This window comes from Coturnix japonica, chromosome 17, assembly GCF_054131305.1.
Source record: "Coturnix japonica strain WE chromosome 17, WE-NBRP24, whole genome shotgun sequence".
Classification (NCBI taxonomy): Eukaryota; Metazoa; Chordata; class Aves; order Galliformes; family Phasianidae; genus Coturnix; species Coturnix japonica.
In genome coordinates, this window is record NC_140679.1 from 431,769 (window position 1) to 575,947 (window position 144,179).

Sequence of the window (144,179 nt, forward strand, 5' to 3'; positions counted from 1 at the left end):
GTGACCCACATTATGGGGTGACACTTATGGGGTGACACTTATGGGGTGACACTTATGGGGTGACACTTATGGGGTGACCCACATTATGGGGTGACACTTATGGGGTGGCACTTATGGGGCTGCCCCACACTTATGGGGTCTTGCTCCACCCCACACATCCGGGTTCCTCCCCACCCCCCCTATGGGCGGAGCTATAGGGCCGAGCCCCCCCCCCCCCTTATAGGGCCTCTTATAGGGCCGCATTGCCCCATAGATCAATCCGAAGGTCACAGGGACCCACAGCTCGGCCCCATAGAGGTGAGTTCGGCCCCATAGATTTGGGGTTCTGCCCCATAGATTGGGGTTCTGCCCCATAGAGGTGAGTTCTGCCCCATAGAATGGGTTTCTGCCCCATAGAATGGGTTTCTGCCCCATAGATTGAGGTTCTGCCCCATAGAGGGGGGGTTCTGCCCCATAGCACTGAGCTCTGCCCCATAGATTGGGGTTCTGCCCCATAGAGGTGAGTTCTGCCCCATAGATTGGGATTCTGCCCCATAGATTGAGGTTCTGCCCCATAGATTGAGGTTCTGCCCCATAGATTGGGTTTCTGCCCCATAGAATGGGTTTCTGCCCCATAGATTGAGGTTCTGCCCCATAGAGGGGGGTTCTGCCCCATAGAGGTGAGTTCTGCCCCATAGATTGGGGTTCTGCCCCATAGCACTGAGCTCTGCCCCATAGATTGGGTTTCTGCCCCATAGATTGAGGTTCTGCCCCATAGAGGGGGGTTCAGCCCCATAGAGGTGAGTTCTGCCCCATAGATTGAGGTTCTGCCCCATAGATTGAGGTTCTGCCCCATAGAGGTGAGTTCTGCCCCATAGATTGGGGTTCTGCCCCATAGCACTGAGCTCTGCCCCATAGATTGGGGTTCTGCCCCATAGAGGTGAGTTCTGCCCCATAGATTGGGATTCTGCCCCATAGATTGAGGTTCTGCCCCATAGATTGAGGTTCTGCCCCATAGATTGAGGTTCTGCCCCATAGAGGGGGGGTTCTACCCCATAGCACTGAGCTCTGCCCCATAGATTGGGTTTCTGCCCCATAGATTGAGGTTCTGCCCCATAGATTGAGGTTCTGCCCCATAGAGGTGAGTTCTGCCCCATAGATTGGGATTCTGCCCCATAGATTGAGGTTCTGCCCCATAGATTGGGGTTCTGCCCCATAGAATGGGTTTCTGCCCCATAGATTGAGGTTCTGCCCCATAGATTGAGGTTCTGCCCCATAGAGGGGGGGTTCTGCCCCATAGCACTGAGCTCTGTCGCATAGATTGGGTTTCTGCCCCATAGAATGGGTTTCTGCCCCATAGATTGAGGTTCTGCCCCATAGATTGAGGTTCTGCCCCATAGATTGGGGTTCTGCCCCATAGAATGGGTTTCTGCCCCATAGATTGAGGTTCTGCCCCATAGATTGAGGTTCTGCCCCATAGAGGGGGGGTTCTGCCCCATAGCACTGAGCTCTGTCCCATAGATTGGAGTTCTGCCCCATAGATTGAGGTTCTGCCCCATAGATTGGAGTTCTGCCCCATAGAGGTGAGTTCTGCCCCATAGATTGGGGTTCTGCCCCATAGATTGAGGTTCTGCCCCATAGATTGAGGTTCTGCCCCATAGATTGGGTTTCTGCCCCATAGAATGGGTTTCTGCCCCATAGATTGAGGTTCTGCCCCATAGAGGGGGGTTCTGCCCCATAGAGGTGAGTTCTGCCCCATAGATTGGGGTTCTGCCCCATAGCACTGAGCTCTGCCCCATAGATTGGGTTTCTGCCCCATAGATTGAGGTTCTGCCCCATAGAGGGGGGTTCTGCCCCATAGATTGGGGTTCTGCCCCATAGCACTGAGCTCTGCCCCATAGATTGGGGTTCTGCCCCATAGAGGTGAGTTCTGCCCCATAGATTGGGATTCTGCCCCATAGATTGAGGTTCTGCCCCATAGATTGAGGTTCTGCCCCATAGATTGAGGTTCTGCCCCATAGAGGGGGGGTTCTACCCCATAGCACTGAGCTCTGCCCCATAGATTGGGTTTCTGCCCCATAGATTGAGGTTCTGCCCCATAGATTGAGGTTCTGCCCCATAGAGGTGAGTTCTGCCCCATAGATTGGGATTCTGCCCCATAGATTGAGGTTCTGCCCCATAGATTGGGGTTCTGCCCCATAGAATGGGTTTCTGCCCCATAGATTGAGGTTCTGCCCCATAGATTGAGGTTCTGCCCCATAGAGGGGGGGTTCTGCCCCATAGCACTGAGCTCTGTCGCATAGATTGGGTTTCTGCCCCATAGAATGGGTTTCTGCCCCATAGATTGAGGTTCTGCCCCATAGATTGAGGTTCTGCCCCATAGATTGGGGTTCTGCCCCATAGAATGGGTTTCTGCCCCATAGATTGAGGTTCTGCCCCATAGATTGAGGTTCTGCCCCATAGAGGGGGGGTTCTGCCCCATAGCACTGAGCTCTGTCCCATAGATTGGAGTTCTGCCCCATAGATTGAGGTTCTGCCCCATAGATTGGAGTTCTGCCCCATAGAGGTGAGTTCTGCCCCATAGATTGGGGTTCTGCCCCATAGATTGAGGTTCTGCCCCATAGATTGAGGTTCTGCCCCATAGATTGGGTTTCTGCCCCATAGAATGGGTTTCTGCCCCATAGATTGAGGTTCTGCCCCATAGAGGGGGGTTCTGCCCCATAGAGGTGAGTTCTGCCCCATAGATTGGGGTTCTGCCCCATAGCACTGAGCTCTGCCCCATAGATTGGGTTTCTGCCCCATAGATTGAGGTTCTGCCCCATAGAGGGGGGTTCAGCCCCATAGAGGTGAGTTCTGCCCCATAGATTGGGGTTCTGCCCCATAGAATGGGTTTCTACCCCATAGAGGTGAGTTCTGCCCCATAGATTGGGGTTCTGCCCCATAGAATGGGTTTCTACCCCATAGAGGTGAGTTCTGCCCCATAGATTGGGGTTCTGCCCCATAGCTGTGGGTCAGCCCCATAAGTGTGGGGCTGGGATGAGGACGTGGAGGTTTTGGGTTGGACTTTGGACCCCATTGATGTGGGGGGAGGAAAGGGGGGGGGGAACAAAGGGCAGATCTATGGGGCTGATGTGGGGCTGATGTGGGGCTGATGTGGGGCTGATGTGGGGCCACGGATCTATGGGGCAGGACTGGGGTCAGGACCCCCAAATCTATGGGGCAGGACCCCCAGATCTATGGGGCTGGATTGAGGTGAGGAGACCCAGATCTATGGGGCAGGATTGGGGCTGGGACCCCCAGATCTATGGGGCAGGATTGGGGTCAGGAGACCCAGATCTATGGGGCAGGATTGGGGTCGGGACCCCAAGATCTATGGGGCAGGACCACCAGATCTATGGGGCAGGATTGGGGTGAGGAGACCCAGATCTATGGGGCAGGATTGGGGTCAGGACCCCCAGATCTATGGGGCTGGGACCCCCAGATCTATGGGGTTTGATGGGGACCCCCAGATCTATGGGGCAGGATTGAGGTCAGGACCCCCAGATCTATGGGGCTGGGACCCCCAGATCTATGGGGCTGGATTGAGGTGAGGAGACCCAGATCTATGGGGCTGGATTGGGGCTGGGACCCCCAGATCTATGGGGCAGGACCACCAGATCTATGGGGCAGGATTAAGGTCAGGACCCCCAAATCTATGGGGCTGGGACCCCCAGATCTATGGGGCTGGATTGAGGTGAGGAGACCCAGATCTATGGGGCTGGATTGGGGTCAGGACCCCCAAATCTATGGGGCAGGACCACCAGATCTATGGGGCAGGATTGGGGTCAGGACCCCCAGATCTATGGGGCAGGACCACCAGATCTATGGGGCAGGATTGGGGTCAGGACCCCCAAATCTATGGGGCAGGACCACCAGATCTATGGGGCAGGATTGAGGTCAGGACCCCCAGATCTATAGGGCTGGGACCCCCAGATCTATGGGGCAGGATTGAGGTGAGGAGACCCAGATCTATGGGGCAGGATTGGGCTCAGGACCCCCAAATCTATGGGGCAGGACCCCCAGATCTATGGGGCTGGATTGGGGCTGGGACCCCCAGATCTATGGGGCTGGATTGGGGCTGGGACCCCCAGATCTATGGGGCAGGATTGGGGTCAGGAGACCCAGATCTATGGGGCAGGATTGGGGTCGGGACCCCAAGATCTATGGGGCTGGGACCCCCAGATCTATGGGGCTGGATTGAGGTGAGGAGACCCAGATCTATGGGGCTGGATTGGGGCTGGGACCCCCAGATCTATGGGGCAGGACCACCAGATCTATGGGGCAGGATTGGGGTCAGGACCCCCAGATCTATGGGGCTGGGACCCCCAGATCTATGGGGTTTGATGGGGACCCCCAGATCTATGGGGCTGGATGGGGACCCCCAGATCTATGGGGCAGGATTGAGGTCAGGACCCCCAGATCTATAGGGCTGGGACCCCCAGATCTATGGGGCTGGATTGAGGTGAGGAGACCCAGATCTATGGGGCAGGATTGGGGTCGGGACCCCAAGATCTATGGGGCTGGGACCCCCAGATCTATGGGGCTGGATTGAGGTGAGGAGACCCAGATCTATGGGGCTGGATTGGGGTCAGGACCCCCAAATCTATGGGGCAGGACCCCCAGATCTATGGGGCTGGATTGGGGCTGGGACCCCCAGATCTATGGGGCAGGATTGAGGTCAGGACCCCCAGATCTATAGGGCTGGGACCCCCAGATCTATGGGGCTGGATTGAGGTGAGGAGACCCAGATCTATGGGGCTGGATTGGGGTCAGGACCCCCAAATCTATGGGGCAGGACCACCAGATCTATGGGGCAGGATTGGGGTCGGGACCCCAAGATCTATGGGGCTGGGACCCCCAGATCTATGGGGTTTGATGGGGACCCCCAGATCTATGGGGCTGGATGGGGACCCCCAGATCTATGGGGCAGGATTGAGGTCAGGACCCCCAGATCTATAGGGCTGGGACCCCCAGATCTATGGGGCAGGATTGGGGCTGGGACCCCCAGATCTATGGGGCAGGATTGGGGTCAGGACCCCCAAATCTATGGGGCAGGACCCCCAGATCTATGGGGCAGGATTGGGGTCAGGACCCCCAGATCTATGGGGCTGGGACCCCCAGATCTATGGGGTTTGATGGGGACCCCCAGATCTATGGGGCAGGACTGGGGTCAGGACCCCAAGATCTATGGGGCTGGGACCCCCAGATCTATGGGGCTGGATTGAGGTGAGGAGACCCAGATCTATGGGGCTGGATTGGGGTCAGGACCCCCAAATCTATGGGGCAGGACCACCAGATCTATGGGGCAGGATTGGGGTCAGGACCCCCAAATCTATGGGGCAGGACCCCCAGATCTATGGGGCTGGATTGGGGTCAGGAGACCCAGATCTATGGGGCTGGATTGGGGCTGGGACCCCCAGATCTATGGGGCTGGATTGGGGTCAGGAGACCCAGATCTATGGGGCAGGATTGGGGTCAGGAGACCCAGATCTATGGGGCAGGATTGGGGTCAGGAGACCCAGATCTATGGGGCTGGATTGGGGCTGGGACCCCCAGATCTATGGGGCTGGATTGGGGTCAGGAGACCCAGATCTATGGGGCTGGATTGGGGCTGGGACCCCCAGATCTATGGGGCTGGATTGGGGTCAGGAGACCCAGATCTATGGGGCTGGATTGGGGCTGGGACCCCCAGATCTATGGGGCAGGATTGGGGTCAGGAGACCCAGATCTATGGGGCAGGATTGGGGTCAGGACCCCAAGATCTATGGGGCTGGGACCCCCAGATCTATGGGGCTGGATTGAGGTGAGGAGACCCAGATCTATGGGGCTGGATTGGGGTCGGGACCCCCAAATCTATGGGGCAGGACCCCCAGATCTATGGGGCAGGATTGGGGTCAGGAGACCCAGATCTATGGGGCAGGATTGGGGTCAGGAGACCCAGATCTATGGGGCAGGATTGGGGTCGGGACCCCAAGATCTATGGGGCAGGATTGGGGTCAGGACCCCCAAATCTATGGGGCAGGACCACCAGATCTATGGGGCAGGATTGGGGTCGGGACCCCCAGATCTATGGGGCTGGATGGGGACCCCCAGATCTATGGGGCAGGATTGAGGTGAGGACCCCCAGATCTATGGGGCAGGATTGGGGTCGGGACCCCAAGATCTATGGGGCAGGACCCCCAGATCTATGGGGCTGGATTGGGGTCGGGACCCCAAGATCTATGGGGCTGGGACCCCCAGATCTATGGGGCTGGATTGGGGTCAGGACCCCCAGATCTATGGGGCAGGACCCCCAGATCTATGGGGCAGGATTGGGGTCAGGAGACCCAAATCTATGGGGCAGGACCCCCAGATCTATGGGGCTTGATTGGGTTCAGGACCCCAAGATCTATGGGGCTGGGACCCACAGATCTATGGGGTTTGATGGGGACCCCCAGATCTATGGGGCAGGATTGGGGTCAGGAGACCCCCAGTGGCACCCATGTGACCAATGACGTCATCATGAGCAGCACCTCCAACATGGCCGACCCCACCAAGATGGCCGCCAGCGACGTGACAGACCCCACCAAGATGGCCGCCAGCAACATGGCCGCCGCCACAACCAACATGGCCACACCCAATATGGCCGCCGCCACAACCAACATGGCGGCCAGTTCCAAGACGGCGGCTGCCCCAACCAACATGGCTGCCACAAACAACATGGCGGCTACCGCATCCAAAATGGCCGCCGCCAAGATGGCCGCCGCCACAACCAACATGGCCGCCACATCCAATATGGCCGCTCACACCCCCAACATGGCGTCTGCCACAAACAAGATGGCCGCCATAACCAACATGGCCGCTCCCTCCACCTTCATGGCCACCCCAACCAACATGGCCGCCCCCAATATGGCCGCCGCCACAACCAACATGGCCACCACCTCCAACATGGCGGATGCCACGACCAACATGGCCGCCAACCCCATCATGGCCACCCCAACAAACATGGCCGCCCCCAATATGGCCGCCGCCGCCACAACCAACATGGCCGCCCCCAACATGGCGACTCCCACCCCCAACATGGCCGCCGCCACACCCAACATGGCCGCCACACCGGAAACGCTCCGCGCTCTACTTCCGGTCCCCCAGCTCCGCAGCCTGGCTCGCCATTGGCTGCACGAAGACTGCCCGGGATTGGACCCGGCCGCCATGTTGGTCGGCCTGCAGCCAATCAGCGCCCGGATCGTCTGCAAGTCACGTGGCCTGTTAGCCGGCCTCCCATTCGTCGACGCCATCTTGGACGAGCTGGGTTGCTCCGCCCAATGGCGGCTGCCGGAGGGGAGTCACGTGACGCCGAACGCGGAAGTGGCGCTTCTTAAAGGGCCAGCAGCCCATATTTTACAAGGGGAACGGACCCTATTGGATGTATTGAGTCGGTGCAGCGGGACGGCGACGGCCGCCATGATGGCGGTGGAGGTCGGGAAGGCTTTAAAATGGCCGGGGGTGATCGCTGGGACCAGGAAAACGACGCCGGGTTTTAGATTGGTGGAGAAATACGGCCTGAAAGTGGGAGGAGCCGACACGCATCGATACGACATCGGGGGGATGCTCATGGTCAAGGATACGCACAGGGATGCGGTAAAGGGAGGGATGAAGGAGGTAAGATGGCGGCGGGAGGACTTCCGGGGTGTGGGGAAGCACTTCCGGGTGTGGGAGAGGTACTTCCGGGTGTGGGAATGGTACTTCCGGGTGTGGGAGAGGTACTTCCGGGTTTGGGAGAGGCACCCATAGACCCCATAGGGACCCCATAGAGCCCCATAGAGACCCATAGAGACCCATAGACCCCATAGAGACCCATAGACCCCATAGAGACCCATAGAGACCCATAGAGACACATAGAGCCCCATAGAGACCCATAGACCCCATAGAGACCCCATAGAGACCCCATAGAGACCCCATATAACCCGATAGAGCCCCATATCACCCCATAGACCTCATAGGGACCCCATAGGGACCCTATAGAGACCCCATAGACCCCATAGGAACCCCATAGAGACCCCATATCACCCCATAGACTCTATATGGACCCCATATCCCCCCCTATCTCCCCATAGACCCCATAGGGACCCCATATAGACCCATATCACCCCATAGTCCCCATATGGACCCCATATCACCCCATATCCCCCCATAGAGACCCCATAGAGACCCCATAGAGCCCCATAGACCCTATATGGACCCCATATCCCCACATATCTCCCCATATAACCCCATAGGGACCCCATATCACCCCATAGAGACCCCATATCACCCCATATACCCCATATAACCCCATAGAGCCCCATATCACCCCATAGAGACCCCATAGAGCCCCATAACACCCCATAGAGACCCCATATAACCCCATAGAGCCCCATATCACCCCATAGACCCCATAGGGACCCCATAGGGACCCTATAGAGACCCCATAGACCCTATAGGGACCCCATAGAACCCCATAGAGACCCTGTATCACCCCATATCCCCCCATATCTCCCCATAGACCCCATAGGGACCCCATATCCCCCCATATCCCCCCATAGAGACCCCATAGAGCCCCATAGAGACCCTGTATCACCCCATATCCCCCCATATCTCCCCATAGACCCCATAGGGACCCCATATCCCCCCATATCCCCCCATAGAGACCCCATAGAGCCCCATAGAGACCCTGTATCACCCCATATCCCCCCATATCACCCCATAGACCCCATAGGGACCACATATCCCCCCTATCTCCCCATAGAGCCCCATAGAGACCCCATAGAGCCCCATAGACCCTATATGGACCCCATATCCCCCCATATCTCCCCATATAACCCCATAGAGACCCCATATCCCCCCCCATCTCCCCATATCCCCCCATAGACCCCATAGAGACCCCATATCCCCCCCCTATCTCCCCATAGGGACCCCATATCACCCCATATCCCCCCATATAACCCCATATAGCCCCATATCACCCCATAGAGACCCCATATCCCCCCCATCTCCCCATATCCCCCCATAGACCCCATAGGAACCCCATATCCCCCCCCATCTCCCCATAGGGACCCCATATCACCCCATAGACCCCATAGAGACCACATATCACCCCATAGATCCCATAGAGACCCCGTATCCCCCCCTATCTCCCCATATCCCCCCCTGTCTCCCCATAGAGACCCCATATCCCCCCATAGATCCCATAGGGACCCCATATCACCCCATAGAGACCCCATAGACCCCATATGGACCCCATATCCCCCCCTATCTTCCCATAGAGACCCCATATCCCCCCATAGATCCCATAGGGACCCCATATCACCCCATAGAGACCCCATAGACCCCATATGGACCCCATATCCCCCCCTATCTCCCCATAGAGACCCTATATCCCCCCATAGATCCCATAGGGACCCCATATCACCCCATAGAGACCCCATAGACCCCATATGGACCCCATATCCCCCCCTATCTCCCCATAGAGACCCTATATCCCCCCATAGATCCCATAGACCCCATAGGGACCCCATATCGCCCCCTATCTCCCCATAGACCCCATAGGGACCCCATATCACCCCATAGACCCCATAGGGACCCCATATCCCCCCCTATCTCCCCATAGAGACCCCATATCCCCCCCATATCTCCCCATAGAGCCCCATAAGGACCCCATATCCCCCCATATCACCCCATAGACCCTATATGGACCCCATATCCCCCCCTATCTCCCCATAGAGACCCCATATCCCCCCATATCTCCCCATAGAGTCCCATAGGGACCCCATATCCCCCCATATCACCCCATAGACCCTATATGGACCCCATATCCCCCCCTATCTCCCCATAGAGATCCCATATCCCCCCATATCACCCCATAGACCCTATATGGACCCCATATCCCCCCCTATCTCCCCATATCACCCCATAGGGACCCCATATCACCCCATAGACCCCATAGACACCCCATATCCCCCCATATCACCCCATAGACCCCATATCCCCCCATATCACCCCATAGACCCTATATGGACCCCATATCCTCCCCTATCTCCCCCTATCTCCCCATAGAGACCCCATATCCCCCCATATCACCCCATAGAGACCCCATATCCCCCCCTATCTCCCCATAGAGACCCCATATCCCCCCATATCACCCCATAGACCCTATATGGACCCCATATCCCCCCATATCTCCCCATAGAGACCCCATATCCCCCCATATCTCCCCATAGAGACCCCATATCCCCCCATATCACCCCATAGACCCTATATGGACCCCATATCCCCCCCTATCTCCCCATAGAGACCCCATATCCCCCCCTATCTCCCCCTATCTCCCCATAGAGACCCCATATCCCCCCATATCACTCCATAGAGACCCCATAGAGACCCCATATCCCCCCCTATCTCCCCATAGAGACCCCATATCCCCCCATATCACCCCATAGAGACCCCATATCACCCCATAGAGCCCCATAGAGTCCCATATCACCCCATAGACCCCATAGAGACTCCATATAGCCCCATATCACCCCATAGACCCCATAGGGACCCCATATCACCCCATAGACCCCATAGGGACCCCATATCCCCCCCTATCTCCCCATAGCTGGTGTTATCAGCTCGTAGAGCCGCCGGTTTCAGTCGCCGCCTGGAGGTGGAATGTGGAAGCGCAGCCCAGGCCCTACAAGCAGCAAAATATGGGGCAGACATCGTCCTATTGGATAACATGGAGCCGCAGGTAACGCTATGGGGCCGACCCCATAAGGGATTCCTATGGGGTGATATGGGGTCTATGGGATGATATGGGGTCCCTATGGGGTCTATGGGGAGATATGAGGGGATATGGGGTGATATGGGGTCTCTATGGGGTCTATGGGGTGATATGGGGGGATATCGGGTCCCTAAGAGGTCTATGAGGTGATATGGGGTCTCTATGGGGTCTCTATGGGGAGATAGGGGGGCATATGGGGTCTCTATGGGGTCTATGGGGTGATATGGGGTCCTTATAGGGTCTATGGGGTGATATGGGGTCTCTATGGGGTCTATGGGGTGATATGGGGGGATATGGGGTCCCTAAGAGGTCTATGAGGTGATATGGGGTCTCTATGGGGTCTCTATGGGGAGATAGGGGTCTCTATGGGGTCTCTATGGGGTCTATGGGGGGATATGGGGTCTCTATGGGGTTATATAGGTTGAGACCTGTAATACCATCAGTGGCCACTAGGGGGCGCTGTATAATGGAGCTCTATGGGGTTCTATGGGGTCCCTATGGGGTTATGGGGTCTCTATGGGGTTCTATGGGGTCTCTATGGGTCTCTATGGGATGATATGGTGTTATATGGGGTCTGTATGGGGAGATATGGGGTGTCTATGGGATCTATGGGGTGATATGGGGTTATGAGGTCCCTAGGGGTCTCTATGGGGTCTCTATGGGGTCTCTATGGAGCTCTATGGGGTTTCTATGGGTCCCTATGAGGTCTCTATGGGGTTATGGGGTCTCTATGGGATTTCTATGGGGTTCAATGGGTCTCTATGGGTCCCTATGGGTCTCTATGGTTCTCTATGGGGTCTCTATGGGGTTCTATGGCGTCTCTATGGGGTCCCTATGGGGTTATGGGGTCTCTATGGGGTTCTATTGGGTCTCTATGGGTCTCTATGGGGTTATGGGGTCTCTGTGGGGTTCTATGGGGTCTCTATGGGGCTCTATGGGGTCCCTATGGGCTTATGGGGTCTCTATGGGGTTATGGGGGCTCTATGGGGTTCTATGTGGTCTCTATGGGTCTCTATGGGGTTATATGGGGTTATATGGGGTCTCTATGGGGGGATATGGGGTGTCTATGGGATCTATGGGGTGATATGGGGTTATGAGGTCCCTATGGGTCTCTATGGGGTCTCTATAGGGTCTCTATGGAGCTCTATGGGGTTTCTATGGGTCCCTATGAGGTCTCTATGGGGTTATGGGGTCTCTATGGGTCTCTATGGGATTTCTATGGGGTTCAATGGGTCTCTATGGGTCCCTATGGGTCTCTATGGTGCTCTATGGGGTCTCTATGGGGTTCTATGGCGTCTCTATGGGGTCCCTATGGGGTTATGGGGTCTCTATGGGGTTCTATTGGGTCTCTATGGGTCTCTATGGGGTTATGGGGTCTCTATGGGGTTCTATGGGGTCTCTATGGGGCTCTATGGGGTGATATGGGCTCTATGGGGTCCCTATGGGCTTATGGGGTCTCTATGGGGTTCTATGGGGTTCTATGGGGTCCCTATGGGCTTATGGGGTCTCTATGGGGTTCTATGGGTTCTCTATGGGGTTATGGTGTCTCTATGGGGTTCTGTGGGGTCTCTATGGGGCTCTATGGGGTCCCTATGGGCTTATGGGGTCTCTATGGGGTTCTATGGGTTCTCTATGGGGCTCTATGGGGTCCCTATGGGGTTATAGGGTCTCTATGGGGCTCTGTGGGGTTCTATGGGGTTATGGGGTCTTTATGGGGTTCTATGAGTTTCTATGGGGTCTCAATGGAGCTCTATGGGGCGATCCCATAAGTGGCCACTAGGGGGCGCTGTATAATGGAGCTCTATGAGGTCCTATGGGGTTCTATGGGGTCCCTATGGGGTTATGGGGTCTCTATGGGATTCTATGGGGTCTCTATGGGGCTCTGTGGGGTCCCTATGGGGTTATGGGGTCTCTATGGGTCTCTATGGGTCTCTATGGGGTCTCTATGGGTCTCTATGGGTCTCTATGGGGTCCCTATGGGTCTCTATGGGTCTTTATGGGGCTCTATGGAGTTCTATGGGGCGATCCCATAAGTGGCCACTAGGGAGCGCTGTATAATGGAGCTCTATGGGGTTCTATGGGGTTCTATGGGGTCCCTATGGACTTATGGGGTCTCTATGGGGTTCTGTGGGGTCCCTATGGGGTTATGGGGTCTCTATGGGGTTCTATGGGTTCTCTATGGGGTTATGGTGTCTCTATGGGGTTCTGTGGGGTCTCTATGGGGCTCTGTGGGGTCCCTATGTGGTTATGGGGTCTCTATGGGTCTCTATGGGTCTCTATGGGGTCCCTATGGGTCTCTATGGGTCTTTATGGGGCTCTATGGAGTTCTATGGGGCGATCCCATAAGTGGCCACTAGGGAGCGCTGTATAATGGAGCTCTATGGGGTTCTATGGGGTTCTATGGGGTCCCTATGGACTTATGGGGTCTCTATGGGGTTCTGTGGGGTCCCTATGGGGTTATGGGGTCTCTATGAGGCTCTATGGGGTTCTATGGGGTCTCTATGGGATTATGGGGTCTCTATGGGGTTCTATGGGGTCTCTATGGGGCTCTATGGGGTCCCTATGGGGTTATGGGGTCTCTATGTGTCTCTATGGGGTTATGGGGTCTCTATGGGGTTCTATGGGGTCTCTATGGGGTGATATGGGGTTATATGGGGTCTGTATGGGGGGATATGGGGTGTCTATGGGATCTATGGGGTGATATGGGGTTATGAGGTCCCTATGGGTCTCTATGGGGTCTCTATGGGGTCTCTATGGAGCTCTATGGGGTTTCTATGGGTCCCTATGAGGTCTCTATGGGCTTATGGGGTCTCTATGGGGTCCCTATGGGTCTCTATGGGTCTTTATGGGGTCTCTATGGAGCTCTATGGGGCGATGATGCAATACCACAAGTGACCACTAGGTGGCAGCACCACCGTATCTTTTATAGGGCCGCCCCTATTGACCCTATAACGGGGCTATATAGGGCGGCCCTACAACTTATGGGGCGGCCCCATAACTCCCATAGGAGCTTCATAAGGCGGCGGCGGAGGTGAAGGCTCAGCACCCATGGGTGCTGGTTGAAGCCAGCGGGGGGATCACGCACGAGACCCTGCCCCAATTTATGGGACCGAATGTGGACGTGGTTTCTATGGGGTCCCTGACCCACAGCGCCCGCCCCATTGATTTCACATTGAGGGTGGTGAGGGATTAGTGGGGTCTCTATGGGGTTATGGGGTTTCTATGGGGCTCTATGGGGTCTATGGGGCTCTATGGCGTCCCTATGGGGTTATGGGGTCTCTATGGGGCTCTATGGGGTTATGGGGTCCCTATGGGTCTCTATGTGGTCCCTATGGGGTTATGGGATCTCTATGGGTCCCTATGGGGTCTCTATGGGGCTCTATGGGGTCCCTATGGGATTCTATGGCATTATGGGGTCTCTATGGGTCTCTATGGGTCTCTATGAGTCTCTATGGGGTTCTATGGGGTCCCTATGGGGCTATGGGGTCTCTATGGGGCTCTATGGGGCTCTATGGGGCTCTATGGGTCTCCATGGGTCTCTATGGGGTCTCTAAGGGGCTCTATGGGTCTCTATGGGTCTCTATGGGGTCTCTATGAGTCTCTATGGGGTCTCTATGGGGTTCTATGGGGTCCCTATGGGGTTATGGGGTCTCTATGGGTCTCTATGGGGTTATGGGGCTCTATGGGGACTCTATGGGACTCTATGCGGTCCCTATGGGGTTATGGGGTCCCTATGGGGCTCTATGGGGTCCCTATGGGTTCTCTATGGGGCTCTATGGGGTCCCTATGGGGCTCTATGGGGCTCTATGGGTCTCTATAGGGCTCTATGGGGCTCTATGGGGCCCCACGTGGACGTGGTTTCTATGGGGTCCCTGACCCACAGCGCCCGCCCCATTGATTTCACATTGAGGGTGGTGAGGGATTAATGGGGTCTCTATGGGGTTATGGGGTTTCTATGGGGCTCTATGGGGTCTGTATGGGCTTATGGGGTCTCTATGGGGCTCTATGAGGTTATGGGGTCTCTATGGGGCTCTATGAGGCTCTATGGGGTCCTTATGGGGTTATAGGTTCTCTATGGGGTTATGGGGTCTCTATGGGTCTCTATGGGTCCCTATGGGTCTCTATGGGGTCTCTATGGGGTTCTATGGGGTCTCCATGGGTCTCTATGGGTCCCTATGGGGTCTCTATGGGTCTCTATGGGGCTCTATGGGGCTCTATGGGGTCCCTATGGGGTTATGGGGTCTCTATGGGGTTATGGGGTCTCTATGGGGTCTCTATGGGGCTCTATGGGGTTCTATGGGGTCGCTATGGGGCTCCATGGGGCTCTATGGGGTTATGGGGTCTCTATGGGGTCCTTATGGGGTCTCTGGGTCCCTATGGGGTCCCTATGGGGTTATGGGGTCTCTGTGAGGTTATGGGGGCTCTATGGGGTCTCTATGGGTCTCTATGGGGGTCTATGGGGTTCTATGGGGTCACTATGGAGTTATGGGGTCTCTATGGGGCTCTATGGGGTCCCTATGGGGCTCTATGGGGCTCTATGGGTCTCTATAGGGCTCTATGGGGCTCTATGGGGCCCCACGTGGACGTGGTTTCTATGGGGTCGCTGACCCACAGCGCCCGCCCCATTGATTTCACATTGAGGGTGGTGAGGGATTAATGGGGTTATGGGGACTCTATGGGGTTATGGGGTTATGGGGTCTCTATGGGGCTCTATGGGGTCTGTATGGGCTTATGGGGTCTCTATGGGGCTCTATGAGGTTATGGGGTCTCTATGGGGCTCTATGAGGCTCTATGGGGTCCTTATGGGGTTATAGGTTCTCTATGGGGTTATGGGGTCTCTATGGGTCCCTATGGGTCTCTATGGGGTCTCTATGGGGTTCTATGGGGTCTCCATGGGTCTCTATGGGTCCCTATGGGGTCTCTATGGGTCTCTATGGGGCTCTATGGGGTCCCTATGGGGTTATGGGGTCTCTATGGGGTTATGGGGTCTCTATGGGTCTCTATGGGTCTCTATGGGGTCTCTATGGGTCTCTATGGGGTTATGGGGCTCTATGGGGTTCTATGGGGTCTCTATGGGGTCTCTATGGGTCTCTATGGGGTCCCTATGGGGCTCTATGGGGTTCTATGTGGTCTCTATGGGTCTCTATGGGGTTTCAATGGGGTTATGGGGTCTCTATGGGTCTCTATGGGTCACTATGGGGTCCTTATGGGGTTATGGGGTCTCTATGGGTCTCTATGGGGTCTCTATGGGGTCCCTATGGGGTTATGGGGTCTCTATGGGGTCTCTATGGGGTCCTTATGGGGTTATGGGGTCTCTATGGGGTCTCTATGGGGTTATGGGGTCTCTATGGGTCTCTATGGGGTCCATATGGGGTTATGGGGTCCCTATGGGGTTATGGGGTCTCTATGGGTCTCTATGGGGTTATAGGGTCTCTATGGGGTCTCTATGGGGTTATGGGGTCTCTATGGGGTCTCTATGGGGTCCTTATGGGGTTATGGGGTCTCTATGGGGTCTCTATGGGGTCCTTATGGGGTTATGGGGTCTCTATGGGGTCTCTATGGGGTCTCTATGGGGTCCTTATGGGGTTATGGGGTCTCTATGGGTCTCTATGGGTCTTTATGGGCTCTATGGGGTCTCTATGGGGTTATAGGGTCTCTATGGGGTTCTATGGGGCTCTATGGGGTTATGGGGTCTCTATGGGGCTCTATGGGCTTATGGGGTCTCTATGGGTCTCTATGGGGTCTCTATGGGTCTCTATGGGGTTATGGGGTCTCTATGGGGTTCAAGAACCCTTCCCATTAAACACAACCCTGCAAAACCCATTGCTTTATTGAGTCTCTATGGGGTCCCCCATGTAATGGGGTTTTGTATGGGGTCTCTATGGGGTCCCATGTAATGGGGTCCCCCTGTTATAGGGTCGTTGGGTGTTATAGGGTCGCAGTGTTATACCTGCCACCCTATAGGGGTGTAGGTTATGGGGTCTCTATGGGGCTCTATGGGGTCTCTATGGGGTTATGGGGTCTCTATGGGGCTCTATGGGGTCTCTATGGGGTTATGGGGTCTCTATGGGTCTCTATGGGGTCCCTATGGGGTTATGGGGTCTCTGGGTCCCTATGGGGTCTCTATGGGGCTCTATGGGGTCTCTATGGGGTTATGGGGTCTTTATGGTGTCTCTATGGGGTCCATATAGGGTTATGGGGTCCCTATGGGGTTATAGGGTCTCTATGGGTCCCTATGGGGTCTCTATGGGGCTTAATGGGGTCCCTATGGGGTCCTTATGGGGTTATGGGGTCTCAATGGGGTTATGGGGTCTCTATGGGGCTCTATGGGGTCTCTATGGGGTTATGGGGTCTCTATGGGTCTCTATGGGGTCCCTATGGGGTTATGGGGTCTCTGGGTCCCTATGGGGTCTCTATGGGGCTCTATGGGGTCTCTATGGGGTTATGGGGTCTCTATGGGTCTCTATGGGTCCCTATGGTGTCTCTATGGGGCTCTATGGGGTTATGGGATCTCTATGGGTCTCTATGGGGTCTCTATGGGCTTATGGGGTTCTATGGGGTCTCTATGGGGTTATGGGGTCTCTATGGGTCTCTATGGGGTCTCTATGGGGTTATGGGGTCCTTATGGGATTATGGGGTCTCTATGGGGTCTCTATGGGGTCCTTATGGGGTTATGGGGTCTCTATGGGTCTCTATGGGTCTTTATGGGGCTCTATGGGGTCTCTATGGGGTTATAGGGTCTCTATGGGGTTCTATGGGGTCTCTATGGGGTTATGGGGTCCTTATGGGGTTATGGGGTCTCTATGGGGTCTCTATGGGGTCCTTATGGGGTTATGGGGTCTCTATGGGGTCTCTATGGGGTTATGGGGTCTCTATGGGGCTCTATGGGGTCTCTATGGGGTTATGGGGTCTCTATGGGTCTCTATGGGGTCCCTATGGGGTTATGGGGTCTCTGGGTCCCTATGGGGTCTCTATGGGGCTCTATGGGGTGTCTATGGGGTTATGGGGTCTTTATGGTGTCTCTATGGGGTCCATATAGGGTTATGGGGTCCCTATGGGGTTATAGGGTCTCTATGGGTCCCTATGGGGTCTCTATGGGTCTCTATGGGGTCCCTATGGGGCTCTATGGGTCTCTATGGGTCTCTATGGGTGTCTATGGGGTTATGGGGTCCCTATGGGGTCTCTATGGGTCTCTATGGGTCTCTATGGGGTCTCTATGGGGTTATGGGGTCTTTATGGGGTTCAAGAACCCTTCCCATTAAACACAACCTTGCAAAACCCATTGCTTTATTGAGTCTCTATGGGGCCTCTATGGGGTCCCATGTAATGGGGTCCCCCTGTTATAGGGTCGTTGGTGTTATAGGGTCGCAGTGTTATAGGGTCACTCCCCCTCCTTGTCCTCGCCGTGGGTGATGACGTAGCAGATGTTCTTATAGTCCACGTTGCCGGCCACGTCGGGGGGGAAAGCGGCCCACATGTTCTTGATCTATGGGGTGGATATAGGGTTATAGGGTTATATAGGGTCCTATGGGGTTATATAGGGTCCTATGGGGTTATATAGGGTCCTATGGGGTTATATGGGGTTATATAGGGTCCTATGGGGTCCTAGGGGGGTTATATGGGGTCCTATGGGGAGATATGGGGGGTCCAGGGGGTTATAGGGGGGGAAAGCGGCCCACATGTTCTTGATCTATGGGGTGGATATAGGGTCATAGGGTTATATAGGGTTATATAGGGTTCTATGGGGAGATAAGGGGTCCTATGGGGGGATATGGGGGGATATAGGGTCCTATGGGGTCCTATGGGGAGATATAGGGGGATATAGGGGGATATGGAAGGATATAGGGGGGATATGGGGGGATATGGGGGGATATGGGGGGATATAGGGTTATATAGGGGATATGGGGTTATATAGGGTCCTATGGGGGAATATGGGGTTATATGGGGGGATATGGGGGGATATAGGGGGATATGGGGGGGTATGGGGGGATATGGGGGGAAAGCGGCCCACATGTTCTTGATCTATGGGGTGGATACAGGGTTATAGGGTCTTATGGGGTCCTATAGGGTTATATAGGGTTATATGGGGTTATATAGGGTCCTATAGGGTCCTATGGGGGGATATGGGGGGTCCAGGGGGTTATAGGGGGGGAAGACGGCCCACATGTTCTTGATCTATGGGGTGGATATAGGGTTATATGGGTTATATAGGGTTATATAGGGTTATATAGGGTTATATAGGGTCCTATGGGGGGGGATATAGGGTCCTATGGGGGGATATGGAGGGATATAGGGGGGATATAGGGGGATATGGGGGGATATGGGGGGATATAGGGGGGATATGGGGGATATAGGGTCCTATGGGGGGATATAGGGTCATATAGGGTTATATGGGGGGATATAGGGTCCTATGGGGAGATATAAGGGTCCTATGGGGGGGATATAGGGTCCTATGGGGGGATATAAAGGGGATATAGGGGGATATGGGGGGATATGGCGGTCCTATGGGGGGATATGGGGGGATATGGGGGGATATGGGGGGATATGGGGGGATATGGGGTCCTATGGGGGGATATGGGGGGATATAGGGGGATATGGGGGGTCTGAGGGGTTATAGGGGGGGAAGGCGGCCCACATGTTCTTGATCTATGGGGTGGATATAGGGTCATAGGGTTATATAGGGTTATATAGGGTTATATAGGGTTATATGGGGGATATAGGGTCCTATGGGGGGGATATAGGGTCCTATGGGGGGATATGGAGGGATATAGGGGGGATATAGGGGGATATAGGGGGATATGGGGGGATATGGGGTTATATAGGGTCCTATGGGGGGATATGGGGGGATATAGGGGGGATATAGGGGGATATGGGGGGATATGGGGGGAAAGCGGCCCACATGTTCTTGATCTATGGGGTGGATATAGGGTTATAGGGTTATATAGGGTTATATGGGGTTATATAGGGGATATAGGGTCCTATGGGGTCCTAGGGGGGTTATATGGGGTCCTATGGGGGGATATAGGGTCCTATGGGGGGATATAGGGGGATATGGGGGGATATGGGGGGAAAGCGGCCCACAAGTTCTTGATCTATGGGGTGGATACAGGGTTATAGGGTTATATGGGGTCCTATAGGGTTATATAGGGTCCTATGGGGAAATATATGGGTCCTATAGGGGGATATAGGGGTTCTATGGGGTCCTATGGGGGGATATGGGGGGATATAGGGGGGATATGGGGGGATATGGGGGGATATGGGGGGATATGGGGGGATATGGGGGGATATAGGGGGATATGGGGGGATATGGGGGGATATGGGGGGATATGGGGGGATATGGGGGGATATAGGGGGATATGGGGGGATATAGGGGGGATATGGGGGGATATGGGGGGTATATGGGGGGTCCAGGGGGTTATAGGGGGGGAAAGCGGCCCACATGTTCTTGATCTATGGGGTGGATATAGGGTCATAGGGTTATATAGGGTTATATAGGGGGATATAGGGTCCTATGGAGGGATATGGGGGGATATAAGGGGGATATGGGGGGATATGGGGGATATATGGGGAGATATAGGGGGATATGGGGGGATATAGGGGGGATATGGGGGGATATAGGGTTATATGGGGGGATATAGGGTCCTATGGGGGGATATATGGGTCCTATAGGGGGATATAGGGTCCTATAGGGTTATATGGGGGGATATGGGGTCCTATGGAGGGATATGGGGGGATATAGGGGGGATATAGGGGGATATGGGGGGATATGGGGGGATATGGGGGGAAAGCGGCCCACATGTTCTTGATCTATGGGGTGGATACAGGGTTATATGGGATATAGAGTTATATGGGGTTATATAGGGGGGATATAGGGTTATATAGGGTTATATAGGGTCCTATAGGGGGATATAGGGGTCCTATGGGGTCCTATGAGGGGATATAGGGGGATATAGGGGGATATGGGGGGGATATGGGGGGGATATGGGGGGATATGGGGGATATAGGGGATATAGGGGATATAGGGTCCTATGGGGGGATATAGGGTCATATAGGGTTATATGGGGGGATATAGGGTCCTATGGGGGGATATAGGGGTTCTATGGGGAGATATGGAGGTCCTATGGGGGGATATAAAGGGGATATAGGGGGATATGGGGGGATATGGGGTGATATGGGGGGATATGGGGGTCTGGGGGGAGGAAAGCGGCCCACATGTTCTTGATCTATGGGGTGGATATAGGGTTATAGGGTTATATAGGGTTATATGGGGTTATATAGGGTTATATGGGGTTATATGGGGTTATATAGGGTCCTATGGGGTCCTAGGGGGGTTATATGGGGTCCTATGAGGAGATATAGGGTCCTATGGGGGGATATAGGGTCCTATGGGGGGATATGGGGGGAAAGCGGCCCACACGTTCTTGATCTATGGGGTGGATATAGGGTCATAGGGTTATATAGGGTTATATGGGGTTATATAGGGTTATATAGGGTTATATAGGGTTATATGGGGTTATATAGGGTTATATAGGGTTATATAGGGTTATATGGGGTTATATAGGGTTATATAGGGTTATATAGGGTCCTATGGGGGGGATATAGGGTCCTATGGGGGGATATGGAGGGATATGGGGGGATATAGGGGGATATGGGGGGATATGGGGAGGATATGGGGGATATAGGGGGGATATGGGGAGATATGGGGGGACATGGGGGGATATGGGGGGAAAGCAGCCCACATGTTCTTGATCTATGGGGTGGATATAGGGTCATAGGGTTATATAGGGTTATATAGGGTTATATAGGGTCCTATGGGGTTATATAGGGTCCTATGGGGTTATATGGGGTTATATAGGGTCCTATGGGGTTATATAGGGTCCTATGGGGTTATATGGGGTTATATAGGGTCCTATGGGGTCCTAGGGGGGTTATATGGGGTCCTATGGGGGGATATAGGGGGATATGGGGGATATAGGGGATATGGGGTTATATAGGGTTATATAGGGTCCTATGGGGGATATAGGGTCCTATGGGGGGATATGGGGGGATATGAGGGGATATAGGGTTTCTATAGGGTTTCTATGGGGTTATAGGGTTCCTATGGGGTTATAGGGTTTCTATAGGGTTTCTATAGGGTTTCTATAGGATTTCTATAGGGTTCCTATGGGGTTATAGGGTTTCTATAGGGTTTCTATAGGGTTTCTATGGGGTTATAGGGTTTCTATAGGGTTTCTATAGGGTTCCTATGGGGTTATAGGGTTTCTATAGGGTTTCTATGGGGTTGTAGGGTTCGTATGGGGTTATAGGGTTTCTGTAGGGTTCCTATGGGGTTATAGGGTTTCCATAGGGTTCCTATGGGGTTATAGGGTTCCTATGGGGTTATAGGGTTTCTATAGGGTTCCTATGGGGTTATAGGGTTCCTATGGGGTTATAGGGTTTCTATAGGGTTTCTATAGGGTTCCTATGGGGTTATAGGGTTCCTATGGGGTTATAGGGTTTCTATGGGGTTTCTATGGGGTTATAGGGTTTCTATGGGGTTATAGGGTTTCTATAGGGTTCCTATGGGGTTATAGGGTTCCTATGGGGTTATAGGGTTTCTATAGGGTTCCTATGGGGTTATAGGGTTCCTATGGGGTTATAGGGTTTCTATGGGGTTTCTATAGGGTTCCTATGGGGTTATAGGGTTCCTATGGGGTTATAGGGTTTCTATAGGGTTCCTATGGGGTTATAGGGTTCCTATGGGGTTTCTATGGGGTTTCTATGGGGTTTCTATGGGGTTATAGGGTTCGTATGGGGTTATAGGGTTTCTATAGGGTTCCTATGGGGTTATAGGGTTCCTATGGGGTTATAGGGTTTCTATAGGGTTCCTATGGGGTTATAGGGTTTCTATAGGGTTTCTATGGGGTTATAGGGTTCCTATGGGGTTTTAGGGTTTCTATAGGGTTTCTATGGGGTTTCTATGGGTCTATGGGGTTATAGGGTTCCTATGGGGATATAGGGTTTCTATAGGGTTTCTATAGGGTTATAGGGTTTCTATAGGGTTTCTATAGGGTTTCTATAGGGTTTCTATAGGGTTATAGGGTTTCTATAGGGTTCCTATGGGGTTATAGGGTTTCTATAGGGTTTCTATGGGGTTATAGGGTTTCTATAGGGTTATAGGGTTTCTATGGGGTTTCTATGGGGTTATAGGGTTCCTATGGGGTTATAGGGTTTCTATGGGGTTTCTATGGGGTTATAGGGTTCCTATAGGGTTATAGGGTTTCTATGGGGTTATAGGGTTTCTATAGGGTTCCTATGGGGTTATAGGGTTCCTATGGGGTTATAGGGTTTCTATAGGGTTCCTATGGGGTTATAGGGTTCCTATGGGGTTATAGGGTTTCTATGGGGTTTCTATAGGGTTTCTATAGGGTTTCTATGGGGTTCCTATAGGGTTCCTACAGGGTTATAGGGTTTCTATGGGGTTCCTATAGGGTTTCTATAGGGTTTCTATGGGGTTATAGGGTTCCTACAGGGTTATAGGGTTCCTATAGGGTTTCTATGGGGTTTCTATGGGGTTTCTATAGGGTTCCTATGGGGTTATAGGGTTCCTACAGGGTTATAGGGTTTCTATGGGGTTTCTATGGGGTTTCTATAGGGTTTCTATGGGGTTATAGGGTTCCTATGGGTTTATAGGGTTTCTATAGGGTTCCTATGGGGTTATAGGGTTTCTATAGGGTTTCTACGGGGTTATAGAGTTCCTATGGGGTTATAGGGTTTCTATAGGGTTCCTATGGGGTTTCTATGGGGTTTCTATGGGGTTATAGGGTTCCTATGGGGTTATAGGGTTTCTATAGGGTTTCTATGGGGTTATAGGGTTCCTATAGGGTTATAGGGTTTCTATAGGGTTTCTATAGGGTTTCTATGGGGTTATAGGGTTTCTATGGGGTTTCTATAGGGTTTCTATGGGGTTCCTATGGGGTTATAGGGTTTCTATAGGGTTTCTATGGGGTTATAGGGTTCCTATGGGGTTTTAGGGTTTCTATAGGGTTTCTATGGGGTTTCTATGGGTCTATGGGGTTATAGGGTTCCTATGGGGATATAGGGTTTCTATAGGGTTCCTATGGGGTTATAGGGTTTCTATAGGGTTCCTATGGGGTTATAGGGTTCCTATGGGGTTATAGGGTTTCTATAGGGTTCCTATGGGGTTATAGGGTTTCTATGGGGTTTCTATGGGGTTATAGGGTTTCTATAGGGTTATAGGGTTTCTATGGGGTTTCTATGGGGTTATAGGGTTCCTATGGGGTTATAGGGTTTCTATGGGGTTTCTATGGGGTTATAGGGTTTCTATAGGGTTATAGGGTTTCTATAGGGTTTCTATGGGGTTATAGGGTTCCTATGGGGTTATAGGGTTTCTATAGGGTTCCTATGGGGTTATAGGGTTCCTATGGGGTTATAGGGTTTCTATAGGGTTTCTATGGGGTTATAGGGTTCCTATGGGGTTATAGGGTTTCTATAGGGTTCCTATGGGGTTATAGGGTTCCTACAGGGTTATAGGGTTTCTATGGGGTTCCTATAGGGTTCCTATAGGGTTCCTATGGGGTTTCTATGGGGTTTCTATGGGTCTCACCTCCTCGGGGGTGAAGCGGTCGCACTGGGTGGTCAGCAGCTCCTCCAGGCTGTGGGGTGGGAGGGGGGTTAAGTATGGGGCGACCCCATAGAGCCCATAGGGCCCCATAGAGACACTATAGGGTCCCATAGGCTCCATAGACCCCATAACCCCATAGACTCCATAGACCCCATAGACCCCATAGACCCCATTGACCCCATAGACCCCATAGACCCCATAACCCCATACACCCCATACACCCCATAGACCCCATTGACCCCATAACCCCATAGACCCCATAGACCCCATAGACCCCATAGACCCCATAGACCCCATAGACCCCATTGCCCCCATAGACCCCATTGACCCCATAGACCCCATAGACCCCATAGACCCCATAGACCCCATAACCCCATAGACCCCATAACCCCATAGACCCCATAGACCCCATAGACCCCATAACCCCATAGCCCCCATAGACCCCATAGCCCCCATAGACCCCATAGACCCCATAGCCCCCATAGACCCCATAGACCCCATAGACCCCATAGCCCCCATAGCCCCCATAGACCCCATAGACCCTATAGACCCCACTGACCCCATAGACCCCATAGACCCCATAGACCCCATAGACCCCATAGACTCACAAGCTCTTCTTAATGGATCCCTTCCCATCGGGGTCCAGCACTTTGAAGGCCCCCATGATGACGTCTTCGGGGTCAGCACCTGCAATGGGGCAGGGGGGGTTAGTTATGGGGTCTATGGGGTCTATGGGGTCTATGGGGTCTATGGGGTCTATGGGGTCAGTGGGGTCTATGGGGTCTATGGGGTCTATGGGGTCTATGGGGATCTATGGGGTCAGTGGGGTCTATGGGGTCTATGGGGTCTATGGGATCTATGGAGTCTATGGGGTCTATGGGGTCTATGGGGTCTATGGGGTCAATGGGGTCTATGGGGTCCTATGGGGCTCTATGGGGTCTATGGGGTCTATGGGGATCTATGGGGTCAGTGGGGTCTATGGGGTCTATGGGGTCTATGGGATCTATGGAGTCTATGGGGTCTATGGGGTCTATGGGGTCTATGGGGTCAATGGGGTCTATGGGGTCCTATGGGGCTCTATGGGGTCTATGGGGTCTATGGGGATCTATGGGGTCTATGGGGTCTATGGGGTCAATGGGGTCAATGGGGTCTATGGGGATCTATGGGGTCAATGGGATCTATGGGGTCCTATGGGGTCCTATGGGGCTCTATGGGGTCAATGGGGTCAATGGGGTCTATGGGGATCTATGGGGTCAGTGGGGTCTATGGGGTCTATGGGGTCTATGGGGTCAATGGGGATCTATAGAGTCAATGGGGCCTATGGGGTCTATGAGGTCTATGGGGTCAATGGGGTCTATGGGGTCAATGGTGTCTGTGGGGTCTATGGGGTCAATGGGGATCTATGGGGTCTATGGGGTCAATGGGGCTCTATGGGGTCTATGGGGTCAATGGGGTCTATGGGGATCTATGGGGTCTATGGGGTCTATGGGGATCTATGGGGTCAATGGGGTCTATGGGGTCTATGGGGTCTATGGGGTCTATGGGGTCTATGGGATCTATGGGGTCTATGGGGATCTATGGGGTCAATGGGATCTATGGGGTCTATGGGGATCTATGGGGTCAATGGGGTCTATGGGGATCTATGGGGTCTATGGGGTCTTATGGGGCTCTATGGGGTCCTATGGGGTCTATGGGGTCAATGCGGTCTATGGGGATCTATGGGGTCAATGGGGTCTATGGGGTCTATGGGGTCTATGGTGTCTATGGGGTCTATAGGGTCTATAGGGTCTATGGGGTGATCTATGGGGTCAATGGGGTCTATGGGGTCTATGGGGTGATCTATGGGGTGATCTATGGGGTCAATGGGGTGATCTATGGGGTGATCTATGGGGTGATATATGGGGTGATCTATGGGGTGATCTATGGGGTGATCTATGGGGTCTATGGGGTCTATAGGGTCTATGGGGTGATCTATGGGGCCTATGGGGTCAATGGGGTCTATGGGGTGATCTATGGGGCCTATGGGGTGATCTATGGGGTGATCTATGGGGTCTATGGGGTGATCTATGGGGCAGAGGGGTGATCTATGGGGTGACCTATGGGGTCTATGGGGTCTATGGGGATATATGGGGTCAATGGGGTGATCTATGGGGCAGAGGGGTGATCTATGGGGCAGAGGGGTGATCTATGGGGTGATCTACGGGGTATATGGGGTGATCTATGGGGTGACCTATGGGGATATATGGGGTCTATGGGGTGATCTATGGGGTGATCTATGGGGTGATCTATGGGGTGATCTATGGGGTGATCTATGGGGTGACCTATGGGGTCTATGGGGTCTATAGGGTCTATGGGGTGATCTATGGGGTGACCTATGGGGTGACCTATGGGGTGATCTATGGGGTCTATGGGGTGACCTATGGGGTGACCTATGGGGTGATCTATGGGGTGATCTATGGGGTGACCTATGGGGTGATCTATGGGGTGATCTATGGGGTGATCTATGGGGTCTATGGGGATATATGGGGTCTATGGGGTGACCTATGGGGTGACCTATGGGGTGACCTATGGGGTGATCTATGGGGTGACCTATGGGGTGATCTATGGGGTGATCTATGGGGTGACCTATGGGGTGATCTATGGGGTGATCTATGGGGTGACCTATGGGGTGATCTATGGGGTGATCTATGGGGTGATCTATGGGGTCTATGGGGTCTATAGGGTCTATGGGGTGATCTATGGGGCAGAGGGGTGATCTATGGGGCAGAGGGGTGATCTATGGGGCAGAGGGGTGATCTATGGGGTGATCTATGGGGTGATCTATGGGGTGATCTATGGGGTCTATGGGGATATATGGGGTGATCTATGGGGCAGAGAGGTGATCTATGGGGCAGAGGGGTGATCTATGGGGCCTATGGGGTGATCTATGGGGTCAGTGGGGTGATCTATGGGGTTTATGGGGGATCTATGGGGTCAATGGGGCCTATGGGGTGATCTATGGGGCAGAGGGGTGACCTATGGGGTGACCTATGGGGTGATCTATGGGGTCAGTGGGGTGATCTATGGGGTCTATGGGGGATCTATGGGGTCAATGGGGTGATCTATGGGGTCTATGGGGCCTATGGGGTGATCTATGGGGCAGAGGGGTGATCTATGGGGTGATCTATGGGGTGATCTATGGGGCAGAGGGGTGATCTATGGGGTGATCTATGGGGCAGAGGGGTGATCTATGGGGTCTATGGGGTGATCTATGGGGCAGAGGGGTGATCTATGGGGTGATCTATGGGGCAGAGGGGTGATCTATGGGGTGATCTATGGGGTGACCTATGGGGTGATCTATGGGGTGATCTATGGGGTCTATGGGGATATATGGGGCCTATGGGGTGATCTATGGGGTGATCTATGGGGTGATCTATGGGGTGATCTATGGGGCCTATGGGGTGATCTATGGGGTGATCTATGGGGTCTATAGGGTCTATGGGGTGATCTATGGGGCAGAGGGCTGATCTATGGGGCAGAGGGCTGATGTATGGGGCAGACCTTTGAGCTTCTCCCCGAACATGGTGAGGAACACAGTGAAGTTAATGGGGCCGCTGGCTTCTTTAATCATGGCGTCCAGCTCCTCGTTCTTCACGTTCAGCCGCCCTAGAGAATATATGGGGCAGGGGGAGGTTATGGGGCCAGATGTACCCTATATATGGGTCAGCCTGCCCCATAGACCACATAGACACCATAGACCCCATAGACCCCATAGACCCCATAGACCCCATAACCCCATAGACCCCATAGACCCCATAGACCCCATAGACCTCATAGATCCCCATATATCCCCATAGACCCCATAGACCCCATTGACCCCATAACCCCATAGACCCCATAGACCCCATTAACCCCATAACCCCATAGACCCCATAGACCCCATTAACCCCATAACCCCATAGACCCCATAGACCCCATAGACCCCATAGACCCCATAACCCCATAGACCCCATAACCCCATAGACCCCATAGACCCCATAACCCCATAGACCCCATAGACCCCATAGACCCCATAGACCCCATAGACCCCATAACCCCATAGACCCCATAGACCCCATAACCCCATAGACCCCATAGACCCCATAGACCCCATAGACCCCATAACCCCATAGACCCCATAGACCCCATAGACCCCATAGACCTCATAGATCCCCATATATCCCCATAGACCCCATAGACCCCATTGACCCCATAACCCCATAGACCCCATAGACCCCATTAACCCCATAACCCCATAGACCCCATAGACCCCATTAACCCCATAACCCCATAGACCCCATAGACCCCATAGACCCCATAGACCCCATAACCCCATAGACCCCATAACCCCATAGACCCCATAGACCCCATAACCCCATAGACCCCATAGACCCCATAGACCCCATAGACCCCATAGACCCCATAACCCCATAGACCCCATAGACCCCATAACCCCATAGACCCCATAGACCCCATAGACCCCATAGACCCCATAACCCCATAGACCCCATTGACCCCATAGACCCCATAGACCCCATTGACCCCATAGACCCCATAGACCCCATTGACCCCATAGACCCCATTGACCCCATAGACCCCATAGACCCCATAGACCCCATAGATCCCATAGACCCTATAGACCCCATAACCCCATAGACCCCATAACCCCATAGACCCCATAACCCCATAGACCCCATAGACCCCATAGACACCCATAGACCCCATAGACCCCATAGACCCCATAGACCCCATAGACCCCATAGATCCCATAGACCCTATAGACCCCATAGACCCCATAGACCCCATAGACACCCATAGACCCCCATTGACCCCATAGACCCTATAGACCCCATAGACCCCCATAGACCCCATAGACCCCATAACCCCATAGACCCCATAACCCCATTGACCCCATAACCCCATTGACCCCATAGACCCCATAGACCCCATAACCCCATTGACCCCATAGACCCCATAGACCCCATAACCCCACAGACCCCATAACCCCATAGACCCCATAACCCCATAGACCCCATAGACCCCATAGACCCCATAGGCCCCATAGACCCCATAGACCCCATAACCCCATAACCCCATAGACCCTATAGACCCCATAACCCCATAACCCCATAGACCCCATAGACCCCATAGACCCCATAGATCCCCATAGACCCCATAGACCCCCCCATAGACCCCATAGACCCCATTGACCCCATAACCCCATAACCCCATAGACCCCATAGACCCATAGACCCCATTAACCCCATAGACCCCATAGACCTTATAGACCCCATAACCCCATAGACCCCATTGACCCCATAGACCCCATAGACCCCATAGACCCCATAGACCCCATAACCCCATAGACCCCACAGACCCCATAGACCCCATAGACCCCATAGGCCCTATAGATCCCATAGACCCCATAGATCCCCCCTCTGCCCCATAGATCCCCATTGACCCCATAGACCCCATAGACCCCATAGACACCCATAGACCCCATAGACCCCATAGACCCCATAGACCCATAGACCCCATAGACCCATAGACCCCATAGACCCCATAACCCCATAGACCCCATAACCCCATAGACCCCATAGACCCCATAGACCCCATAGACCCCATAACCCCATAGACCCCATAGACCCTATAGACCCCATAGACCCCATAACCCCATAGACCCCATAGACCCCATAGACCCCATAGACCCCATAGACCCCATAACCCCATAGACCCCATAGACCCCATAGACCCCATAGACCCCATAGACCCCATAACCCCATAACCCCATAGACCCCATAGACCCCATAGACCCCATAACCCCATAGACCCCATAGACCCCATAGACCCCATAGACCCCATAGACCCCATAACCCCATAGACCCCATAGACCCCATAGACCCCATAGACCCCATAGACCCCATAACCCCATAGACCCCATAGACCCCATAACCCCATAGACCCCATAACCCCATAGACCCCATAGACCCCATAGACCCCATAACCCCATAGACCCCATAACCCCATAGACCCCATAGACCCCATAACCCCATAGACCCCATAGACCCCATAGACCCCATAGACCCCATAACCCCATAGACCCCATAGACCCCATAGACCACATAGACCCCATAACCCCATAGACCCCATAGACCCCATAGACCCCATAGACCCCATAGACCCATAGACCCCATAGACCCCATAGACCCATAGACCCCATAGACCCCATAGACCCCATAACCCCATATACCCCATAACCCCATAACCCCATAGACCCCATAGACCCCATAGACCCCATAGACCCCATAGACCCCATAGACCCATAGACCCCATAGACCCCATAGACCCCATAGACCCCATAACCCCATAGACCCCATAGACCCCATAGACCCCATAACCCCATAACCCCATAGACCCCATAGACCCCATAGACCCCATAACCCCATAGACCCCATAGACCCCATAGACCCCATAACCCCATAGACCCCATAGACCCCATAGACCCCATAACCCCATAGACCCCATAGACCCCATAGACCCCATAGACCCCATAGACCCCATAACCCCATAGACCCCATAGACCCCATAGACCCCATAACCCCATAGACCCCATAACCCCATAGACCCCATAGACCCCATAGACCCCATAACCCCATAGACCCCATAACCCCATAGACCCCATAACCCCATAGACCCCATAGACCCCATAACCCCATAGACCCCATAGACCCCATAGACCCCATAGACCCCATTGACCCCATAGACCCCATAACCCCATTGACCCCATAGATCCCATAGACCCCACAGACCCCATAACCCCATAACCCCATAGACCCCATATACCCCATTACCCCATAGACCCCATAGCCCCCATAGACCCCATTGACCCCATAACCCCATAGACCCCATAGACCCCATAACCCCATTGCCCCCATAGACCCCATAACCCCATAACCCCATAGACCCCATAGACCCCATAGACCCCATAGACCCCATAGACCCCATAGACACCCCATAGCCCCCATAGACCCCATAACCCCATTGACCCCATTGACCCCATAGACCCCATAACCCCATTGACCCCATAGACCCCATAGACCCCATAGACCCCATAGACCCCATAGACCCCATAGACCCCACAGACCCCATTGGCCCCATAGACCCCATTGACCCCATAGGCCCTATAGATCCCATAGACCCCATAGACCCCATTAACCCCATAGACCCCATAGACCCCATAGACCCCATAACCCCATAACCCCATAGACCCCATAGACCCCATAGACCCCATAGACCCCATAGACCCCATAACCCCATAACCCCATAGACCCCATTGACCCCACAGACCCCATAACCCCATTGACCCCATAGACCCATAGACCCCATTAACCCCATAGACCCCATAGACCTTATAGACCCCATAACCCCATAGACCCCATTGACCCCATAGACCCCATAGACCCCATAGACCCCATAGACCCCATAACCCCATAGACCCCACAGACCCCATAGACCCCATAGACCCCATAGGCCCTATAGATCCCATAGACCCCATAGATCCCCCCTCTGCCCCATAGATCCCCATTGACCCCATAGACCCCATAGACCCCATAGACACCCATAGACCCCATAGACCCCATAGACCCCATAGATCCCCCCATAGACCCCATAGACCCCATAGATCCCCCCATAGACCCCATAGACCCCATAGACCCCATAGACACCCATAGACCCCATAACTAGACCTCATTGACCCCATAACCCCATAGACCCCATAACCCCATAACCCCATAACCCCATAGACCCCATAGACCCCATAGACCCCATAACCCCATAGACCCCATAGACCCCATAGACCCCATAACCCCATAGACCCCATAGACCCCATAACCCCATAGACCCCATAGACCCCATTGACCCCATAGACCCCCATTGACCCCATAGACCCTATAGACCCCATAGACCCCCATAGACCCCATAGACCCCATAACCCCATAGACCCCATAACCCCATTGACCCCATAACCCCATTGACCCCATAGACCCCATAGACCCCATAACCCCATTGACCCCATAGACCCCATAGACCCCATAACCCCACAGACCCCATAACCCCATAGACCCCATAACCCCATAGACCCCATAGACCCCATAGACCCCATAGGCCCCATAGACCCCATAGACCCCATAACCCCATAACCCCATAGACCCTATAGACCCCATAACCCCATAACCCCATAGACCCCATAGACCCCATAGACCCCATAGATCCCCATAGACCCCATAGACCCCCCCATAGACCCCATAGACCCCATTGACCCCATAACCCCATAACCCCATAGACCCCATAGACCCATAGACCCCATTAACCCCATAGACCCCATAGACCTTATAGACCCCATAACCCCATAGACCCCATTGACCCCATAGACCCCATAGACCCCATAGACCCCATAGACCCCATAACCCCATAGACCCCACAGACCCCATAGACCCCATAGACCCCATAGGCCCTATAGATCCCATAGACCCCATAGATCCCCCCTCTGCCCCATAGATCCCCATTGACCCCATAGACCCCATAGACCCCATAGACACCCATAGACCCCATAGACCCCATAGACCCCATAGACCCATAGACCCCATAGACCCATAGACCCCATAGACCCCATAACCCCATAGACCCCATAACCCCATAGACCCCATAGACCCCATAGACCCCATAGACCCCATAACCCCATAGACCCCATAGACCCTATAGACCCCATAGACCCCATAACCCCATAGACCCCATAGACCCCATAGACCCCATAGACCCCATAACCCCATAGACCCCATAGACCCCATAGACCCCATAGACCCCATAGACCCCATAACCCCATAACCCCATAGACCCCATAGACCCCATAGACACCATAACCCCATAGACCCCATAGACCCCATAGACCCCATAGACCCCATAGACCCCATAACCCCATAGACCCCATAGACCCCATAGACCCCATAGACCCCATAGACCCCATAACCCCATAGACCCCATAGACCCCATAACCCCATAGACCCCATAACCCCATAGACCCCATAGACCCCATAGACCCCATAACCCCATAGACCCCATAACCCCATAGACCCCATAGACCCCATAACCCCATAGACCCCATAGACCCCATAGACCCCATAGACCCCATAACCCCATAGACCCCATAGACCCCATAGACCACATAGACCCCATAACCCCATAGACCCCATAGACCCCATAGACCCCATAGACCCCATAGACCCATAGACCCCATAGACCCCATAGACCCATAGACCCCATAGACCCCATAGACCCCATAACCCCATATACCCCATAACCCCATAACCCCATAGACCCCATAGACCCCATAGACCCCATAGACCCCATAGACCCCATAGACCCATAGACCCCATAGACCCCATAGACCCCATAGACCCCATAACCCCATAGACCCCATAGACCCCATAACCCCATAACCCCATAGACCCCATAGACCCCATAGACCCCATAACCCCATAGACCCCATAGACCCCATAGACCCCATAACCCCATAGACCCCATAGACCCCATAGACCCCATAACCCCATAGACCCCATAGACCCCATAGACCCCATAGACCCCATAGACCCCATAACCCCATAGACCCCATAGACCCCATAGACCCCATAACCCCATAGACCCCATAACCCCATAGACCCCATAGACCCCATAGACCCCATAACCCCATAGACCCCATAACCCCATAGACCCCATAACCCCATAGACCCCATAGACCCCATAACCCCATAGACCCCATAGACCCCATAGACCCCATAGACCCCATTGACCCCATAGACCCCATAACCCCATTGACCCCATAGATCCCATAGACCCCACAGACCCCATAACCCCATAACCCCATAGACCCCATATACCCCATTACCCCATAGACCCCATAGCCCCCATAGACCCCATTGACCCCATAACCCCATAGACCCCATAGACCCCATAACCCCATTGCCCCCATAGACCCCATAACCCCATAACCCCATAGACCCCATAGACCCCATAGACCCCATAGACCCCATAGACCCCATAGACACCCCATAGCCCCCATAGACCCCATAACCCCATTGACCCCATTGACCCCATAGACCCCATAACCCCATTGACCCCATAGACCCCATAGACCCCATAGACCCCATAGACCCCATAGACCCCATAGACCCCATAGACCCCACAGACCCCATTGGCCCCATAGACCCCATTGACCCCATAGGCCCTATAGATCCCATAGACCCCATAGACCCCATTAACCCCATAGACCCCATAGACCCCATAGACCCCATAACCCCATAACCCCATAGACCCCATAGACCCCATAGACCCCATAGACCCCATAGACCCCATAACCCCATAACCCCATAGACCCCATTGACCCCACAGACCCCATAACCCCATTGACCCCATAGACCCATAGACCCCATTAACCCCATAGACCCCATAGACCTTATAGACCCCATAACCCCATAGACCCCATTGACCCCATAGACCCCATAGACCCCATAGACCCCATAACCCCATAGACCCCACAGACCCCATAGACCCCATAGACCCCATAGGCCCTATAGATCCCATAGACCCCATAGATCCCCCCTCTGCCCCATAGATCCCCATTGACCCCATAGACCCCATAGACCCCATAGACACCCATAGACCCCATAGACCCCATAGACCCCATAGATCCCCCCATAGACCCCATAGACCCCATAGATCCCCCCATAGACCCCATAGACCCCATAGACCCCATAGACACCCATAGACCCCATAACTAGACCTCATTGACCCCATAACCCCATAGACCCCATAACCCCATAACCCCATAACCCCATAGACCCCATAGACCCCATAGACCCCATAACCCCATAGACCCCATAGACCCCATAGACCCCATAACCCCATAGACCCCATAGACCCCATAACCCCATAGACCCCATAGACCCCATAGACCCCATAACCCCATAGACCCCATAGACCCCATAACCCCATAGACCCCATAGACCCCATAGACCCCATAACCCCATAGACCCCATAGACCCCATAACCCCATAGACCCCATAGACCCCATAGACCCCAATAGATCCCATAGACCCCATAGACCCCATAGACCCCATAGACCCCCTTGGCCCCATAGACCCCATAGACCCCATAACCCCATAGACCCCATAGACCCCATAGACCCCATAGACCCCATAACCCCATAGACCCCATAGACCCCATAGACCCCATAACCCCATAGACCCCATAGACCCCATAGACCCCATAGACCCCATAGACCCCATAGACCCCATAACCCCATAGACCCCATAGACCCCATAGACCCCATAACCCCATAGCCCCCATAACCCCATAGACCCCATAACCCCATAGACCCCATAGACCCCATAGACCCCATAGACCCCATAACCCCATAACCCCATAGACCCCATAGACCCCATAGACCCCATAGACCCCATAGACCCCATAGACCCCATAGACCCCATAGACCCCATAACCCCATAGACCCCATAACCCCGTACCCATAGCAGCGAAGGTTTCCCGCAGGTCGTCCTTATCAATGATGCCATCCCGGTTCTGATCGATCACTGTGAAAGCCTATAGGGTCAATAGGATTAATAGGGTCAATAGGGTCTATGGGGTCTATGGGGTCTATGGGGTCAATAGGGTCAATGGGGTTAAAGGGGTCTATGGGGTCAATAGGGTCAATGGGGTCAAAGGGGTCTATGGGGGCAATGGGGTCTATGGGGTTATGGGGTCTATGGGGTCTATGGTATCTATGGGGTCAATGGGGTTATGGGGTCTATGGGGTCTATGGGGTCAATGGGGTTATGGGGTCTATGGGGTTATGGGGTCTATGGGGTCTATGGGGTTATGGGGTTATGGGGTCTATGGGGTTATGGGGTCTATGGGGTCTATGGGGTCTATGGGGCTCTATGGGGTCTCTATGGGGTCTATGGGGTCTCTATGGGGTCTCTATGGGCTCTATGGGGTCTCTATGGGGTCTCTATGGGGTCTATAGGATCTCTATGGGGTCTATAGGGCTCTATGGGGTCTATAGGGTCTCTATGGGGTCTCTATAGGGTCTCTATTGGGCTCTATGGGGTCTCTATGGGGTCTATGGGGTCTCTATGGGGTCTCTATGGGGTCTATGGGGTCTCTATGGGGTCTCTATGGGGTCTATAGGATCTCTATGGGGTCTATGGGGTCTCTATGGGGTCTCTATGGGGTCTCTATGGGGTCTCTATGGGGTCTATGGGGTCTCTATGGGGTCTCTATGGGGTCTATAGGATCTCTATGGGGTCTATAGGATCTCTATGGGGTCTATAGGGCTCTATGGGGTCTCTATGGGGTCTCTATGGGGTCTCTATGGGGTCTCTATGGGATCTATAGGGCTCTATGGGGTCTATTGGACTCTATGGTGTCTATGGGGTCTATGGGGTCTCTATGGGTCTCTATGGGGTCTCTATGGGGTCTCTATAGGGTCTCTATTGGGCTCTATGGGGTCTCTATGGGGTCTATGGGGTCTCTATGGGGTCTCTATGGGGTCTATGGGGTCTCTATGGGGTCTCTATGGGGTCTATAGGATCTCTATGGGGTCTATAGGGCTCTATGGGGTCTCTATGGGGTCTCTATGGGGTCTCTATGGGGTCTATAGGATCTCTATGGGGTCTATAGGGCTCTATGGGGTCTCTATGGGGTCTATAGGATCTCTATGGGGTCTCTATGGGGTCTATGGGGTCTCTATGGGGTCTCTATGGGGTCTCTAGGGCTCTATTCCCCCCCCCATCCCCCATATCCCCCCCTCCCCCCATAAGTGACAGCTGCGCCCTAAAGGTGTCACCCGACCCCATAAGTGGGGACAGCTGGGAACCTATAAATAGAGACCTTGGAATGGAACCACGACCCCATAAGGGCCAACGTGACCCTATAAGGGATAACATGGCCCTATAAGGGGAACCACGATCCTATAAGGGGTTATATGACCCTATAAGGGGCACCAGGACCCCATAAGGGGGAACATGACCCTATAAGGGGAACCATGATCCTATAAGGGGGAACATGACCCTATAAGGGGTAATATGATCCTATAAGGGGTAATATGACCCTATAAGGGGAACCATGATCCTATAAGGGGTAATATGACCCTATAAGGGGGACCATGATCCTATAAGGGGTAATATGATCCTATAAGGGGCACCACGACCCCATAAGGGCCAACATGACCCTATAAGGGATACCATGATCCTATAAGGGGTAATATGATCCTATAAGGGGAACCACGATCCTATAAGGGGTAATATGATCCTATAAGGGGTAATATGACCCTATAAGGGGTAATATGATCCTATAAGGGGTAATATGATCCTATAAGGGGGAACATGACCCTATAAGGGGGAACATGACCCTATAAGGGGGTACACGACCCTATAAGGGGAACCATGATCCTATAAGGGGCACCAGGACCCCATAAGGGATAACATGGCCCTATAAGGGATACCATGATCCTATAAGGGGGTACATGACCCTATAAGGGGTATCATAATCCTATAAGGGGTATCTCGATCCTATAAGGGGTACCATGATCCTATAAGGGGTAATATGATCCTATAAGGGGCACCAGGACCCCATAAGGGGGAACAAGACCCTATAAGGGGTACCATGATCCTATAAGGGGGAACAAGACCCTATAAGGGGTAATATGATCCTATAAGGGGTAATATGATCCTATAAGGGGTAATATGATCCTATAAGGGGAACCATGATCCTATAAGGGGTAATATGACCCTATAAGGGGTAATATGACCCTATAAGGGGTAATATGATCCTATAAGGGGCACCAGGACCCCATAAGGGGGAACAAGACCCTATAAGGGGAACCACGATCCTATAAGGGGTAATATGATCCTATAAGGGGTATCATGATCCTATAAGGGGCACCAGGACCCCATAAGGGCCAACGTGACCCTATAAGGGATAACATGGCCCTATAAGGGGTAATATGATCCTATAAGGGGTAATATGACCCTATAAGGGCCAACGTGACCCTATAAGGGGAACCGTGATCCTATAAGGGGTAATATGACCCTATAAGGGGTAATATGACCCTATAAGGGGCACCAGGACCCCATAAGGGCCAACGTGACCCTATAAGGGGAACCACGATCCTATAAGGGGTAATATGACCCTATAAGGGGTAATATGACCCTATAAGGGGTAATATGATCCTATAAGGGGCACCAGGACCCCATAAGGGCCAACGTGACCCTATAAGGGGAACCACGATCCTATAAGGGGTAATATGACCCTATAAGGGGAACCATGATCCTATAAGGGGTAATATGACCCTATAAGGGGCACCAGGACCCCATAAGGGGGAACATGGCCCTATAAGGGGGTACACGACCCTATAAGGGGAACCGTGATCCTATAAGGGGTAATATGATCCTATAAGGGGAACCATGATCCTATAAGGGGTAATATGATCCTATAGGGGGTAATATGATCCTATAAGGGGTAATATGATCCTATAAGGGGTATCTCAATCCTATAAGGGGTATCATGATCCTATAAGGGGGAACATGACCCCATAAGGGGGAACAAGACCCTATAAGGGGTAATATGATCCTATAAGGGGGTACATGACCCTATAAGGGGTATCATAATCCTATAAGGGGTATCTCGATCCTATAAGGGGTACCATGATCCTATAAGGGGTAATATGATCCTATAAGGGGCACCAAGACCCCATAAGGGGGAACATGGCCCTATAAGGGATACCATGATCCTATAAGGGGTAATATGATCCTATAAGGGGTAATATGATCCCATTAGGGGTTATCACGACCCCATAAGGGGCACCATGATCCTATAAGGGGTAATATGATCCCATAAGTGACACAGAGCCCCATAGAACCCCATAGAGCCCCACAGAGCCCAAAGAACCCCATACAGACTCATATAAACCCCATATAAACTCCATAGAGCTCCATAGAACCCCATAGAGCCCTATAGAACCCCATAGAGCCCCATAGAACCCCATAGAGCCCCATAGAACCCCATAGAGACCCATAGAGACCCATAGGGACCCATAGAGACCCATAGAGACCCATTGCTCTCCATAGAACCCCATAGAGACCCATAGAGACCCCATATAGCCCCATAGACCCCATATAGCCCCATAGACCCCATATAGCCCCATAGAAACCCCATAAAGCCCTATAGAACCCCATAGAGCCCCATAGAACCCCATAGAGACCCATAGAACCCCATAGAGACCCATAGAGACCCATAGAGACCCATAGAGACCCATAGAGACCCCATATAGCCCCATAGAAACCCATATAGCCCCATAGAGACCCATAGAGACCCATAGAGACCCATAGAGCCCTATAGAACCCCATAGAGACCCATAGAGACCCATAGAGATCCATAGAGACCCATTGCTCCCCATAGAGCCCCATAGAAACCTATAGAAACCCCATAAATCCCCATATAACCCCATAGAGACCCCATAGAACCCCATAGAGACCCATAGGGACCCCATAGAGACCCATAGAGACCCATAGAGACCCATAGAGACCCATAGAGACCCATAGAAGCCTATAGAGACCCATAGAACCCCATAGAGACTCATAGAACCCCATAGAGACCCATAGAGACCCATAGGGACCCCATAGAGACCCATAGAGACCCATAGGGACCCCATAGAGACCCATAGGGACCCCATAGAGACCCATAGAGACCCATAGAGACCCATAGAAGCCTATAGACCGCATAGAGACCCATTGCTCCCCATAGAGCCCCATAGAAACCCCATAAAGCCCCATATAACCCCATATAACCCCATATAACCACATAGAGACCCCATAGAGCCTCGTTAATTAATTAACACCCCTTAATTAATTAATTAACGAACCTCTTTGAACTCCTGGATCTGGGTCTGGTTGAACATGGAGACCCCATAGAGACCCATAGAGATCCCATAGAACCCCATAGAGACCCATAGAGATCCCATAGAACCCCATAGAGACCCATAGAGATCCCATAGAACCCCATAGAGACCCATAGAGATCCCATAGAACCCCATAGAGACCCATAGAGACCCCATAGAGACCCATAGAGACTCATAGACCCCATAGAGACCCATAGACCCCATAGAAACCTATAGGCCTCATAGATCCCCATAGAGCCCCATAGAAACACATAGAGCCCCATATAAACCCCATAGAGACCCATAGAAACCCCATAGAGACCCCATATAGACCCATAGAGACCCATAGAGACCCATAGAGCCCCATAGAGACCCATAGAGACCTATAGAGCCCTATAGAACCCCATAGAGACCCATAGAGACCCATAGAGATCCATAGAGACCCATTGCTCCCCATAGAGTTCCATAGAAACCTATAGAAACCCCATAAATCCCCATATAACCCCATAGAGACCCCATAGAACCCCATAGAGACCCATAGAGACCCATAGAACCCCATAGAGACCCATAGAGACCCATAGAGACCCATAGACCCCATAGAGACCTATAGGCCTCATAGATCCCCATAGAGCCCCATAGACACCCATAGAGACCCCATAAAAACCCATAGAGTCCCATAGAAACCCCATAGAGACCCCATAGAACCCCATAGAGACCCATAGAGACCCCATAGAGACCCATAGAACCCCATAGAGCCCCATAGAGACCCATAGAGACCCATAGAGACCCATAGAAGCCTATAGACCACATAGAGACCCATTGCTCCCCATAGAGCCCCATAGAAACCTATAGAAACCCCACAAAGCCCCATATAACCCCATAGAGACCCCATAGAACCCCATAGAGACCAATAGAGACCCCATAGAACCCCATAGAACCCCATAGAGCCCCATATAAACCCCATAGAGACCCATAGAAACCCCATAGAGACCCCATATAGACCCATATAGACCCATAGAGACCCATAGAGACCCATAGAGACCCATAGAGATCCATAGAGACCCATTGCTCCCCATAGAGCCCCATAGAAACCTATAGAAACCCCACAAAGCCCCATATAACCCCATAGAGACCCCATAGAACCCCATAGAGACCCATAGAGACCCATAGATACCCATAGAGACCCATAGAGACCCATAGAGACCCATAGAAGCCTATAGACCGCATAGAGACCCATTGCTCCCCATAGAGCCCCATAGAAACCCCATAAAGCCCCATATAACCCCATATAACCCCATATAACCCCATAGAGACCCCATAGAGCCTCATTAATTAATTCCCAGCCCTTAATTAATTAATTAACGAACCTCTTTGAACTCCTGGATCTGGGTCTGGTCGAACATGGAGAAGACGTTGGAGGAGCCCTCGGCTGCACGACGCTTGGCTTTCTTTGGGGCCTATAGGGGAAGTTATGGGGTCTATGGGGTCAATGGGGTCTATGGGGTCAATGGGGTCTATGGGGTCTGTGGGGTATATGGGGTCTGTGGGGTATATGGGGTCAATGGGGTCTATGGGGTCTATGGTGTCAATGGGGGTAATGGGGTCAATGGGGTCAATGGGGTCAATGGGGTCTATGGGGTCTATGGGGGCAATGGGGGCAATGGGGGCAATGGGGTCTGTGGGGTCTGTGGGGTCAATGGGGTCTATGGGGTCTATGGGGTCTATGGGGTCAATGGGGTTAATGGGGTCTATGGGGGCAATGGGGTCTATGGGGTCAATGGGGTCTATAGGGTCTATGGGGTCTATGGGGTCAATGCGGTCTATAGGGTCTGTGGGGTATATGGGGTCTATGGGGGCAATGGGGTCTATGGGGTCTGTGGGGCCTATGGGGTCTATGGGGTCAATGGGGTCTATGGGGGCAATGGGGTCTATGGGGTCTATGGGGTCAATGGGGTCTATAGGGTCTATGGGGGCAATGGGGTCTATGGGGTCTATGGGGTCTATGGGGGCAATGGGGTCTGTGGGGTCTATTGGGTCAATTAGGTCTATGGGGTCAATGGGGTCAATGGGGTCTCTGGGGTCTATGGGGTCTATGGGGTCAATGGGGTCTATGGGGTCTGTGGGGTCTGTGGGGTCTGTGGGGTCTATGGGGTCTATGGGGTCTATGGGGTTTATGGGGTCTATAGGGTTTATGGGGTCTATGGGGTCTGTGGGGTCTGTGGGGTCTGTGGGGTATATGGGGTCTATGGGGTATATGGGGTGGTCTATGGGAGTCTATGGGGGTCTATGGGGTCTTTGGGGCCTATAGGGGAAGTTATAGGGTCTATAGGGTCAATAGGGTTTATAGGGTCTATGGGGTTTATGGGGTCTATGGGGTCTATGGGGTCTATGGGGTCTATGGGGTCAATGGGGGTAATGGGGTCAATGGGGTCAATGGGGTCTATGGGGTCTATGGGGTCTATGGGGTCAATGGGGTCTATGGGGTCTATGGGGTCTATGGGGTCTATGGGGGCAATGGGGGCAATGGGGTCTATGGGGTCTGTGGGGTCTGTGGGGTCTGTGGGGTCTATGGGGTCTATGGGGTTTATGGGGTCTATGGGGTCTATGGGGTCTGTGGGGTCAATGGGGTCTATGGGGTCTGTGGGGTATATGGGGGCTATGGGGGCAATGGGGTCTATGGGGTATATGGGGTCTATGGGGTCTATGGGGTCAATGGGGTCTATGGGGTCTATGGGGTTTATGGGGGCAATGGGGTCAATGGGGTCTATGGGGTCAATGGGGTCTATGGGGTCTGTGGGGTCAATGGGGTCTGTGGGGTCTATGGGGTCTATGGGGTCTGTGGGGTCTATGGGGTCTGTGGGGTCTGTGGGGTATATGGGGTCTATGGGGTCAATGGGGTCTATGGGGTCAATGGGGTCTATGGGGTCTGTGGGGTATATGGGGTCTATGGGGGCAATGGGGTCTATAGGGTCTATGGGGTCTATGGGGTCTAAGGGGTCTATGGGGTCTATGGGGTCTATGGGGTCTGTGGGGTCTATGGGGTCTATGGGGGCAATGGGGTCTATGGGGTCAATGGGGTCAATGGGGTCTATGGGGTCTATGGGGGCAATGGGGTCTATGGGGTCTGTGGGGTATATGGGGTCTATGGGGTCAATGGGGTCTATGGGGTCTATGGGGTCTATGGGGTCTGTGGGGTCTATGGGGTCTATGGGGTCTATGGGGGCAATGGGGTCTATGGGGTCTATGGGGTCTATGGGGGCAATGGGGTCTATGGGGTCTATGGGGTCTGTGGGGTCTATGGGGTTTATGGGGTCTATGGGGTCAATGGGGTCTATGGGGTCTATGGGGTTTATGGGGTCAATGGGGTCTATGGGGTCTATGGGGGCAATGGGGTCTATAGGATCTATGGGGTCTATGGGGTCTATGGGGTCAATGGGGTCTATAGGGTCTATGGGGTCTATGGGGTCTATGGGGGCTATGGGGGCTATGGGGGCTATGGGGGCAATGGGGTCTATGGGGTCAATGGGGTCTATGGGGTCTGTGGGGTATATGGGGTCTATGGGGTCAATGGGGTCTATGGGGTCAATGGGGTCTATGGGGTCTGTGGGGTCTATGGGGTTTATGGGTTCTATGGGGTCTATGGGGTCTGTGGGGTCTGTGGGGTCTATGGGGTCTATGGGGTCTATGGGGTCTATGGGGTCTGTGGGGGTCCATGGGGTCTATGGGGTCTATGGGGTCTATGGGGTCTATGGGGGCAATGGGGTCTATGGGGTATATGGGGTCAATGGGGTCTATGGGGGCAATAGGGTCTATGGGGTATATGGGGTCTATGGGGTATATGGGGTGGTCTATGGGAGTCTATGGGGGTCTATGGGGTCTTTGGGGCCTATAGGGGAAGTTATAGGGTCTATAGGGTCAATAGGGTTTATAGGGTCTATAGGGTTGGTAGGGTCTATGGGGTCTATGGGGTCAATGGGGTCAATGGGGGTAATGGGGTCAATGGGGTCAATGGGGTCTATGGGGTCTATGGGGTCTATGGGGGCAATGGGGGCAATGGGGGCAATGGGGTCTATGGGGTCTGTGGGGTCTGTGGGGTCAATGGGGTCTATGGGGTCTATGGGGTCTATGGGGTCAATGGGGTCTAGGGGGTCTGTGGGGTATATGGGGTCTATGGGGTCAATGGGGTCTATGGGGTCTATGGGGTCTATGGGGGCAATGGGGTCTATGGGGTCTGTTGGGTATATGGGGTCTATGGGGTCAATGGGGTCTATGGGGTCTATGGGGTCTATGGGGTCAATGGGGTCTATGGGGTCTGTGGGGTTTATAGGGTATATGGGGTCTATGGGGGCAATGGGGTCTTTGGGGCCTATAGGGGAAGTTATAGGGTCTATAGGGTCAATAGGGTTTATAGGGTCTATGGGGTTTATGGGGTCTATGGGGTCTATGGGGTCTTAGAGGCCTATAGGGGAAGTAATAGGGTCTATAGGGTCTATGGGGGCAATGGGGTCTATGGGGTCTGTGGGTTATATGGGGTGGTCTATGGGGGTCTATGGGGGGGGCTATGGGGGTATATGGGGGTCTATGGGGTCTTTGGGGCCTATAGGGGAAATAATAGGGTCTATAGGGTTTATAGGGTCTATGGGGTCTATGGGGTCTATGGGGACAATGGGGTCTATGGGGGCAATGGGGGCAATGGGGTCTATGGGGTCTGTGGGGGCAATGGGGTCTGTGGGTTATATGGGATGGTCTATGGGGGTCTATGGGGGTCTATGGGGTCTATAGGGTCTATGGGGTCTGTGGGGTGTATGGGGTCTATAGGGTCTATGGGGTGTCCATGGGGGTCTATGGAGTCTATGGGGTCTATGGGGTGGGGTCCATGGGGGTCTATGGGGTCTATAGGGTCTATGGTGTCCATGGAGGTCGCTATGGGGTCGGGGGGGGGGTCTATGGGGTGGGATACATGGGGGTCTATGGGGTCCATGGGGGTCTATGGGGTCTATGGGGTCTATAGGGTCTATGGGGTCTATGGGGTGGGGTCCATGGGGGTCTATGGGGTCTATGGGGTCTATGGGGTGGGGTCCATGGGGGTCTATGGGGTCTATGGGGTCTATGGGGTGTCCATGGGGGTCTATGGGGTCTATAGGGTCTATGGAGTGGGGTCCATGGGGGTCTATGGGGTCTATGGGATCTATAGGGTCGATGGGGTGGGGTCCATGGGGGTCTATGGGGTGTCCATGAGGGACTATGGGGTCTATGGGGTGGGGTCCATGGGGTTCTCTGGGGTCTCTGGGGTGGGGTCCATGGGGGTCTATGGGGTCTATAGGGTCTATGGTGTCCATGGAGGTCGCTATGGGGTCGGGGGGGGGGGTCTATGGGGTGGGATACATGGGGGTCTATGGGGTCCATGGGGGTCTATGGGGTCTATGGGGTCTATGGGGTCTATGGGGTGGGGTCCATGGGGGTCTATGGGGTCTATAGGGTCTATGGGGTCTATGGGGTCTATGGGGTGTCCATGGGGGTCTATGGGGTCTATAGGGTCGATGGGGTGGGGTCTATGGGGTCTATAGGGTCTATGGGGTCTATGGGGTGGGGTCCATGGGGTCTATGGGGTCTATAGGGTCTATGGGGTCTATGGGGTGGGGTCCATGGGGGTCTATGGGGTGTCCATGGGGGTCTATAGGGTCTATGGGATCTATAGGGTCGATGGGGTGGGGTCCATGGGGGTCTATGGGGTGTCCATGAGGGACTATGGGGTCTATGGGGTGGGGTCCATGGGGTTCTCTGGGGTCTCTGGGGTGGGGTCCATGGGGGTCTATGGGGTCTATAGGGTCTATGGTGTCCATGGAGGTCGCTATGGGGTCGGGGGGGGGGGTCTATGGGGTGGGATACATGGGGGTCTATGGGGTCCATGGGGGTCTATGGGGTCTATGGGGTCTATGGGGTCTATGGGGTGGGGTCCATGGGGGTCTATGGGGTCTATAGGGTCTATGGGGTCTATGGGGTCTATGGGGTCTATAGGGTCTATGGGGTCTATGGGGTCTATGGGGTCTATGGGGTCTATGGGGTGGGGTCCATGGGGGTCTATGGGGTCTATGGGGTCTATGGGGTCTATAGGGTCTATGGGGTCTATGGGGTCTATGGGGTGTCCATGGGGTCTATGGAGTCTATAGGGTCTATGGGGTGGGGTCCATGGGGGTCTATGGGATCTATGGGGTCTATGGGGTCTATGGGGTGGTCTGTGGGGGTCCATGGGGTCTATGGGGTCTATGGGGTCTATGAGGTGGGGTCCATGGGGGTCTATAGGGTCGATGGGGTCTATGGGGTCTATAGGGTCTATGGGGTCTATGGGGTGGGGTCCATGGGGGTCTATGGGGTCTATAGGGTCTATGGTGTCCATGGAGGTCGCTATGGGGTCGGGGGGGGGGGTCTATGGGGTGGGATACATGGGGGTCTATGGGGTCCATGGGGGTCTATGGGGTCTATGTGGTCTATAGGGTCGATGGGGTGGGGTCCATGGGGTCTCTGGGGTCTCTGGGGTGGGGTCCATAGGGGTCTATGGAGTCTATGGGGTCTATGGGGTTTGGTCCATGGGGGTCTATGGGGTCTATAGGGTATATGGGGTCTATGGGGTGGGGTTCATGGGGGTCTATGGGGTGTCCATGGGGGTCTATTGGGGGGTCTATGGGGTCCATGGGGTCTATAGGGTCTATGGGGTCTATGGGGTGGGGTCCATGGGGGTCTATGGGGTGTCCATGGGGTCTATGGGGTCTATGGGGTCTATGGGGTGGGGTTCATGGGGGTCTATGGGGTGTCCATGGGGGTCTATTGGGGGGTCTATGGGGTCCATGGGGTCTATAGGGTCTATGGGGTCTATGGGGTGGGGTCCATGGGGGTCTATGGGGTCTATGGGGTCTATGGGGTGGTGTCCATGGGGGTCTATGGGGTCTATGGGGTCTATGGGGTGTCCATGGGGGTCTATGGGGTCTATAGGGTCGATGGGGTGGGGTCTATGGGGTCTATAGGGTCTATGGGGTCTATGGGGTGGGGTCCATGGGGTCTATGGGGTCTATAGGGTCTATGGGGTCTATGGGGTGGGGTCCATGGGGGTCTATGGGGTGTCCATGGGGGTCTATAGGGTCTATGGGATCTATAGGGTCGATGGGGTGGGGTCCATGGGGGTCTATGGGGTGTCCATGAGGGACTATGGGGTCTATGGGGTGGGGTCCATGGGGTTCTCTGGGGTCTCTGGGGTGGGGTCCATGGGGGTCTATGGGGTCTATAGGGTCTATGGTGTCCATGGAGGTCGCTATGGGGTCGGGGGGGGGGGTCTATGGGGTGGGATACATGGGGGTCTATGGGGTCCATGGGGGTCTATGGGGTCTATGGGGTCTATGGGGTCTATGGGGTGGGGTCCATGGGGGTCTATGGGGTCTATAGGGTCTATGGGGTCTATGGGGTCTATGGGGTCTATAGGGTCTATGGGGTCTATGGGGTCTATGGGGTCTATGGGGTCTATGGGGTGGGGTCCATGGGGGTCTATGGGGTCTATAGGGTCTATGGGGTCTATGGGGTCTATGGGGTCTATAGGGTCTATGGGGTCTATGGGGTCTATGGGGTGTCCATGGGGTCTATGGAGTCTATAGGGTCTATGGGGTGGGGTCCATGGGGGTCTATGGGATCTATGGGGTCTATGGGGTCTATGGGGTGGTCTGTGGGGGTCCATGGGGTCTATGGGGTCTATGGGGTCTATGAGGTGGGGTCCATGGGGGTCTATAGGGTCGATGGGGTCTATGGGGTCTATAGGGTCTATGGGGTCTATGGGGTGGGGTCCATGGGGGTCTATGGGGTCTATAGGGTCTATGGTGTCCATGGAGGTCGCTATGGGGTCGGGGGGGGGGGTCTATGGGGTGGGATACATGGGGGTCTATGGGGTCCATGGGGGTCTATGGGGTCTATGTGGTCTATAGGGTCGATGGGGTGGGGTCCATGGGGTCTCTGGGGTCTCTGGGGTGGGGTCCATAGGGGTCTATGGAGTCTATGGGGTCTATGGGGTGGGGTCCATGGGGGTCTATGGGGTCTATAGGGTATATGGGGTCTATGGGGTGGGGTTCATGGGGGTCTATGGGGTGTCCATGGGGGTCTATTGGGGGGTCTATGGGGTCCATGGGGTCTATAGGGTATATGGGGTCTATGGGGTGGGGTCCATGGGGGTCTATGGGGTCTATGGGGTGTCCATGGGGGTCTATGGGGTCTATAGGGTCTATGGGGTGGGGTCTATGGGGTCCATGGTGTCTATAGGGTCTATGGGGTCTATGGGGTGGGGTCCATGGGGGTCTATGGGGTCTATGGGGTCTATGGGGTGTCCATGGGGGTCTATGGGGTCTATAGGGTCTATGGGGTGGGGTCCATGGGGGTCTATGGGGTCTATGGGATCTATAGGGTCGATGGGGTGGGGTCCATGGGGGTCTATGGGGTGTCCATGAGGGACTATGGGGTCTATGGGGTGGGGTCCATGGGGTTCTCTGGGGTCTCTGGGGTGGGGTCCATGGGGGTCTATGGAGTCTATGGGGTCTATGGGGTGGGGTCCATGGGGGTCTATGGGGTCTATAGGGTCTATGGTGTCCATGGAGGTCGCTATGGGGTCGGGGAGGGGGTCTATGGGGTGGGATACATGGGGGTCTATGGGGTCCATGGGGGTCTATGGGGTCTATGTGGTCTATAGGGTCGATGGGGTGGGGTCCATGGGGTCTATGGGGTCTATAGGGTCTATGGGGTCTATGGGGTGGGGTCCATGGGGGTCTATGGGGTCTATAGGGTATATGGGGTCTATGGGGTGGGGTTCATGGGGGTCTATGGGGTCTATAGGGTATATGGGGTCTATGGGGTGGGGTCCATGGGGGTCTATGGGGTGTCCATGGGGGTCTATTGGGGGGTCTATGGGGTCCATGGGGTCTATAGGGTCTATGGGGTCTATGGGGTGCGGTCCATGGGGGTCTATGGGGTGTCCATGGGGGTCTATGGGGTCTATGGGGTGGGGTCTATGGGGCCTATAGGGTCTATGGGGGAATCTATGGGGTTTCCTATGGGGTTTCCCCCCCCCAATTCCACTTACCATGGTGCTGCTCTCTTTAGGGTCGCTGTGGGGCCGCTATGGGGTGGCAGTGGGGCAGCTATGGGGCAGCTATGGGGCAGCTATGGGGCGGACCCCCCCCCCTTTTATTGCCCCCCTTTATGGGGGTGGGGCCGGACCCGAAATAGAACTGAAGGGGGGGGGGGGGAGGGGGGCAGCCCCACAGCGCCCTATAAGGAGTGGGGCTAAAGATAGCGCGGCCCCATAGAAACCCCATAGAGACACATAGGGACCCCATAGAGACCCCATAGGGACCCATAGGGACCCATAGAAACCCCATAGGGACCACATAGGGACCCCATAGGGACCCCATAGGGATCCCATAGAGACCCCATAGAGCCCCATAGGGACCCCATAGAGCCCCATAGGGACCCATAGAGACACTGTGCCCCATAGAAACCCCATAGAGACACATAGGGACCCCATAGAGACCCCACAGGGACCCATAGGGTCCCATAGAGACCCATAGAGACCCTATAGAGACCCTATAAAAACCCCATAGGGACCACATAGGGACCCCATAGGGACCCCATAGGGATCCCATAGAGACCCCATAGGGACCCATAGGGACCCATAGAGACCCCATAGAGACACTGTGCCCCATAGGGACCCCATAGAGATTCATAGAGACCCCATAGAGACACATAGGGACCCATAGAGACCCTATAGGGACACAGTGCCCCATAGAAACCCCATAGAGACCCCATAGAGACACTGTGCCCCATAGAAACCCCATAGAGACCCCATAGGGACCCATAGAGACCCCATAGAGACCCATAGAGACCCCATAGGGACCCATAGAGACCCCATAGAGACACACTGAGACCCCATAGGGACCCATAGAGACACTGTGCCCCATAGAAACCCCATAGAGACACATAGGGACCCCATAGAGACCCCATAGGGACCCATAGGGACCCATAGAGACCCCATAGAGACCCTATAAAAACCCCATAGGGACCACATAGGGACCCCATAGGGACCCCATAGGGATCCCATAGAGACCCCATAGGGACCCATAGGGACACATAGAAACCCCATAGAGACCCCATAGGGACACTGTGCCCCATAGGGACCCCATAGATATTCATGGTACCCATAGAGACCCATAGAGACCCATAGAGACCCCATAGAGACCCTATAAAAACCCCATAGGGACCACATAGGGACCCCATAGGGACCCCATAGGGATCCCATAGAGACCCCATAGGGACCCATAGTGACACATAGAAACCCCATAGAGACCCCATAGGGACACTGTGCCCCATAGGGACCCCATAGATATTCATGGTACCCATAGAGACCCATAGGGACCCATAGAGACCCACAGGGACCCATAGGGACCCATAGGGACCCATAGAGAACCCATAGAGACCCCATAGGGACACTGTGCCCTATAGAGACCCCATAAAGACACTGTGCCCCATAGAGACCCCATAGAGACCCATAGGGACGCATAGGGACCCCATGGAGTCCCCATAGAGACACATAGGGACCCATAGAGACCCCATAGGGACCCTATAGGGACCCATAGAGACACTGTGCCCCATAGAGACCCCATAGGGACACATAGGGACCCATAGAGACCCCATAGAGGCACTGTGCCCCATAGAGACCCCATAGAGACCCTATAGGGAGACTGTGCCCCATAGAAACCCCATAGAGACCCATAGAAACCCACAGTGACACTGTGCCCCATAGAGACCCCATAGAGACCCCATAGGGACACAGTGCCCCATAGAGACCCCATAGAGACCCCATAGAGACCCATAGGGACGCATAGGGACCCCATGGAGTCCCCATAGAGACACATAGGGACCCATAGAGACCCCATAGGGACCCTATAGGGACCCATAGAGACACTGTGCCCCATAGAGACCCCATAGGGACACATAGGGACCCATAGAGACCCCATAGAGGCACTGTGCCCCACAGAGACCCCATAGAGACCCTATAGGGAGACTGTGCCCCATAGAAACCCCATAGAGACCCATAGAAACCCACAGTGACACTGTGCCCCATAGAGACCCCATAGAGACCCCATAGGGACACAGTGCCCCATAGAGACCCCATAGAGACCCCATAGAGACCCATAGGGACCCCATAGAGACCCATAGGGACCCATAGAGACCCCATAGAGACCCCATAGAGACCCATAGGGACCCATAGAGACTCTATAGAGACCCCATAGAGCCCCATAGAGACCCCATAGAGACACTGTGCCCCATAGGGACCCCATAGAGATTCATAGAGACCCCATAGAGACACATAGGGACCCATAGAGACCCTATAGGGACACAGTGCCCCATAGAAACCCCATAGAGACCCCATAGGGACCCATAGAGACCCCATAGAGACCCATAGAGACCCTATAGGGACCCATAGAGACCCCATAGAGACCCATAGAGACCCATAGGGACCCCATAGGGACCCCATAGAGACCCATAGGGACCCATAGGGACCTATAAAAACCCCATAGAGACACTGTGCCCCATAGAGACCCCATAGAGACCCCATAGGGACACATAGAGACCCCATAGAGACACACTGAGACCCCATAGGGACCCATAGAGACACTGTGCCCCATAGAGAACCCATAGAGACCCCTTAGGGACCCATAGAGACCCATAGAGACCCCATAGAGACCCCATAGAGACACTGTGCCCCATAGAGACCCCATAGAGACACATAGGGACCCATAGTGACCCCATAGAGAAACATTGGGACCCATAGAGACCCCATAGAGACCCCATAGGGACACTGTGCCCCATAGAGACCCCATAGAGACCCCATAGAGACCCATAGGGACCCATAGAGACCCCATAGGGACACAGTGCCCCATAGAAACCCCACAGGGACACTGTGCCCCATAGAGACACCATAGAGACCCCATAGGGACCCATAGGGACACATAGAGACCCCATAGAGACACACTGAGACCCCATAGGGACCCATAGAGACACTGTGCCCCATAGAGAACCCATAGAGACCCCATAGGGACCCATAGAGACACTGTGCCCCATAGAGAACCCATAGAGACCACATAGGGACCCATAGAGACCCCATAGAGACCCCATAGAGATCCATAGTGACCCCATAGAGACACACTGAGACCCCATAGAGACCCATAGAGACACTGTGCCCCATAGAGACACACTGAGACCCCATAGTGACCCCATAGAGACACTGTGCCCCATAGAGACCCCATAGAGACACATAGCGACCCATAGAGACCCCATAGAGACACTGTGCCCCATAGAGACCCTATAGGGACCCATAGGGACACAGTGCCCCATAGAAATCCCATAGAGACCCTATAGGGACCCATAGAGACCCCACAGGGACCCATAGAGACCCATAGAGACCCATAGAGACCCTTTTGGGGCACAGTGCCCCATAGAGACCCATAGAGACCCATAGGGACCCATAGAGACCTATAGAAACCCCACAGAGACACTGTGCCCCAAAGAGACCCTATAGGGACCCATAGGGACACAGTGCCCCATAGAGACCCCATAGAGACCCCATAGAGACACTGTGCCCCATAGAGACCCCATACAGACCCCATAGGGACCCATAGGGACACATAGAGACCCCATAGAGACACACTGAGACCCCATAGGGACCCATAGAGACACTGTGCCCCATAGAGAACCCATAGAGACCCCATAGGGACCCATAGAGACCCCATAGGGACACTGTGCCCTATAGAGACCCCATAAAGACACTGTGCCCCATAGAGACCCCATAGAGACCCATAGAGACGCATAGGGACCCCATGGAGTCCCCATAGAGACACATAGGGACCCATAGAGACCCCATAGGGACCCTATAGGGACCCATAGAGACACTGTGCCCCATAGAGACCCCATAGGGACACATAGGGACCCATAGAGACCCCATAGAGGCACTGTGCCCCATAGAGACCCCATAGAGACCCTATAGGGACACTGTGCCCCATAGAAACCCCATAGAGACCCATAGAAACCCACAGTGACACTGTGCCCCATAGAGACCCCATAGAGACCCCATAGGGACACAGTGCCCCATAGAGACCCCATAGAGACCCCATAGAGACCCATAGGGATCCATAGAGACTCTATAGAGACCCCATAGAGCCCCATAGAGACCCCATAGAGACACTGTGCCCCATAGGGACCCCATAGAGATTCATAGAGACCCCATAGAGACACATAGGGACCCATAGAGACCCTATAGGGACACAGTGCCCCATAGAAACCCCATAGAGACCCCATAGAGACACTGTGCCCCATAGAAACCCCATAGAGACCCCATAGGGACCCATAGAGACCCCGTAGAGACCCATAGAGACCCTATAGGGACCCATAGAGACCCCATAGAGACCCATAGAGACCCATAGAGACCCATAGGGACCCCATAGAGACCCCATAGAGACCCATAGGGACCCATAGGGACCTATAAAAACCCCATAGAGACACTGTGCCCCATAGAGACCCCATACAGACCCCATAGGGACCCATAGGGACACATAGAGACCCCATAGAGACACACTGAGACCCCATAGGGACCCCATAGAGACCCCATAGAGCCCCATAGAGACCCATAGAGACACTGTGCCCCATAGGGAACCCATAGAGATTCATGGTGACCCATAGAGACCCATAGGGACCCATAGAGACCCATAGAGACCCATAGAGACCCTATAGGTACCCATAGAGACCCATAGAGATCCCATAGAGACACTCTGCCCCATAGGGACCCATAGAGACCCCATAGGCACCAATAGAGACCCCATAGGGACCCATAGAGACCCCATAGGCACACTCTGCCCCATAGAGACCCCATAGGGACCCCATAGAGACACTGTGCCCCATACAGACCCCATAGGGACCCATAGAGACCCATAGACACCCATAGGGACACATAGAAACCCCATAGAGCCCCATAGAGACCCCATAGGGACCCATAGGGACCCATAGAGACCCATAGAGACCCCATAGAGACCCATTATGCCCCATAGAGACCCATAGAGACCCCATAGAGCCTCATAGAGACCCATAGAGACCCATAGGGACCCATAGAGACCCCATAGAGACCCCATAGGGACACATAAAGACCCATAGGGACACATAGAGACCCATAGAGACCCATAGAGACCCCATAGGGACCCCATAGAGACACTGTGCCCCATACAGACCCCATAGGGACCCATAGAGACCCATAGGGACACATAGAAACCCCATAGAGCCCCATAGAGACCCCATAGGGACCCATAGGGACCCATAGGGACACATAGAAACCCCATAGAGCCCCATAGAGACCCCATAGGGACCCATAGGGACCCATAGGGACACATAGAAACCCCATAGAGCCCCATAGAGACCCCATAGGGACCCATAGGGACCCATAGGGACACATAGAAACCCCATAGAGCCCCATAGAGACCCCATAGGGACCCATAGAAACCCCATAGAGCCCCATAGAGACCCCATAAGGGACCCATAGAGACCCATAGAGAACCCATAGAGCCGCATAGAGACCCCTGTTCCCTTCGGGACTCCATTTCCCAGCATCCCCCGCGCCGTCGCTCACATTACGTCATATTCTAGGACGTCACACCAGCGACGGAAGTAGATGGGGGAGGGGATGGGGGGGAAAAAAAGCCGAGTCACGTGACGGGGCAGTCATGTGAGTGGGGGTCACGTGACGGCGGCGGCGGCGGCGGCTGTGGGGAGTAAGCGGGACGGTCACGTGGGTTCTATGGGGTCTATGGGGTGATATGGGATTATATGGGGCTCTATGGGGGGATATGGGGTTATATGGGATTATATGGGGCTCTATGGGGGGATATGGGGTTTATATGGGATTATATGGGGTTATATGGGGGGATATGGGGGGATATGGGGTTTATATGGGGTCTATGGGGTCTCTATGGGGCTCTATGGGTGTCTATGGGGTGATATGGGTCTCTATGGGGGTCTATGGGTTCTCTATGGGTGTCTATGGGGTGATATGGGTCTCTATGGGGGTCTATGGGGTCTCTATGGGTTCTCTATGGGGCTCTATGGGGTGATATGGGGCTCTATGGGGTCTCTATGGGGCTATATGGGGGTCTGTGGGGCTGTATTTGGTCTATGGGGTCTCTATGGTGTCTCTATGGGTCTCTATGGGGGTCTATGGGGTCTCTATGGGTCTCTATGGGGTCTGTGGGGTCTATGGGTTCTCTATGGGTCTCTATGGGGGTCTATGGGGTCTCTATGGGTTCTCTATGGGGCTCTATGGGGTGATATGGGGCTCTATGGGGCTATATGGGGGTCTGTGGGGCTGTATTTGGTCTATGGGGTCTCTATGGGTCTCTATGGGGTCCCTATGGGGTTCTATGGGTCTCTATGGGTCTCTATGGGGTTCTATGGGTCTCTATGGGTCTCTATGGGGTCTGTGGGGTCTATGGGTTCTCTATGGGTGTCTATGGGGTGATATGGGTCTCTATGGGGGTCTATGGGGTCTGTGGGTTCTCTATGGGGTGATATGGGGTTCTATGGGGTCTCTATGGGTCTCTATGGGGTCTGTGGGGTCTATGGGTTCTCTATGGGTGTCTATGGGGTGATATGGGTCTCTGTGGGGGTCTATGGGGTCTCTATGGGTTCTCTATGGGGCTCTATGGGGTGATATGGGTCTCTATGGGGTCTCTATGGGGTCTCTATGGGGCTCTATAGGGTGATATGGGGCTCTATGGGGTCTCTATGGGGCTATATGGGGGTCTGTGGGGCTGTATTTGGTCTATGGGGTCTCTATGGTGTCTCTATGGGTCTCTATGGGTCTCTATGTGGTTATATGGGGTCTCTATGGGGTCTCTATGGGGGTCTATGGGGTCTCTATGGGTTCTCTATGGGGCTCTATGGGGTGATATGGGTCTCTATGGGGGTCTATGGGGTCTCTATGGGGTCTCTATGGGTCTCTATGGGGTCTGTGGGGTCTATGGGTTCTCTATGGGTGTCTATGGGGTGATATGGGTCTCTATGGGGTCTCTATGGGGCTCTATGGGGTGATATGGGGCTCTATGGGGCTATATGGGGGTCTGTGGGGCTGTATTTGGTCTATGGGGTGTCTATGGTGTCTCTATGGGTCTCTATGGGTCTCTATGTGGTTATATGGTCTCTATGGGGTCTCTATGGGTCTCTATGGGGTCTGTGGGGTCTATGGGTTCTCTATGGGTGTCTATGGGGTGATATGGGTCTCTGTGGGGGTCTATGGGGTCTCTATGGGTTCTCTATGGGGCTCTATGGGGTGATATGGGGCTCTATGGGGTCTCTATGGGGCTATATGGGGGTCTGTGGGGCTGTATTTGGTCTATGGGGTGTCTATGGGTCTCTATGGGTCTCTATGGGTCTCTATGGGTCTCTATGTGGTTATATGGGGTCTCTATGGGTCTCTATGGGGTCTGTGGGGTCTATGGGTTCTCTATGGGTGTCTGTGGGGTGATATGGGTCTCTATGGGGGTCTATGGGGCTCTATGGGGTGATATGGGGTTCTATGGGGTCTCTATGGGGCTCTATGGGGGTCTGTGGGGCTGTATTTGGTCTATGGGGTCTCTATGGGTCTCTATGGGTCCCTATGGGGTTCTATGGGGTCTCTATGGGTCTCTATGGGGCTCTATGGGGTGATATGGGGCTCTATGGGGTCTGTGGGGTCTATGGGTTCTCTATGGGGGTCTGTGGGGTGATATGGGTCTCTATGGGGGTCTATGGGTTCTCTATGGGGCTCTATGGGGTGATATGGGGCTATATGGGGGTCTGTGGGGCTGTATTTGGTCTATGGGGTGTCTATGGGTCTCTATGGGTCTCTATGGGGTTCTATGGGGTCTCTATGGGTCTCTATGGGGTCTGTGGGGTCTATGGGTTCTCTATGGGTGTCTATGGGGTGATATGGGTCTCTATGGGGGTCTATGGGGTCTCTATGGGTTCTCTATGGGGCTCTATGGGTCTCTATGGGGTCTATGGGGTCTCTATGGGTTCTCTATGGGTGTCTATGGGGTGATATGGGTCTGTATGGGGGTCTATGGGGTCTCTATGGGTTCTCTATGGGGTCTATGGGGTCTCTATGGGTCTCTATGGGTCTCTATGGGGTCTATGGGGTCTCTATGGGGTGTCTATGGGTGATATGGGGTGATATGGGGTTCTATGGGGTCTATGGGGTTTATATGGGGTTCTATGGGGTTTATATGGGGTCTATGGGGTTTATGGGGGTTATATGGGGTCTATGGGGTCTCTATGGGGCCTCTATGGGGTTATGTGGGGTTATATGGGGGGATATGGGTCTCTATGGGGTCTATGGGGTTCTGTGGGTCTCTATGGGGCTCTATAGGAATCTATGGGTCTTTATGGGGTCTATGGGGTTCTGTGGGGGGATATGGGGGGATATTGGGTTATATAGGATGATATTGGGTCTCTATGGGGTCTCTATGGGTCTCTATGGGTCTCTATGGGTCTCTATGGGGTCTCTATGGGGTCTCTATGGGGTCTCTATGGGTCTCTATGGGGTCTCTATGGGTCTCTATGGGGTCTCTATGGGTCTCTATGGGGTTCTATTGGTCTCTATGGGGTCTATGGGGTCTCTATGGGTCTCTATGGGTCTCTATGGGGTCTATGGGTCTCTATGGGTCTCTATGGGTCTCTATGGGGCTCTATGGGGTCTCTATGGGGTCTCTATGGGTCTCTATGGGGTCTATGGGGTCTCTATGGGGTCTATGGGGTTCTATTGGTCTCTATTGGTCTCTCTGGGTCTCTATGGGTCGCTATGGGTCTCTATGGGGTCTCTATGGGTCTCTGTGGGTTACTATGGGGTCTCTATGGGGTGGGATCTGTGGGTCAGGGCTCTATGGGGTCTCTATGGGTCCCGATAGGTCCCTATGTGTCTCTATGTGGTTGGAATCTATGGGGCAGGATCTATGGGTTAATCTCTGCCCCACAGGTCCCGTCGGCCCCACATGGCGCCACTTGTGGGGCCGGAGCTGCTCAGCCCCATTGATGACGGCGGCGGGGATGGGGCCAGCCCCACAGCAGCGCCCCATAGCGTAGCACCCCATAGTGTGCCCCATAGCATAGCACCCCATAACATAGCACCCCATAACATAGCACCCCATAGCGCACCCCATAGCATAGAGCCCCATAGCTCTGTGCCCCATAGCACACCCCATAGCATAGAGCCCCATAGCACACCCCATAACATAGAGCCCCATAGCACATCACCCTATAGCCCTGTGCCCCATAACCCCCTGCCCCATAGCACAGAGCCCCATAACCCCCTGCCCCATAGCTCTGAGCCCCATAGTGTGCCCCATAGCACAGAGCCCCATAGTGTGCCCCATAGCTCTGAGCCCCATAGCACAGAGCCCCATAACCCCCTGCCCCATAGCTCTGAGCCCCATAGCGTGCCCCATAGCTCTGAGCCCCATAGCGTGCCCCATAGCATAGAGCCCCATAGCACATCACCCTATAGCCCTGTGCCCCATAACCCCCTGCCCCATAGCACAGAGCCCCATAACCCCCTGCCCCATAGCTCTGAGCCCCATAACCCCCTGCCCCATAGCTCTGAGCCCCATAGTGTGCCCCATAGCGTGCCCCATAGCATAGAGTCCCATAACATAGCACCCCATAGCACACCCCATAGCATAGAGCCCCATAGTGTGCCCCATAGCATAGAGCCCCATAGCACATCACCCTATAGCCCTGTGCCCCATAACCCCCTGCCCCATATAACAGAGCCCCATAACCCCCTGCCCCATAGCACAGAGCCCCATAGCGTGCCCCATAGCACAGAGCCCCATAGTGTGCCCCATAGCTCTGAGCCCCATAACCCCCTGCCCCATAGCTCTGAGCCCCATAGTGTGCCCCATAGCACAGAGCCCCATAGCGTGCCCCATAGCACAGAGCCCCATAACCCCCTGCCCCATAGCTCTGAGCCCCATAGTGTGCCCCATAGCACAGAGCCCCATAGCGTGCCCCATAGCTCTGAGCCCCATAGCACACCTCATAACCCCCTGCCCCATAGCCCCCTGCCCCATAGCCTGCCCCATAGTGTGCCCCATAGCTCTGTGCTCCATAGCATAGAGCCCCATAGCGCACCCCACAGCACACCCCATAACATAGCACCCCATAGCTCTGAGCCCCATAACGTCCCCCATAGCGTGCCCCATAACCCTGTGCCCCATAGCGTACCCCATAGCACAGAGCCCCATAACCCCCTGCCCCATAGCTCTGAGCCCCATAGCACATCACCCTATAGCCCCGTGCCCCATAACCCTGAGCCCCATAGCCCCGTGCCCCATAGCACAGAGCCCCATAACCCCCTGCCCCATAGCGTGCCCCATAGCTCTGTGCCCCATAGCATAGAGCCCCATAGCACATCACCCTATAGCCCCGTGCCCCATAACCCTGAGCCCCATAGCCCCATGCCCCATAGCACAGAGCCCCATAACCCCCTGCCCCATAGCGTGCCCCATAGCTCTGTGCCCCATAGCACATCACCCTATAGCCCTGAGCCCCATAGCCCCGAGCCCCATAGCTCCGAGCCCCATAGCTCTGTGCCCAATAGCTCTGTGCCCCATAGCTCTGTGCCCCATAGCGTGCCCCATAACCCTGTGCCCCATAGCACAGAGCTCCATAACCCCCTGCCCCATAGCGTGCCCCATAGCTCTGTGCCCCATAGCACATCACCCTATAGCCCCGTGCCCCATAACCCTGAGCCCCATAGCCCCGTGCCCCATAGCACAGAGCCCCATAACCCCCTGCCCCATAGCCTGCCCCATAGCTCTGTGCCCCATAGCTCTGTGCCCCATAGCACATCACCCTATAGCCCTGAGCCCCATAGCTCCGAGCCCCATAGCCCCGAGCCCCATAGCTCTGTGCCCCATAGCTCTCTGCCCCATAGCTCCGAGCCCCATAGCGTGCCCCATAGCTCCGAGCCCCATAGCGTGCCCCATAGCTCTGTGCCCCATAGCACATCACCCTATAGCCCCGTGCCCCATAACCCCGAGCCCCATAGCTCCGAGCCCCATAGCGTGCCCCATAGCACAGAGCCCCATAGCTCTGTGCCCCATAGCTCTGTGCCCTATAGCACATCACCCTATAGCCCCGAGCCCCATAGCCCCGAGCCCCATAGCTCCGAGCCCCATAGCGTGCCCCATAGCTCTGTGCCCCATAGCACATCACCCTATAGCCCTGAGCCCCATAGCACAGAGCCTCATAGCCCCGAGCCCCATAGCACAGAGCCCCATAACCCTGAGCCCCATAGCGTGCCCCATAACCCCCTGCCCCATAGCTCTGTGCCCCATAGCTCTGAGCCCCATAGCGTGCCCCATAGCGTGCCCCATAGCGTGTCCCCCCGGCGTGCATGTCTGACGGTGGCGGTGCTGTGTTACATCAACCTGCTCAACTACATGGACAGATTCACTGTCGCAGGTGTGGGGCAGGGGGGGGTTATGGGGCAGGGGGGTTTATGGGGTGGTTATGGGGTGGTTATGGGGCAGGGGGGTGGTTATGGGGCAGGGGGTGGTTATGGGGTGGTTATGGGGTGGTTATGGGGCAGGGGGGTTATGGGGTGGTTATGGGGCAGGGGGGGGGTTATGGGGTTATGGGGTGGTTATGGGGCAGGGGGGGGTTATGGGGCAGGGGGGTTATGGGGTGGTTATGGGGCAGGGGGGGGGTTATGGGGTGGTTATGGGGCAGGGGGGTTATGGGGTGGTTATGGGGCAGGGGGGGGTTATGGGGTGGTTATGGGGCAGGGGGGTTATGGGGTGGTTATGGGGCAGGGAGGGGGGGTGGTTATGGGGCAGGGGGGTTTATGGGGTGGTTATGGGGCAGGGGGGTTTATGGGGTGGTTATGGGGCAGGGGGGTTATGGGGTGGTTATGGGGCAGGGGGGTTATGGGGTGGTTATGGGGCAGGGGGGTTATGGGGTGGTTATGGGGCAGGGGGGGGGTTATGGGGTGGTTATGGGGCAGGGGGGGGTTATGGGGTGGTTATGGGGCAGGGGGGGGTTTATGGGGTGGTTATGGGGCAGGGGGGTTTATGGGGTGGTTATGGGGCAGGGGGGTTATGGGGTGGTTATGGGGCAGGGGGGGGGGGGTTATGGGGCAGGGGGGGGTTATGGGGTGGTTATGGGGCAGGGGGGGGTTATGGGGTGGTTATGGGGCAGGGGGGTTTATGGGGTGGTTATGGAGCAGGGGGGGTTATGGGGTGGTTATGGGGCAGGGGGGGGGTTATGGGGCAGGGGGGTGGTTATGGGGCAGGGGGTGGTTATGGGGTGGTTATGGGGCAGGGGGGGGTTATGGGGTGGTTATGGGGCAGGGGGGGGTTATGGGGTGGTTATGGGGCAGGGGGGTTATGGGGTGGTTATGGGGCAGGGGGTTTATGGGGTGGTTATGGGGCAGGGGGGGTTATGGGGTGGTTATGGGGCAGGGGGGTTATGGGGTGGTTATGGGGCAGGGGGGGGGTTATGGGGTGGTTATGGGGCGGGGGGGGGTTATGGGGTGGTTATGGGGCGGGGGGGGGGGTTATGGGGCAGGGGGGTTTATGGGGTGGTTATGGGGCAGGGGGGGGGTTATGGGGTGGTTATGGGGCAGGGGGGGGTTATGGGGTGGTTATGGGGCAGGGGGGGGTTATGGGGTGGTTATGGGGCAGGGGGGGGGTTATGGGGTGGTTATGGGGCAGGGGGGTGGTTATGGGGCAGGGGGGGGTTATGGGGTGGTTATGGGGCAGGGGGGGGTTATGGGGTGGTTATGGGGTGGTTATGGGGCAGGGGGGTTTATGGGGTGGTTATGGGGCGGGGGGGTTTATGGGGTGGTTATGGGGCAGGGGGGTTATGGGGTGGTTATGGGGCAGGGGGGGGTTATGGGGTGGTTATGGGGCAGGGGGGTGGTTATGGGGTGGTTATGGGGCAGGGGGGGGTTATGGGGTGGTTATGGGGCAGGGTGGTTATGGGGTGGTTATGGGGCAGGGGGGGGGGTTATGGGGCAGGGGGTTTATGGGGTGGTTATGGGGCAGGGGGGGTTATGGGGTGGTTATGGGGCAGGGGGGGGTTATGGGGTGGTTATGGGGCAGGGGGGTTATGGGGTGGTTATGGGGCGGGGGGGGGTTATGGGGTGGTTATGGGGCAGGGGGGTTATGGGGTGGTTATGGGGCAGGGGGGGTTTATGGGGTGGTTATGGGGCGGGGGGTGGTTATGGGGCAGGGGGGTTATGGGGTGGTTATGGGGCAGGGGGGGGTTATGGGGTGGTTATGGGGCAGGGGGGTTATGGGGTGGTTATGGGGCAGGGGGTTTATGGGGTGGTTATGGGGCAGGGGGGGTTATGGGGTGGTTATGGGGCAGGGGGGTTATGGGGTGGTTATGGGGCAGGGGGGGGGTTATGGGGTGGTTATGGGGCGGGGGGGGGTTATGGGGTGGTTATGGGGCGGGGGGGGGGGTTATGGGGCAGGGGGGTTTATGGGGTGGTTATGGGGCAGGGGGGGGGTTATGGGGTGGTTATGGGGCAGGGGGGGGTTATGGGGTGGTTATGGGGCAGGGGGGGGTTATGGGGTGGTTATGGGGCAGGGGGGTGGTTATGGGGCAGGGGGGGGTTATGGGGTGGTTATGGGGCAGGGGGGGGTTATGGGGTGGTTATGGGGTGGTTATGGGGCAGGGGGGTTTATGGGGTGGTTATGGGGCGGGGGGGTTTATGGGGTGGTTATGGGGCAGGGGGGTTATGGGGTGGTTATGGGGCAGGGGGGTGGTTATGGGGTGGTTATGGGGCAGGGGGGGGGGGTTATGGGGCAGGGGGGTTTATGGGGTGGTTATGGGGCGGGGGGGGTTATGGGGTGGTTATGGGGCAGGGGGGTTATGGGGTGGTTATGGGGCAGGGGGGGGGTTATGGGGTGGTTATGGGGCAGGGGGGTTTATGGGGTGGTTATGGGGCGGGGGGTGGTGGTTATGGGGCAGGGGGGGGTTATGGGGTGGTTATGGGGCAGGGGGGGGGGTTATGGGGTGGCTATGGGGCGGGAGGGGGTGGTTATGGGGCAGGGGGGTTATGGGGTGGTTATGGGGCGGGGGGGCGTTATGGGGTGGTTATGGGGCAGGGGGGGGGTTATGGGGTGGTTATGGGGCAGGGGGGGGGTTATGGGGCAGGGGGGTGGTTATGGGGCGGGAGGGGGGGTTATGGGGTGGTTATGGGGCAGGGGGTGGTTATGGGGCAGGGGGGTTATGGGGTGGTTATGGGGCAGGGGGTTTATGGGGTGGTTATGGGGTGGTTATGGGGTGGTTATGGGGTTGTTATGGGGTGGTTATGGGGCAGGGGGGGGTTATGGGGTGGTTATGGGGCAGGGGGGTGGTTATGGGGCAGGGGGGTGGTTATGGGGCAGGGGGGTTATGGGGTGGTTATGGGGCAGGGGGGTTATGGGGTGGTTATGGGGCAGGGGGGTTATGGGGTGGTTATGGGGCAGGGGGTGGTTATGGGGTGGTTATGGGGCGGGGGGGGGTTATGGGGTGGTTATGGGGCAGGGGGGGGTTATGGGGTGGTTATGGGGCAGGGGGGGGTTATGGGGTGGTTATGGGGCAGGGGGGGTTATGGGGTGGTTATGGGGCAGGGGGGGTTATGGGGTGGTTATGGGGCAGGGGTGTTTATGGGGTGGTTATGGGGCAGGGGTGTTTATGGGGTGGTTATGGGGCAGGGGGTGGTTATGGGGTGGTTATGGGGCAGGGGGGGGTTATGGGGTGGTTATGGGGCAGGGGGGTGGTTATGGGGCAGGGGGGGTTATGGGGTGGTTATGGGGCAGGGGGGGTTATGGGGTGGTTATGGGGCAGGGGTGTTTATGGGGTGGTTATGGGGCAGGGGGGGGTTATGGGGTGGTTATGGGGCAGGGGGGGGTTATGGGGTGGTTATGGGGCAGGGGGGTGGTTATGGGGCAGGGGGGGTTATGGGGTGGTTATGGGGCAGGGGGGGGGTTATGGGGTGGTTATGGGGCAGGGGGGGGGTTATGGGGTGGTTATGGGGCAGGGGGGTGGTTATGGGGCAGGGGGGGTGGTTATGGGGTGGTTATGGGGCAGGGGGGGGGTTATGGGGCAGGGGGGTTATGGGGTGGTTATGGGGCAGGGGGGGGTTATGGGGTGGTTATGGGGCAGGGGGGGGGGTTATGGGGTGGTTATGGGGCAGGGGGGGGGGTTATGGGGTGGTTATGGGGCAGGGGGGTGGTTATGGGGCAGGGGTTGGTTATGGGGCAGGGGGGGGGTTATGGGGTGGTTATGGGGCAGGGGGGGGGTTATGGGGCAGGGGGGTTATGGGGTGGTTATGGGGCGGGGGGGGTTATGGGGTGGTTATGGGGCAGGGGGGGGGTTATGGGGTGGTTATGGGGCAGGGGGGTTATGGGGTGGTTATGGGGCGGGGGGGGTTATGGGGTGGTTATGGGGCAGGGGGGGGGTTATGGGGTGGTTATGGGGCAGGGGGGGGGTTATGGGGCAGGGGGTGGTTATGGGGCAGGGGGGTTTATGGGGTGGTTATGGGGCAGGGTGGTTATGGGGTGGTTATGGGGCAGGGGGGGGGGTTATGGGGCAGGGGGGGGGTTATGGGGTGGTTATGGGGCAGGGGGGGGGTTATGGGGCAGGGGGGTTTATGGGGTGGTTATGGGGCGGGGGGGTTATGGGGTGGTTATGGGGCAGGGGGGGGTTATGGGGTGGTTATGGGGCAGGGGGGTTATGGGGTGGTTATGGGGCAGGGGGGGGGTTATGGGGTGGTTATGGGGCAGGGGGGTTTATGGGGTGGTTATGGGGCGGGGGGTGGTGGTTATGGGGCAGGGGGGGGTTATGGGGTGGTTATGGGGCAGGGGGGGGGGTTATGGGGTGGCTATGGGGCGGGAGGGGGTGGTTATGGGGCAGGGGGGTTATGGGGTGGTTATGGGGCGGGGGGGCGTTATGGGGTGGTTATGGGGCAGGGGGGGGGTTATGGGGTGGTTATGGGGCAGGGGGGGGGTTATGGGGCAGGGGGGTGGTTATGGGGCGGGAGGGGGGGTTATGGGGTGGTTATGGGGCAGGGGGTGGTTATGGGGCAGGGGGGTTATGGGGTGGTTATGGGGCAGGGGGTTTATGGGGTGGTTATGGGGTGGTTATGGGGTGGTTATGGGGTTGTTATGGGGTGGTTATGGGGCAGGGGGGGGTTATGGGGTGGTTATGGGGCAGGGGGGTGGTTATGGGGCAGGGGGGTGGTTATGGGGCAGGGGGGTTATGGGGTGGTTATGGGGCAGGGGGGTTATGGGGTGGTTATGGGGCAGGGGGGTTATGGGGTGGTTATGGGGCAGGGGGTGGTTATGGGGTGGTTATGGGGCGGGGGGGGGTTATGGGGTGGTTATGGGGCAGGGGGGGGTTATGGGGTGGTTATGGGGCAGGGGGGGGTTATGGGGTGGTTATGGGGCAGGGGGGGTTATGGGGTGGTTATGGGGCAGGGGGGGTTATGGGGTGGTTATGGGGCAGGGGTGTTTATGGGGTGGTTATGGGGCAGGGGTGTTTATGGGGTGGTTATGGGGCAGGGGGTGGTTATGGGGTGGTTATGGGGCAGGGGGGGGTTATGGGGTGGTTATGGGGCAGGGGGGTGGTTATGGGGCAGGGGGGGTTATGGGGTGGTTATGGGGCAGGGGGGGTTATGGGGTGGTTATGGGGCAGGGGTGTTTATGGGGTGGTTATGGGGCAGGGGGGGGTTATGGGGTGGTTATGGGGCAGGGGGGGGTTATGGGGTGGTTATGGGGCAGGGGGGTGGTTATGGGGCAGGGGGGGTTATGGGGTGGTTATGGGGCAGGGGGGGGGTTATGGGGTGGTTATGGGGCAGGGGGGGGGTTATGGGGTGGTTATGGGGCAGGGGGGGGGTTATGGGGCAGGGGGGTTATGGGGTGGTTATGGGGCAGGGGGGGGTTATGGGGTGGTTATGGGGCAGGGGGGGGGGTTATGGGGTGGTTATGGGGCAGGGGGGGGGGTTATGGGGTGGTTATGGGGCAGGGGGGTGGTTATGGGGCAGGGGTTGGTTATGGGGCAGGGGGGGGGTTATGGGGTGGTTATGGGGCAGGGGGGGGGTTATGGGGCAGGGGGGTTATGGGGTGGTTATGGGGCGGGGGGGGTTATGGGGTGGTTATGGGGCAGGGGGGGGGTTATGGGGTGGTTATGGGGCAGGGGGGTTATGGGGTGGTTATGGGGCGGGGGGGGTTATGGGGTGGTTATGGGGCAGGGGGGGGGTTATGGGGTGGTTATGGGGCAGGGGGGGGGTTATGGGGCAGGGGGTGGTTATGGGGCAGGGGGGTTTATGGGGTGGTTATGGGGCAGGGTGGTTATGGGGTGGTTATGGGGCAGGGGGGGGGGTTATGGGGCAGGGGGGGGGTTATGGGGTGGTTATGGGGCAGGGGGGGGGTTATGGGGCAGGGGGGTTTATGGGGTGGTTATGGGGCGGGGGGGTTATGGGGTGGTTATGGGGCAGGGGGGGGTTATGGGGTGGTTATGGGGCAGGGGGGGGTTATGGGGGGGTTATGGGGCAGGGGGTTTATGGGGTGGTTATGGGGCAGGGGGGTGGTTATGGGGCAGGGGGGTGGTTATGGGGCAGGGGGGGGGTTATGGGGTGGTTATGGGGCAGGGGGGTTTATGGGGTGGTTATGGGGCAGGGGGGGGTTATGGGGCAGGGGGTGGTTATGGGGCAGGGGGGGGTTATGGGGCAGGGGGGGGGTTATGGGGCAGGGGGTGGTTATGGGGTGGTTATGGGGCAGGGGGGGGGTTATGGGGTGGTTATGGGGCAGGGGGTGGTTATGGGGCAGGGGGGGGTTTATGGGGTGGTTATGGGGCAGGGGGGTTTATGGGGTGGTTATGGGGCAGGGGGGGGTTATGGGGTGGTTATGGGGCAGGGGGGGGGTTATGGGGTGGTTATGGGGCAGGGGGGGGTTTATGGGGTGGTTATGGGGCAGGGGGGTTTATGGGGTGGTTATGGGGCAGGGGGGTTTATGGGGTGGTTATGGGGCAGGGGGGTTATGGGGTGGTTATGGGGCAGGGGGGGGGTTATGGGGTGGTTATGGGGCAGGGGGTGGTTATGGGGTGGTTATGGGGCGGGGGGGGTTATGGGGTGGTTATGGGGCAGGGGGGTTTATGGGGTGGTTATGGGGCAGGGGGGTTTATGGGGTGGTTATGGGGCAGGGGGGTTATGGGGTGGTTATGGGGCAGGGGGGGGTTATGGGGTGGTTATGGGGCAGGGGGGTTATGGGGTGGTTATGGGGCAGGGGGGTTTATGGGGTGGTTATGGGGCAGGGGGGATGGTTATGGGGCAGGGGGGTTGGTGGTTATGGGTTGGCTATGGGGCGGGAGGGGGTGGTTGTGGGGCAGGGTGGGGGTGGTTATGGGCTGGTTATGGGGTGGATGTGGGGCGGATATGGGGTGGATGTGGGGTGGATATGGGGCAGGGGGTGGATATGGGGTGGGTATGGGGTGGATATGGGGTGGGTATGGGGCAGGGGGGTTGGTGGTTATGGGGTGGATGTGGGGTGGATATGGGGCAGGGGGTGGATGTGGGGTGGATGTGGGGTGGATATGGGGTGGATATGGGGTGGTTATGGGGTGGGTATGGGGTTATGGGGTGGATATGGGGCAGGGGGTGGATGTGGGGTGGATGTGGGGCGGATATGGGGTGGATGTGGGGTGGATATGGGGTGGTTATGGGGTGGGTATGGGGTTATGGGGTGGATGTGGGGCGGTTATGGGGTGGGTGTGGGGTGGTTATGGGGTGGATGTGGGGCAGGGGTGGTTATGGGGTGGATGTGGGGTGGTTATGGGGTGGATGTGGGGTGGTTATGGGGTGGATGTGGGGCGGGGGTTGGATGTGGGGTGGATATGGGGTGGATGTGGGGTGGTTATGGGGCAGGGGGGGTGGTTATGGGGTGGATGTGGGGCAGGTGTGGGGCAGTGGGGGTGGTTGTGGGGCTATGGGGCAGCTATGGGGTCTCTATGGGGCAGCTATGGGGTGTCTATAGGGCAGCTGTGGGGTCGCTATGGGGTGGCTATGGGGCAGCTATGGGTCTTAATGGATCTCAGTGGAACTCAGTGGATCTCAATGGAACCCTATGGGGTGTCTATGGGTTATCTATGGGGCAGCTATGGGGTGTCTATGGGGCACCTATGGGATCTCTATGGGGCAGCTATGGGGTGTCTATGGGGCAGCTATGGGGTGTCTATGGGTCTCAATGGATCTCAGTGGAACTCAGTGGAACCCTATGGGGTCTCTATGGGGCAGCTATGGGGTCACTATGGGTCTCTATGGGGCAGCTATGGGGTCACTAAGGGGTCCCTATGGGTCTCAATGGAACTCAATGGAACGCTATGGGGTGTCTATGGGGCGGCTATGGTGTATCTATAGGGCAGCTATGGTGTATCTATAGGGCAGCTATGGGGTCACTATGGGTCTCTATGGGGCAGCTATGGGTCTCAATGGATCTCAGTGGAACTCAATGGAACCCTATGGGGTCTCTATGGGGCAGCTATGGGGTGGCTATGGGGTCGCTATGGGGTCTCTAAGGGGTCCCAATGGGTCTCAATGGATCTCAGTGGAACTCAATGGAACCCTATGGGGTGTCTATGGGTTATCTATGGGGCAGCTATGGGGTGTCTATGGGGCAGCTATGGGGTGTCTATGGGGCAGCTATGGGGTGTCTATGGGGCAGCTATGGGGTGTCTATGGGTCTCAATGGATCTCAGTGGAACTCAGTGGAACCCTATGGGGTCTCTATGGGGCAGCTATGGGGTCCCTATGGGTCTCAATGGAACTCAATGGAACGCTATGGGGTGTCTATGGGGCGGCTATGGTGTATCTATAGGGCAGCTATGGTGTATCTATAGGGCAGCTATGGGGTCTCTATGGGGCAGCTATGGGGTCTCTATGGGGCAGCTATGGGGCAGCTATGGGTCTCAATGGATCTCAGTGGAACTCAATGGAACCCTATGGGGTCGCTATGGGGCAGCTATGGGGTGTCTATGGGGTCACTAAGGGGTCCCTATGGGTCTCAATGGAACTCAATGGAACGCTATGGGGTGTCTATGGGGCGGCTATGGTGTATCTATAGGGCAGCTATGGGGTCTCTATGGGGCAGCTATGGGGTCACTATGGGTCTCTATGGGGCAGCTATGGGTCTCAATGGATCTCAGTGGAACTCAATGGAACCCTATGGGGTCGCTATGGGTTATCTATGGGGCAGCTATGGGGTCTCTATGGGGCACCTATGGGATCTCTATGGGGCAGCTATGGGGTGTCTATGGGGCAGCTATGGGGTGTCTATGGGTCTCAATGGATCTCAGTGGAACTCAGTGGAACCCTATGGGGTCTCTATGGGGCAGCTATGGGGTCACTAAGGGGTCCCTATGGGTCTCAATGGAACTCAATGGAACGCTATGGGGTGTCTATGGGGCGGCTATGGGGTCTCTATGGGGCAGCTATGGGGTCTCTATGGGGCAGCTATGGGGTCACTATGGGTCTCTATGGGGCAGCTATGGGGTCACTATGGGTCACTATGGGTCTCTATGGGGCAGCTATGGGTCTCAATGGATCTCAGTGGAACTCAATGGAACCCTATGGGGTCGCTATGGGGCAGCTATGGGGTCGCTATGGGGCAGCTATGGGGTGTCTATGAGGTCCCTATGGGTCTCAATGGATCTCAGTGGAACTCAATGGAACCCTATGGGGTGTCTATGGGTTATCTATGGGGCAGCTATGGGGTCGCTATGGGGCAGCTATGGGGTGTCTATGGGGCAGCTATGGGGTGTCTATGGGGCGCCCCACATGTCGTTGCCCCCCAGGTGTTCTCCCCGACATCGAGGCCTATTTCGGCATCGGGGACGGCAGCTCCGGCCTCCTGCAAACAGGTACAAACTGCCCCACACTTATGGGTCCAGCCCCACACTTATGGGTCCAGCCCCACACTTATGGGTCCAGCCCCACACTTATGGGTCCAGCCCCACACTTATGGGTCCCAGCCCCACACTTATGGGTCCAGCCCCACACTTATGGGTCCTGCCCCACACTTATGGGTCCCAGCCCCACACTTATGGGTCCCAACCCCACACTTATGGGTCCCAGCCCCACACTTATGGGTCCCAGCCCCACACTTATGGGTCCCAGCCCCACACTTATGGGTCCAGCCCCACACTTATGGGTCCAGCCCCACACTTATGGGTCCCAGCCCCACACTTATGGGTCCAGCCCCACACTTATGGGTCCAGCCCCACACTTATAGGTCCCAGCCCCACACTTATGGGTCCAGCCCCACACTTATGGGTCCCAGCCCCACACTTATGGGTCCCACCCCACACTTATGGGTCCCAGCCCCACACTTATGGGTCCCAGCCCCACACTTATGGGTCCAGCCCCACACTTATGGGTCCCAGCCCCACACTTATGGGTCCCAGCCCCACACTTATGGGTCCAGCCCCACACTTATGGGTCCCAGCCCCACACTTATGGGTCCCAGCCCCACACTTATGGGTCCAGCCCCACACTTATGGGTCCCAGCCCCACACTTATGGGTCCCACCCCACACTTATGGGTCCCAGCCCCACACTTATGGGTCCCAGCCCCACACTTATGGGTCCCACCCCACACTTATGGGTCCCAGCCCCACACTTATGGGTCCAGCCCCACACTTATGGGTCCCAGCCCCACACTTATGGGTCCCAGCCCCACACTTATGGGTCCCAGCCCCACACTTATGGGTCCAGCCCCACACTTATGGGTCCCAGCCCCACACTTATGGGTCCCACCCCACACTTATGGGTCCCAGCCCCACACTTATGGGTCCCAGCCCCACACTTATGGGTCCCACCCCACACTTATGGGTCCCAGCCCCACACTTATGGGTCCAGCCCCACACTTATGGGTCCCAGCCCCACACTTATGGGTCCCAGCCCCACACTTATGGGTCCAGCCCCACACTTATGGGTCCAGCCCCACACTTATGGGTCCCAACCCCCACTTATGGGTCCCATCTATGGGTCCTGCCCCACACTTATGGGTCTGACTCACTTGTGGGTCGTGCCCCATAGCGTTCATCGTGAGCTACATGGCGCTGGCTCCCCACTTATGGGTCCAGCCCCACACTTATGATTCTGGCCCCCCATTTATGGGTCCCAGCCCCCCACTTATGGGTCCAGCCCCACACTTATGGGTCCCACTTATGGGTCCAGCCCCCCACCTATGGGTCTGGCCCCACACTTATGGGTCAGGCCCCACACTTATGGGTCTTACTCACTTATGGGTCGTGCCCCATAGCGTTCATTGTGAGCTACATGGCGCTGGCTCCCCACTTATGGGTCCAGCCCCACACTTATGGGTCTGGCCCCACCCCTCCCCACTTATGGGTTTCACTTATGGGTCCTGCCCCCCACTTATGGGTCCAGCCCCACACTTATGGGTCCAGCCCCACACTTATGGGTCCCAGCCCCATACTTATGGGTCCCAACCCCCACTTATGGGTCCCACTTATGGGTCTGGCCCCACACTTATGGGTCTGACTCACTTGTGGGTCATGCCCCATAGCGTTCATCGTGAGCTACATGGCGCTGGCTCCCCACTTATGGGTCCAGCCCCCCATTTATGGGTCCCAGCCCCCCACTTATGGGTCAGGCCCCACACTTATGGGTCTGACTCACTTGTGGGTCATGCCCCATAGCGTTCATTGTGAGCTACATGGCGCTGGCTCCCCACTTATGGGTCCAGCCCCCCACTTATGGGTCTGGCCCCACCCCTCCCCACTTATGGGTTTCACTTATGGGTCCTGCCCCCCACTTATGGGTCCAGCCCCACACTTACGGGTCTGGCCCCACACTTATGGGTCCAGCCCCACACTTATGGGTCTGACTCACTTGTGGGTCGTGCCCCATAGCGTTCATTGTGAGCTACATGGCGCTGGCTCCCCACTTATGGGTCCAGCCCCACACTTATGGGTCTGGCCCCACCCCTCCCCACTTATGGGTTTCACTTATGGGTCCTGCCCCCCACTTATGGGTCCAGCCCCACACTTATGGGTCCCACTTATGGGTCCAGCCCCACACTTATGGGTCACAGCCCCACACTTATGGGTCTGGCCCCCCACTTATGGGTCTGACTCACTTGTGGGTCGTGCCCCATAGCGTTCATCGTGAGCTACATGGCGCTGGCTCCCCTCTTTGGGTTCCTTGGTGATCGTTACAACAGGAAGAGGCTGCTGGCTGTGGGGCTGAGTCTGTGGGTCGGGGTCACCATGGGGAGCAGCTTCGTCACACAGCAGGTATTATGGGGTCTATGGGGTGTCTATGGGGCTCTATGGGGTGTCTATGGGTCTATATGGAGTCTATGGGGCTCTATGGGGCTCTATGGGGCTCTATGGGGTGTCTATGGGTCTATATGGAGTCTATGGGGCTCTATGGGGCTCTATGGGGTGTCTATGGGGCTCTATGGGGTCTATGGGGTGTCTGTGGGGCTCTATGGGGTGTCTATGGGGCTCTATGGGGTGTCTGTGGGGCTCTATGGGGTGTCTATGGGGCTCTATGGGGTGTCTGTGGGGCTCTATGGGGTGTCTATGGGGCTCTATGGGGTCTATGGGGTCTATGGGGTGTCTATGGGGCTCTATGGGGTGTCTATGGGGCTCTATGGGGTGTCTATGGGGTCTATGGGGCTCTGTGGGGTTCTATGGGGTCTCTATGGGTCTCTATGGGTCTCTACGGGGTGTCTATGGGGCTCTATGGGGCTCTATGGGTCTCTATGGGGTGTCTATGGGGCTCTATGGGGCTCTATGGGGCTCTATGGGGTGTCTATGGGGTGTCTATGGGGTCTATGGGGCTCTATGGGGTGTCTATGGGTCTCTATGGGGTCTCTATGGGTCTCTATGGGGTGTCTATGGGGCACTATGGGGCTCTATGGGGTCTCTATGGGTCGCTGTGGGGCTGAGTCTGTGGGTCGGGGTCACCATGGGGAGCAGCTTCGTCACACAGCAGGTACCTATGGGGTCTATGGGGTCTATGGGGTGTCTATGGGCTCTATGGGGTGTCTATGGGGCTCTATGGGGTGTCTATGGGGTGTCTATGGGGCTCTATGGGGTGTCTATGGGGCTCTATGGGGGGTCTATGGGGCTCTGTGGGGTTCTATGAGGCTCTATGGGGCTCTATGGGGTGTCTATGGGGTTCTATGTGGTCTCTGTGGGTCCCTATAGGTCTCTATGGGGTGTCTATGGGGCTCTATGGGGTGTCTATGGGGTCTATGGGGCTCTATGGGGTCTCTATGGGTCGCTGTGGGGCTGAGTCTGTGGGTCGGGGTCACCATGGGGAGCAGCTTCGTCACACAGCAGGTATTAGGGGGTCTATGGGGTGTCTATGGGTCTCTATGGGGTCTATGGGGTCTCTATGGGGTTATATGGGGAGCAATGGGGCCTATGGGGTTCTGTGGGGTGTCTATGGGGCTCTATGGGGTGTCTATGGGGCTCTATGGGGTGTCTATGGGGCTCTGTGGGGTGTCTATGGGGCTCTATGGGGTGTCTATGGGGTCTATGGGGCTCTGTGGGGTTCTATGGGGTCTCTATGGGTCTCTACGGGGTGTCTATGGGGCTCTATGCGGCTCTATGGGGTGTCTATGGGGTTCTATGGGGTCTCTGTGGGTCTCTATGGGGCTCTATGGGGTCTATGGGGTGTCTATGGGGTCTATGGTGCTCTATGGGGTGTCTATGGGGCTCTATGGGGCTCTATGGGGTCTCTATGGGTCGCTGTGGGGCTGAGTCTGTGGGTCGGGGTCACCATGGGGAGCAGCTTCGTCACACAGCAGGTACCTATGGGGTCTATGGGGTCTATGGGGTGTCTATGGGTCTATATGGGGTCTATGGGGCTCTATGGGGTGTCTATGGGGTCTCTATGGGTCTCTATGGGGTCTATGGGGTCTCTGTGGGGCTCAATGGGGTCTCTGTGGGGCTCTATGGGGCTCTATGGGGTCTCTATGGGGCTCTATGGGGTGTCTATGGGGCTCTATGGGGTGTCTATGGGGCTCTATGGGGTGTCTATGGGGCTCTATGGGGTGTCTATGGGGCTCTATGGGGCTCTATGGGGTGTCTATGGGGCTCTATGGGGTCTCTATGGGTCGCTGTGGGGCTGAGTCTGTGGGTCGGGGTCACCATGGGGAGCAGCTTCGTCACACAGCAGGTATTAGGGGGTCTATGGGGTGTCTATGGGTCTATATGGGGTCTATGGGGCTCTATGGGGTGTCTATGGGGTCTCTATGGGTCTCTATGGGGTCTATGGGGTCTCTGTGGGGCTCAATGGGGTCTCTGTGGGGCTCTATGGGGCTCTATGGGGTCTCTATGGGGCTCTATGGGGTGTCTATGGGGCTCTATGGGGTGTCTATGGGGCTCTATGGGGTGTCTATGGGGCTCTATGGGGTGTCTATGGGGCTCTATGGGGTGTCTATGGGGCTCTATGGGGCTCTATGGGGTGTCTATGGGGCTCTATGGGGTGTCTATGGGGCTCTATGGGGTCTCTATGGGTCGCTGTGGGGCTGAGTCTGTGGGTCGGGGTCACCATGGGGAGCAGCTTCGTCACACAGCAGGTATTAGGGGGCTCTATGGGTCTCTATGGGGCTCTATGGGGTGTCTGTGGGTCTATATGGAGTCTATGGGGCTCTATGGGGTGTCTATGGGTCTCTATGGGGTGTCTATGGGGCTCTATGGGGTGTCTATGGGGCACTATGGGGCTCTATGGGGTGTCTATGGGGCTCTATGGGGTGTCTATGGGGCACTGTGGGGCTCTATGGGGTGTCTATGGGGCTCTATGGGGTGTCTATGGGGCTCTATGGGGTGTCTATGGGGCACTATGGGGCTCTATGGGGTGTCTATGGGGCTCTATGGGGTGTCTATGGGGCACTATGGGGCTCTATGGGGTGTCTATGGGGCTCTATGGGGTCTCTATGGGGTGTCAATGGGGCTCTATGGGGTTATATGGGATCTCTATGGGGCTTTGTGGGATCAATGGGGTCTCTATGGGGTTCTGTGGGGCTCTGTGGGTCTCTATAGAGTGTCTATGGGGCTCTATGGGGTGTCTATGGGGCTCTATGGGGTGACTATGGGGCTCTATGGGGCTCTATGGGGTCTCTATGGGTGGCTGTGGGGCTGAGTTTGTGGGTCGGGGTCACCATGGGGAGCAGCTTCGTCACACAGCAGGTATTAGGGGGTCTATGGGGTCTATGGGGTGTCTATGGGTCTATATGGGGTCTATGGGGTGTCTATGGGGCTCTATGGGGTGTCTATGGGGCTCTATGGGGTGTCTATGGGGCACTATGGGGCTCTATGGGGTCTCTATGGGTCGCTGTGGGGCTGAGTCTGTGGGTCGGGGTCACCATGGGGAGCAGCTTCGTCACACAGCAGGTACCTATGGGGTCTATGGGGTCCTATGGGGTGTCTATGGGTCTATATGGGGTCGATGGGGCTCTATGGGGTGTCTGTGGGGCTCTATGGGGTGTCTATGGGGCTCTATGGGGCTCTATGGGGTCTCTATGGGTCGCTGTGGGGCTGAGTCTGTGGGTCGGGGTCACCATGGGGAGCAGCTTCGTCACACAGCAGGTATCTATGGGGTCTATGGGGCTCTATGGGGTGTCTATGGGGCTCTATGGGGTGTCTATAGGGCTCTATGGGGTGTCTATGGGGCACTATGGGGCTCTATGGGGTCTCTATGGGTCGCTGTGGGGCTGAGTCTGTGGGTCGGGGTCACCATGGGGAGCAGCTTCGTCACACAGCAGGTACCTATGGGGTCTATGGGGCTCTATGGGGTGTCTATGGGTCTATATGGGGTCTATGGGGCTCTATGGGGTGTCTATGGGGCTCTATGGGGTGTCAATGGGGCTCTATGGGGTTCGATGGGGTCTCTATGGGGCTTTGTGGGATCAATGGGGTCTCTATGGGGTTCTATGGGGCTCTGTGGGTCTCTAGAGTGTCTATGGGGCTCTATGGGGTGTCTATGGGGCTCTATGGGGTGACTATGGGGCTCTATGGGGCTCTATGGGGTCTCTATGGGTCGCTGTGGGGCTGAGTCTGTGGGTCGGGGTCACCATGGGGAGCAGCTTCGTCACACAGCAGGTATTATGGGGTCTATGGGGTCTATGGGGCTCTATGGGGTGTCTATGGGTCTATATGGACTCTATGGGGCTCTATGGGGTTCTATGGGGTGTCTATGGGGCTCTATAGGGCACTATGGGGTGTCTATGGGGGATCTATGGGGTGTCTATGGGATCAATGGGACTCTATGGGGTTCTATGGGGTCACTATAAGGCTCTATGGGGTGTCTATGGGGCTCTATGGGGCTCTATGGGGCTCTATGGGGTCTCTATGGGTCGCTGTGGGGCTGAGTCTGTGGGTCGGGGTCACCATGGGGAGCAGCTTCGTCACACAGCAGGTATTATGGGGTCTATGGGGTCTATGGGGCTCTATGGGGTGTCTATGGGTCTATATGGACTCTATGGGGCTCTATGGGGTTCTATGGGGTGTCTATGGGGCTCTATAGGGCACTATGGGGTGTCTATGGGGGATCTATGGGGTGTCTATGGGATCAATGGGACTCTATGGGGTTCTATGGGGTCACTATAAGGCTCTATGGGGTGTCTATGGGGCTCTATGGGGCTCTATGGGGCTCTATGGGGTCTCTATGGGTCGCTGTGGGGCTGAGTCTGTGGGTCGGGGTCACCATGGGGAGCAGCTTCGTCACACAGCAGGTATTAGGGGGCTCTATGGGTCTCTATGGGTCTCTATGGGGCTCTATGGGGTGTCTATGGGTCTATATGGAGTCTATGGGGTCTATGGGGTGTCTATGGGTCTATATGGGGTCTATATGGGGTCTATGGGGTGTCTATGGGTCTATATGGGGTCTATGGGGCTCTATGGGGTGTCTATGGGGCTCTATGGGGTGTCTATGGGGCACTATGGGGCTCTATGGGTTCTCTATGGGTCGCTGTGTGGCTGAGTCTGTGGGTCGGGGTCACCATGGGGAGCAGCTTCGTCACACAGCAGGTATTAGGGGGTCTATGGGGTCTATGGGGTGTCTATGGGTCTATATGGGGTCTATGGGGTGTCTATGGGGCTCTATGGGGTGTCTATGGGGCTCTATGGGGTGTCTATGGGGCACTATGGGGCTCTATGGGGTCTCTATGGGTCGCTGTGGGGCTGAGTCTGTGGGTCGGGGTCACCATGGGGAGCAGCTTCGTCACACAGCAGGTACCTATGGGGTCTATGGGGTCCTATGGGGTGTCTATGGGTCTATATGGGGTCGATGGGGCTCTATGGGGTGTCTGTGGGGCTCTATGGGGTGTCTATGGGGCTCTATGGGGTGTCTATAGGGCTCTATGGGGTGTCTATGGGGCACTATGGGGCTCTATGGGGTCTCTATGGGTCGCTGTGGGGCTGAGTCTGTGGGTCGGGGTCACCATGGGGAGCAGCTTCGTCACACAGCAGGTATCTATGGGGTCTATGGGGCTCTATGGGGTGTCTATGGGGCTCTATGGGGTGTCTATAGGGCTCTATGGGGTGTCTATGGGGCACTATGGGGCTCTATGGGGTCTCTATGGGTCGCTGTGGGGCTGAGTCTGTGGGTCGGGGTCACCATGGGGAGCAGCTTCGTCACACAGCAGGTATTAGGGGGTCTATGGGGTCTATGGGTCTCTATGGGGTGTCTATGGGGCCTCTATGGGGTTATATGGGGAGCAATGGGGCCTATGGGGTGTCTATGGGGTTCTGTGGGGTGTCTATGGGTCTCTATGGGGTCTCTATGGGTCTCTATGGGGTGTCTATGGGGCTCTATGGGGTGTCTATGGGGTGTCTATGGGGCTCTATGGGGTGTCTATGGGGCTCTATGGGGTGTCTATGGGGCTCTATGGGGTGTCTATGGGTCTATATGGGGTCTATGGGGCTCTATGGGGTCTCTGTGGGGTTCTATGGGGTGTCTATGGGGCTCTATGGGGTGTCTATGGGGCTCTATGGGGTGTCTATGGGTCTCTATGGGGTGTCTGTGGGGCTCTATGGGGTGTCTATGGGGCTCTATGGGGTGTCTATGGGGCTCTATGGGGTGTCTATGGGGTCTGTGGGGTGTCTATGGGTCTATATGGGGCACTATGAGGCTCTATGGGGTGTCTATGGGGCCTCTATGGGGTTATATGGGGAGCAATGGGGCCTATGGGGTGTCTATGGGGCTCTGTGGGTCTCTATAGAGTGTCTATGGGGCTCTATGGGGTGTCTATGGGGCTCTATGGGGTGTCTATGGGGCACTATGGGGCTCTATGGGGTCTCTATGGGGTGTCTATGGGGCACTATGGGGCTCTATGGGGTCTCTATGGGTCGCTGTGGGGCTGAGTCTGTGGGTCGGGGTCACCATGGGGAGCAGCTTCGTCACACAGCAGGTATTAGGGGGTCTATGGGGTGTCTATGGGGCTCTATGGGGCTCTATGGGGTGTCTATGGGTCTATATGGAGTCTATGGGGCTCTATGGGGTCTCTATGGGGCTCTATGGGGTGTCTATGGGGCTCTATGGGGTGTCTATGGGGTCTATGGGGCTCTGTGGGGTGTCTATGGGGCTCTATGGGGCTCTATGGGGTGTCTATGGGGTTCTATGGGGTCTCTGTGGGTCCCTATAGGTCTCTATGGGGTGTCTATGGGGCTCTATGGGGTGTCTATGGGGTCTATGGGGCTCTGTGGGGTGTCTATGGGGCTCTGTGGGGTTCTATGGGGTGTCTATGGGGCACTATGAGGCTCTATGGGGTGTCTATGGGGTGTCTATGGGGTGTCTATGGGGCTCTATGGGGCTCTATGGGGTCTCTATGGGTCGCTGTGGGGCTGAGTCTGTGGGTCGGGGTCACCATGGGGAGCAGCTTCGTCACACAGCAGGTATTAGGGGGTACATAGAACCCCATATAACCCCATATAACCCCATATAACCCCATATAACCCCATATAACCTTATATATCCCCTATATAACCCCATATAACCCCATATCCCCCCATATAACCCCCTATCCCCCCATAAAACCCCATATAACCCCATATAACCCCATATAACCCCATATATCCCCCCATATCTTCCTATATCCCCCCATATCACCCCATATAACCCCATATGACCCCATAACGCCATATGACCCCATATAACCCTATAGCCCCCTATTACCCCATAACCCCCTATTACCCCAATGAACTTAAGACCCTATAAGACCCCATATACCCCATATAACCCTATAATACCCTATAATCCTATATAGGGTTTCTGGGCCCTATTACTGGGCCGTGCCCTTGTTGGTGTGGGTGAAGCATAACCCCATATATCCCATATAACCCCATATAACCCCATATATCCCATATAACCCCATATAACCCCATATAACCCCATATATCCCCCTATATCCCCCCATAACACCCCATATAACCCCATAACCCCATATCCCCCCATATCTAGACCCCATATCCCCCCATATCCCCCCATATCCCCCCATATAACCCCATATAACCCCATATAACCCCATATAACCCCATATAACCCCATATAACCCCATATAATCCTATATAACCCCATATAACCCCATATAACCCATATAACCCCATATAACCCCCCATAACACCCATATAACCCCATATCTCCCTTATATCCCCCATATCCCCCCATATCACCCCATATAACCCCATATCCCCCCATATATAGACCCCATATCCCCCCATATCCCCCCATATAACCCCATACACCCCATATAACCCCATATATACCCCATATAACCCCATATAACCCCATATGACCCTATATCCCCCTATAGAACCCCATATCCTCCCATATCCCCCCATATAACCCCATATCCCCCCATATAACCCCATATCCCCCCATATAACCCCATATGACCCTATATCCCCCTATAGAACGCCATATAACCCCATATCCCCCCATATATCCCATATAACCCCATATAACCCTATATAATCCCCTATAGGGTTTCTGGGCCCTATTACTGGGCCGTGCCCTTGTTGGTGTGGGTGAAGCATAACCCCATATAACCCCATATAACCCCATATAACCCCATATATCCCCCCATATCTTCCTATATCCCCCCATATCCCCCCATAGAACCCCATAGAACCCCATAGAACCCCATATCCCCCCCATATATCCCATATAACCCTATATAATCCTATAATCCTATATAGGGTTTCTGGGCCCTATTACTGGGCCGTGCCCTTGTTGGTGTGGGTGAAGCATAGCCCCATATAACCCCATATAACCCCATATAACCCCATATAACCCCATATAACCCCATATAACCCCATATAACCCCATATAACCCCATATAACCCCATATAACCCCATATAACCCCATATAACCCCATATAACCCCATATATCCCATATAACCCTATATAATCCTATAATCCTATATAGGGTTTCTGGGCCCTATTACTGGGCCGTGCCCTTGTTGGTGTGGGTGAAGCTTCCTATTCCACCGTGGCCCCGACCCTCATCGCTGACCTATATGGGGGAACAGCACGGAGCCGGGCACTGGGCTGCTTCTACCTGGCTGTGCCATTGGGAAGGTAAGGGGTCTATAGGGTCTCTATGGGGTCTGTGGGATCTATGGGGTCTCTATGGGGCTCTATGGGGTATATGGGGCTCTATGGGGTCTCTATGGGATGTTATGGGGTCTATGGGGTCTCTATGGGATCATAAGGGGTTATGGGGTCTCTGTGGGGTCATAAGAGGTTATGGGGTCTCTATGGGTCTCTATGGGGTCTCTATGGGATCATAAGAGGTTATGGGGTCTCTATGGAGTGTCTATGGGGTCTATGGGGCTCAATGGGGTCTCTATGGGTCTCTATGGGGGAACAGCGCGGAGCCGGGCTTTGGGGTGCTTCTATCTGGCTGTGCCATTGGGAAGGTAAGGGGTCTATAGGGTTATATGGGGTTATATGGGGTTATATGGGGGGATATGGGGTTATATGGGGTTATATGGCGTTATATGGGGTTATATGGGGGGATATGGGGTTATATGGGGTTATATGGGGTTATATGGGGTTATATGGGGTTATATGGGGTTTCTATGGGGTTATATGGCGTTATGGGGTCTCTATGGGGCTCTATGGGGTTATATGGGGTCTCTATGGGGTTATATGGGGTCTCTATGGGGAGAAATGGGGTTATGGGGTTTCTATGGCGTTATATGGGGTATATGGGGCTCTATGGGGTGTCTGTGGGGCTATATGTGGTGTCTATGGGGAGTAATGGGGTGTCTATGGGGAGTAATGGGGTATATGGGGTCTCTATGGGGTCTCTATGGGGTTATATGGGGAGCAGTGGGGTCCATGGGGTCTCTATGGGGTCTCTGTGGGGCTCTATGGGGTCTATGGGGTCTCTATGGGGGAACAGCACGGAGCCGGGCTTTGGGGTGCTTCTACCTGGCTGTGCCATTGGGAAGGTAAGGGGTTATGGGGGGATATGGGGGGATATGGGGTTATATGGGGGGATATGGGGTTATATGGGGTCTCTATGGGGAGAAATGGGGTATATGGGGCTCTATGGGGTCTCTATGGGGAGTAATTGGGTCCATGGGGTGTCTATGGGGCTCTTTGGGGTCTCTATGGGGAGAAATGGGCTGTATGGTGTCTCTATGGGGCTCTATAGGATCATAAGGGGTTATGGGGTTTCTATGGGGCTCTATGGGGTCTCTATGGGGTGTCTATGGGGCTATATGGGGCTCTATGGGGTCTCTATGGGTCTCTATGGGATCATAAGAGGTTATGGGGTCTCTATGGGGTCTCTATGGGGTGTCTATGGGTCTCTATGGGATCATAAGGGGTTATGGGGTGTCTATGGGGTCTCTATGGGGTCTCTATGGGGTCTCTATGGGGTGTCTATGGGTCTCTATGGGATCATAAGGGGTTATGGGGTGTCTATGGGGTCTCTATGGGGGGACAGCGCGGAGCCGGGCTTTGGGGTGCTTCTATCTGGCTGTGCCATTGGGAAGGTAAGGGGTTATATGGGGTTATATGGGGTTATATGGGGTTATATGGGGTTATATGGGGTTATATGGGGTTATATGGGGTTATATGGGGTTATATGGGGTTATATGGGGTTATATGGGGTTATATGGGGTTATATGGGGTTATATGGGGTTATATGGGGTTATATGGGGTTATATGGGGGTATATGGGGTTATATGGGGTTATATGGGGGGATATGGGGGGATATGGGGGGATATGGGGTTATATGGGGTTATATGGGGTTATATGGGGGGATATGGGGTTATATGGGGTTATATGGGGTTATATGGGGGGATATGGGGTTATATGGGGGGATATGGGGTTATATGGGGTTATATGGGGGGATATGGGGTTATATGGGTTCTTATGGGGTTTCTATGGGGTTATATGGCATTATGGGGTCTCTATGGGGTGTCTATGGGGCTATATGGGGCTCTATGGGGTCTCTATGGGTCTCTATGGGATCATAAGGGGTTATGGGGTCCCTATGGGGTCTCTATGGGGTGTCTATGGGTCTCTATGGGATCATAAGGGGTTATGGGGTCTCTATGGGTCTCTATGGGGGTCTATAGGGTCTCTATGGGGCTCTGTAGAGACATATGGGGTATATGGGGCTCTATGGGGTGTCTATGGGGTCTCTATGGGGAGAAATGGGGTATATGGGGCTCTATGGGGTGTCTATGGGGTCTCTATGGGTCTCTATGGGGGAACAGCGCAGAGCCGGGCACTGGGCTGCTTCTACCTGGCTGTGCCCCTAGGAAGGTAAGGGGTCTATAGGGTTATATGGGGTTATATGGGGGGATATGGGGTTTATATGGGGTTTATATGGGGTTATATGGGGTTATATGGGGCTATATGGGGTTATATGGGGTTATATGGGGGGATATGGGGGGATATGGGGTTATATGGGGTCTATGGGGTTATATGGGGGGATATGGGGTTATATGGGGTTATATGGGGTTATATGGGGTTATATGGGGGTATATGGGGGTATATGGGGGTATATGGGGTTATATGGGGGTATATGGGGGGGATATGGGGTTATATGGGGTTATATGGGGGGATATGGGGTTATATGGGGGGATATGGGGTTATATGGGGGTATATGGGGTTATATGGGATTATATGGGGTTATATGGGGTCTATAGGGTTATATGGGGTTATATGGGGTTATATGGGGTTATATGGGGTTATATGGGGGTATATGGGGTTATATGGGGGTATATGGGGGTATATGGGGTTATATGGGGTTATATGGGGTTATATGGGGTTATATGGGGGGATATGGGGGGATATGGGGTTATATGGGGTTATATGGGGGGATATGGGGTTATATGGGGTTATATGGTGTTATATGGGGGGATATGGGGTTATATGGGGTTATATGGGGTTATATGGGGTTATATGGGGTTATGGGGTTATATAGGGTTATATGGGGTTTTTATGGGGTTATATGTGGTTATATGGGGGGATACGGGGTTATATTGGTCTCTATGGGGCTCTATGGGGTGTCTATGGGGTCTCTGTGGGGTTATATGGGGAGAAATGGGGTCTATGGGGCTCTATGGGATCATAAGGGGTTATGGGGTCTCTATGGGGTCTATGGGGTATATGGGGCTCTATGGGTTCTCTGTGGGGCTCTGTGGGGTGTCTATTGGGTTATATGGGGAGCAGTGAGGTATATGGGGCTCTGTGGGGTCTCTATGGGGCTCTATGGGGTGTCTATGGGGCTCTATGGGGTGTCTATGGGGAGAAATGGGGAGCAATTGGGTCTATGAAGCTCTATGGGGTCTCTATGGGTCTCTATGGGGTTATATGGGTCTCTATGGGTCTCTATGGGGTTATATGGGTCTCTATGGGTCTCTATGGGGTTATATGGGTCTCTATGGGTCTCTGTGGGGTTATATGGGTCTCTATGGGTCTCTATGGGTCTCTATGGGGTTATATGGGTCTCTATGGGGTTATATGGGTCTCTGTGGGTCTCTAAGGGGCCTTATGGGGTCTCTATGAGGCTCTATGGGGTCTCTGTGGGTCTCTATGGGTCTCTATGGGGTCCCTATGGGGCTCTATGGGTCTCTATGGGTCTCTATGGGGCATTATGGGGTCACTATGGGTCTCTATGGGGTCTCTATGGGGTTCCATTGGTCTCTATGGGCTTCTGTGGGGTTTCTATGAGGTGTCTATGGGACTCTATGGGGTCTCTATGGGGTCTATGGGGTCGCTATGGGGGCTTTATGGGGTTCTATGGGGAGCAATGGGGTATATGGGTCTCTATGGGGCTCTATGGGGTCTCTATGGGGCTCTATGGGGTGTCTATGGGGTGTCTGTGGTTTGTTATGGGGTGTCTATGGGTCTCTATGGGGTCTCTATGGGGTCTCTATGGGGTCTTTATGGGGCTCTATGGGGTCTCTATGGGTCTCTATGGGATCATAAGGGGTTATGGGGTCTCTGTGGGGTCATAAGAGGTTATGGGGTCTCTATGGGGCTCTATGGGGTGTCTATGGGGTGTCTGTGGTTTGTTATGGGGTGTCTATGGGTCTCTATGGGGTCTCTATGGGGTCTTTATGGGGCTCTATGGGGTCTCTATGGGTCTCTGTGGGGTCATAAGAGGTTATGGGGTCTCTGTGGGGCTCTGTGGGGTCTCTATGGGTAGAAATGGGGTGTCTATGGGGCTCTATGGGGTTTCTATGGGGTTATATGGGGAGCAGTGGGGTCTGTGGGGTCTCTATGGGGTTTCTATGGGGGAACAGCACGGAGCCGGGCACTGGGCTGCTTCTACCTGGCTGTGCCACTAGGGAGGTAAGGGGTTATGGGGTCTATGGGGTCTATAGGGTCTGTGGGGTCATATAGAGTCTATGGGGTCTCTATGGGGTTATATGGGGTCTGTATGGGAAGCAGTAGGGCTCTATGCGGAGCAGTAGGGCTCTATGGGGTGTCTATGGGGAGCAGTTGGGTCTATGGGGCTCTATGGGGTCATAAGGGGCTATGGGGTCTCTATGGGGAGAAATGGGGTTTCTATGGGGTTATATGGGGTCTCTATGGGGAGAAATGGGCTCTATGGGGTCTCTATGGGGCTCTATAGGATCATAAGGGGTTATGGGGTTTCTATGGGTCTCTATGGGGTCTCTATGGGATGTTATGAGGCTGTATGGTGTCTCTATGGGGTTCTATGGGGTCATAAGAGGTTATGGGGTCTCTATGGGGCTCTATGGGGGAACAGCACGGAGCCAGGCACTGGGCTGCTTCTACCTGGCTGTGCCCCTAGGGAGGTAAGGGGTTATATGGGGTTATATGGGGTCTATGGGGTCTATAGGGTCTGTGGGGTCTATATGGGGTCTCTATGGGGAGAAATGAGGTCTCTATGGGGCTCTATGGGGTCTCTGTGGGATCATAAGGGGTTATGGGGTCTCTATGGGGAGAAATGGGGTCTCTATGGGGCTCTATGGGTCTCTATGGGTCTCTATGGGATCATAAGGGGTTATGGGGTCTCTATGGGGTCTCTATGGGTCTCTATGGGATCATAAGGGGTTATGGGGTCTCTATGGGGCTCTATGGGGTCTCTATGGGTCTCTATGGGATCATAAGGGGTTATGGGGTCTCTATGGGGAGAAATGGGGTCTCTATGGGTCTCTATGGGATCATAAGGGGTTATGGGGTCTCTATGGGGAGAAATGGGGTCTCTGTGGGGCTCTATGGGGTCTCTATGGGGAGAAATGGGGTATATGGGGCTCTATGGGGTTATATGGGGTCTCTATGGGGAGAAATGGGGTTATGGGGTTTCTATGGGGTTACATGGAGTTATGGGGTTTCTATGGGGTCATAAGAGGTTATGGGGTCTCTATGGGTCTCTATGGGGTCTCTATGGGGCTCTGTGGGGTGTCTATGGGGCTCTATTGGGCATATGGGGTTTCTATGGGTTCTCTATGGGAAGGTAAGGGGGTCTATGGGGCTCTATGGGATCATAAGGGGTTATGGGGTCTCTATGGGTCTCTATGAGTCTCTATGGGGTCTCTATGGGGCTCTATGGGGTGTCTATGGGGTCTCTATGGGGGAACGGCACGGAGCCGGGCACTGGGCTGCTTCTACCTGGCTGTGCCCCTAGGAAGGTAAGGGGTTATAGGGTTATATGGGGTCTATGGGGTTTATAGGGTCTCTATGGGGCTCTATGGGGTTCCTATGGGGAGAAATGGGGTCTCTATGGGGAGAAATGGGGTATATGGGGTATATGGGGTCTCTATGGGGCTCTGTGGGGTGTCTTTTGGGTTAAATGGGGTCTATGGGGTCTCTATGGGGCTCTATGGGGTGTCTATGGGGCTCTATGGGGTCTCTATGGGGAGCAATGGGGTATATTGTGCTCTATGGGGTGTCTGTGGGGCTCTATGGGGTCTCTATGGGGCTCTATGGGTCTCTATGGGGGAACAGCGCGGAGCCGGGCTTTGGGGTGCTTCTATCTGGCTGTGCCATTGGGAAGGTAAGGGGTTATAGGGTTATATGGGGTCTATGGGATCTATGGGGTTAGATGGGGTTAGATGGGGTTATATGGGGTTATATGGGGGGATATGGGGTTATATGGGGTTATATGGGGTTATATGGGGTTATATGGGGGGATATGGGGTTATATGGGGTTATATGGGGTTCTATGGGGTTCTATGGGGGGATATGGGGTTATATGGGGTTCTATGGGGGGATATGGGGTTATATGGGGTTATATGGGGTTATATGGGGTTATATGGCATTATGGGGTCTCTATGGGGCTCTATGGGGTTATATGGAGCTCTATGGGGCTCTATGGGATCATAAGAGGTTATGGGGTCTCTATGGAGTGTCTATGGGGCTCTATGGGGTATATGGGGCTATATGGGGTCCGTATGGGTCTCTATGGGGTCTCTATGGGGTCTCTGTGGGGTCTCTATGGTGTCTCTGTGGGGTCTCTATGGGGTCTCTATGGGGTCTATATGGGGTCATAAGAGGTTATGGGGTCTCTATGGGGAGCAATGGGGTATATGGGGAGCAGTGGGGTCTATGGGGTCTCTATGGGGTGTCTATGGGGCTCTATGGGGTCTCTTTGGGGTTATATGGGGTTATATGGGGGGATATGGGGTTATATGGGGGGATATGGGGTTATATGGGGGGATATGGGGAGCAATTGGGTCTATGAAGCTCTATGGGGTCTCTATGGGGAGAAATGGGGTATATGGGGTCTCTATGGGGCTCTATGGGGTCTCTATGGGGAGAAATGGGGTGTCTATGGGTCTCTATGGGGTCTCTATGGGTCTCTATGGGGTCTCTATGGGTCTCTATGGGTCTCTATGGGGTCTCTATGGGGCTCTATGGGGTGTCTATGGGGTCTCTATGGGGGAACGGCACGGAGCCGGGCACTGGGCTGCTTCTACCTGGCTGTGCCACTAGGAAGGTAAGGGGTCTATAGGGTTTTTATGGGGTCTATGGGATCAGAAGGGGTTATGGGGTCCCTATGGGGCTCTATAGGGTCTGTGGGGTGTCTATGGGTCTCTATGGGGTTATATGGGGTCTCTATGGGGAGAAATGGGGACTATAGAGCTGTATGGGGTGTCTATGGGTCTCTATGGGGGGATGGCACGGAGCCGGGCACTGGGTTATATAGGGTCTGTGGGGTCTATGGGGTTTATAGGGTCTATGGGGTCTCTATGGGGCTCTATGAGGTGTCTATGGGGCTCTATGGGGAGCAATTAGGTCTATGAAGCTCTATGGGGTCTCTATGGGGAGAAATGGGGTATATGGGGTTATATGGGGTTTCTATGGGGTCATAAGAGGTTATGGGGTCTCTCTGGGGTCTTTATGGGGAGCAGTGGTGTCTATGGGGTCTATGGGGCCTGATGGGGTCCCTATGGGGCCTTATGGGGTCCCTATGGGGCTCTATGGGGTCTCTGTGGGTCCCTATGGGGCTCTATGGGGTCTCTGGGGGTCTCTATGGGGTCTCTATGGGTCTCTATGGGGTGTCTATGGGGTCTCTGTGGGTCTCTATGGGTCTCTGTCGGTCTCTATGGGGGTCTATGGGGTCTCTATGGGGTTCTGTGGGTCTCTATAGGTCCCTATGGGGCTCTATGGGGCCTTATGGGGTCCCTATGGGGCCTTATGGGGTCCCTATGGGGCTCTATGGGGTCCCTATGGGTCCCTATGGGTCTCTATGGAGCCTTATGGGGTCCCTATGGGGCCTTATGGGGTCCCTATGGGTCCCTATGGGTCTCTATGGGTCTCTATGGAGCCTTATGGGGTCCCTATGGGGCCTTATGGGGTCCCTATGGGGCTCTATGGGGTCCCTATGGGTCCCTATGGGTCTCTATGGGTCTCTATGGAACCTTATGGGGTCCCTATGGGGCCTTATGGGGTCCCTATGGGGCTCTATGGGGTCCCTATGGGTCCCTATGGGTCTCTATGGAGCCTTATGGGGTCCCTATGGGGCTCTATGGGGGCTCTATGGGGTCCCTATGGGTCCCTATGGGTCCCTATGGGTCTCTATGGAGCCTAATGGGGTCCCTATGGGGCCTTATGGGGTCCCTATGGGGCCCTATGGGTCTCTATGGGTCCCGATGGGTCTCTATGGGTCTCTATGGAGCCTTATGGGGTCCCTATGGGGCCTTATGGGGTCCCTATGGGGCTCTATGGGGTCCCTATGGGTCCCTATGGGTCTCTATGGGTCCCTATGGAGCCTTATGGGGTCCCTATGGGGCCTTATGGGGTCCCTATGGGGCTCTATGGGGTCCCTATGGGTCTCTATGGGTCCCGATGGGTCTCTATGGGTCTCTATGGAGCCTTATGGGGTCCCTATGGGGCCTTATGGGGTCCCTATGGGGCTCTATGGGGTCCCTATGGGTCTCTATGGGTCCCTATGGGTCTCTATGGGTCTCTATGGAGCCTTATGGGGTCCCTATGGGGCCTTATGGGGTCCCTATGGGGCTCTATGGGGTCCCTATGGGTCCCTATGGGTCCCTATGGGTCTCTATGGAGCCTTATGGGGTCCCTATGGGGCTCTATGGGGTCCCTATGGGTCTCTATGGGTCCCTATGGGTCTCTATGGGTCTCTATGGAGCCTTATGGGGTCCCTATGGGGCCTTATGGGGTCCCTATGGGGCTCTATGGGGTCCCTATGGGTCCCTATGGGTCCCTATGGGTCTCTATGGAGCCTTATGGGGTCCCTATGGGGCCTTATGGGGTCCCTATGGGGCTCTATGGGGTCCCTATGGGTCCCTATGGGTCTCTATGGGTCCCTATGGGTCTCTATGGGTCTCTATGGGTCTCTATGGAGCCTTATGGGGTCCCTATGGGGCCTTATGGGGTCCCTATGGGGCTCTATGGGGTCCCTATGGGTCCCTATGGGTCTCTATGGGTCCCTATGGGGCCTTATGGGGTCCCTATGGGGCTCTATGGGGTCCCTATGGGTCCCTATGGGTCTCTATGGAGCCTTATGGGGTCCCTATGGGGCCTTATGGGGTCCCTATGGGGCTCTATGGGGTCCCTATGGGTCCCTATGGGTCTCTATGGGTCCCTATGGGGCCTTATGGGGTCCCTATGGGGCTCTATGGGGTCCCTATGGGTCCCTATGGGTCTCTATGGAGCCTTATGGGGTCCCTATGGGGCCTTATGGGGTCCCTATGGGGCCTTATGGGGCTCTATGGGGCCGTGCCCCACTGCTGTGTCTGTCTATGGGGCAGCGGTTTGGGGTACATCGCTGGGGCCAAAGTGAAGGAGGCGGCGTCCGACTGGCACTGGGCACTGAGGGTGAGTGGGGCCCTATAGGGGGTATAGGGCCCTATAGGGGGGTATATGGCCCTATAGGGGGTATAGGGCCCTATAGGGGGGGTATATGGCCCTATAGGGGGGGTATAGGGCCCTATAGGGGTATATGGCCCTATAGGGGGGGTATATGGCCCTATAGGGGGGGTATAGGGCCCTATAGGGGGTATATGGCCCTATAGGGGGGGTATATGGCCCTATAGGGGGTATATGGCCCTATAGGGGGTATATGGCCCTATAGGGGGGGTATAGGGCCCTATAGGGGGTATATGGCCCTATAGGGGGTATATGGCCCTATAGGGGGGGTATATGGCCCTATAGGGGGGGTATAGGGCCCTATAGGGGGGTATAGGGTCCTATAGGGTGGGTATAGGGCCCTATAGGGGGGGTATAGGGCCCTATATGGGGGGTATAGGGCCCTATAGGGGGTATATGGCCCTATAGGGGGATATAGGGCCCTATAGGGGGTATATGGTCCTATGGGGGGGGTATATGGCCCTATAAGGGGGGTATATGGTCCTATGTGGGGGTATAGGGCCCTATATGGGGGTAGACGGCCTTATAGGGGGGGTATATGGCCCTATAGGGGGATATATGGCCCTATATGGGGGTATATGGTCCTATTGGGGGATGTAGGGCCCTATGGGGGGGTATATGGTCCCATAGGGGGGTACATGGCCCTATAGGGGGGGCATAGGACCCTATAGGGGGGATATAGGACCCTATAGGGGGGCACACAGGTCTGTTTCTCCCCCATATAACCCTATAGGAGCCCCCTTGCAGTTCCCCCTCCGGCCACACGGTGGCGCTGTGTGTATCTCCCCATACAACCCTATTGGAGCCCCCTTGCAGTTCCCCCTCCGGCCACACGGTGGCGCTGTGTGTATCTCCCCATATAACCCTATTGGCGCCCCCTTGCAGTTCCCCCTCCGGCCACACGGTGGCGCTGTCTGTATCTCCCCATATAACCCTATAGGAGCCCCCTTGCAGGGTATATTTGGGTATATGGCCATATAGGGGGTATATGGCCCTATAGGGAGGTATAGGGCCCTATAGGGGGTATAGGGCCCTATAGGGAGGTATAGGGCCCTATGGGGGGGGTATAGGGCACTATAAGGGGTTTATGGCCCTATAGGGGGATATAGGGCTCTATAGGGGGGTATACGGCCCTATATGGGGGTATATGGTCCTATAGGGGGGTATAGGACCCTATAGGGGGGGTATATGGCCCTATAGGGGGATATACGGCCCTATATGGGTGTATATGGTCCTATTGGGGGATGTAGGGCCCTATGGGAGGGTATATGGTCCCATAGGGGGGTACATGGCCCTATAGGGGGGGCATAGGACCCTATAGGGGGGGCATAGGACCCTATAGGGGGGATATAGGACCCTATAGGGGGGCACACGGGTCTGTTTCTCCCCCATATAACCCTATAGGAGCCCCCTTGCAGTTCCCCCTCCGGCCACACGGTGGCGCTGTCTGTATCTCCCCATATAACCCTATTGGAGCCCCCTTGCAGTTCCCCCTCCGGCCACACGGTGGCGCTGTCTGTATCTCCCCATATAACCCTATAGGAGCCCCCTTGCAGTTCCCCCTCCGGCCACACGGTGGCGCTGTCTGTATCTCCCCATATAACCCTATTGGCGCCCCCTTGCAGTTCCCCCTCCGGCCACACGGTGGCGCTGTGTGTATCTCCCCATATAACCCTATAGGAGCCCCCTTGCAGTTCCCCCTCCGGCCACACGGTGGCGCTGTGTGTATCTCCCCATATAACCCTATAGGAGCCCCCTTGCAGTTCCCCCTCCGGCCACACGGTGGCGCTGTGTGTATCTCCCCCATTCAACCCTATTGGCGCCCCCTTGCAGGGTATATTTGGGTATATGGCCCTATAGGGAGGTATAGGGCCCTATAGGGGGTATAGGGCCCTATAGGGAGGTATAGGGCCCTATGGGGGGGGTATAGGGCCCTATAAGGGGTATATGGCCCTATAGGGGGATATAGGGCTCTATAGGGGGGTATACGGCCCTATATGGGGGTATATGGTCCTATAGGGGGGTATAGGACCCTATAGGGGGGGTATATGGCCCTATAGGGGGATATACGGCCCTATATGGGGGTATATGGTCCTATTGGGGGATGTAGGGCCCTATGGGGGGGTATATGGTCCCATAGGGGGGTACATGGCCCTATAGGGGGGGCATAGGACCCTTTAGGGGGGTATAGGGCCCTATAAGGGGATATAAAGCCCTATAGGGGGGTATACGGCCCTATAGGGGAGCATAGGACCCTATAGGGGAGCTCGCGGGTCTGTTTCTCCCCATTCAACCCTATTGGCGCCCCCTTGCAGTTCCCCCTCCGGCCACACGGTGGCGCTGTCTGTATCTCCCCATATAACCCTATTGGAGCCCCCTTGCAGTTCCCCCTCCGGCCACACGGTGGCGCTGTCTGTATCTCCCCATTCAACCCTATTGGCGCCCCCTTGCAGTTCCCCCTCCGGCCACAGGGTGGCGCTGTGTGTCCCTATATCTCCCTATATATCCCAATGTAATGTATGTATCCTATAGGTGACCCCGGCTCTGGGGGTGCTGGCCCTGGCCCTATTAATGGTGGTGGTGTCGGAGCCCCCCCGTGGGGCGGCGGATGGAGGGGGGGGGGGGCAGCAACGTGGACAACCAGCGACGTGGGTCCAGGACCTCAAAGCATTGGCTGCCAAGTGAGTGTATAGGGGGGATGTATAGATATATAGGGGGGATATAGGGGGTATATAGGGGATATAGGGGGTATATAGGGGGTATAGGGGGGATATAGGGGATATAGGGGGGATATAGTGGATATAGGGGGTATATAGGGGGTATGTGTATATATAAGGGGGTATATAGGGGGGATGTATAGATATAGGGGGTATATAGGGGGTATATATGGGGTATATAGGGGGTATATAGGGGGTATGTGTATATATAGGGGGATATAGGGGGGATATAGGGGGCATATAGGGGGGATATAGGGGATATAGGGGGTATATAGGGGATATATAGGGGGTATATAGGGTATATAGGGGGTATATAGGGGGTATGTGGATATATAAGGGGGTATATAGGGGGTATGTGTATATATAGGGGGGATATAGGGGGTATATAGGGGGTATATAGGGGATATAGGGGGGATATAGGGGATATAGGGGGTATATAGGGGATATATAGGGGGTATATAGGGTATATAGGGGGTATATAGGGGGTATGTGGATATATAAGGGGGTATATAGGGGGTATGTGTATATATAGAGGGTATATAGGGGGTATGTGTATATATAGGGGGATATAGGGGGTATATAGGGGGTATGTGTATATATAGAGGGTATATAGGGGGTATATAGGGGGTATGTGTATATATAAGGGGGTATATAGGGGGGATGTATAGATATATAGGGGGGATATAGGGTGTATATAGGGGGTATAGGGGGTATATAGGGGGTATATAGAGGGTATGTGTATATATAAGGGGGTATATAGGGGGGATGTATAGATATAGGGGGTATATATGGGGTATATAGGGGGTATGTGCATATATAGGGGGGATATGGGGGATATAGGGGGCATATAGGGGGGATATAGGGGATATAGGGGGTATATAGGGGATATATTGGGGGTATATAGGGTATATAGGGGGTATATAGGGGGTATGTGGATATATAAGGGGGTATATAGGGGGTATGTGTATATATAGGGGGGATATAGGGGGTATATAGGGGGGATGTATAGATATAGGGGGTATATATGGGGTATATAGGGGGGATGTATAGAGATAGGGGGTATATAGGGGGTATATAGGGGGTATATAGGGGGGATGTATAGATATATTGGGGGTATATAGGGGGTATGTGGATATATAAGGGGGGATATAGGGGGTATATAGGGGAGATGTATAGATATAGGGGGTATATATGGGGTATATAGGGGGGATGTATAGATATAGGGGGTATATAGGGGGTATGTAGGGGAGATGTATAGATATATAGGGGGTATAGGGGGTATGTGTATATATAGGGGGTATATAGGGGGTATATAGGGGGTATGTATAGATATAGGGGTATATAGGAGGGATGTATAGATATAGGGGGTATTATGGGGTATATAGGGGGGATGTCTAGATATATGGGGTATATAGGGGATATAGGGGGTATATAGGGGGTATGTGGATATATAAGGGGGTATATAGGGGATATATAGGGGGTATGTGTATATATAGGGGGTATATAGGGGGTATGTGTATATATAGGGGGATATAGGGGGTATATAGGGGGATATAGGGGGCATATAGGGGGTATATAGGGTATATAGGGGGTATATAGGGGATATGTGGATATATAAGGGGGTATATAGGGGGTATGTGTATATACAGAGGGTATATAGGGGGTATATAGGGGGTATGTGTATATATAAGGGGGTATATAGGGGGGATGTATAGATATAGGGGGGATATAGGGGGTATATAGGGGGTATATAGGGGGTATGTGTATATATAGGGGGATATAGGGGGATATAGGGGATATAGGGGGGATATAGGGGATATAGGGGGTATATAGGGGATATATAGGGGGTATATAGGTATATAGGGGGTATATAGGGGGTATGTGTATATATAAGGGGGTATATAGGGGGGATGTATAGATATAGGGGGTATATATGGGGTATATAGGGGGTATATAGGGGGTATGTGTATATATAGGGGGATATAGGGGGGATATAGGGGATATAGGGGGGATATAGGGGATATAGGGGGTATATAGGGGATATATAGGGGGTATATAGGGTATATAGGGGGTATATAGGGGGTATGTGTATATATAAGGGGGTATATAGGGGGGATGTATAGATATAGGGGGTATATATGGGGTATATAGGGGGTATATAGGGGGTATGTGTATATATAGGGGGATATAGGGGGGATATAGGGGCATATAGGGGGGATATAGGGGATATAGGGGGTATATAGGGGATATATAGGGGGTATATAGGGTATATAGGGGGTATATAGGGGGTATGTGGATATATAAGGGGGTATATAGGGGGGATGTATAGATATAGGGGTATATAGGGGTACATAGGGGGTATATAGGGGGTATGAGGATATATAAGGGGGTATATAGGGGATATAGGGGGTATATAGGGGGTATGTGTATATATAAGGGGGTATATAGGGGGGATGTATAGATATAGGGGGTATATATGGGGTATATAGGGGGTATATAGGGGGTATGTGTATATATAGGGGGATATAGGGGGGATATAGGGGATTAGGGGGATATAGGGGATATAGGGGGTATATAGGGGATATATAGGGGGTATATAGGGTATATAGGGGGTATATAGGGTATGTGTATATATAAGGGGGTATATAGGGGGGATGTATAGATATAGGGGGTATATATGGGGTATATAGGGGGTATATAGGGGGTATGTGTATATATAGGGGGATATAGGGGGGATATAGGGGGCATATAGGGGGGATATAGGGGATATAGGGGGTATATAGGGGATATATAGGGGGTATATAGGGTATATAGGGGGTATATAGGGGGTATGTGGATATATAAGGGGGTATATAGGGGGTATGTGTATATATAGAGGGTATATAGGGGGTATATGTATATATAAGGGGGTATATAGGGGGGATGTATAGATATAGGGGGGATAGGGGTATATAGGGGGGTATATAGGGTATATAGGGGGTATATAGGGGGTATGTGTATATATAAGGGGTATATAGGGGGGATGTATAGATATAGGGGGATATAGGGGGTATATAGGGGATATATAGGGGGTATATAGGGTATATAGGGGGTATATAGGGGGTATGTGGATATATAAGGGGGTATATAGGGGGTATGTGTATATATAAGGGGGTATATAGGGGGGATGTATAGATATAGGGGGTATATAGGGGATATAGGGGGGATATAGGGGATATAGGGGGAATGTGTATATATATAGGGGGATATAGGGGGTATATAGGGGGTATGTGGATATATAAGGGGGTATATAGGGGGTATATAGGGGATATAGGGGGTATATAGGGGGGATGTGTATATATAGGGGGGTATATAGGGGGTATGTGTATATATAGGGGGTATATAGGGGGTATGTGTATATATAGAGGGATATAGGGGGGATATAGGGGATATAGGGGGCATATAGGGGGGATATAGGGGGGATATAGGGGGTATATAGGGGATATATAGGGGGTATATAGGGTATATAGGGGGTATATAGGGGGTATGTGGATATATAAGGGGGTATATAGGGGGTATGAGTATATATAGAGGGTATATAGGGGTATATAGGGGGTATGTGTATATATAAGGGGGTATATAGGGGGGATGTATAGATATAGGGGGTATATATGGGGTATATAGGGGGTATATAGGGGGTATATAGGGGGTATGTGTATATATAGGGGGATATAGGGGATATAGGGGTATATAGGGGATATATAGGGGGTATATAGGGTATATAGGGGGTATATAGGGGGTAGTGTATATATAAGGGGGTATATAGGGGGGATGTATAGATATAGGGGGTATATATGGGGTATATAGGGGGTATATAGGGGGTATGTGTATATATAGGGGGATATAGGGGGCATATAGGGGGGATATAGGGGATATAGGGGGTATTTAGGGATATATAGGGGGTATATAGGGGATATATAGGGGGTATATAGGGTATATAGGGGGTATATAGGGGGTATGTGGATATATAAGGGGGTATATAGGGGGGATGTATAGATATAGGGGGTATATATGGGGTATATAGGGGGTATATAGGGGGTATGTGTATATAGGGATATAGGGGGTATGTGTATATATACGGGGTATATAGGGGGTATGTGTATATATAGGGGGTATATAGGGGGTATGTGTATATATAAGGGGGTATATAGGGGGGATGTATAGATATAGGGGGTATATAGGGGGGATGTGTATATATAGGGGGTATATAGGGGGTATGTGTATATATAGGGGGGATATAGGGGGTATGTGTATATATAGGGGTATATAGGGGGTATGTGTATATATGGGGGTATATAGGGGGTATGTGTATATATAGGGGGATATAGGGGGTATGTGTATATATAGGGGGGATATAGGGGGTATATAGGGGGTATATAGGGGGTATGTGTATATATAGGGGTATATAGGGGGTATGTGTATATATTGGGTATATAGGGGGTATGTGTATATATAGGGGTATATAGAGGGTATGTGGATATATAAGGGGGTATATAGGGGGTATGTGTATATATACGGGGTATATAGGGGGTATGTGTATATATAGGGGGTATATAGGGTGTATGTGTATATATAGGGGGATATAGGGAGGATGTATAGATATAGGGGGTATATAGGGGGTATATAGGGGATAGAGGGGGTTATAGGGGGTATGTGTATATATAGGGGGATATAGGGGGGATATAAGGGGCATATAGGGGGGATATAGGGGATATAGGGGGTATATAGGGGATATATAGGGGGTATATAGGGTATATAGGGGGTATATAGGGGGTATGTGTATATATAGGGGGTATATAGGGGGTATGTGGATATATAAGGGGGTATATAGGGGGGATGTGTATATATAGGGGGATATAGGGGGTATGTGTATATATAGGGGGTATATAGGGGGGATGTGTACATATAGGGGGTATATAGGGGATATAGGGGGCATATAAGGGGTATGTGTTTATATAAGGGTATATAGGGGGATATATAGGAGTCTCTATGGGTCCCTATGGGGTCTCTATGGGTCTATGTGTCCCTATGGGTCCCTACAGGGTCTCTATGGGGTCTCTATGGGGCTCTGTGGGGTCTATGTGGGTCTATGGGGCTCTATGGGTCCCTATGGGTTTGTATGGGTCCCTATGGGGTCTCTATGGGGTCTGTATGGGTCCCTATGGGTCTCTATGGGTCCCTATGGGGTCTCTATGGGGTCCCTATGGGGTCTATGTATGTCTATGGGTTTCTATGGGGTCTGTAAGGGTCTCTGTGTGTCCCTATGGGTCCCTATGGGGTCTCTATGGGGTCCCTATGGGGCTCTGTGTGTCTCTATGGGGTCTCTATGGGGTCTATGTATGTCTGTGGGTTTCTATGGGTCTCTATGGGGTCTCTATGGGGTCTCTATGGGGTCTCTATGGGGTTTCTATGGGGTGGGGTGGATCTATGGGGTCTCTATGGGGTCTCTATGGGGTCTCTATGGGGTGGTGTGTCTCTATGGGTCTCTATGGGTCTCTATGGGGTTATAGGGTCTGACTGTGATCCCACAGCCGCAGCTTCGTCCTGTCCACGTTGGGGTTCTATGGGTCTCTATGGGGTCTCTATGGGATATATATGGGGTGGTGGGGATCTATGGGGTTTCTATGGGGTTTCTATGGGGTGGGGTGGATCTATGGGGTCTCTATGGGGTCTCTATGGGGTTTCTATGGGATATATATGGGGTGGTGGGTCTCTATGGGGTCTCTATGGGGTCTCTATGGGGTCTCTATGGGTCTCTATGGGGTAGTGTGTCTCTATGGGGTCTCTATGGGGTCTCTATGGGGTCTCTATGGGTCTCTATGGGGTCTCTATGGGGTTTCTATGGGGTGGTGTGTCTCTATGGGTCTCTATGGGGTCTCTATGGGTCCCTATGGGGTCTCTATGTGTCCCTATGGGTCCCTATTGGTCTGTATGGGGTCTCTATGTATCCGTATGGGGTCTGTATGTGTCCCTATGGGGTCTCTATGGGATTTCTATGGGGTTTCTGTGGGGTGGTGTGTCTCTATGGGTCTCTATGGGTCTCTATGGGGTCTCTATGGGTCTCTATGGGTCTCTATGGGTCTCTATGGGCCTCTATGGGTCTCTATGGTCTGGTGCCGGGTCTCTCTATGGGGTTATAGGGTCTCACTGTGATCCCACAGCCGCAGCTTCGTCCTGTCCACGTTGGGGTTCTATGGGGTCTCTATGGGGTCTCTATGGGGTTTCTATGGGGTAGTGTGTCTCTATGGGGTCTCTATTTGGTCTCTATGGGTCTCTATGGGGTCTCTATGGGTCTCTATGGGGTCTCTATGGGGTCTCTATGGGGTTTCTATGGGGTGGGGTGGATCTATGGGGTCTCTATGGGGTCTCTATGGGTTCTCTATAGGTCTCTATGGGGTCTCTATGGGTCTCTATGGGGTCTCTATGGGGTTATAGGGTCTCACTGTGATCCCACAGCCGCAGCTTCGTCCTGTCCACGTTGGGGTTCTATGGGGTCTCTATGGGTCTCTATGGGGTCTCTATGGGATATATATGGGGTGGTGGGTCTCTATGGGGTTTCTATGGGGTCTATGGGGTCTCTATGGGGTCTCTATGGGGTTTCTATGGGGTGGGGGTGGATCTATGGGGTCTCTATGGGGTCTCTATGGGATCTCTATGGGGTTTCTATGGGGTGGGGTGGATCTATGGGGTCTCTATGGGATCTCTATGGGGTTTCTATGGGGTGGGGTGGATCTATGGGGTCTCTATGGGGTTTCTATGGGGTGGGGTGGATCTATGGGGTCTCTATGGGGTCTCTATGGGATATATATGGGGTGGTGGGTCTCTATGGGGTTTCTATGGGGTCTCTATGGGGTGGTGGGTTTCTATGGGGTTTCTATGGGGTGGTGGGTCTCTATGGGGTCTCTATGGGGTCTCTATGGGGTGGTGTGTCTCTATGGGGTCTCTATGGGGTTTCTATGGGGTGGGGTGGATCTATGGGGTTTCTATGGGGTCTCTATGGGGTGGTGGGTCTCTATGGGGTTTCTATGGGGTCTCTATGGGATATATATGGGGAGGGGGTGATCTATGGGGTGGGGGGGATCTATGAGTCCCTATTGGTCTGTATGGGTCTCTATGGGGTCTCTATGGGGTGGTGGGTCTCTATGGGGTCTCTATGGGTCTCTATGGGGTCTCTATGGGGTCTCTATGGGGTAGTGTGTCCCTATGGGGTCTCTATGGGGTTATAGGGTCTCACTGTGATCCCACAGTCGCAGCTTCGTCCTGTCCACGTTGGGGTTCTATGGGTCTCTATGGGGTTTCTATGGGGTCTCTATGGGTCTCTATGGGGTTTCTATGGGGTCTCTATGGGGTGGTGGGGATCTGTGGGGTCTCTATGGGATATATATGGGGTGGTGGGGATCTATGGGGTTTCAATGGGTTATATATGGGGTGGTGTGGTTCTATGGGGTCTCTATGGGGTTTCTATGGGTCTCTATGGGGTTATAGGGTCTCACTGTGATCCCACAGCCGCAGCTTCGTCCTGTCCACGTTGGGGTTCTATGGGTCTCTATGGGGTCTCTATGGGTCTCTATGGGGTCTCTATGGGGTCTCTATGGGGTGGGGTGGATCTATGGGTCTCTATGGGATATATATGGGGTGTTGGGTCTCTATGGGGTTTCTATGGGGTCTCTATGGGGTGGTGGGTCTCTATGGGGTCTCTATGGGATATATCTGGGGTGGTGGGTCTCTATGGGGTCTCTATGGGATATATATGGGGTGTTGGGTCTCTATGGGGTTTCTATGGGGTCTCTATGGGGTGGTGGGTCTCTATGGGGTCTCTATGGGGTCTCTACGGGGTGGTGGGTCTCTATGGGGTCTCTATGGGATATATATGGGGTGGTGTGTCTCTATGGGGTCTCTATGGGGTCTATGGGGTCTCTATGTGTCTCTGTGGGGTCTCTATGTGTCTCTATGGGGTCTCTATGGGTCTCTATGGGTCTCTATGGGGTTATAGGGTCTGACTGTGATCCCACAGCCGCAGCTTCGTCCTGTCCACGTTGGGATTCACTGCGGTGGCGTTTGTCAGTGGGGCCCTGGCCCTATGGGCACCAGCGTTCCTATATAGGGCCAGGATGGCGCAGATACGGGATGGGGGCAGTGGGGCGGAGAGCAGCGCCTATGAGAGGTGGGTATGGGGTTATAGGGGGGGATATGGGATCATATAGGGGATATATGGGGTATATGGGGTTATATGGGATATATGGGGTTATATAGGGGATATATGGGGTTATATGGGGGGATATGGGGTTATATGGGGGTATATGGGGGGATATGGGGTTATATGGGGGGATATGGGGTTATATGGGGTTATATGGGGTTATATGGGGTTATATGGGGGAATATGGGGTTATATGGGGTTATATGGGGTTATATGGGGGGATATGGGGGGATATGGGGTTATATGGGGTTATATGGGGGGATTTGGGGTTATATGGGGTTATATGGGATATATGGGGGGATATGGGGTTATAGGGGGGATATGGGGTTCTATGGGGTTATATGGGGGAATATGGGGTTATATGGGGTTATATGGGGTTATAGGGGATATATGGGGTTATATGGGGTATATGGGGGAATATGGGGTTATATGGGGGGATATGGGGTTATATGGGGTTATATGGGGTTATATGGGGTGATATGGGGTGATATGGGGTGATATGGGGTTATATGGGGGGATATGGGGGGATATGGGGTTATATGGGGTTATAGGGGGGGATGTGGGGGGGATATGGGGTTATATGGGGGGATATGGGGTTATAGGGGGGGATATGGGGTTATATGGGGTTATATGGGGTTATATGGGGTTATATTGGGGATATATGGGGGGATATGGGGGATATATGGGGTTATATGGGGGATATATGGGGTTATATGGGGTTATATGGGGGGATATGGGGTTATATGGGGTTATATGGGGGGATATGGGGTTATATGGGGTTATATGGGGGGATATGGGGTTATATGGGGGGATATGGGGTTATATGGGGTTATATGGGGGGATATGGGGTTATATGGGGTTATATGGGGGGATATGGGGTTATATGGGGGGATATGGGGTATATGGGGGGGATATGGGGTTATATGGGGGGGATATGGGGGGGATAAAGGGGGGTATTGGGGGATATAGGGGTTATATGGGGGGATATGGGGTTATATGGGGGGATATTGGGTTATATTGTGTTATATGGGGTTATATGGGGGATATATGGGGGGATATGGAGGGATATGGGGTTATGGGGTCTATAGGGTCTATAAGGTGTGTGACCCTATTATCCCCCAGCCTGCTGTTTGGGTTGGTGACGTGCGCCACGGGGGTGCTGGGTGTGGGGTCGGGGGTGTCAGTGTCCCAATGGCTGCGGCCCTATTGCCCCGACGCCGACCCCGTACTGTGCGCTGTGGGGCTGCTGGGGGCCGCCCCATGTCTCCTCATGGCCCTGATCTGCGCCCCATATGGGGTCACCGCCGCATACGTGAGTCTATGGGGGCTATGGGGTCTGTGGGGGGCTATGGGGTCTGTGGGGGGGAATAGGGGTTCTGTGGGGGGGAATAGGGGGTCTATGGGGGGTCTATGGGGTCTATGGGGGGGAATAGGGGTTCTATGGGGGGGGATTAGGGGTCTATGGGGGGTCTATGGGGGGGGATTGGGGGTCTATGGGGGGTCTATGGGGGGGGATTGGGGGTCTATGGGGGGTCTATGGGGGGGGATTAGGGGTCTATGGGGGGTCTATGGGGGTCTATGGGGGGGGATTGGGGGTCTATGGGGGGTCTATGGGGGGGGATTGGGGGTCTATGGGGGCAATTGGGGGTCTATGGGGTCTATGGGGGGGATTGGGGGTCTATGGGGGGTCTGTGGGGTCTATGGGGTTTCTATGGGGTCTATGGGGCCATTTGGGATCATTTGGGGTCAGTGGGGTCTATGGGGGGTCTATGGGGTCTGTGGGGTCTATGGGGTGGAATAGGGGGTTTATGGGGGGTCTGTGGGGTCTATGGGGGGTCTATGGGGTCTATGGGGGGGAATAGGGGGTCTATGGGGGGCTATGGGGTCTATGGGGTCTATGGGGGGCTATGGGGTCATTTGGGGGGAATAGGGGGTCTATGGGGGGGGATTGGGGGTCTATGGGGTCTATGGGGGGTCTATGGGGTCTATGGGGGGGGATAGGGGGTCTACGGGGGGGATTAGGGGAGATTGGGGGTCTATGGGGTCTATGGGGGGGTCTATGGGGGGTCTATGGGGTCTATGGGGGGTCTATGGGGGGGCTATGGGGTCTATGGGGGTCTATGGGGGGGTCTATGGGCTCTATGGGGGGGTATATGGGGGTTTATGGGGTAGGATGGCCCTGCTCTGTGCCCCATATGGGGTCACCGCCACATACGTGAGTCTATGGGGTCTGTGGGGGGGATTGGGGGTCTATGGGGGGTCTATGGGGTCTATGGGGGGGAATAGGGGTTCTATGGGGGGGGGTTGGTGGTCTATGGGGTCTATGGGGTCTATGGGGGGTCTATGGGGTCGTTTGGGATCGTTTGGGGCCATTTGGGATCCTTTGGGGTCAATGGGGTCTATGGGGGGGAATAGGGGGTCAATGGGGTCTATGGGGGGTCTATGGGGGGATTGGGGGTTTATGGGGTGGAATAGGGGATCTATGGGGGGGGATTGGTGGTCTATGGGGTCTATGGGGTCTATGGGGGGGGATTGGGGATCTATGGGGTCTGTGGGGGGTCTATGGGGTCTATGGGGGGTCTATGGGGTCTATGGGGGGTCTGTGGGGTCTATGTGGGGGAATATGGGGTCTATGTGGGGGAATATGGGGTCTATGGGGGGGAATAGGGGGTCTATGGGGTCTATGGGGTGGAATAGGGAGTCTATGGGGTCTATGGGGGGGGATTGGGGGTCTATGGGGGGTCTATGGGGGGTCTATGGGGGGGATTGGGGGTCTATGGGGGGGATTGGGGGTCTATGGGGGGGGATTGGGGGTCTATGGGGGGGATTGGGGGTCTATGGGGTCTATGGGGGTTTATGGGGTCTATGGGGGGGCCTATGGGGGGGGATTGGGTCTATGGGGGGTCTCTGGGGTCTATGGGGTCTATGGGGCGTCTATGGGGTCTATGGGGGGTCTATGGGGTCTTTGGGGGGTCTATGAGGTCTATGGGGGGATTGGGGGTATTGGGGGTCTATGGGGTCTATGGGGTCTATGGGGGGGGCTATGGGGTCTATGGGGTCTATGGGGGGCTATGGGGTCTATGGGGGGTCTATGGGGTCTATGGGGGGGGATTAGGGGTCTATGGGGTCTATGGGGGGCTATGGGGTCTATGGGGTCTATGGGGGGCTATGGGGTCTATGGGGGGTCTATGGGGTTCTATGGGGGGGGGTTGGGGGGTCTATGGGGTCTATGGGGGATCTATGGGGTCTATGGGGGGGGATTGGGGGTCTATGGGGGGGATTAGGGGAGATTGGGGGTCTATGGGGGGTCTGTGGGGGTCTATGGGGTCTATGGGGGGGGATTGGGGGTCTATGGGGGGATTAGGGGGGATTGGGGGTCTATGGGGGGTCTATGGGGGTCTATGGGGTCTATGGGGGGTCTATGGGGTGTCTATGGGGTCTATGGGGTCTATGGGGGGTCTATGGGGTCGTTTGGGATCGTTTGGGGCCATTTGGGATCATTTGGGGTCAATGGGGTCTATGGGGGGGAATAGGGGGTCAATGGGGTCTATGGGGGGTCTATGGGGGGATTGGGGGTTTATGGGGTGGAATAGGGGATCTATGGGGGGGGATTGGTGGTCTATGGGGTCTATGGGGGGGGATTGGGGGTCTATGGGGTCTATGGGGGGGTCTATGGGGGGTCTATGGGGTCTATGGGGTCTATGGGGTCTATGGGGGGGGATTGGGGGTCTATGGGGTCTATGGGGGGGTCTATGGGGGGTCTATGGGGTCTATGGGGTCTATGGGGTCTATGGGGGGCTATGGGGTCTATGGGGGGCTATGGGGTCTATGGGGTCTATGGGGTCTATGGGGGGCTATGGGGTCTATGGGGGGCTATGGGGTCTATGGGGGGTCTATGGGGTCTATGGGGGGGGATTAGGGGTCTATGGGGTCTATGGGGGGTCTATGGGGGTCTATGGGGGGGCATTGGTGGTCTATGGGGTCTATGGGGTCTATGGGGGCTCTATGGGGTCTATGGGGGATCTATGGGGTCTATGGGGGATCTATGGGGTCTATGGGGTCTGTGGGGGATCTATGGGGTCTGTGGGGGGTCTATGGGATCTATGGGAGGTCTATGGGGGGGGATAGGGGGTCTATGGGGTCTATGGGGGGATTTGGGGTCATTCGGGGCCATTCGGGATCATTTGGGGTCAGTGGGGTCTATGGGGTCTATGGGGGGGGAATAGGGTGTCTATGGGGGGGGATAGGGGGTCTATGGGGAGTCTATGGGGTGATAGGGGGTCTATGGGGGGTCTATGGGGTCTATGGGGGGTCTATGGGGTCTATGGGGGGGAATAGGGGGTCTATGAGGTCTATGGGGGGTCTATGGGGGGGAATAGGGGGGGATTGGGGGTCTATGGGGTCTATGGGGTCTTTGGGAGGTCTATGGGGTCTATAGGGGTCTATGGGGGGGGAATAGGGGGTCTATGGGGGGGGATAGGGGGTCTATGGGGGGAATAGGGGGGGATTGGGAGTCTATGGGGTCTATGGGGGATCTATGGGGTCTATGGGGTCTATGGGGGGTCTATGGGGTCTATGGGGTTCTATGGGGTCTATGGGGTTCTATGGGGTAGGATGGCCCTGATCTGTGCCCCATATGGGGTCACCGCCGCATACGTGAGTCTATGGGGGATATGGGGTCTGGGGGGCTATGGGGTCTATGGGTGGGATTGGGGGTCTATTGGGGGTCTATGGGGGGGGATTGGGGGTCTATGGGGTCTATGGGGGGGTCTATGGGGGGTCTATGGGGTCTATGGGGTCTATGGGGTCTATGGGGGGCTATGGGGTCTATGGGGTCTATGGGGTCTATGGGGGGCTATGGGGTCTATGGGGGGTCTATGGGGGAAATAGGGGGCATTGGTGGTCTATGGGGTCTATGGGGTCTATGGTGGCTCTATGGGGTCTGTGGGGTCTATGGGGGATCTATGGGGTCTATGGGGTCTATGAGGGATCTATGGGGTCTATGGGGTCTATGGGGTCTGTGGGGGGTCTATGGGGTCTGTGGGGGGGTCTATGGGATCTATGGGAGGTCTATGGGGGGGGATTGGGGGTCTATGGGGTCTATGGGGGGATTTGGGGTCATTCGGGGCCATTCGGGATCATTTGGGGTCAGTGGGGTCTATGGGGTCTATGGGGGGGGAATAGGGTGTCTATGGGGGGGGATAGGGGGTCTATGGGGAGTCTATGGGGTGATAGGGGGTCTATGGGGGGTCTATGGGGTCTATGGGGGGTCTATGGGGTCTATGGGGGGGAATAGGGGGTCTATGGGGTCTATGGGGGGTCTATGGGGTCTATGGGGGGTCTATGGTGTCTATGGGGGTTTATGGGGTAGGATGGCCCTGATCTGTGCCCCATACGGGGTCACCGCCGCATACGTGAGTCTATGGGGGGCTATGGGGGCTATGGGGTCTATGGGGTCGTTTGGGATCGTTTGGGGCCATTTGGGATCATTTGGGGTCAATGGGGTCTGTGGGGTCTATGGGGGAAATAGGGGGCATTGGTGGTCTATGGGGTCTATGGGGGGTCTGTGGGGTCTATGGGGGGGGATTAGGGGTCTATGGGGTCTATGGGGGGTCTATGGGGGTCTATGGGGGGGCATTGGTGGTCTATGGGGTCTATGGGGTCTATGGGGGGTCTATGGGGTCTATGGGGGGGGATTAGGGGTCTATGGGGTCTATGGGGGGTCTATGGGGGTCTATGGGGGGGCATTGGTGGTCTATGGGGTCTATGGGGTCTATGGGGGCTCTATGGGGTCTATGGGGGATCTATGGGGTCTATGGGGTCTATGGGGGATCTATGGGGTCTATGGGGGATCTATGGGGTCTATGGGGTCTGTGGGGGGTCTATGGGGTCTGTGGGGGGTCTATGGGATCTATGGGAGGTCTATGGGGGGGGATTGGGGGTCTATGGGGGGGATTGGGTGTATATGGGGCAGAATAGGGGGTCTATGGGGTCTATGGGGGGATTAGGAGGGATTGGGGGTCTATGGGGGGGAATAGGGGGTGTATGGGGTCTGTGGGGTCTGTGGGGGGGGGATTGGGGTTCTATGGGGGGTCTATGGGGTCTATGGGGGGGGATTGGGGGTCTATGGGGGCTCTATGGGGTCTATGGGGGGGTCTATGGGGGTTTATGGGGTAGGATGGCCCTGCTCTGCACCCCATACGGGGTCACCGCCGCATACGTGAGTCTATGGGGGGCTATGGGGGGGAATAGGGGGTCTATGGGGGGGGATTGGTGGTCTATGGGGTCTATGGGGGTCTATGGGGTCTATGGGGGGTCTGTGGGGGGGATTGGGGGTCTATGGGGTCTATGGGGTCTATGGGGGGGGATTGAGGGTCTATGGGGTCTGTGGGGGGGGATTGGGGGTCTATGGGGTCTATGGGGTCTATGGGGGGGGATTGAGGGTCTATGGGGTCTGTGGGGGGGGATTGGGGGTCTATGGGGTCTATGGGGTCTGGGGGGTCTATGGGGGGAATAGGGGGTCTATGGGGTCTATGGGGGGGGATTGGGGGTCTATGGGGTGGAATAGGGGATCTATGGGGGGGATAGGGGGTCTATGGGGGGGATTAGGGGAGATTGGGGGTCTCTATGGGGTCTATGGGGGTCTATGGGGGGTCTGTGGGGTCTATGTGGGGGAATATGGGGTCTATGGGGGGGAATATGGGGTCTATGGGGGGGGATTGGGGGTCTATGGGGGGTCTATGGGGTTCTATGGGGGGGGGATTTGGGGTCTATGGGTGGATTGGGGGTCTATGGGGGTCTATGGGGTCTATGGGGGGGGATTGGGGTCTATGGGGTCTTTGGTGGTCTATGGGGGGGATTGGGGGATTGTGGGGGGAATAGGGGGTCTATGGGGGGGATTGGGGGTCTATGGGGGTCTATGGGGTCTATGGGGGGGGATTGGGGGTCTATGGGGTCTATGGGGGGTCTATGGGGTCTATGGGGTTCTATGGGGGGGGGATTGGGGGTCTATGGGGGGGATTGGGGGTCTATGGGGGTCTATGGGGTCTATGGGGGGGGATTGGGGGTCTATGGGGTCTATGGGGGGTCTATGGGGTCTATGGGGTTCTATGGGGGGGGGATTGGGGGTCTATGGGGGGGATTGGGGGTCTATGGGGGTCTATGGGGTCTATGGGGGGGGATTGGGGGTCTATGGGGTCTATGGGGGGTCTATGGGGTCTATGGGGTTCTATGGGGGGGGGATTGGGGGTCTATGGGGGGGATTGGGGGTCTATGGGGGTCTATGGGGTCTATGGGGGGGGATTGGGGTCTATGGGGTCTTTGGTGGTCTATGGGGGGGATTGGGGGATTGTGGGGGGGAATAGGGGGTCTATGGGGGGGATTGGGGGTCTATGGGGTCTATGGGGGGTCTATGGGGGGGGATTGGTGGTCTATGGGGCCTATGGGGGGTCTATGGGTTTATGGGGGTCTATGGGGGGGGATTGGGGGTCTATGGGGGGGGATTGCGGGTCTATGGGGTCTATGGGGTGGTCTATGGGGTGGATTGGTGGTCTATGGGGTCTATGAGGGGTCTATGGGGGGTCTATGGGGTCTATGGGGGGTCTATGGGGTCTATTGGGGTCTATGGGGTCTATGGGGGGTCTATGGGGTCTATGGGGGGTCTATGGGGTCTATTGGGGTCTATTGGGGTCTATGGGGTCAATGGGGGGTCTATGGGGTCGATGGGGGGTCTATGGGGTCTATGGGGGGATCTATGGGGTCTATTGGGGTCTATGGGGGGTCTATGGGGGGTCTATGGGGTCTATTGGGGTCTATGGGGTCTATGGGGGGTCTATGGGGTCTATGGGGGGTCTATTGGGGTCTATTGGGGTCTATGGGGTCTATGGGGGGTCTATGGGGGGTCTATGGGGTCTATGGGGGGTCTATGGGGGGTCTATGGGGGGTCTATGGGGTCTATTGGGGTCTATGGGGTCTATGGGGTCTATGGGGTCTATGGGGGGTCTATGGGGTCTACTGGTGTCTACTGGTGTCTATTGGGGTCTATGGGGGGTCTATGGGGGGTCTATGGGGTCTATGGGGGGTCTATGGGGGGTCTACTGGGGTGTATTGGGGTCTATGTGGGGTCTATGGGGTCTATGGGGGGTCTATGGGGTCTATGGGGGGTCTATTGGGGTCTATGGGGTCTATGGGGGGTCTATGGGGCCATTTGGGGCCATTTGGGGTCTGTTTTTTCCCCTATAGGTTTTCATCTTCATTGGGGAGACGTTGCTGTCCCTAAACTGGGCCATCGTGGCCGACATCCTATTGGTGGGTAGGGGGATATGGGGTCTATTGGGGTCTATGGGGTCTATGGGGTCTATGGGGTCAATGGGGGTTATGGGGTCAATGGGGGTTATGGGGTCTATGGGGTCAATGGGGGTTATGGGGTCTATGGGGTTATGGGGTCTAATGGGGGTTATGGGGTCTATGGGGTTATGGGGTCTATTGGGGTTATGGGGTCTATGGGGTTATGGGGTCTATTGGGGTCTATGGGGTTATGGGGTCTATTGGGGTCTATAAGGCTCTATGGGGTCTATGGGGTTATGGGGTCAATGGGGGTTATGGGGTCTATTGGGGTTATGGGGTCTATGGGGTTATGGGGTCTATGGGGGCTATGGGGTTATGGGGTTATGGGGTCAATGGGGTTATGGGGTCTATGGGGTCTATGGGGTTACGGGGTCTATTGGGGTCTATGGGGGTTATGGGGTCAATGGGGGTTATGGGGTCTATGGGGTTATGGGGTCTATTGGGGTCAATGGGGTTATGGGGTCTATGGGGTTGTGGGCTCTATTGGGCTCTATGGGGTCTATTGGGGTCTATGGGGTCTATTGGGGTTATGGGGTCTATGGGGTTATGGGGTCTATGGGGCTCTATGGGGTCTATGGGGTTATGGGGTCTGTTAGGGTCTATGGGGTTATGGGGGCTCTATGGGGTCAATGGGGTTATGGGGTCTATGGGGTTATGGGGGCTCCATGGGGTTTAATGGGGCTTATGGGGTCTAATGGGGGTTATGGGGTCTATGGGGTTATGGAGTCTATTGGGGTTATGGGGTCTATTGGGGTCTATGGGGCTTATGGGGTCTATTGGGGTTATGGGGTCTATTGGGGTCTATGGGGCTTATGGGGTCTATTGGGGTTATGGGGTCTATTGGTGTTATGGGGTCTATTGGGGTCTATGGGGCTTATGGGGTCAATGGGGGTTATGGGGTCTATGGGGGTTATGGGGTATATGGGGTTATGGGGGCTCTATGGGGTCTAATGGGGGTTATGGGGTCTATGGGGATTATGGGGTCTATGGGGGCTCTATGGGGTCTATTGGGGTCTATGGGGTCAATGGGGGTTATGGGGTCTATGGGGTTATGGGGGCTCTATGGGGTCTGTGGGGCTCTATGGGGTCTATTGGGGTCTATGGGGTCTAATGGGGGTTATGGGGTCTATTGGGGTCTATGGGGGCTCTATGGGGTCTATGGGGTCTATTGGGGTCAATGAGGGGTTCTGTGGGGTCTATTGGGGTCTATGGGGGCTCTATGGGGTCTATTGGGGTCTATGGGCTCTATGGGGTCAATGGGGGCTATGGGGTCAATGGGGGTTATGGGGTCTATGGGGTTAATGGGGTCTATGGGGGCTATGGGGCCAATGGGGGCTATGGGGTTATGGGGTCAATGGGGGCTATGGGGTCAATGGGGCTTATGGGGTTATGGGCTCTATGGGGCTCTATGGGGTTATGGGGGCTATGGGGTTATGGGGTCTATGGGGTCAATGGGGGTTATGGGGTCAATGGGGGTTATGGGGTCTATTGGGTTATGGGGTCTATGGGGTCTAATGGGGGTTATGGGGTTATGGGGTCTATGGGGTTATGGGCTCTATGGGGTTATGTGGGCTCTATGGGGTCTCTATAGGGGGCTCTATGGGGTCTATGGGGTCTATTGGGGTCTATGGGATCTATTGGGGTCTATGGGGTCTCTATGGGGTCTCTATGGGGTCTATGGGGTCTATTGGGGTCTATGGGGTCTCTATGGGGTCTCTATGGGGTCTGTAGGGTCTATTGGGCTCTATGGGGTCTCTATGGGATCTGTGGGGCCTATTGGGCTCTATGGGATCTATGGGGCCTGTTGGGTTCTATGGGGTCTATGGGGTCTCTATGGGGTCTATGGGGGCTCTATGGGGTCTATGGGGTCTATGGGGGCTCTATGGGGTCTATGTGGGCTCTATGGGGTCTCTATGGGGTCTATGGGGTCTATTGGGGTCTATGGGATCTATTGGGGTCTATGGGGTCTCTATGGGGTCTCTATGGGGTCTATGGGGTCTATTGGGGTCTATGGGGTCTCTATGGGGTCTCTATGGGGTCTCTATGGGGTCTATAGAGTCTATTGGGCTCTATGGGGTCTCTATGGGATCTATGGGGCCTATTGGGTTCTATGGGGTCTATTGGGCTCTATGGGGTCTATGGGATCTATTGGGGTCTATGGGCTCTATTGGGCTCTATGGGGTCTATTGGGGTCTATGGGGTCTCTGTGGGGTCTATTGGGATCAGTGGGGTCTCTATGGGATCTATTGGACTCTATGGGGTCTTTATGGGTTCTATTGGGGTCTATGGTGCTCTATGGTGTCTACTGGACTCTATGGGGTCTATTGGGTTCTATGGGGTCTTTATGGGGTCTATGGGGTCTCTGAGGGGTCTATTGGGCTCTATGGGGTCTATTGGGGTCTATGGGGGCTCTATGGGGTCTATTGGGCTCTATGGGGTCTATTATTGTGCTCTATGGGATCTATTGGGCTCTATGGGGTCTATTGGGCTCTATGGGGTCTATTGGGCTCTATGGGGTCTATGGGGGCTCTATGGGGTCTATTGGGCTCTATGGGGTCTATTGGGCTCTATGGGGTCTATTATTGTGCTCTATGGGGTCTATTATTGTGCTCTATGGGGTCTATTGGGCTCTATGGGGTCTATTGGGCTCTATGGGGTCTATTGGGCTCTATGGGGTCTATTATTGTGCTCTATGGGGTCTATTGGGCTCTATGGGGTCTATTGGGCTCTATGGGGTCTATTATTGTGCTCCATGGGGTCTATTGGGCTCCATGGGGTCTATTGGGCTCTATGGGGTCTATTGTTGTGCTCTATGGGGTCTATTGGGCTCTATGGGGTCTATTATTGTGCTCTATGGGGTCTATTGGGCTCTATGGGGACTATTGTTGTGCTCTATGGGGTCTATTGGGCTCTATGGGGTCTATTGGGCTCTATGGGATCTATTGGGCTCTATGGGGTCTATTATTGTGCTCTATGGGGTCTATTGGGCTCTATGGGGTCTATTGTGCTCTATGGGGTCTATTGGGCTCTATGGGGTCTATTGGGCTCTATGGGATCTATTGGGCTCTATGGGGTCTATTATTGTGCTCTATGGGGTCTATTGGGCTCTATGGGGTCTATTGGGCTCTATGGGGTCTATTATTGTGCTCTATGGGGTCTATTGGGCTCCATGGGGTCTATTGGGCTCCATGGGGTCTATTGGGCTCTATGGGGTCTATTATTGTGCTCTATGGGGTCTATTGGGCTCTATGGGGTCTATTATTGTGCTCCATGGGGTCTATTGGGCTCCATGGGGTCTATTGGGCTCTATGGGGTCTATTGTTGTGCTCTATGGGGTCTATTGGGCTCTATGGGGTCTATTATTGTGCTCTATGGGGTCTATTGGGCTCTATGGGGACTATTGTTGTGCTCTATGGGGTCTATTGGGCTCTATGGGGTCTATTGGGCTCTATGGGATCTATTGGGCTCTATGGGGTCTATTATTGTGCTCTATGGGGTCTATTGGGCTCTATGGGGTCTATTGTGCTCTATGGGGTCTATTGGGCTCTATGGGGTCTATTGGGCTCTATGGGGTCTATTGGGCTCTATGGGGTCTATTGGGCTCTATGGGATCTATTGGGCTCTATGGGGTCTATTATTGTGCTCTATGGGGTCTATTGGGCTCTATGGGGGCTCTATGGGGTCTATTGGGCTCTATGGGGTCTATTGGGCTCTATGGGGTCTATTGGGCTCTATGGGGTCTATGGGGTTTCTATGGGATCTATTGGGCTCTATGGGATCTATTGGGCTCTATGGGGTCTATTATTGTGCTCTATGGGCTCTATTGGGCTCCATGGGGTCTATTGGGGTCTATGGGGTCTCTGAGGGGTCTATTGGGCTCTATGGGGTCTATTGGGGTCTATGGGGGCTCTATGGGGTCTATTGGGCTCTATGGGGTCTATGGGGTTTCTATGGGGTCTATAGGGCTCTATGGGGTCTCTATGGGGTCTATTGGACTCTATGGGGTTTCTATGGGATCTATTGGGCTCTATGGGGTTTCTATGGGGTCTATTGGGCTCTATGGGGTCTATTGGGCTCTATGGGATCTATTGGACTCTATGGGGTCTCTATGGGCTCTATTGGACCCTATGGGGTTCTGCCCTAATTACCCCTAATTAACGAACCCTAATTAGTACGTGGTTGTCCCGTGGCGCCGTTCCACGGCCGAGGCCGTTCAGATCGTGGTGTCTCATCTGCTGGGGGACGCAGGCAGCCCCTACCTGGTCGGGGTGGTGAGTACCTCATTAACATGCTAATTAGTATGCTAATTAGTATGCTAATTGACCTCGTTTACCCCATATCCCCCCATATAACCTTATAAAGAACCCATATGCCCCCATAGAACCCCATATGCCCACATCTAACCCCCCATCTGACCCCATATCCCCCCATAGAACCCCATAGGACCCCATAGGACTCCATATCCCCCCATAGAACCCAATAGAACCCCATATAACCCCATATAACCCCATATACCCCATATATCCCATATAACCCCATACACCCCATATAACCCCATATAACCCCATATAACCCCATATCCCCCCATATAACCCCATATAACCCCATATAACCCCATATAACCCCATATAACCCCATATCCCCCCATATCCCCCCATATAACCCCATATAACCCTATATACCCCATACACCCCATATAACCCCATATCCCCCCATATAACCCCATATAACCCCATAAACCCCATATAACCCCATATCCCCCCATATAACCCCATATAACCCCATATAACCCCATATCCCCCCATATAAGCCCATATAACCCCATATACCCCATATCCCCCCATATAACCCCATATCCCCCCATACACCCCGTATAACCCCATATAACCCCATATACCCCCATATAACCCCATATAACCCCATACACCCCATATAACCCCATATCCCCCCATATAACCCCATATAACCCCATATCCCCCCATATAACCCCATATAACCCCATATAACCCCATATAACACCATATCCCCCCATATCCCCCCATATCCCCCCATATCCCCCCATATCCCCCCATATAACCCCATATACCCCATATACCCCATATAACCCCATATAACCCCATATACCCCCATATACCCCCATATAACCCCATATAACCCCATATAACCCCATATCCCCCCATATAACCCCATATCCCCCCATATAACCCCATATAACCCCATATAACCCCATATCCCCCCATATAACCCCATATCCCCCCATATACCCCCATATAACCCCACATAACCCCATATAACCCCATACACCCCATATAACCCCATACACCCCATATAACCCCATACACCCCATATAACCCCATATAACCCCATATATCCCATACACCCCACAGCTCAGTGACACCCTCCGCTCCCGCTCTGTGTTCTCCTATGGGGCCGAGGTTCTGGCCCTACAACGTTCTCTGCTCCTCACCCCATATAACCCCATATAACCCCATATAACCCCATATAACCCCATATAACCCCATATAACCCCATACACCCCATATAACCCCATATACCCCATATACCCCATATAACCCCATATAACCCCATATAACCCCATATAACCCCATATAACCCCATATAACCCCATATAACCCCATATAACCCCATATAACCCCATATAACCCCATATAACCCCATATAACCCCATACACCCCATATAACCCCATATAACCCCATATAACCCCATATAACCCCATATAACCCCATATAACCCCATATAACCCCATATAACCCCATATAACCCCATACACCCCATATAACCCCATATAACCCCATATAACCCCATATACCCCATATACCCCATACACCCCACAGCTCAGTGACACCCTCCGGTCCCGCTCTGTGTTCTCCTATGGGGCCGAGGTTCTGGCCCTACAACGTTCTCTGCTCCTCACCCCATTTGTGGCCGCTCTGGGTGGGGCCTGTTTCTTGGGGACGGCCATCAGCCTCCATAGGGACAGGCTGAGAATGGGTGAGTTATGGGGCAGAGCTATGGGGCAGCCCTATGGGGTCGCTATGGGGTGGGGTCATTATGGGGCAGCCCTATAGGGAGGGGTCACTATGGGGTGGGGTCGCTATGGGGCAGCGCTATGGGGCAGCCCTATAGTGTGGGGTTGCTATGGGGCAGCCCTATAGGGTGGGGTCACTATGGGGTGGGGTCACTATGGGGTGGGGTCGCTATGGGGCAGCGCTATAGGGTGGGGTCGCTATGGGGTGGGGTCGCTATGGGGCAGGGATCCTTATAGGGTGAGGTCACTATGGGACAATGCTATGGGGCAGGGATCCCTATAGGGTGGGGTCGCTATGGGGCAGCACTATGGGGCTCTGCTACGGGGCAGCCCTATAGCATGTTGCTATGGGGCAGCCCTATAGGGTATTGTTATGGGATGGTCCTATGGGGCACAGCTATGGGGTACTGCTATGGGGTATGGGGCAGCCCTATAGGGTACTGTTATGGGGTATGGGGTATTGCTATGGGGTATTGCTATGGGGTATGGGGTATTGCTATGGGGTATGGGGTATTGCTATGGGGTATGGGGTATAGTTATAGGGTATGGGGTATTGCTATGGGGTATGGGGTATTGCTATGGGGTATTGTTATAGGGTATGGGGTATTGCTATGGGGTATTGCTATGGGGTATGGGTATTGCTATGGGGTATTGCTATGGGGTATTGCTATGGGGTATGGGGTATTGTTATAGGGTATGGGGTATTGTTATAGGGTATGGGGTATTGCTATGGGGTATGGGGTATTGTTATAGGGTATGGGGTATTGTTATAGGGTATGGGGTATTGTTATAGGGTATGGGGTATTGCTATGGGGTATGGGGTATTGTTATAGGGTATGGGGTATTGCTATGGGGTATGGGGTATTGTTATAGGGTATGGGGTATTGCTATGGGGTATGGGGTATTGTTATAGGGTATGGGGTATTGTTATAGGGTATGGGGTATTGTTATAGGGTATGGGGTATTGCTATGGGGTATGGGGTATTGTTATAGGGTATGGGGTATTGTTATAGGGTATGGGGTATTGCTATGGGGTATGGGGTATTGTTATAGGGTATGGGGTATTGCTATGGGGTATGGGGTATTGTTATAGGGTATGGGGTATTGCTATGGGGTATTGCTATGGGGTATGGGGTATTGTTATAGGGTATGGGGTATTGCTATGGGGTATGGGGTATTGTTATAGGGTATGGGGTATTGTTATAGGGTATGGGGTATTGCTATGGGGTATTGCTATGGGGTATTGCTATGGGGCAGTGCTATGGGGTACGGGGTATTGCTATGGGGTATGGGGTATTGCTATGGGGTGTTGCTATGGGGTATTGCTATGGGGCAGTGCTATGGGGTATGGGGTATTGCTATGGGGTATGGGGTATTGCTATGGGGTATTGCTATGGGGTATTGCTATGGGGTATGGGGTATTGCTATGGGGTATTGCTATGGGGTATTGCTATGGGGCAGTGCTATGGGGTACGGGGTATTGCTATGGGGTATTGCTATGGGGTATTGCTATGGGGTATGGGGTATTGCTATGGGGTATGGGGTATTGCTATGGGGTATGGGGTATAGTTATAGGGTATGGGGTATTGCTATGGGGTATGGGGTATTGCTATGGGGTATTGTTATAGGGTATGGGGTATTGCTATGGGGTATTGCTATGGGGTATGGGTATTGCTATGGGGTATTGCTATGGGGCAGTGCTATGGGGTACGGGGTATTGCTATGGGGTATTGCTATGGGGTATTGCTATGGGGTATGGGGTATTGCTATGGGGTATGGGGTATTGCTATGGGGTATGGGGTATAGTTATAGGGTATGGGGTATTGCTATGGGGTATGGGGTATTGCTATGGGGTATTGTTATAGGGTATGGGGTATTGCTATGGGGTATTGCTATGGGGTATGGGTATTGCTATGGGGTATTGCTATGGGGTATTGCTATGGGGTATTGCTATGGGGTATTGCTATGGGGTATTGCTATGGGGTATTGCTATGGGGTATTGCTATAGGATATTGCTATGGGGTATTGCTATGGGGTGTTGCTATGGGGTATTGCTATGGGGTATTGCTATGGGGTATTGCTATGGGGTATTGCTATGGGGTATTGCTATAGGATATTGCTATGGGGTATTGCTATGGGGTGTTGCTATGGGGTATTGCTATGGGGTATGGGGTATTGCTATGGGGTATTGCTATGGGGTGTTGCTATGGGGTATTGCTATGGGGTATTGCTATGGGGTATTGCTATGGGATATTGCTATGGGGTATTGCTATGGGGTATTGCTATGGGGTATTGCTATGGGATATTGCTATGGGGTATTGCTATGGGGTATGGGGTATTGCTATGGGGTATTGCTATGGGGTATTGCTATGGGGTATTGCTATGGGATATTGCTATGGGGTATTGCTATGGGGTATGGGGTATTGCTATGGGGTATTGCTATGGGGTATTGCTATGGGGTATTGCTATGGGGTATGGGGTATTGCTATGGGGTATTGCTATGGGGTATTGCTATGGGGTATTGCTATGGGGTGTTGCTATGGGGTGTTGCTATGGGGTATTGCTATGGGGTATTGCTATGGGGTGTTGCTATGGGGTATTGCTATGGGGTATTGCTATGGGGTATTGCTATGGGGTATTGCTATGGGGTATGGGGTATTGCTATGGGGTATTGCTATGGGGTATTGCTATGGGGTATTGCTATGGGGTGTTGCTATGGGGTATGGGGTATTGCTATGGGGTGTTGCTATGGGGTATTGCTATGGGGTATTGCTATGGGGTATGGGGTATTGCTGTCGGGTATGGGGTATTGTTATAGGGTATGGGGTATTGTTATAGGGTATGGGGTATTGTTATAGGGTATGGGGTATTGCTATGGGGTATGGGGTATTGCTATGGGGTATTGCTATGGGGTATGGGGTATTGCTATGGGGTATTGCTATGGGGTATGCTATGGGGTATTGCTATGGGGTATGGGGTATTGCTATGGGGTATTGCTATGGGGTGTTGCTATGGGGTATTGCTATGGGGTATTGCTATGGGGTATTGCTATGGGATATTGCTATGGGGTATTGCTATGGGGTATTGCTATGGGGTATTGCTATGGGATATTGCTATGGGGTATTGCTATGGGGTATGGGGTATTGCTATGGGGTATTGCTATGGGGTATTGCTATGGGGTATTGCTATGGGGTGTTGCTATGGGGTGTTGCTATGGGGTATTGCTATGGGGTATTGCTATGGGGTGTTGCTATGGGGTATTGCTATGGGGTATTGCTATGGGGTATTGCTATGGGGTATTGCTATGGGGTATGGGGTATTGCTATGGGGTATTGCTATGGGGTATGGGGTATTGCTATGGGGTATTGCTATGGGGTATGGGGTACTGCTATGGGGTATGGGGTATTGTTATAGGGTATGGGGTATTGCTATGGGGTATGGGGTATTGCTATGGGGTATGGGGTATTGTTATAGGGTATGGGGTATTGTTATAGGGTATGGGGTATTGTTATGGGGTATTGTTATAGGGTATGGGGTATTGCTATGGGGTATTGTTATAGGGTATGGGGTATTGCTATGGGGCAGCGCTATGGGGTATGGGGTACTGCTATGGGGTACAGTTATGGGATGGTCCTTTGGGGCTCAGCTATGGGGTATTGCTATGGGGTATTGCTATGGGGCAGCGCTATGGGGTGGGTCCCTATAGGGTGGGGTCACTATGGGGTGTGGGTCCCTATAGGGTGGGGTCGCTATGGGGTGTGGGTCCCTATAGGGTGGGGTCTCTATGGGGTGGGGTCGCTATGGGGCAGCCCTATAGGGTACTGCTATGGGGCAGCGCTATGGGGCAGTGCTATGGAGCTCTGCGATGGGGTAGCCCTATAGGGTACTGCTATGGGGCCGTGCTATGGGGCTCTGCTATGGGGCAGCCCTATAGGGTGGGGTCACTATGGGGCAGCGCTATAGGGTGGGGTCGCTATGGGGCAGCGCTATGGGGTGGGGTCGCTATGGGGCAGCGCTATGGGGTGGGGTCGCTATGGGACAGCGCTATGGGGTGGGGTCACTATGGGGCAGTGCTATGGGGTAGGGTCACTATGGGGCAGCGCTATGGGGTAGGGTCGCTATGGGGCAGCCCTATAGGGTGGGGTCACTATGGGGCAACGCTATGGGGCAGGGATCCCTATAGTGTGGGGTCACTATGGGGCAGCGCTATGGGGTGGGGTCACTATGGGGCAGAGCTATGGGGCAGCCCTATAGGGAGGGGTCGCTATGGGGCAGCACTATGGGGTGGGTGTCCTTATAGGGTGGGGTCACTATGGGGTGTGGGTCCCTATAGGGTGGGGTCGCTATGGGGTGGGGTCGCTATGGGGCAGCCCTATAGTGTGGGGTTGCTATGGGGCAGCCCTATAGGGTGGGGTCGCTATGGGGCAGCACTATGGGGTGGGTGTCCTTATAGGGTGGGGTCGCTATGGGGTGGGGTCGCTATGGGGTGGGGTCGCTATGGGGCAGCCCTATAGGGTGGGTGTCCTTATAGGGTGGGGTCACTATGGGGTGTGGGTCCCTATAGGGTGGGGTCGCTATGGGGTGGGGTCGCTATGGGGCAGCCCTATAGTGTGGGGTTGCTATGGGGCAGCCCTATAGGGTGGGGTCGCTATGGGGCAGCACTATGGGGTGGGTGTCCTTATAGGGTGGGGTCGCTATGGGGTGGGGTCGCTATGGGGTGGGGTCGCTATGGGGCAGCGCTATAGGGTGGGGTCGCTATGGGGCAGCCCTATAGGGTGGGGTCGCTATGGGGTGGGGTCGCTATGGGGCAGCCCTATAGGGTACTGCTATGGGGCAGCGCTATGGGGCAGTGCTATGGGGCAGCCCTATAGGGTGGGGTCGCTATGGGGCAGCGCTATGGGGCAGTGCTATGGGGCTCTGCGATGGGGTAGCCCTATAGGGTACTGCTATGGGGCAGTGCTATGGGGCTCTGCTATGGGGCAGCCCTATAGGGTAGTGCTATAGGGCTCCGCTATGGGGCAGCCCCATTGATTTCCCCCCTTTGTTCCCCCAGAGGATCCTGTGTCTGATGATGGGGACGTGGAGCCGCCAATGGGAGACACGGGAAACACCAACATGGAACACGGGGGGAGCATACGCGTGTAACACGGCAACAACACGCGTGGGACACGGCAACAACACGCGTGGGACATGGCAACGACACGCGTGTCATACAATGGACATGTGTGACACGGCAATGACATGCGTGTTGTACAATGGACATGTGTGTAATACAATGGACATGTGTGTAACACGGCAACGACACGCGTGGGACACGGCAACAACACGCGTGTCATACAATGGACATGTGTGACACGGCAATGACATGCGTGTTGTACAATGGACGTGTGTGTAATACAATGGACATGTGTGTGACATGACAAGGACACACTTGTGACACGGCAACGACACACGTGTGACATGACAAGGACACGCGTGTGATACAATCGACGTGTGTAATACAATGGACATGTGTGTGATATGACAAGGACACGCATGTGACATGGCAACGACACATGTATGACACGGCAACAACACGCGTGTGACACGGCAACGACACGTGTGTCATACAATGGGTGTGTGTGTGACATGACAAGGACACACGTGTCATACAATGGACATGTGTGACACGGCAACGACACGCATGTGACACGGCAACAACACATGTGTGACATGGCAAGGACACGTGTGTGACATGATGTACATGTGTGTGACATGACAAGGACACGTATGACACAATGGACACACGTGTGACATGACAAGGACATGCGTGTGACACGGCAGTGACATGTGTGTGACACGGCAACGACACGCGTGTGACAAAGCAACGACACGTGTGTGATGTCAATGGACATGCATCTAACATGAGAAGGACACACGTGTGACGTGACAAGGACACGCGTGTGACACAATGGACGTGTGTGATACAATGGACATGTGTGTTACATGAGAAGGACACACGTGTGACACTATGGACATGCGTCTAACATGAGAAGGACACGTGTGTGACATGACAAGGACACGTATGACACAATGGACACGCGTGTGACATGGCAAGGACACACTTGTGACGTGATAATGACACATATGACACCATGGACATTTGACTAACATGTGAAGGACACGCGTGTGACATGACAAGGACACACGTGTGACAATGGACACACATGTGACACGGCAAGGACACGCGTGTGACACGGCAACAACACACGTGCCATACAATGGACATGTGTGTCATACAATGGACATGTGTGTGACACGGCAAGGACACGCGTGTGACACAATGGACATGTGTGTGGCACGGCAAGGACACGCGTGTGACATGATAAGGACACACATGTGACATGATGAGGACACACATATGACACTATGGACATTTGACTGACATGTGAAGGACACGCATGTGACATGACAAGGACACGCGTGTGACAATGGACACACATGTGACACGGCAAGGACACGCGTGTGACACGGCAACAACACGCGTGTCATACAATGGACATGTGTGTGATACAATGGACATGTGTGTGGCACGGCAAGGACACGCGTGTGACATGATAAGGACACACATATGACACTATGGACATTTGACTAACATGTGAAGGACACGTGTGTGACATGACAAGGACACACGTGTGACAATGGACACGCGTGTGACAATGGACACACATGTGACACAGCAAGGACACGCATGTGACACGGCAACAACACGCGTGCCATACAATGGACATGTGTGTGATACAATGGACATGTGTGTGACACGGCAAGGACACGCGTGTGACATGATAAGGACACACGTGTGATACCAATGGACATGCGTGTGATACAATGGACATGTGTAACACAGCAAGGACACATGTATGACATGACAAGGACAGACATGTGGCATGACAAGGACACGCGTGTGTTACCAATGGACATGTGTGTAACACGGCAAGGACACACATGTGACATGATAAGGACACGCGTGTGACATGATGAGGACACACATAAGACACTATAGACGTGTGTGACATGACAAGGACACGTATGACGCTATGGACATGCATCTAACATGAGAAGGACACGCGTGTGACACCAACAGGGACATGTGTGTGAATGGGGGTCACACGTGTGACAACGGACACGCAAGTGTGACCACCAGGACACGTGTGACATGACAAGGACACGCGTGTGACACAGTGGACACGCTTGTGACATGTATGACATTGTGACATTGGGGTCATGAATGACATCGGGACACGTATGTGATATTGGGGACACGCGTGTGACTTTGGGGTCATGTATGACATTGTTACACGTATGACATTGGGACACGTATGACATTGATACACGTATGACATTGTTATATGTATGACATTGTGACACATATGACATCGTTACACGTATGACATGGGGACACGTATGACATTGTTATATGTATGACATGAGAACACGTATGACATTGTTATACGTATGACATAATTACACATATGACATTGTTACACGTATGACATTGATACATGTATGACATTGGGACACGTATGACATTGGGACACGTATGACATTGATACACGTATGACTTTGTTATATGTATGACATTGTTACACATATGACATTGATACACGTATGACATTGGGACACGTATGACCTATTGACATGTATGGCATAGTTACACGTATGACATAGTGACATGTATGACATCAGGACACGTATGTGACATTGGGTACACGCGTGTGATATTGGAGTCATGTATGATATTGGGACACGTATGACGTTGTTATATGTATGACATTGGGACACGTATGACATCGTTACACGTATGACATGGGGACACGTATGACATTGTTATGCGTATGACATTGATACACGTATGACATTGTGACACGTATGACATTGTTACACGTATGACATCATTATACGTATGACATTGTTACACGTATGACATTGATACACGTATGACATTGTTATACGTATGACATTGATACACGTATGACATAAATACATGTATGACATTGGGACACGTATGACCTAGTGACATGTATGACATAGTTACACGTATGACATAGTGACATGTATGACATCGGGACACGTATGTGACATTGGGTACACGCGTGTGACATTGGGACACGTATGACATTGTTACATGTATGACATTGGGACACGTATGACGTTGTTACACGTATGACGTTGTCGACACGCGTGTTCCCCCCCCCCCGTTCCCATTAAAGTCCATTGAAGCCCATCATGGCAATGGGATCTCTATGGGGGACAATGGGGGATGTGGTTGCCATGGTAACAGGGCTGTGGTTGCCATGGTAACAATGATGGTGATTGACAGGGCTGTGGTTGCCATGGTAACAATGATGGTGATTGACAGGGCCGTTGCCATGGTAACGATGGTGGTGATTGACAGGGCTGTGGTTGCCATGGTAACAATGATGGTGATTGACAGGGCTGTTGCCATGGTAACAATGATGGTGATTGACAGGGCTGTTGCCATGGTTACAATGGTGGTGATTGACAGGGCTGTGGTTGCCATGGTAACAATGGTGGTGATTGACAGGGCTGTTGCCATGGTAACAATGGTGGTGATTGACAGGGCTGTTGCCATGGTAACAATGATGGTGATTGACAGGGCTGTTGCCATGGTAACAATGCTGTTGATTGACAGGGCTGTTGCCATGGTAACAATGGTGGTGATTGACAGGGCTGTTGCCATGGTAACAATGATGGTGATTGACAGGGCTGTGGTTGCCATGGTAACGATGGTGGTGATTGACAGGGCTGTGGTTGCCATGGTAACAATGGTGGTGATTGACAGGGATGTGGTTGCCATGGTAACAATGGTGGTGATTGACAGGGCTGTGTTTGTCATGGTAACGATGGTGATTGACAGGGCTGTTGCCATGGTAACCCAGCTCCTTGTTGCCATGGTAACGCAGTGATGGAGCCCAGTATGTTGCTATGGGGCCAGGGATGGTGGTTGCCATGGTAACACAGGACCGTTGCCATGGTAACAATGATGGTGATTGACAGGGCTGTGGTTGCCATGGTAACAATGATGGTGATTGACAGGGCTGTGGTTGCCATGGTAACACAGATAGTTGTTGCCATGGTAACCCAGCTCCTTGTTGCCATGGTAACGCAGTGATGGAGCCCAGTATAGTTGCTATGGGGCCAGGGATGGTTGTTGCCATGGTAACACAGGGCTGTGGTTGCCATGGTAACAGAGGGCTGTTGCCATGGTAACAATGATGGTGATTGACAGGGCTGTGGTTGCCATGGTAGCAGTGGTGGTGATTGACAGGGCTGTTGCCATGGTAACCCAGCTCCTTGTTGCCATGGTAACCCAGCTGATTGTTGCCATGGTAACCCGGATAGTTGTTGCCATGGTAACCCAGCTCCTTGTTGCCATGGTAACGCAGTGATGGAGCCCAGTATGTTGCTATGGGGCCAGGGATGGTGGTTGCCATGGTAACACAGGACTGTTGCCATGGTAACAATGATGGTGATTGACAGGGCTGTTGCCATGGTAACAATGATGGTGCCAGGGCTGTGGTTGCCATGGTAACAATGGTGGTGATTGACAGGGCTGTTGCCATGGTAACCCGGCTGATTGTTGCCATGGTAACCCAGCTCCTTGTTGCCATGGTAACCCGGCTAGTTGTTGCCATGGTAACAGAGCTAGTTGTTGCCATGGTAACCCATCACCCCGGTGACAGGATGGGCCCCACATGTCATTTCCTGCCCCACGGCGCTGCCCGCAGCTTCCTGCCTATGGGGGGGGAGGGGACGGGGAGACACTGACTGCACACACAGGTACGGGCTATGGGGTCTATGGGGTCTATATGGGGTCTATGGGGGGGATATGGGGTCAGTGGGGTCTATGGGACCCATATGGGGTCTATGGGATCCATTTAGGGTCATTGGGACCCATATGGGGTCTATGGGGGGGGATATGGGGTTTATGGGGGGGGATATGGGGTCTATGGGGGGTTATGGGGTCAGTGGGGTCTATGGGACCCATATGGGGTCATTGGGATCCATTTAGGGTCATTGGGACCCATATGGGGTCATTGGGGTTTGATATGGGGTCAATGGGATCCATATGGGGTCAGTTGGACCCATATGTAGTCAATGGGATCCGTATAGGGTCAATGGGACCCATATGGGGACATTGGGACCCATATAGGGACAATGGAGTTGGATTTGGGGTCATTGGGACCCATTTGGGGTCATTGGGGTCTGATTTGGGGTCATTGGGACCCATATAGGGACAATGGAGTTGGATTTGGGGTCATTGGGGTCTGATTTGGGGCCATTGGGACCCATATAGGGACACTGGGACTCATATAGGGACATTGGGACCCATATAGGGACATTTGGGGTCATTGGGACCCATATGGGGACATCAGGGTCTGATATGGGGTCAGTGGAATCCTTATGGGGTCAGTGGGACCCATATGGGGTCTATGGGGGGGATATGGAATCATTGGGATCCATTTAGGGTCATTGGGACCCATATGGGGTCTATGGGATTCTTATGGGGTCAGTGGGACCCATATGGGGTCTATGGGGGGTTATGGGGTCAGTGGGGGTCTATGGGGGGGTTATGAGGTGTGGGGGACCCATATGGGGTCTATGGGGGGTTATGGGGTCAGTGGGGGTCTATGGGGGGGTTATGGGGTGTGGGGGACCCATATGGGGTCTATGGGATCCATTTAGGGACATTGGAGTCGGATATGGGGTCACTGGGGGGACATTGGGGTCTGATTTGGGGTCATTAGGATCTGATTTAGGGTCTTTGAGACCCATAGGAGGACATTGGTGTCTGATACGGGGCCACTGGAGCCCATATGGGGTCAATGGGATCCATATGGGGTCAATGGGATCCTTATGGGGTCAGTGGGATCATTATGGGGTCTATGGGGGGTTATGGGGTCTATGGGGTCTGATATGGGGTCAATGGGACCCATATGGGGTCTATGGGATCCTTATGGGGTCTATGGGATCATTATGGGGTCTATGGGGGGTTACGGGGTCTATGGGGTCTGATATGGGGTCAATGGGACCCATATGGGGTCTATGGAATCCTTATGGGGTCAGTGGGATCATTATGGGGTCTATGGGGGGTTATGGGGTCTATGGGGTCTGATATGGGGTCAATGGGATCCATATGGGGTCTATGGGATCCTTATGGGGTCAGTGGGATCATTATGGGGTCTATGGGGGGTTATGGGGTCTATGGGGTCTGATATGGGGTCAATGGGACCCATATGGGGTCTATGGAATCCTCATGGGGTCTATGGGATCATTATGGGGTCTATGGGGGGTTATGGGGTCTATATGGGGTCTATGGGGTCATTGGGGTCTGATATAGGGTCTATGGGATCATTATGGGGTCTATGGGGGGTTACGGGGTCTATGGGGTCTGATATGGGGTCAATGGGACCCATATGGGGTCTATGGGGGGTCTATGGGGTCTATGGGATCCATATGGGGTCAATGGAGTCGGATTTGGGGTCACTGGGACCCATATGGAGTCAATGGGACCCATATGGGGTCTATGGGGGGGGATATGGGGTCTATGGGGGGGCTATGGGGTCTATGGGGTCTGATATAGGGTCTATGGGATCATTATGGGGTCTATGGGGGGTTACGGGGTCTATGGGGTCTGATATGGGGTCAATGGGACCCATATGGGGTCTATGGGGTCTATATGGGGTCTATGGGGGGTTATGGGGTCAGTGGGGTCTATGGGACCCATATGGGGTCATTGGGATCCATTTAGGGTCATTGGGACCCATATGGGGTCATTGGGGTTTGATATGGGGTCAATGGGATCCATATAGGGACATTTGGGGTCATTGGGACCCATATGGGGTCAATGGGGTCTGATATGGGGTCATTGGGACCCATATAGGGACATTTGGGGTCATTGGGACCCATATGGGGTCAATGGGGTCTGATATGGGGTCATTGGGACCCATATAGGGACATTCCTGCACATGGGGGGGGGGGGGGACCAGAGTCCCGCTACCAGCACACACAGGTACGGGATATGGGATCTATGGGGGGGTTATGGGGTCTATGGGGGATCTATGGGGTCTATGGGGGGGATATGGGGGGTCTATGGGGGCTTATGGGGTCTATGGGATCCATATGGGGTCATTGGGATCCATTTAGGGTCAGTGGGACCCATATGGGGTCTATGGGGGGGGGATATGGGGTCTATGGGGGGTTATGGGGTCAGTGGGGGTCTATGGGGGGGTTATGGGGTGTGGGGGACCCATATGGGGTCTATGGGATCCTTATGGGGTCAGTGGGACCCATATGGGGTCTATGGGGGGGGGATATGGGGTCTATGGGGGGGGATATGGGGTCTATGGGGGGGGATATGGGGTCTACGGGGGGTCTATGGGGTCTATGGGATCCATATGGGGTCATTGGGATCCATTTAGGGTCATTGGGACCCATATGGGGTCTATGGGGGGGGGATATGGGGTCTATGGGGGGGGATATGGGGTCTATGGGGGGTTATGGGGTCTATGGGACCCATCTAGGGACATTGGGGGTCATTGGGGTCTCATTTGGGGTCATTGGGACCCATATAGGGACATTTGGGGTCAATGGGACCCATATAGGGACATTGGGACCCATATAGGGACATTTGGGGTCACTGGGACCCATATAGGGACATTGAGACCCATATGGGGTCATTGGGACCCATATGGGGTCAATGGGACCCATATGGGGATATAGAGACCCATATAGGGACATTGGAGTTGGATTTGGGGTCATTGAGGCCCATATGGGGTCAATGGGACCCATATGGGGATATAGAGACCCATATGGGGTCATTGGGACCCTTATGGGGTCAATGGGATCCGTATAGTGACATTGGGTCCCATATGGGGACACTGAGACTCGTATAGAAACATTGGGACCCATAGGGCAGGAGGGGACGGGGAGCCACTGACTGCACACACAGGTACGGGGTATGGGGTCTATGGGGTCTATATGGGGTCTATGGGGTCATTGGGGTCTGATATAGGGTCTATGGGATCATTATGGGGTCTATGGGGGCTTACGGGGTCTATGGGGTCTGATATGGGGTCACTGGGACCCATATGGAGTCAATGGGACCCATATGGGGTCTATGGGGGGGGATATGGGGTCTATGGGGGGGCTATGGGGTCATTGGGGTCTGATATAGGGTCTATGGGACCCATATGGGGTCTATGGGATCCATATGGGATCTATGGGATCCTTATGGGGTCAGTGGGATCATTATGGGGTCTATGGGGGGTTACGGGGTCTATGGGGTCTGATATAGGGTCTATGGGATCATTATGGGGTCATTGGGATCCATTTAGGGTCATTGGGACCCATATGGGGTCTATGGGGGGGGGATATGGGGTCTATGGGGGGGTTATGGGGTCTATGGGACCCATATGGGGTCAATGGGATCTGTATAGGGACATTGGGACCCATCTGGGGTCATTGGGACCCATATGGGGACACTGAGGCCCATATAGGGACATTGGGCCCCATATGGGGTCAATGGGGTCTATATAGGGACATTGGGACCCATATGGGGTCATTAGGACACATATAGGGACATTGGGACCCATATGGGGTCATTGGGACCCATATAGGGACATTGGGACCCATATGGGGTCATTGGGACCCATATAGAGACATTGGGACCCATATGGGGTCATTGGGACCCATATAGGGACATTGGGACCCATATGGGGTCATTGGGACCCATATAGGGACATTGGGACCCATATGGGGTCATTGGGACCCATATAGGGACATTGGGACCCATATGGGGTCATTGGGACCCATATAGGGACATTGGGACCCATATGGGGTCATTAGGACCCATATGGGGTCAATGGGGCCCATATAGGGACATTGGGCCCCATATGGGGTCAATGGGGCGCATATAGGGTCATTGGGACCCATATAGGGTCATTAGGACCCATATGGGGTCAATGGGGCCCATATAGGGACATTGGGCCCCATATGGGGTCAGTGGGGCCCATATAGGGACATTGGGCCCCATATGGGGTCAATGGGGCGCATATAGGGTCATTGGGACCCATATAGGGTCATTAGGACCCATATGGGGTCAGTGGGGCCCATATAGGGACACTGGGCCCCATATGGGGTCAGTGGGGCCCATATAGGGACATTGGGCCCCATATGGGGTCAATGGGGCGCATATAGGGACATTGGGCCCCATATGGGGTCAATGGGGCCCATATAGGGATATTGGGCCCCATATGGGGTCAATGGGGCCCATATAGGGATATTGGGCCCCATATGGGGTCAATGGGGCCCATATAGGGACATTGGGACCCATATGGGGTCAATGGGGTCCATATAGGGATATTGGGCCCCATATGGGGTCCATATAGGGACATTGGGCCCCATATGGGGTCAATGGGGTCCATATAGGGACATTGGGCCCCATATAGGGACATTGGGACCCATATGGGGTCAGTGGGGCCCATATAGGGACATTGGGCTCCATATAGGGTCAATGGGGCCCATATAGGGATATTGGGCCCCATATGGGGTCAATGGGGCCCATATAGGGACATTGGGCCCCATATGGGGTCAATGGGGTCCATATAGGGACATTGGGCCCCATATAGGGACATTGGGCCCCATATAGGGACATTGGGACCCATATGGGGTCAATGGGGCCCATATAGGGATATTGGGCCCCATATGGGGTCAATGGGGCCCATATAGGGACATTGGGCCCCATATGGGGTCAATGGGGCGCATATAGGGTCATTGGGACCCATATAGGGTCATTAGGACCCATATGGGGTCAGTGGGGCCCATATAGGGTCATTGGGCCCCATATGGGATCCCACCCCACTTATGGGGCCGCCCCGTTTGCCCCACAGCCCCATGGACGCGCTGTGGGGCCCCGTTGTCCTATTGGCTGCAATGCTGCTCACGGCCCTATGTGTACGGTGTCACCGACAGCGGGGTCAGTGGGGTCTATAGGGTCTATGGGGTCTGTGGGGTATCTATGGGGTCTATGGGGTCTATGGGGTCTCTATGGGGCTCTATGGGGTCAGTGGGGTCTCTATGGGGCTCTATGAGGCACTTATGGGGTCTCTATGGGTCTCTATGGGGCTCTATGATGCTCTATGGGGTCTCTATGGGGTCTATGGGGTTATGGGTTCTCTATGGGGTCAGTGGGGTTATGGGGTCTCTATGGGGCTCTATGGGGTCTCTATGGGTCTCTATGGGCTCTATGGGGTCTATGGGGTCTCTATGGGGTCTCTGTGGGGCTCTATGGGGTCTATGGGGTCTATGGGGTCTATGGGGCTCTATGGGGTTATGGAATCTCTGTGGGGCTCTATGGGGTTTCTATGGGGTCTCTATGGGGATCAATGGGGTCTATGGGGTCTCTATGGCCTCTATGGGGCTCTATGGGATCTCTATGGGGTCTCTATGGTGCTCTATGGGCTCTATGGGGCTCTATGGGGTCTCTATGGGGCTCTATGGGGTCTATGGGGTCTATATGGGGTTCTATGGGGTCTCTATGGGGCTCTATGGGGCTCTATGGGGTCTCTATGGGGTCTATGGGGTTATGGGTTCTCTATGGGGTCAGTGGGGTTATGGGGTCTCTGTGGGGCTCTATGGGGTCTCTATGGGTCTCTATGGGGTCTCTATGGGCTCTATGGGGTCTATGGGGTCTCTATGGGGTCTCTATGGGGCTCTATGGGGTCTATGGGGTCAGTGGGGTCTCTATGGGGCTCTATGGGGTTGTGGAATCTGTGGGGCACTATGGGGTCTCTATGGGGTCAGTGGTGTCTCTATGGGGCTCTATGGGGTCTCTATGGGGTCTCTGTGGGGCTCTATGGGGTCTCTTTGGGGTCTATGGGGTCTCTATGGGGCTCTATGGGGTCTATGGGGTCTCTATGGGGTCTCTATGGGGCTCTATGGGGTCTATGGGGTCAGTGGGGTCTCTATGGGGCTCTATGGGGTTATGGAATCTGTGGGGCTCTATGGGGTCTCTATGGGGTCTCTATGGGGCTCTATGGGGTATATGGGGCTCTATGGGGTATATGGGGCTCTATGGGCTCTATGGGGTCTCTATGGGGCTCTATGGGGCTCTATGGGGCTCTATGGGGTCTATGGGGTCTATGGGGTCTCAATGGGGTCAGTGGGGTCTATGGGGCACTTATGGGGTCTCTATGGGGTCTCTATGGGGCTCTATGGGGTCTATGGGGTTATGGGGTCTCTATGGGGTCTCTATGGGGTCTCTATAGGCTCTATGGGGCTCTATGGGGTCTCTATGGGGCTCTATGGGGTCTCAATGGGGCTCTATGGGGGCTCTATGGGGTCTATGGGGTCTCAATGGGGTCAGTGGGGTCTATGGGGCACTTATGGGGTCTCTATGGGGTCTCTGTGGGGCTCTATGGGGTCAGTGGGGTTATGGGGTCTCTATGGGGTCTCCATGAGGTCTCTATAGGCTCTATGGGGCTCTATGGGGTCTCAATGGGGCTCTATGGGGTCTCTATGGGGCTCTATGTGGTCAGTGGGGTCTATGGAGTCTATGGGGTCAGTGGGGTTATGGGGTCTATGGGGTCTATGGGGTCTCTATGGGCTCTATGGGCTCAATGGGCTCTATGGGGTCTATGGGGCACTTATGGGGTCTCTAAGGGGTCTCTATGGGGCTCTATGGGGTCTCTGTGGGGCTCTATGGGGTCTCTTTGGGGTCTCTACCGGGCTCTATGGGGCTCTATGGGGGTCTATTTGGTCCATTGGGGTCTATGGGGTCTCTATAGGCTCTATGGGGCTCTATGGGGGCTATGGGGTGTCTATGGGGTCTATGGGGTCTCTATGGCACTCTATGGGTTCTATGGGGCTCTATGGGGTCTCTATGGGTCTCTATGGCCTCTATGAGGTCTCTATGGGGTCTATGGGGCTCTATGGGGTCAGTGGGTGCTCTATGGGGTCCTTATGGGGGCACTATGGGGTCTATGGGGCTCTATGGTGTCTATGGGGTCTCTATGGTCTCTATGGGGTCTATGGGGTCTATGGGGCTCTATGGGGTCTATTGGGGTCTCTATGGGGTCTATGGGGCTCTATGGGGTCTATGGGGTCTATGGGGTCTCTATGGGGTCTATGGGGCTCTATGGGGCTCTATGGGTCTCTATGGGGTCTATTGGTCTCTATGGGGTCTATGGGGTCTATGGGGTCTATTGGGCTCTATGGGGTCTATGTGGTCTCTATGGGGTCTATGGGGTCTATGGGGCTCTATGGGGTCTATGGGGTTCTATGGGGTCTATGGGGCTCTATGGGGTCTATGGGGTCTCTAAGGGGCTCTATGGGGTCTATGGGGCCTATGGGGTCTATGGGGTCTATGGGGCTCTATGGGGTCTCTATGGGTCTCTGTGGGGTCTATGGGGCTCTATGGGGTCTATTGGGGTCTCTATGGGGTCTATTGGGCTCTATGGGGTCTCTATGGGGTCTCTATGGGGCACTTATGGGCTCTATGGGGTCTATGGGGCTCTATGGGGTCTATTTGGGGTCACTTCTGTCCCCCCCAGGTCCCGGTGCTCCATTGGACTCCAACAGAGACAAGTAAGTGGGGGATCAGTGGGGTCTATGGGGTCTATGGGGTCTATGGGATCTATGGGGTCAGTGGGGTCTATGGGGTCAATGGGGTCTATGGGGTCTATGGGGTCAATGGGATCAATGGGGTCTATGGGGTCAATGGGATCTATGGGGTCTATTGGGGTCTATTGGGGTTTATTGGGGTCTATTGGGGTCTATTGGGGTCTATGGGGTCCATTGATTTCAATGGGGTCTATTGGGGTTTATTGGGGTCTATTGGGGTCTATCGGGGTCTACTGGGGCCTATTGGGGTCTATTGGGGTCTATTGGGGTCTATGGGGTCCATTGAGTTCAATGGGGTCTATTGGGGTTTATTGGGGTCTATTCGGGTCTATTGGGGTTTATTGGGGTTTATGGGGTCTGTTGGGGTTTCTTGGGGTCTATGGGGTCTATTGGGGTTTATTGGGGTCTATTGGGGTCTATTAGGGTCTATTGGGGTCTATTGGGGTCTATGGGGTCTATGGGGTCTATGGGGTCTATGGGGACTATTGGGATAAATGGGGTCCATTGATTTCAATGGGGTCTATTGGGGTTTATTGGGGTCAATGGGATCTATGGGATCTATTAGGGTCTATTGGGGTTTATTGGGGTCTATTTGGGTTTATTGGGGTCTATGGGGTCCATTGAGTTCAATGGGGTCTATTGGGGTCTATCGGGGTCTATTGGGGTCTATGGGGTCAATGGTGTCTATTGGGGTCTATTGGGGTCCGTTGATTTCAATGGGGTCTATTGGGGTCTATTGGGGTCTATGGGGTCTATTAGGGTCTATTGGGGTCTATTGGGGTCTATTGGGGTTTATTGGGGTCTACTGGGGTCTATTGGGGTCAATGGTGTCTATTGGGGTCTATTGGGGTCCGTTGATTTCAATGGGGTCTATTGGGGTCTATGGGGTCTATGGGGTCTATGGGGTCCATTGATTTCAATGGGGTCTATGGGGCCTATGGGGTCTATGGGGTCCATTGATTTCAATGGGGTTTCTTTGTTGCTGACCCTACAGGCCGACGTTGGATCAGCCCCAAAGCAGCTTCCAGATCATCCCCCCTGTGCGATGTCAGTGCGGCCCCATAGCCACCCCATAACAACATCCCTGACCCCATAACAACATCCCCGACCCCATAACATCACCCTATTGTATCCCTGACCCCATAACAACATCCCCGACCCCATAACATCACCCTATTGTATACCCGACCCCATAACAACATCCCTGACCCCATAACAACATCCCTGACCCCATAACAACATCCCTGACCCCATAACATCCCCAACCCCATAACAACATCCCTGACCCCATAACAACATCCCCAACCCCATAACAACATCCCCGACCCCATAACATCACCCTATTGTATCCCTGACCCCATAACGTCCCCGACCCCATAACATCACCCTATTGTATCCCCGACCCCATAACAACATCCCTGACCCCATAACAACATCCCCGACCCCATAACATCCCCGACCCCATAACATCACCCTATTGTATCCCTGACCCCATAACAACATCCCCGACCCTATAACATCCCCGACCCCATAACATCCCCGACCCTATAACATCCCCGACCCCATAACATCACCCTATTGTATCCCTGACCCTATAACATCCCCGACCCCATAACATCACCCTATTGTATCCCTGACCCTATAACATCCCCGACCCCATAACATCACCCTATTGTATCCCTGACCCTATAACATCCCCGACCCCATAACATCACCCTATTGTATCCCTGACCCTATAACATCCCCGACCCCATAACATCACCCTATTGTATCCCTGACCCTATAACATCCCCGACCCCATAACATCACCCTATTGTATCCCTGACCCTATAACATCCCCGACCCCATAACAACATCCCTGACCCCATAACAACATCCCCAACCCCATAACAACATCCCCGACCCCATAACAACATCCCTGACCCCATAACATCCCCGACCCCATAACAACATCCCCAACCCCATAACAACATCCCCGACCCCATAACAACATCCCCGACCCCATAACATCCCCAACCCCATAACATCCCTGACCCCATAACAACATCCCCAACCCCATAACAACATCCCTGACCCCATAACGTCCCCAACCCCATAACAACATCCCCGACCCCATAATGTCCCCAACCCCATAACATCCCTGACCCCATAACATCCCCGACCCCATAATATCACCCTATTGTATCCCTGACCCCATAACGTCCCCAACCCCATAACGTCCCCATAACCCTTATGGGATGTCCCTTATAGGGTCTCTTATGGGGTCCCTAATGGGTTCCCTTATGGGGTCCCTATGTTGTCCCTTATGGGGTCCCTTATGGGGTCCCATATAACCCCCCTCATCTGACCCCATAACCCCTATGGGATCCCTTATGGGTTCCCTTATGGGGTCCCTTATGGGATGTCCCTTATGGGTTCCCTTATGGGGTCCCTTATGGGGTCCCTTATGGTGTCCCCTATGGGGTTCATTATGGGGTCCCTTATGGGTTCCCTTATGGGGTCCCTTATGTGGTCCCTTATGGGGTCCCTTATGTGGTCCCTTATGGGGTCCCTAATGGGTTCCCTTATGGGGTCCCTTATGGGATGTCCCTTATGGGGTCCCTTATAGTGTCCCTTATGGGGTCCCTTATGGGATGTCCCTTATGGGGTCCCTTATGGGGTCCCTTATGGTGTCCCCTATGGGGTTCATTATGGGGTCCTCTATGGGGTCCCTTATGGGGTCCCTTATGGGGTCCATTATGGTGTTCCTTATGGGGTCCCATATAACCCCATATCCCCCCATATAACCCCCCATCTGACCCCATAACCCCTATGGGGTCCCTTATGGGTTCCTTTATGGGGTCCCTTATGGGGTCTCTTATAGGGTCCCTTATGGGGTCCCCTATGGGGTCCCCTATGGGATCCCTTATGTGGTCCCTTATGGGGTCCCTTATGGGTTCTCTTATGGGGTCCCTTATGGGGTCCCTTATGGGGTCCCCTATGGGGTCCCTTATGGGGTCCCTTATGGTGTCCTTTATGGGGTCCCTTATGGGGTCCCTTATGGGGTCCCTTATGGGTCCCTTATGGGGTCCCTTATGGGATGTCCCTTATGGGGTCCCTTATGGTGTCCCTTATGGTGTCCCTTATGGGGTCTCTTATGGGGTCTCTTATGGGGTCCCTTATGGGGTCTCTTATGGGGTCCCTTATGGTGTCCTTTATGGGGTCCCTTATGGGGTCCCTTATGGGGTCCCTTATGGGTCCCTTATGGGGTCCCTTATGGGATGTCCCTTATGGGGTCCCTTATGGTGTCCCTTATGGTGTCCCTTATGGGGTCTCTTATGGGGTCTCTTATGGGGTCCCTTATGGGGTCTCTTATGGGGTCCCTTATGGTGTCCTTTATGGGGTCCCTTATGGGGTCCCTTATGGGGTCCCTTATGGGTCCCTTATGGGGTCCCTTATGGGATGTCCCTTATGGGGTCCCTTATGGTGTCCCTTATGGTGTCCCTTATGGGGTCTCTTATGGGGTCTCTTATGGGGTCCCTTATGGGGTCTCTTATGGGGTCCCTTATGGTGTCCCCTATGGGGTCCCTTATGGGGTCCCTTATAGGGTCCCTTATGGGGTCCCTTATGGGTCCCTTATGGGGTCCCTTATGGGATGTCCCTTATGGGGTCCCTTATGGTGTCCCTTATGGTGTCCCTTATGGGGTCTCTTATGGGGTCTCTTATGGGGTCCCTTATGGGGTCTCTTATGGGGTCCCTTATGGTGTCCCTTATGGGGTCCCTTATGCGATGACCCTTATGGGGTCCCAAATAACCCCATATCCCCCCATATAACCCCCCATCTGACCCCATAACCCCTATGGGGTTTCTTACGGGGTCCCTTATGGGGTCTCTTATGGGGTCCCTTATGGGGTCTCTTATGGGGTCCCTTATGGGGTCCCTAATGGGTTCTCTTATGGGGTCCCTTATGGGGTCCCTTATGGGGTCCCTTGTGGGGTCCCTTATGGGGTCTCTTATGGGGTCCCTTATGGGATGTCCTTTATGGGGTCCCCTATGGGGTTCATTATGGGGTCCCTTATGGGGTCCCTTATGGGGTCCCTTATGGGATGTCCTTTATGGGGTCCCTTATAGGGTCCCTTATGGGGTCTTTTATGGGTCCCTTATGGGGTCCCTTATGGGGTCCCTAATGGGTTCTCTTATGGGGTCCCTTATGGGGTCCCTTATGGGATGTCCCTTATGGGGTCCCTTATAGGGTCCCTTATGGGGTCTCTTATGGGTCCCTTATGGGATGTCCTTTATGGGGTCCCCTATGGGGTTCATTATGGGGTCCCTTATGGGGTCCCTTATGGGGTCCCTTATGGGATGTCCCTTATGGGGTCCCTTATGGGGTCCCTTATGGGGTCTCTTATGGGTCCCTTATGGGGTCCCTTATGGGATGTCCCTTATGGGGTCCCTTATAGGGTCCCTTATGGGGTCTCTTATGGGTCCCTTATGGGATGTCCCTTATTGGATGTCCCTTATAGTGTCCCTTATGTTGTCCCTTATGGGATGTCCCTTATGGGTTCCCTTAAGGGGTCCCTTATGGGGTCTCTTATAGGGTCCCTAATGGGTTCCCTAATGGGTTCCCTTATGGGGTCCCCTATAGGGTCCCCACCCCATAGCTGTGCCCCTATTGTCCGCAGACCCCTCCCACGTCCCCCCCCAGCTCTATGGGGCGGCACCGGAGACGATCCCGATCCCGAACCAGAACCTGAACCCAAAGCTCTCGTGGGTCACAAGGGGACATGGAGATATAGGGTGAGGATATGGGGTCTATGGGGTCTATGGGGTCTATGGGGTCTATGGGGTCTATGGGGGCAATGGGGTCTATGGGGTCTATGGGGTCTATGGGGTCAGTGGGGTCTATGGGGGCTATGGGGTCTATGGGGGCAATGGGGTCTATGGGGTCTATGGGGGCAATGGGGTCTATGGGGTCTATGGGGTCTATGGGGTCAGTGGGGTCTATGGGGGCTATGGGGTCTATGGGGGCAATGGGGTCTATGGGGTCTATGGGGTCTATGGGGTCAATGGGGGCAATGGGGTCAATGGGGGCTATGGGGTCAATGGGGTGTATGGGGACAATGGGGGCTATGGGGACAATGGGGTCTATGGGGTCTATAGGGTCTATGGGGACTATGGAGTCAATGGGGTGGATATGGGGTCTATGGGGTCAGTGGGGGTGTATGGGGTGTATGGGGTGTATGGGGTCAGTGGGGGCTATGGGGTGGATATGGTGTCTATAGGGTCAATGGAGTCTATGGGGGCAATGGGGTCTATGGGGTCTATGGGGGCAATGGGGTCTATGGGGTCTATGGGGGCTATGGAGTCAATGGGGTCAATGGGGGCTATGGGGTGGATATGGTGTCTATAGGGTCAATGGGGTCTATGGGGTCTATGGGGTCTATCAGGGCTAAGGGGTCAATGGGAGCTATGGGGTCAATGGGGGCTATGGGGTCTATGGGGTCAATGGAGGCTATGGGGTCAATGGGGGCTATGGGGTCTATGGGGTCAATGCGGACTATGGGGTGGATATGGTGTCTATAGGGTCAATGGGATCTATGGGGTCAATGGCGGATATGGGGGCTACCGGGGCTATGGGGTCTATGGAGGCTATGGGGTCTATGGGGTCAATGGGGTTCTATGGGGTCTATGGGGGCAATGGGGTCTATGGGGGCAATGGGGTCTATGGAGTCTATAGGGTCAATGGGGTGGATATGGGGTCAGTGGGGTCAATGGGGTCTATGGGGTCTATGAGGTCTATGGGGGCAATGGGGTCAATGGGGTCTATGGGGTCTATGAGGTCTATGGGGTCTATGGGGGCAATGGGGTCAATGGGGTCTATAGGGTCAATGAGGTCTATGGAGTCTATAGGGTCAATGGGGTGGATATGGTGTCTATAGGGTCAATGGGGTCTATGGGGGCTATGGGGTCTATGGGGTCTATGGGGTCTATCAGGGCTAAGGGGTCAATGGGAGCTATGGGGTCAATGGGGGCTATGGGGTCTATGGGGTCAATGCGGGCTATGGGGTGGATATGGTGTCTATAGGGTCAATGGGATCTATGGGGTCTATGGGGTCAATGGGGTCTATGGGGGCTATGGGGTCAATGGGGTCAATGGGGTGGATATGGTGTCTATAGGGTCTATGAGGTCAATGGGGTCTATGGGGTCAATGCGGGCTATGGGGTGGATATGTTGTCTATAGGGTCAATGGGGTCTATGGGGTCTATGGGGGCAATGGGGTCAATGGGGGTCTATGGGAGCTATGGGGTCAATGGGGTCTATGGGGTCAATGGGGGTCAATGGGGGTCTATGGGGTCGATGGGGGCTATGGGGTCAATGGGGGTCAATGGGGGCTATAGGGACAATGGGGGCTATGGGGGGGATATGGTGTCTATAGGGTCAATGGGGGTCTATGGGGTGAATATGGGGTCAGTGGGGGGGATATGGGATCATTTGGGTCTATGGGTGCTATGGGGTCAATGGGGGCTATGGGTTCTATGGGGTCAATGCGGGCTATGGGGTGGATATGTTGTCTATAGGGTCAATGGGGTCTATGGGGTCTATGGGGTCAGTGGGGGCTATGGGGTCTATGGGGTCTATGGGGTAATTGGGGTCAATGGGGTCAATGGGGTGGATATGGGGTCTGTGGGGTCAATGGGGTCAATAGGGCCATATGGGTCCATTTTGGATCCATTTGGGGCCATTTTGGGCTGATTTGGGGTGATTTTAGGTCCATTTTAGGGCCATTTTGGGGTCAGGGATCCATTTAGGGTCCCTTTGGGTCCATTTTGGGCTGATTTGGGGTGATTTTGGGTCCATTTGGGTCCATTTTGGGTCCCTTTGGGTCCATTTTGGGCTGATTTGGGCTGATTTTGGGTCCATTTTGTCCCCAGTTCCCCCCAACTCCCCCATCAGCCCCGAATCTCCACCAGCAGAACGGAACCAGACAGAGGTGGGTCACGGCCCCATAGATCCCATTACATCCCATTAAACACCATTACATCCCATTAAGATCCCATTAAGGTCCCATTAAATCCCATTAAATACCATTAAATCCCATTAAGGTCCCATTAAATCCCATTAAGTTCTCATCAAATCCCATTAAATCCCATTAAGATCCCACTGATTCCCATTAAGATCCCATTAAATCCCATTAAATCCCATTAAATCTCATTATGATCCCATTCAGATCCCATTAAATCCCATTAAGATCCCATTAAGATCCCATTAAGATCCCATTAAATCCCATTAAATCCCATTACATCCCATTAAGGTTCCATTAAATCCCATTAAGATCCCATTAAATTCCCTTAAGATCCCATTGATTCCCATTAAATCCCGTTAAATCCCATTAAATCCCATTAAGATCCCATTACATCCCATTAAATCCCATTAAGATCCCATTAAATCCCATTAAGATCCCATTACATCCCATTAAATCCCATTAAGATCCCATTAAACCCCATTAAATCTCATTATGATCCCATTCAGATCCCATTAAATCCCATCAAATCCCATTAAGGTCCCATTAAGATCCCATCAAATCCCATTAAGATCCCATTAAATCCTGTTAAGATCCCATTAAATCCCATTAAATCCCATTAAATCCCATTAAGGTTCCATTAAATCCCATTAAGATCCCATTAAATTCCCTTAAGATCCCATTGATTCCCATTAAATCCCATTAAGATCCCATTAAGATCCCATTGATTCCCATTAAGATCCCATTAAATCCCATTAAATCTCATTATGATCCCATTGATTCCCATTAAGATCCCATTAAGATCCCATTAAATCCCATTAAGATCCCATTAAATCCCATTAAGATCCCATTAAATCCCATCAAATCCCATTAAGATCCCATTAAGGTCCCATCAAATCCCATTAAATCCCATTAAATCCTGTTAAGATCCCATTAAATCCCATTAAATCCCATTAAATCCCATTAAGGTCCCATTAAGATCCCATTAAATCCCATTAAGGTCCCATTAAACCCCATTAAATCCCATTAAATCCCATTAAATCCCATTATGATCCTTTCAAATCCCATTAAATCCCATTAAATCCCATTAAATCCCATTAAGGTCCCATTAAGATCCCATTGATTCCCATTAAGATCCCATTAAATCCCATTAAATCCCATTAAATCCCATTAAATCCCATTACATCCCATTAAGGTCCCATTAAACCCCATTAAATCCCATTAAATCCCATTAAATCCCATTACATCCCATTAAGGTTCCATTAAATCCCATTAAGATCCCATTAAATTCCCTTAAGATCCCATTGATTCCCATTAAATCCCGTTAAATCCCATTAAATCCCATTAAGATCCCATTACATCCCATTAAATCCCATTAAGATCCCATTAAACCCCATTAAATCTCATTATGATCCCATTCAGATCCCATTAAATCCCATTAAATCTCATTAAGATCCTATCAAATCCCATTAAATCCCATTAAATCCCATTAAATCCCATTAAGATCCCATTGATTCCCATTAAGATCCCATTAAATCCCATTAAGATCCCATTAAACCTCATTAAATCTCATTAAGATCCCATAGATTCCCATTAAGATCCCATTAAGATCCCATTAAATCCCATTAAATCCCATTAAGGCCCCACTGATTCCCATTAAGCCCCATTGACCCCATTAAGGCCCCACTGATCCCCATTAAGGCCCCATTGATCCCCATTAAGCCCCATTGATTCCCATTAAGACCCCATTGATCCCCATAGCTGCCCCATAGATCCATATTAATCCCCATTGACCCCATAGATCCTCATTAAACCCCATAGATACCCATAGATCCCCATTGACCCCATAGCTACCCCATAGCTGCCCCATAGATCCCCATTGACCCCATAGATACCCCATAGATCCCCATAGCTACCCCATAGATCCCCATAGTTGCCCCATAGATCCCTATTAAGCTCCATTGACCCCATAGCTGCCCCATAGATCCCCATTAAGCCCCATTAAACCCCATAGATCCCCATAGCTGCCCCATAGATCCCTATTAATCCCCATTGACCCCATAGATCCCCATAGATCCCCATTGACCCCATAGCTACCCCATAGCTACCCCATAGCTGCCCCATAGATCCCCATAGATCCCCATTGACCCCATAGATACCCCATAGATCCCCATAGCTACCCCATAGATCCCCATAGTTGCCCCATAGATCCCTATTAAGCCCCATTGACCCCATAACTGCCCCATAGCTGCCCCATAGATCCCCATTAAGCCCCATTAAACCCCATAGATCCCCATAGCTGCCCCAGAGATCCCTATTAATCCCCATTGACCCCATAGATCCTCATTAAACCCCATAGATACCCATAGATCCTCATTGACCCCATAGCTACCCCATAGCTACCCCATAGCTGCCCCATAGATCCCCATAGATCCCCATTGACCCCATAGATACCCCATAGATCCCCATAGCTACCCCATAGATCCTCATAGCTGCCCCATAGATCCCCATTAAGCCCCATTAAACCCCATAGATCCCCATAGCTGCCCTATAGATCCCTATTAATCCCCATTGACCCCATAGATCCTCATTAAACCCCATAGATACCCATAGATCCTCATTGACCCCATAGCTACCCCATAGCTACCCCATAGCTGCCCCATAGATCCCCATAGCTACCCCATAGATCCCCATAGTTGCCCCATAGATCCCTATTAAGCCCCATTGACCCCATAGCTGCCCCATAGCTGCCCCATAGATCCCCATTAAGCCCCATTAAACCCCATAGATCCCCATAGCTGCCCTATAGATCCCTATTAATCCCCATTGACCCCATAGATCCCCATAGATCCTCATTGACCCCATAGCTACCCCATAGCTACCCCATAGCTGCCCCATAGATCCCCATAGATCCCCATTGACCCCATAGATACCCCATAGATCCCCATAGCTACCCCATAGATCCCCATAGTTGCCCCATAGATCCCTATTAAGCCCCATTGACCCCATAGCTGCCCCATAGCTGCCCCATAGATCCCCATTAAGCCCCATTAAACCCCATAGATCCCCATAGCTGCCCCATAGATCCCTATTAATCCCCATTGACCCCATAGATCCTCATTAAACCCCATAGATCCCCATAGATCCCCATTGACCCCATAGATACCCCATAGATCCCCATAGCTACCCCATAGATCCCCATAGTTGCCCCATAGATCCCTATTAAGCCCCATTGACCCCATAGCTGCCCCATAGCTGCCCCATAGATCCCTATAGATCCCCATTGACCCCATAGCTGCCACATAGATCCTCATTAAGCCCCATTGACCTCATAGATCCTCATTAAGCCCCATTGACCCCATTGAGCCCCATTAAACCCCATTGCTGCCCCATAGCTGCCCCATAGATCCCTATTAATCCCCATTGACCCCATAGATCCTCATTAAAGCCCATAGACACCCATAGATCCCCATTGACCCCATAGCTACCCCATAGCTACCCCATAGCTGCCCCATAGATCCCCATAGATCCCCATTGACCCCATAGATACCCCATAGATCCCCATAGCTACCCCATAGATCCCCATAGATCCCTATTAAGCCCCATTGACCCCATAGCTGCCCCATAGCTGCCCCATAGATCCCTATAGATCCCCATTGACCCCATAGCTGCCCCATAGCTGCCCCATAGATCCCTATAGATCCCCATAGATCCCCATAGCTGCCCCATAGATCCCCATTGTCCCCACAGTGTCCCCCA

General features: G+C 54.1%; 4 protein-coding genes across 9 annotated transcripts in view; 3 read left to right on the forward strand and 1 right to left on the reverse strand.

Annotated features, from left to right (window-relative positions):
• The first annotated feature begins 204 nt into the window (after window positions 1-204).
• On the forward strand, window positions 205-72,254 carry QPRT (quinolinate phosphoribosyltransferase). Of its 4 annotated transcripts, XM_085518220.1 has the most exons (6): window positions 205-297; window positions 6,528-7,656; window positions 10,644-10,762; window positions 58,508-60,996; window positions 70,372-70,437; window positions 71,614-72,254. In XM_085518220.1, exons 2-6 carry the CDS (start codon window positions 6,538-6,540, stop codon window positions 72,237-72,239), a joined length of 4,419 nt encoding a protein of 1,472 aa, XP_085374346.1. In that variant the 5' UTR covers window positions 205-297; window positions 6,528-6,537; the 3' UTR covers window positions 72,240-72,254. The 4 variants fall into 4 exon arrangements, with proteins under 4 accessions (XP_085374346.1, XP_085374348.1, XP_085374347.1 ...); XM_085518222.1 differs by lacking the exons at window positions 70,372-70,437; window positions 71,614-72,254 and having other exon boundaries at window positions 206-297; window positions 10,631-10,762; window positions 58,508-58,703; XM_085518221.1 differs by lacking the exons at window positions 58,508-60,996; window positions 70,372-70,437; window positions 71,614-72,254 and adding an exon at window positions 13,803-16,616 and having other exon boundaries at window positions 206-297; window positions 10,631-10,762.
• On the reverse strand, window positions 16,608-49,615 carry LOC146757969 (myosin regulatory light chain 11). 2 transcript variants are annotated; one of them, XM_085518227.1, is made up of 8 exons: window positions 49,538-49,615; window positions 41,793-41,882; window positions 36,014-36,089; window positions 27,960-28,064; window positions 25,028-25,106; window positions 24,402-24,450; window positions 18,123-18,281; window positions 16,608-16,662 (listed from the first exon to the last, which is right to left on the reverse strand). In XM_085518227.1, the coding sequence occupies exons 1-7, from the start codon at window positions 49,538-49,540 to the stop codon at window positions 18,177-18,179; spliced, it is 507 nt and encodes a 168-aa protein (XP_085374353.1). In that variant the 5' UTR covers window positions 49,541-49,615; the 3' UTR covers window positions 16,608-16,662; window positions 18,123-18,176. The 2 variants fall into 2 exon arrangements, with proteins under 2 accessions (XP_085374353.1, XP_085374355.1); XM_085518229.1 differs by lacking the exon at window positions 41,793-41,882.
• A 7,119-nt stretch (window positions 72,255-79,373) lies between the features above and the next one.
• Window positions 79,374-124,000, forward strand: LOC146757970 (protein spinster homolog 1-like). Its single transcript, XM_085518224.1, has 10 exons — window positions 79,374-79,451; window positions 80,985-81,136; window positions 90,271-90,337; window positions 92,921-93,069; window positions 101,159-101,308; window positions 102,464-102,653; window positions 109,583-109,648; window positions 113,860-113,958; window positions 115,544-115,700; window positions 120,791-124,000. The coding sequence occupies exons 1-10, from the start codon at window positions 79,374-79,376 to the stop codon at window positions 120,880-120,882; spliced, it is 1,200 nt and encodes a 399-aa protein (XP_085374350.1). The 3' UTR covers window positions 120,883-124,000.
• A 1,510-nt stretch (window positions 124,001-125,510) lies between these two features.
• The window catches only part of LOC146757971 (uncharacterized), a 39,134-nt gene continuing 20,465 nt past the window's right edge, over window positions 125,511-144,179 (forward strand). Inside the window, exons 1-7 of one of the 2 annotated variants that reach the window (XM_085518226.1) lie at window positions 125,511-125,577; window positions 130,689-130,774; window positions 133,350-133,383; window positions 134,414-134,466; window positions 138,081-138,195; window positions 140,332-140,390; window positions 144,171-144,179. The exon at window positions 144,171-144,179 is cut by the window's right edge and continues 58 nt beyond it. In XM_085518226.1, coding sequence (XP_085374352.1) covers window positions 130,693-130,774; window positions 133,350-133,383; window positions 134,414-134,466; window positions 138,081-138,195; window positions 140,332-140,390; window positions 144,171-144,179 — 352 coding nt within the window. In that variant the 5' untranslated portion in view covers window positions 125,511-125,577; window positions 130,689-130,692. Of the gene's footprint in view, window positions 125,578-128,326; window positions 128,750-130,688; window positions 130,775-133,349; window positions 133,384-134,413; window positions 134,467-138,080; window positions 138,196-140,331; window positions 140,391-144,170 lie in introns of those variants that run through there. The other variant, XM_085518225.1, reaches the window with a different exon arrangement.

Excerpts from the sequence above, each read along its gene's own strand:
- QPRT (XM_085518220.1), top strand. The coding sequence starts at position 6,538 with ATGGCCGACCCCACCAAGATGGCCGCCAGCGACGTGACAGACCCCACC. Across the intron at positions 7,657-10,643 it reads TAAAGGGAGGGATGAAGGAG|CTCGTAGAGCCGCCGGTTTC; the intron begins GTAAGATGGCGG and ends TGGTGTTATCAG. Across the intron at positions 70,438-71,613 it reads CTCCGGCCTCCTGCAAACAG|CGTTCATCGTGAGCTACATG; the intron begins GTACAAACTGCC and ends CGTGCCCCATAG.
- LOC146757969 (XM_085518227.1), bottom strand. Across the intron at positions 36,090-41,792 it reads AGATCCAGGAGTTCAAAGAG|GCTTTCACAGTGATCGATCA; the intron begins GTTCGTTAATTA and ends TTGACCCTATAG. Across the intron at positions 24,451-25,027 it reads GGATCCATTAAGAAGAGCTT|CCTGGAGGAGCTGCTGACCA; the intron begins GTGAGTCTATGG and ends CCCACCCCACAG.
- LOC146757970 (XM_085518224.1), top strand. The coding sequence starts at position 79,374 with ATGGGGTCTCTATGGGTCGCTGTGGGGCTGAGTCTGTGGGTCGGGGTC. Across the intron at positions 81,137-90,270 it reads CTGGCTGTGCCATTGGGAAG|CGGTTTGGGGTACATCGCTG; the intron begins GTAAGGGGTCTA and ends TCTATGGGGCAG. Across the intron at positions 93,070-101,158 it reads CTCAAAGCATTGGCTGCCAA|CCGCAGCTTCGTCCTGTCCA; the intron begins GTGAGTGTATAG and ends GTGATCCCACAG.